The 144,179-nt window shown below is 40.3% G+C and overlaps 3 protein-coding genes across 8 annotated transcripts in view; 1 reads left to right on the forward strand and 2 right to left on the reverse strand.

The window, feature by feature from the left end:
• The first annotated feature begins 29,902 nt into the window (after nucleotides 1–29,902).
• Nucleotides 29,903–81,806, forward strand: drd2a (dopamine receptor D2a). 2 transcript variants are annotated; one of them, XM_089014113.1, is made up of 8 exons: nucleotides 29,903–30,676; nucleotides 63,061–63,371; nucleotides 67,945–68,054; nucleotides 73,393–73,529; nucleotides 74,894–75,102; nucleotides 78,094–78,174; nucleotides 79,417–79,798; nucleotides 81,028–81,806. In XM_089014113.1, exons 2-8 carry the CDS (start codon nucleotides 63,093–63,095, stop codon nucleotides 81,222–81,224), a joined length of 1,395 nt encoding a protein of 464 aa, XP_088870239.1. In that variant the 5' UTR covers nucleotides 29,903–30,676; nucleotides 63,061–63,092; the 3' UTR covers nucleotides 81,225–81,806. The 2 variants fall into 2 exon arrangements, with proteins under 2 accessions (XP_088870239.1, XP_088870238.1); XM_089014112.1 differs by having other exon boundaries at nucleotides 29,912–30,676; nucleotides 78,094–78,177.
• A 20,266-nt stretch (nucleotides 81,807–102,072) lies between these two features.
• Nucleotides 102,073–111,416, reverse strand: ankk1 (ankyrin repeat and kinase domain containing 1). 2 transcript variants are annotated; one of them, XM_089014190.1, is made up of 9 exons: nucleotides 111,060–111,416; nucleotides 110,596–110,878; nucleotides 109,618–109,766; nucleotides 109,377–109,426; nucleotides 108,511–108,666; nucleotides 107,646–107,770; nucleotides 107,444–107,477; nucleotides 106,867–107,107; nucleotides 102,073–105,870 (listed from the first exon to the last, which is right to left on the reverse strand). In XM_089014190.1, the coding sequence occupies exons 1-9, from the start codon at nucleotides 111,242–111,244 to the stop codon at nucleotides 104,835–104,837; spliced, it is 2,259 nt and encodes a 752-aa protein (XP_088870316.1). In that variant the 5' UTR covers nucleotides 111,245–111,416; the 3' UTR covers nucleotides 102,073–104,834. The 2 variants fall into 2 exon arrangements, with proteins under 2 accessions (XP_088870316.1, XP_088870317.1); XM_089014191.1 differs by having other exon boundaries at nucleotides 111,079–111,214.
• An 18,913-nt stretch (nucleotides 111,417–130,329) lies between these two features.
• ttc12 (tetratricopeptide repeat domain 12) overlaps nucleotides 130,330–144,179 on the reverse strand; it is a 21,301-nt gene continuing 7,451 nt past the window's right edge. For 2 of the 4 annotated variants that reach the window (XM_089014205.1, XM_089014209.1), the window contains 12 exons: nucleotides 142,731–142,919; nucleotides 141,274–141,343; nucleotides 140,407–140,495; nucleotides 140,083–140,251; nucleotides 138,680–138,775; nucleotides 136,916–136,979; nucleotides 136,707–136,841; nucleotides 136,111–136,203; nucleotides 135,919–135,987; nucleotides 134,306–134,407; nucleotides 133,101–133,200; nucleotides 131,978–132,985 (listed from right to left, as the gene is read on the reverse strand). In XM_089014205.1, the coding sequence (XP_088870331.1) occupies nucleotides 132,612–132,985; nucleotides 133,101–133,200; nucleotides 134,306–134,407; nucleotides 135,919–135,987; nucleotides 136,111–136,203; nucleotides 136,707–136,841; nucleotides 136,916–136,979; nucleotides 138,680–138,775; nucleotides 140,083–140,251; nucleotides 140,407–140,495; nucleotides 141,274–141,343; nucleotides 142,731–142,919 (1,550 nt within the window). In that variant the 3' untranslated portion in view covers nucleotides 131,978–132,611. The other 2 variants (XM_089014207.1, XM_089014208.1) reach the window with 2 other exon arrangements.

Consider the following 144,179-nt stretch of genomic DNA (forward strand, 5'->3'; position numbering starts at 1 on the left):
AGCTAAAACTTTGCTTTGAAAATTTTTTTTTCTCTCCAAATGTTCTACATCTCTTGAAGTTGTTGTGCGTCGTGTGGAATGGATACGGATTGTTTTTTCAGCATCTATGGCCAAGACATTCATCAAGGATGAGACTCTGTTGAGTGGTTGTGCCTTTTCGGCAGAACAAATATGCCAGCACTGTTTTTGATTGGGGGAATGTCAGTGCGATTTGACTGTTTTCGCTGGGCAGCTCTGGGGCGATTGTGCTTTTTTTTTTGGCCTGTAATGGGCAGTATTTCCGCAGCCCCGTTTTGTTCAGCAGAAAGGTCGATGCGTATGTAGAGCTGTCGCAGCTTGGAATTGAAGCGGATTTACGGGTGACAGGAGATGTGAGACAATCTCTTTTCGTCATTGGATGCTACAGCATTGTGTTTGCTTTCAACATTTAGCTTGTAGCAGATATGCACATTTCACCATGACATCCCTGATCCACTGGTGAAAAGGCCACGTTGATCCTCTCCTCTTTCATCTAGAACTACTTCGTACAACAAAGAGGGTGCAGAAAGTGCTTAAGATGAATGACTGTCTTTTGTGTTGTGTCACATTACTGTCACATTACGTTTTTTTTTTTTTTTTTTTGACTTCAAGATGGCGGCGCGACAGTGGTTGCCTTTACAGTGTTTTTCTACTTCTTCATTTCCTTTCTTCTTAATTTCATCACTTTACTGCTGTAAAGTGTAAATTTCTCCTCTGCGAGAATAATAAAGGCTAATGCAATACAAACACTATTCAACGTTGAATGTCGGCATGTTTTTTGGAGGACATAAATGTAATTACTTGTCGTACGCCTCACGTGTTTTCTTTGTGCTTTTGAAGTCACCACAGTTGATTTGTTTGGGAAAAACAGATGGCGAGTAGGGCTCCAGCAGCACACTTGTTGGTCATCATGTCATTAGTACGACCTTTTTAATTTATTTTTTGTACTTTTTAAGTCACCACTGTTGATTTGTTTCATAACAACAGGTGACTCAGTAGGGCTCCAGTGACACACTTGTTGGTCATCATGTCATTCGTAGATTTTCTGTTTAAAGGACTCCTGCCCCGACCACTCGGGTCATTGCTGCTGTTTCTGTCATTGTTACAGTAAGTGCTTCTATTGGTTTCTATTCATCGTGTCATATTTGTATTGATTTAATGTCATATTTTGTTGTTACTTAGAATTGTTGTTATTTTCAGGACTTTGTTTTTTTAGGATTTGGTTTTGTCATGGTTCGATTGATATATTTTGTCATGTTCCCCCTCCTCCTCCATCTTCCTTGCTTTTTGGGGGTCATCCACCACCACGAGCGCTGTTCGTGACAAAAGTCTGTGTTATAATGGCAACTTCTTTTTTAATCTTTCGTGGTTGACTCGACAAAACAGGCACTTGGGTTTAAGTTGAAAACCTTTATCTTACACCGAAAGACACAATTTTCTTGAGCAAAATGAGGTTGGAACTCTTCTTAAACGATCGATGCCTGCTGTCTCACACTGAACACTGTTATTACCTAATGTATCACTGCTCCGCTAGAGTGTTTCGAAAATTAATTGAGGCCCATCACAAGTGTGCGTTACACTGAGGTTCAGTTCATTTATTTATTTATTTATTTATTTATTTATTTATTTATGTATTTATTTGAATGCAGTATTCTTATTTTTTGGGAACATATGTATGCATTTAAACATATAAAACCTGCCTCAAAACCTATTTGTACTCTTTGGCATTTGACTCAGCATGATTCAGACTTAATCTTAGTTTTACTCCCTGATGCTTTCTACTACATGTGTGACTGCTTTCTTTACTGTATGTGATAGTTTTGTTACAGCTTCGGCTGTTGTTAAAGTTCGATATAAATCAACAAGTATTGTATTGTATTGTATTGTATTGTATTGTATTGTATTGTATTGTATTGTATAAACTACAGTCAGTGAAGTTAAAGGTCACTTGTGGAGATTTGAAATTGTCTTCATTAAAGTTTTGCAGGGACCACCACGATTATCGTCCTGGTGACAAATCGAAACAAAACAAAACAAACAACAATAACATAAAAAAACCTCCACAGTTCAGTCTTTAAGCTGTGAAATATGATTAATTGTGAAACATCGCAGCGGTTTACGGATTTGATTAATATTTGAATGCCCCTTACTTCATAAACCGTTGGATTTGTCGCATTTGATCGTCTCCTTATTCACATTTACACTTGTTACAGTAAATAAAGCTTCAAGTGACTACAAGGTTCCAAATTGCAGAAAGTGATGGGAATTTGCAGCCTCTGCAAATAGAGCCTATTATTGTAATATAATCCCTTACATGCATATGTATTGTATTGCATATAAGAAATGAAAAAAAATGCTAAAATGATGACGAAAAAAATATGCAACACTTACCTTGGACCTGAAAAAAATATATCATGTACCAAATTAGATTCTCTTTTGAAATGCATAGTCAAAATCATCAATATTTAAAATCCTGCTCGTGTCCACCATGCACCCTTGAAGCCTTCAGAGACGCTCCTCCTCACCGCTTGGCTACAAATCAAAACATTAATTGATTGTGAAGCTATGTGAAGAAGAAGAAACAATGTGACGGTGAACAGCACCTTGAGTTGAGAAGAGTCGCCAATCATTTCGCCACACACACCCGTTGTGTGCTCCTAGAGCAGGACGGTGAGGTCGGATAGCAGCCAAAGCCACAGATCATCTACTGGTGGCCTACGGTCCTCTTTAAAAAAAAAATACATAAATACAATATACCACAACAATGAATATTTTAGATTCACCAAATGCACTCTGTGATGTTTGTTTACATAACAAAACATGAGTCGGAGCCACAATTTGGCATGGTATCACACATACCGGCGGAGCGCCACGCACAGTGTTTTCAATTGAGAAAATGTCGAAATAAATGAAGCGATTTATACTCAAGCTGTTCCCCTGTGTGACAGTAGGATTCGTGCTTTGTAGTCGTTTGGTTTTATGAATAAAACCAAACGACTGGCCCCATGCCATCCTCTACAATCAATCATTTTTTTATTCTAGGGCCATCTTTTAATATCTGTTTGGATGGAATATACATACAATGTCATCTGAAAACTGCAAAGTTAAAAGTACCGTATTTTCCACCCTGTCAGGCGCACCTAAAGGTATTCAATTTTCTGATAATCCCACAGTACATTTTATCATCCAATCCACTTTACAGAATATATGGATCAATATTATTGTCGACTAAATTCTATGCACCTTATACTGCGGTGCGCCCTTGATATGAAATCCGTTTTTAAATATTCCATTCATTGAAAGTTCATTTAAAAAAGTAACCCCCATCTGCTGAACATCCACAGATACCCAGCATGTGAGCAGGGAGAGCAATTTTGCAGTCTTTTTTTGGGGTGTGTGTGTGTGTGCAAGACAACAAACACACTTCCTTTGTGTACTCATTTGTAATGTATGCAATGTCTTCCAGTTGATTGCAGCTTACTCATACTTGTGTCTTAATAAGTTTTTAATTTAGTTTTTAAAAGGCCACTGATGGAGAAAAATCATGAAAGCTCTTTTACTTATTGGAGAGCATGCCCCCGTTTTCATGTCAACACTGTTTAACAGTGACGTGCGGTGAGGTTCGTGGCTGACTGACGTCATCACAGTCAGATTTACAAACATATGAACTCCACAAAGTAGCTTATTCACCATTTAATTGGCAACAGTTAATGTGTTTTGTTTAAAATGTCATGTCAGCATTCTTTATATATACAAACTGTAGCATAGAAAAAAAAAACAATTAAAAAAACGTTATTATCGTGTTATCTTTACTTATAAATGAAGTCCAAGTCTCTCTGTCTCAATGGAGATCACTGCCAGTGAAGAAAGTCGTCCTGTTCCGACTGTATGTTTTCAGTCTTCTGTGCTGAGAATGACCGCTCCACTGATGCTGGAGTAGCTGGAACAGTGATCACGAGCTGGAGCAACTTTGTAGCTTCAGGAATAATTTCAATGAGCCAAAAAGCTCATAAGCTGTCCAGGAGATTTACATTCAACCCTCGCCGTTTGTGAGCTATACAGTCCGGTGTAGGTCTTCCTTTAATTATTATCTCCTACTTCGATTGAAAGTCCAGTTTAGAAAATTCTTTCAATTTAGATTTAGATATTCAATCCACCATTCTGAAAATAAGGCCAAACAACACGAAAAAAAAATGACTGGATGGTTGCACTTAACTTGCTAACTGTTTACTGTAGCTTGCTCTCACTAATTCTATTATTCTGCAGCCGAGGAGTCTCAAGAAGATTCTCTAATCACCAGCGCCCCCTGTCATGAGGCAGGAGAACTATGTGCCTCACCTATGCACACAGTTTTGATAAAAAAAATAAATTAAAATAAACACTGTAGTACAGTGTTTATAATGTACAGTACTGTACATTAAATACACGAGCTAAACTGTAGAAATTTAGTTCATATACGAAAAGCTTTTGAACACTTTAATGGCGATATCTAGAGGGACAGCAATGCGGTCTCACTGCAGAGCAAGCCAGCACAGTTAGCATAGTAATTGCGCAATCCGTGGTGAGGCTCAACCGGCTGCTGCCTCACCGCTCGTCTCCACTTAGTATTTGAACGGTAAATGTGAAAATTCTGTGATTTTGAAAAGAAATCCAAAAATGGTGAAGTTAAATGGAAAAGAATGTTAAAGTACAAATCATTAAATAAATATAACTGTTTCATTTATTTTGTCATTTTGTCAAGTGCAAAAGTGATGCTACAGGGAGAAGAGATAAAGAAGGTGGATGATTTTAAGTACTTGGGGTCAACTGTCCAGAGCAATGGAGAGTGTGGAGAAGAGGTGAAGAAGCGTGTCCAGGCAAGCTGGAGCGGCTGGAGAAAAATGTCAGGTGTGATGTGTGATAGAAGGGTTTCAGCTAGGATGAAAGGAAAAGTGTATAAAACCGTGGTCAGACCAGCCATGAATTTTGGACTGGAGACGGTGCCACTGAAGAAAAGACAGGAAGCAGAGCTGGAGGTAGCAGAGCTGAAGATGTTGCGGTTTTCTTTGGGAAATGACCAGGTTGGATAGGATCAGGAATGAGTACATTAGAAGGACAACTCATATTAGAGGCTTTGGAGAGAAAGTCAGAGAGACTAGACTGAGATGGTTTGGACATGTCCAGAGGAGAGAGAGTGACTATATCGGGAGAAGGATGCTGAGCCTTGAAGTGCCAGGCAGGAGACCGAGAGGAAGACCGAAGAGGAGGTTTATGGATGTGGTCAAAGAGGTCATGAAGGTAGCTGGTGTGAGGGAATAGGATGCACAAAACCGGGATAGATGGAGGACATTGATTCGCTGTGGCGACCCCTGAAGGGAAAAGCCAAAAGGAAAAGAAGATAATTTATTTTGTCATTTGATATTTCCATGATGACAGGTGAGACACAGCCTCACCTGCCTCACCTGACTGCACATCACTGCTGTTTAACATTGGCAAAGAAACTGAAAGTACCTTAATTTACAAAAGCATACTTTTTATTCTCAAGCTTCAACAACTTGAACGGTTGAGTGAATATTGTCAATTCAAACCCCAGACAGTAATTCAAACCAATGTGTCAGTATGGCTCACCTTCATTTGGTACAGTGGTGAGCTCAAGCATTTCCCAGTCGGACGAGAATAAACCTTTTAATGTGGGACATGCGTCAAACTTAGTCTGTGTCATGTTTGACATTCACGTGATTTGTCATTGTCCTGAAATTGGCCTTGAAAGGTAAAGGCCTGCAAAAATGAGCAGATGTGAATTAAATGATATCCACGTCCACTTGGTGACTCTTACACGCTCATTAAACGCATGAAAAATGATTGATAGCGTCTGCATCCTGTGCTTCTAAGCTAGAAGTCAGTCGAGTTAATAAATGAACTGTTTCCATTTGATTTTGGAGACACGTCAGCATTTTGGAAATAGAAGTATGCTGTTTAGTACATTTCGTGGCTTGATTCATTCACAGAAATTTCAAAAGCTACCCCTACAATGATCGACACGCAATTTGATGGACACATTCAAAGCAGTCAATACAGTTATTAACTCATTCACTGCGACACATGCAAAAATGTGTCCACTCATGTGCCAGGATTTAGTTATTTTCACTTGAATTCCAGGACCCACAGAATATAGAGTCTTATAGGGTTCTAGCACTACATAAACATTCAATACAGCGTTAGAAAACGTAGAATATCTTCTTTTATAAAACAAGTTAATTCATAAATTATATGGGTCTGGAGTTACATGAGCTTGAAATGAGGGTAGTTGTCCAAAATACAATGCAATACATACATATCAGTTCATATCGCTCTTTAACAACAGCTGAAGCTGGAACAAAGCGCTGACATGGAAAAAAGGGACATTCTGCCCCCTTGTAGAAAAGAATAAAACATTCCCAGATGCCATGGCCAGCGCTTTATGGGCACCCAAGCATGAAAAAAAAACACAACCCGAACAAATTTGGGAATGGCGCTCTCTGTCATATTTTCAATTTCTGAATACATTCGTGAATGGCAGGGAATGAGATACAATGGAACATATGCAATCAAATTGATTCCTTTTGTCAAATAACTAATCATGGACAATAAAAAAAGTGTCCATTTGTTAGCTGAAGAGTTTTTGTGACATGTCAAATGTCAAACAAATGTCATACAACATTTTCATTCATTGTACTTGCTTATTTCAAAATAGTTGGCCACTTTTAACAAAAGCCTCGAGAATCATGACTCCGCTAGTAGCGGTAGTAGTGGCCAAAGTCTCACTTTCTGTTTGATGCTCTTCGAGTGAAATGTGACTGGCAGACACTTTGGAAGACAATGACAACTACAGGAATGCACAGAGGTTTGTGAGGTCAGTGAAAGTGACCAATGATGTGGCTGAGAGAGGTGTGAAACTAATGAGTGACTTTGCAACTCACATCACAACTGACCCAGAGCAAAGAAGCTGTGTACTACAAGTTGTGGAGTACCACAGGAAAAAAAAATTGACAGTTTCAAAAAAGCCACATTGAACAAGTGATAATACATATATTAGTAACATCCTATCTGACAGTTTCTTATGCAATATATATGTCAGTGCAGTGCTATCATACTACCAAACTGATTTTTTGTAGTGTGCCAGCTGTTTGTGCATTAAAATTAGCTAAAGTTTACACAGGTTTCATGTGTTTTATTGTGCTTACCACCATATTCAAGAATATTTTATTAGCCTTCATTTGGTACCACTTTCAATGCTATAGCATCAACCTCTGGAAAGCTACAATGAAAATAAGGACATAATATCCCAAAGTTTGCAGCGTTTTTGAAAAATGTCAACAATAAAATTACATGGCTCTTGAGGCAGGAATAGCCAAGGTCCAAGATCACAATAACTGGTATATTTACCCAATTTAGACCTTGGAGAATGGGAATAATATCAGTTTCCATATGTTTGAAGAAAAAGGTCAATTTTGAAGAGGTCTACTCTGCTACCTTTTTCTGATGACTGCACGATTCCAACGAGGGGACCAAAGGCACTTTGTAGTGATATTGACCCGGGTATTTTATTTATTTACTAATCACAATATTGTGATGACGATAGCACAGGAGTCAGAAATACGGGACGAAAGAGAAAGGGGTGACTTTGTTCTTCCTGTTGACGGCATGTGAAGGGCACACATGATAGGATGAAAGTGGGCAAAGGACGGAGACGATGAGATGGGGAAAGGAAATGCGGGAGGTCATGTGACGTGTTTCTTGTAGTTGACGACACTGTTGAAGAAGTCTGGGGGTGTGCGACGATCACCCAGGAGCCTCAAAACACACACACACACACACACACACAGACACATTAACCCATCAGCAAGGAGACTTCTTGCCTTAGCAATGCTAACTATGTTAATAATCTTCAGTTTCGGTTCACGGACAATCCGGGATAATGCCAAATGCCAAAGAGTGCAAGTGAGTTTTGAGGTGGGTTTTAAAGATAAGCAGTAAGGGGGCTTGCCGAATATTCAGTGGCAGGTCATTCCAGAGAGTGGGACCGGAAAAGGCTCGATCCCCTCGGAGCCTCCGTTTAGCTTTTGGCACATCTAATAATGTCTGGTCAGCAGACCTGAGGCGCGGGAAGGTATGTAGGGGTGGATGAGCTCGGAGAGGTAAGGAGGAGCGAGGCCATTTAAAGATTTGAAAACAAATAATAAGATCTTGAAAAGAACTTGAAAAAATATGGGGAGCCAATGAAGGGATGCCAGAGTAGGAGTTATGTGCTCCCTCTTACGAGTCTTACCAGTCAAGAGGCGAGCAGCAGTAAGATAAATAACGGTTACATTGAAATGAAATGAATTATTATGCAGATCTTGTTATTTGTGGACACTATGTACAGTACTGCATTTGTCATCCAACCTGGATAATTTCAGTTCTTTCTTACAAGTTAACTGATAGATCCAACTTTGTGATTGAAGAGTAATCACTTGTTTGAATACAAAAATCAAGCAGGAACCAAAGTAGAAAACAAAAAGATTATTTAATCTTCAGGACAGTGTAAAGAGACAGTGACAATATCGGGAGAAGGATGCTGAGCCTTGAACTGCCAGGCAGGAGACAGAGAGGAAGACAGAAGAGGAGGTTTATGGATGTGGTCAAAGAGGACATGAAGGTAGCTGGTGTGAGAGAAGAGGATGCACAAAACCGAGATAGGTGGAGGATATTGATTCGCTGTGGCGACCCCTGAAGGGAAAAGCCGAAAGGAAAAGAAGACATAAAATCGTCCTATCAGGAACAAATTCTAACTTGTATTTCTGTGATGCATTTATGATCATAACAAAGAAAAGAACGCAGAAAGAGGACATCATACACCATGAACTATTTTTTTTCAGAGTACATGCTTAGTTTTTATTTATCGAAAGTGTTTTTGTTCATTTCTACCCCCCCCCCCCTCCTTTTTTGGCATGAAATATCCAACTGGTGTCACAGAAGAGTAAAAAAATGGTGCCACTTATTCATATTCAACTCACTACACCTCATTCAACTTGTCAGCAAGTACTCATTTTTTACAAGTGTAGATTTATATTCTCCAATGTGGCTTCAAATTAAATTACACTTGACAACTGTAGAGAAGGGCCCACAGAGAACAAAAATGTTTATCTGTCATGGTAGCTGGGGCTGAATTCCAAGCCCTATAAAAAAATAAAAAATAAATAAACAAGCTCTGGGGCAATTTGGAATATGCATCGACACAGAGCCACTTGACACAATCACAACAGTGATGCTGCACCGTGTTTGCGGTATTCCTTTTAACTGGATCCAAGTTTCTCCTCATTATTTTCTACCTCATTTATATATATACATACATTGCGCTAATTAAATGTGTTCAGCTCTGGTCACACTCCTCCCCATCTTATTTCTCACGCTGCGATATATTCCCGCACAACGTACTCCCAACTGTTCTCCTTGACGTTGATAAATTGAAACAGTAAGTTGACTCCTCGGCTGATGTGTCAGAGTGATCCCAAGGTGCATTGAAACATTCTTGGCTCTCACTCCTCTTGAATCCCCTCCCATTATTAAACGCCGTCCGGCCATCCCACTCGGAAACCTTTTGGCCTCGATCGCCCTGTCGGTTCATTGTCCTTCCCGCTCTCTTTTCCACCTCACTCGAGGGAAAAAGATCCACATTCGAGCCAATGCTCACATCACATTACTTGCCGGCTTCCAAGTATACTCAAGAGTTCTCCTTACAATACAGATCCTTAACCTCCAACTACCCGCTGCCTTCATTACCTGACATGATCTGCTCCAAGTTCTTTGTTTCTGCTCTCTGCATATTTCTTTGCAGTAATTTACCTTTTTTTCCACACGATGTCAGAACCGTATCTTCACTACTGTTTTCTTCAAAAAGGAGTGTGGGTGTTCGCATGAATGCGCATAAGTTATCATATATTTACTCTCCGTGTAACTACAAAAGTTTTGTTCCAACGTGTGACCTTGCAAAATGTGATTTACAACAGGGTTGGTTCATTGTAGGGAGATTTGTCGGTTTCTGTAGGGTTCCTGTTCCTGCTTTGAAGTTAACATTTGATAGAGCTAACGGCTTCTTATAGACGTGAACTCATTTACAAATGTATTTGGGATTTGAAAATATGCCGGAGAGCAGGGGGGGGCAGTCATTTTTTTTGCCACGGGCCACATTGTAGTTATGGTTTCTTCTCGATGGCCGTTATGAATTTGGGGAAGCCATTAGAATGTTTCCTCCCCTTCACATATTACATCTAGAGCACACAACAAATTAATGAATAACTAGTTTTCAATCTGAAGTGAAGAATAATGACTGTTATTGTGGTTTACATCCAAAAATATGACATTTTGGTTAGGATTTTAGCAAGCATCATGGAATTTCATATGTTTGATTTGCTTACGCGGGCCCAAACAAATTATGTGGCGGGCTGGATTTGGCCCCCAGCCCAGACCTTTATTTTGACACCAGTAAATTGTTGACAGTTGAATGTTTATGTAGTCCTAAAACTCACAATTCTGTGGGTCCTGGAATTCAAGTGACAATGCCAAAAACCCTGGCATTGCAGCGGACACATTCTTTCACATCTGGCAGTGAATGAGTTAACTGGTCTTTATGAAGGTAACGTCAACCCTGGGACGAGGCACTGTAGGACGGCAATAGCTTACATCACATACCACTGACCTCAAGCATGGCCCCCTTTTGACCACCTGAGGAATGCACTGTGTTCTGAATGAATGAACCATTTGGAGAATTTGTTGCTGTTGTGAATTGTGAATACTCACCAACACCCGTTTAGAAGATTGTGTATCAGGGACATCCTTGCAATAAATACAAAGAGACAAACGCAGTTTATTCAGAGCTACCCAGGGACTGTCACAGTTTACACATCTAGCTGCAAGATCTGTTCCAAGCTTTTAAAGTGAGACGCGTCTCAGTGCACTCTCCTTGAAAGAAATACAACCATGCCTGCCTCTTGAGTCTTCCTGAAGTTCCTCTTAGCTTCAGATTGTGAGCAAAAAAAAAACAACACATAAGGTTTCACAGGACCTACGGACAAGAATACATCGAGCTCCTTACAGTAGGAACGTAGACCAAGGTTGCAAAAATGGAGAATCTCGAAATAAACAGGCCAGGTGCTTAATGCATCTTACCCAAAAAATAAATAAATATATTAAAACAATATGTATGGGGACATATCGATAGAGTGTGTATTTTGCGAGAAACAAAGAAAAACACAATTTTTGGACAATTCTACAGGAGTTCATCTGGACAAGCAACAATTTGCAATAATATTGCATAACAAAGTCGCAATCCTACAAAAATAAAATACTTGATGGTTCTGTTACAGGCTTCACTGTGTTAAATGATGACCAATCACTTGTTTGAATATAAAAATCAGCAGGATACAAGGTGGTGAACAAATAGATTATTTTAATCTTCCAGACAGCAAAGACATGTTAGTATAGGTCAAGTGAGGAGGCTAGTGAGAGCGAGAAGCCGTAAGGTTATAAACTAAACTACCCATATATATATATATATATATATATATATATATATATATATATATATATATATATATATATATCTCGGTCCAGAAAAGCGCAGTGCTGGGAACAGCACGGATACTGCACAGAACCCTCAAGCTTCCTGGCCTCTGGTAGAGGACCCGAGCTGAAATGGGGACAGACACCACCCATGGTGGGTGAGACAAGGATTTTTATTTTTTTTTTATAAATGAGTAGAAATGAAGTAAATGAGTAGAAATGAAGTAACATTGGATGTTTAAGGGGTAATAGTGCTATGTGATCAAAAGTTGCAGTTTTGTGAAAAAGAAGTTAATAATATCAAATTCATGCAAAATAGTCACGTAGCAGTAGTGAAGAGATGTCCTTGAAGAGACAGCAATCTGAGGGTCAAGCGAAAAGGTTCTGCTGCCAAAAGGAAGATGAAACTTTTTGAACAAATAGTACACGCATTACAGGCATTTGAATAAAAGTTCATTCCTGCGGGCTAAGATGTGTCATACGGTGTCGCCAAATTTGTCCTTCGGTCACTACAGCTAGCAAAGAAAATTGAGTTGTTGGCTGATTTGCATTGTATTCTGTCTCCATTAGCATGCCCCTATTAAATATTCAAGAGGGAAATGGTGCATGAGTCCACATTTGTCGACAAAATGACACAAATGTCCTGCCATCTGAATTTCTACATTCTCAAAGAAACTCACAGGCACTCTCTTTCCCTCCAGCGTTATCCCGAGCAGACGTGGTCCATTTGAGGCTGTAAAAGTGTCACGTATTTCCTCCTTTAAAAACATAACGAGCCCTAGGTTTGCATTTGCAAGAGCAGAAAACAAAAAAAGTAGATGCGGTGATGTGATGAAACCATCAAGTCGAGGCAAAACTAAATCCAACGTCACCTCATATGTTGTGTTTTTTTCTTGCAGCGACTCATTGCATCCGTCTCCGGCTCTACGTGCTTTTCATTATGTCCTGCGGGTTCCTCTTTGGACAGAGGGGTCAATCGAAATGCTTCATTGTTTGTTCAAGAAGCATGTTGAGACTTCTGAAAACGGCAAACTACAGTTTGTTCTCTCATCCAAGTGCATGGAGGTCAGTGAGAAGGTGAGACAACAAACACTGTGTGTACGTTTTTTTTTTTTCTGAAAGCACTGACGTGTGTGTGTGTATGTGGTGGGTGGTGAGGAGGCATGGGTGGGGGACAAAAGCTTTGGCATTCCCATTTGTGGGATCAAAATTAGTGGAAAGTGGTGAATTAGCTTTTTCCGACAGTATTTATAATAATAATAATACATTTTATTATTTGTCAGGTCATGCGGCTTCACTCTTGCTGGATGATAGACACATGGGAATTCAGATTATACTCACTCAAACTGTAATAGTTGTGACCATTGCGCGTAAATGTAAAACTAACGAAACAAAGATAAAAATTGTTCTTTAACCTTGTAAATTAGATTTTGGGGTTGATATGTGTTGTGACTTATACCTCCCACTTGAAGTGGCATTCCTGAGGTTGAAAAAGTGCCACTTTCTACTGATGTAGCCTTACTTGTTAGCACCAGGCCAGCAAGCTAACAGCTGTCAAAAATAATCTGCAATTTCATATTGAGGCGACTTGTAGGTAATTCGGTTTAGGTCATTAAAACCTAAAATACAACGGACGAGAGCAGGGGTAGGAAAAGCATGGCCGCACATGGTTTACTGTTATTTAACTCATTCACTGCCTGACGATGTGCAAATATGTGTCTACTCCAGTGCCAGGGTTTTTGTCATTGTCACTTAAATTCCAGGACCGACAGAATATTGAGTTTGATGATTACATAAATATTCAATACAGTGTTAGAAACCTTAGATTCTCTTCTTTCATCAGAAAAAAAGTTTTTTTTTCTTAAATTATATGGGTCTGGAGTTATATGAGCTTGAAATGAGGGCGGCTGTCCAAAATACAATGTAATACACACATATTTGTTTATATAGCGCTTTAACAACAGCTGAAACTGGAACAAAGCGCTAACATGCAAAAAAAGGGAAGGCTGCCCCTTTGTGTAAGGGGAAAAAAACATAGCCGGAGGTCTGGAGAGCGCTTTATTGGCGCCCAAGCAAGAAAGACCAAAACCCGAACTAATTCGGGCATGGCACTCAACATCATATTTTCAATTCCCGAATAAATTTGTAAATGGCAGCAAATGATTTCATTTGGCCCGCCAAACAGTGACATAAGTAAAATCCTGATTTTTTTTCTTAGCTGCTGTAAATTAGGATTTTCTCCATTGTGAGACGTACAATGCTCCCCCCCCCCACATTCTTATATTTATTACAACAATTGAACAGTTTCCACATCGGTTTATTAACATGTATGTATGATAGCATCAATGACTAATGCGATTTGGACTTTTTGGGAAAACCAAAAACACACATTAGCAAGTATCTTCATTGGAACAACTCTATGAAAATGTAAGGATTTTTTACATTTTTTTTACACAGAAACAACAAGATAAGTCAACAACAATGTCGTCCCCATTAGCGATATGCTGACAACATAATATCTCCGGTTTATGACGACCCTGTTGTCGACCTTTCGGGTTTATGGGCGACATAAGGATTTGCTCATTTACCGTTGTCCTTCTATCTATCCGGCCATTATCTGATCTTCTTATCCCTACGAGGCTCGGGGGCGTTTATCGCAGTTGGCTTTTGGCAGAAGGTAGCATACACCTAAACCGGTTCCTTGCTTATCAGTATAAATAATACATTTTATTTCTACTATTTTTGGAAAAGAGAATCCAACAACATAGAAACCCAAATGGATGTTATCATTTATGCTAACTGGTATTTAACTCTCAATCCAATTCCAAGATGGCGTCCGGGTAGGCAGCTGTCAGCAAGTTCTCTCACGAGTTGTTTGTTTTTTTTTTTTTTGTTGTTTGCGGTTGTATGTGGAACTGTTGCGGCTTGGAATAGAAGCAGATTTACGTGAGACAGGGGATGTGAAACAATCTTTTCGTCAATGGATGCTACGGCTTTGTGTTTGCTGAAAAGGACGCTTTGATCCTCTCCCCTTCCATATCGAACTGCTTCTTACAACGAATAAAGTGTTTTTTTTTGTTCTTTTGACTTCAAGATGGCGCCGCAAGATTGGCTGCCTTTCCAGCAGCTCCTGTATTTTGTATTTCTACTTCTTCCTTTCCTTTCTTCATCCTTCCATACCTTTGCTGCTGTGAAATGTAAATGTTTACACTGTGGCGAGACTAATATAGGCTAATCCAATCCAATCCCCATGCCTGAACTAAAGCATTCTTCCCAGATGACCCATTCAGCCAGCACCAAGGTTTTAATAGAATGTTACATGAAATTTAGGCGCTAAGGAACAGTACTCCCACTTCAACGGAAAGACTCAGTTGTGATTTTTCCTCCTGTGTCCTTGACTTCATCCATAAATCATATCACTCTTTTGGCTGAGGTGATAAACTGAAGTCAGGAAAACCATTTTCTATGTTAAAGCTCTCATAAACAGCACAGTGGCTTTTCAGATGGCTAATTAGCCACAAATGAGGGAGCGGTTGCTTTTCAGTGTACAGTTGTCCACATCATGGCCTTTTTACGGCTCCTTTCCTTGGAGGATTTCTGCAGATTTACTTGGATGCAAATGACTTCAACTCGGGTCAGCAAGTCCTTCGCTGTTTACCGTCCTCGAGAAAGCGAATATAATCACTTCACACTCATTCACTCGCCGAGGGAAAAAAATAACTTTTTGAAGTTGCGCCCGACTGCAATAAATCCTATGACGTGCAAGCAAAGAGCATTGAACGCATCTTAACAAAATTCATCGTCATCAACCACAGTTGCACGTTCACTTGCCGGCAGGCGACTGAGCGTGTTGGTGAAGGCACTGAATATGACCTCAGGCGAATCGATTTGCACTCCTGCGTCCGCTCTTGACATCAAAAAGGAGCCTCAAGTTGGCTCTGCTTCTGTCTACCAAAAGTCCTTCCATTAAGGAGACAATATTTCTTTTTTTTTCAATTAAAAAAAATAGTGATCATTAATTATTTATTTTTATTATTATTTTTTTAGTCAGGACTTTCATCTGTCTTTCTTTTTTATCTTTCATTTTTTCACTCTGCTGTTTCACACTGCAGAGGACTCAAAAAAAGGCTCATAAACCCTCCAATTGAAGGTGTCATTCGAATGTTGAATTGAGTGTCGACATATTTCTTCCTCTATATTCACTTAAGTGCATAATTGCTTGGGCATGGCCAGCTCAATGAGATAATTATTGGCTTTAAATAAAGAAAAAGTGAGGAGGCTCTGCTGTTACCCTCTAGATTTGATCCGGCTCCTGCAATTTCGTAAGAAACCTTGCTTTTAAGCGACTGATCAGTGAATCAGATATGTGAAGCAATAATTAGACTCAATCAATCAATTATTACATCCATAGGATATCAATTAAAAAGGGAAAGTCAACCTCAAAATTTTCTCTGGGGTTGCTGAACAACACATTCCGATGAAAATTCATTATTATTATTATTATTATTATTATTATTATTATTATTATTATTATTATTATTATTATTATTATTAGTAGTAGTAGTAGTAGTAGTAGTAGTAGTAGTAGTGGTAGTAGTAGTAATAGTAGTAGCAATAGTAGTAGTATTTTTTTATTATTTTTTTTATTATTGTCATTACTATTGTTAGCATTATTTATAATAATATTAACATTATTAATATTATTATTATTAGAGTACAGTGTCCTTAAAAGTTTGGAAAAAGTGCTTATGAATAAAATGTATTATTATTATTGATGAGAAGGTTTCTTCAGCCGTCATCTGTACAAATGTGAAGGTTTCGGACGTTTCGCCTCCTATCCAAGAGGCTTCGTCAGCAAACTAAAGTCTGACTGGTCGTATCGGCCCCATTTATATATCCCTAATGTCCAGACATGGTGGCGCCGGACACAGCTATGATAGGTCCCTACTCTCAGGTTGGGGGGGCAGAGGACCCCCCCCCCCCTGTGGCCCCACTGAATGTTCCTACATTCCTGACTAACGACTGGCCTTTTACCCCCACTCCCACCGGTATCACCTCATCAGCATAACGACCCTCATCAGCATTACGAAAGTTGCCTAACCTGTTTTGCCTAAGCAGGCTATTGTATGAACGATCCAAATTGAACCTCACCCCACCAGACCGGTTTAATGAAGGATTTTGTTGTTTTATAAGAATCGCTTCTTTTACCCCCCCTTTCAAACCATCTATGTTCTTTCGCTAAGATTTTAACCTCATTGTCGTCAAATGAGTGGTTGCTAGCTTTTAGGTGCAAATGTACTGCCGATTGAGGTCCATTTATATTATCCCTGCGATGTTGATAAAGTCTTTTTTTGAGAATTTGTTGAGTCTCCCCAATGTACTGCTCTTTACAATTTTCATTCTTACAATGTATGGAATAAACTACATTACTTTGTTTTTCATTTGATAGCCTATCTTTTGGATGCACTAATTTTTTGCCTTAACGTGTTTATCGGTTTGAAATAAGTAGGAATTTTATGTTGCCAAAGGACTCTGTAATTTTTCAGAAACTCCTGCAATGTACGGTACTGCTACTCCTCTCCTTTTTGTATCTTGAGAATTATTGGTTTGGTTACAACACAAACTAGGAGTTATCAGTACCCTCCAGCATAGGGCTAAACTAATACCAACTAGCACTGAAGGTAGAGATAAGGAGTCAAAACATATCAGGAGAGCACTCACTAACTGTGGGTACCCTCAGTGGTCATTCAACAAATGTCAGAAAGAAAGAATAGGGAATGTAACCAATAATTCCATCGATGGACCACTCCTGTACGACTGAGAGCTTACACAGACGTATTATTATTATTATTATTATTATTATTATTATTATTATTATTATTATTAGTATTAGTATTATTATTATTATTATTATTATTATTATTATTATTGTTATTAATATTATTAATGTAATTGCTGAAAAGTGTCCTTGAGAGTTTTTATAGGCCATTATAAATGAAATGTATTATTATTATTATTATTATTATTATTATTATTATTATTATTATTATTATTATTATTATTATTATGCTTATTGTAATTGTTATTGTCATTAAATTTGTCGAAAATGAGTTCAGGAGCCATCTCTACACATTTTTAGCTATCTCAGGGGGCGGCCATTTTGCCACTTTCTGTTTGAAAGTGACTCTGGATCCAGCACTATTATAGCTGTCAAGTCATGGGTGGATAAACTCGTTTTCAGGTGGTTGTCATGTACAAAGGAAATTGGTGTTACGAAAGGGACAAAAGTTCACATGAGCTCGCTCACCTTTCCCATCCAACCTCGATGGATTCAGGATCAGGTTGTTCGACTCTGCATATGGTTGCACTTTCCTTTCATTGCACAAAGCGAAAGTTAGCAATCTGTTTTGAAACACAGAAGACCGCGACTGGTCGCAAGTGCTGCTTGGCCAGCATATCGAATTTTTCAGTGCGATGAGAGTTGGATGACTAAGCAAAGGTGTCGCTGATGTTTCCGCTTCTATTTAAGGAAGTTTCCACTTTCTGTTTGTGTTCCTACATCTTATCTTCTTCCTCAGGGAGGCTTGATGATAGATCAATCACCTTTTTGGGATCAGCGGGATTTGATAAACAGCTTTGAAACAGCATATTTGAGTATGTGATCTCTTATGGCTATTTGTCAACAAAGAGCACAAATGAAGATTTCGAGATGTCAGCAGGATGTGCATTGGAGTCTCACACTGGATGCCAAATGTTTGTCATTCGTGATTAAGAATGTTGCATTTGTATTTTTTACATTGTAGTGACACTTGAGTTCATTCATACTTTTGTGTGGAATTTGCTCATTCACTGCCAGACATGTACAAAAATGTATCCACTCCAGTGCCAGGGTTTTTGTCATTGTCACTTGAACTCCAGGAATCACAGAATTGAATTAGATTGGATTGGATTGGATTTGCCTTTATCCTAAATTATATGGGTCTTGAGTTATATGGGCTTGAAATGAGGGTCCCTGTCAAAATTACAATGCTATACATACTGTACATATTGGTTTTAATAGTGCTTTAACAACAGCTGAAGCTGGAACAAAGCGCTAACATGGAAAAAAGAGAAATGCTTCCCCCTTGTGAACAGGAAAAAAAACATTATCAGCGCTTTATCGGCACCCAAACAAGAAAAAACAAAAAACAAAACCCAAACAAATTTGGGAATGGCGCTCAACGTCGTATTTTCAATTCCCGAATAAATTCATGAATGGCAGTGAATGAGTTAATTAGATTTCTTGGTTTATGTATGTATGTATGTATGTATGTATGTATGTATGTATGTATGTATGTATGTATGTATGTATGTATGTATGTATGTATGTATGTATGTATGTATGTATGTATGTATCAGTGACGTGCAGTCAGTGGAGGCAGGTGAGGCACTGCCTCACCTGTCATCATGGAAAGCTGTCATGGAAATATCAAATGAAAAAATAAATTAAACAGTTAGATGTATTTAGTGATTTGTACTTTAAAGTTCTTGTCCATTTAACTTCACCGTTTTAGGATTTTTTTCAAAATCGCTGAATTTACCGTTCAAATAGAGACGAGCGGTGACGTCATTGATGACGTCAGTGCCTCACCAGCCATGAACCTCACCGCACGTCACTGGTATGTATGTATGTATGCATTTATTTATTCCATCAAATCTTGCCATCATAAACAACATCAGGGATGAAATTCAGGTTTAATTCCCAAAGAGCATCTTTTTGCCAAGGCCCTGTTACGTGATGCTCATTTGAACATTAACACTAAAGTATTGTGAAAAAAAGTCATTTAAAAAAGGATATTAATATTTATTACTCATCCATTAAATAGCAATAAATGCTCAATCAGCTTGAAAGTATTACATACAACTGTGTTTTTAATGAATGAACTGCTCCGTTGAGAGATAACGGTATCTTTCAAGTTATCTGTGAACCTGATCCAAATTTCACCACATGTAAACACAAACTCAGCCAACTGGAGGCACACACACACACACACACACACACACACACACACACACACAAAATAACACAAAATATGACAGAGAGCGCCATTCCCGAATTTCTTAGAGTTTTGTTTTTTTTCTTCTTGTTTGGGTGCCGATAAAGTGCTGGCGATGGCCTCTGGCAATGTTTTTCCTTTCCACAACTCAGCCAACTGGAGGCAGCTTAGTTTTGAAGTGGATGAAGAAATACAATATTTGTGTACTTCAAAAATTACGAGCGAGCGCAGATCGACACGAGCTCGGTAGATGTTTAGATAGCTCAAAAAAAAAAGTGAACTGGCCGAATTCGTATCACAATTTTGTGACAAATATTTGTAAAATTTGATTCAACTACTCTTTGTTCAAGCTTCCTTCATGCTAAACCAATAGTGATATTTTTCATAGGTGAAAACCTTACAGTGACAACCAGCGGTGCATAACAAAAAATGAGAATGATGTGCCGATCCTCAAGGCAAGTTAATCGAGGCCATGCCAGGTAACAGCAGGTTGTAAAGTTTCCTGACGGCAGTCATCATTTACGTGCGTTTGTGCTTGCGAGCGGCCTATATGGCCCGCTTGCATTTTTGAATTAACGTTGTCACTTGGTGTGCTTTGCTTTTATGAAACAACCAGAGACAGTAGTGACAGGATCTTTCCTTGACTTGATCCCAGCATGGTGGTGTTTATCCAGCGAGATTTGTCACAGACTGTGGAATGGTTTTCTGAATGTACTGTATTTTACTCTGAAATATAGCTATTGAGAAATAAATCAGCAAATTCATCATCGCCCAAGCATATCAGTATCAGAAAGAATTTAATAGTTCTGCAGTGAGGAAATTTGCAATACACAGCAGCAATTTTGAAAGGGGAAGGGGAGAGGGGGGTCAAAAAAGACCAAAAAAAAGCAAAACAAAAATACAAAAAAAGTGTTGTTTCAGAATCAGAAAGCCTTTAATAGTCCTACAATGTGGACATTTGTATAAATGTGTACAATATCTGAAAAAAGAAAATGTCAGAAGAAAGAAATGTACAACTGCACACAAACGTTTCATAAAAAGAACTGTACATGGTGCAAAGTATACAAATACAGAATAAAAACATATAATACACACACACACACACACACACACACACACACACACACACACACACACACACACACACACACACACAAAATAACACAAAATATGACAGAGAGCGCCATTCCCGAATTTCTTAGAGTTTTGTTTTTTTTCTTCTTGTTTGGGTGCCGATAAAGTGCTGGCGATGGCCTCTGGCAATGTTTTTCCTTTCCACAAGGGGGCAGCATTCCCCATGTTTCGATAAATTATAGAGCTGTGAGATATGCAACTCGACATAAGGTGGCTATGCTATTTACAATGTTTGAGTGCAGGTTTTTTTTAAAAACACATTTAAAGGCGCTGCATTATACTAATATTTCAATCCGCATTGTAAAACATTTTGACAGTTTTTTACTTTTTGGTTCTTGTTGTGAGAACTCAAATCCAGTGATTTCCACAATTAAAAATAAGGCTCTTAAATCACACAAATGACCCAAGTTTAAATCATTACATCATCATTATCAAGTTTTTTGAAGGATTTTGCTGTTTTTTTTTTTTTTTTTTTTGCAAAAGGTGGCATTATCTTGGTTTATTTCTGTTTGTGTATTTGCTTAAGAGGGAACAAAATCTTGATGGAGATGTGGGGCGGTTGGAATTGTCTCTTTCAGCGCCCCAATACCACACCTCAAGCATCAGCTACGTTTCTGCTGTTTAACGCACATTCATCCAAAAATTAATTTCCGCTTAATAGCCTTTTAATTACCCGCTACGTTAACACTTCCACTCACGCACTGGTCAACCGCAAGAAAATATGTCCACGATGATGCTCCCATCTGAAGCCTTTCTCAATACGACGCGTCTGTCACGCACGTTTGAGCGAACAGACGGAGGATACCAAAGGAGAAGCGGTGGACACTGTGTGTTTATTGGTCGTTCTTCCGGCAAAGTGTGCGCGTTGAGCACTGGGGCAGACGTAACCCCGCCTTTCTTTCTTTATTTCTCCACTTGCTCACTTCTTGTAGTCGGCGTGCGTCTCTTCACTTCGACAATACGGAAGGCTACTCCGTGCGTAAAAGCCGCCCCTTTGGATTCGCACAAGTATTACGCGAAACGCTCTTTTATTGATCAATCGTCGATGATTTAAAAGAGGCAAAGAATTGCTCTTATGATCTTTTCAATGTTTCTTTTCTTTCTGAAGTGCTATTGTGGCGTTATTCCAAGTGTGCCCCAATGCCTCCCGTACTAGTCGAGGGCAAACGCTCGCTGCTGCGAGAGACCAGTCGACAGGGTGCAATGCAAATGACGACCAATAAAGTGGGGAGCTAATTGCCAATGCTGGATTTAAACGGAGGCAACAGAACGCAAGCAGCGACTGAGAACTGATCAAACTTATGGCGTAAAGGTAAGATTTCCAAACTTTTCCTTTAAATCATGCTATGTCGATCCCATCTATTGCTCAATTTAAGCCTTTGGGCCACGTTCTCGTGTTTTGACCGATGCGAATGATTTTTATGAACTTTAAAGGTGCATCCATCACAGCTTGGGTTCGGAGCTCAATCGCTGTGGGCAGATTTTTTTCCTATTTGGGTCTATACGAAATGATCAGAAAAATAGAATCAAACATCCTCACATCACCGCCAGCCCTTAAAACATTTCATTGTCTAAATCATCTTGTTTTGATTATGTCCCACCTCTGCTAACACGGTTCACATCCTCCGTTCATCACGTCAGACAGTTCGACACCCTGAAATGAAAGAATTATTTATTCACTATTTCATTCGTTTTGTTGTGTTTTATGAAGATGTGACTTTCAGGAAAATTATAATTCTTATGCTGTATTGTGATTATCATCTTGACCCGCTGCCAGTAGTTCATCTACTTTGTATTGTTATTGGATTTGCCTGAGCAACTGAAAAGCGTCCGTTTCCAGCCTCAGAGTAAGTTGATGTGCAAATGTATGTGATTTCCTTTGCCGTGTGTCAGAATTACGCATTTACAATGTGATGTTGGTGAAAATGAAGTGTATAGTTAACTATGAGGCAATTTTTTATTCTTTTTTTTTAAATGACTGTGGCACATTTTTGTTTTGATTTATTGAGAGGGGGGGCAGACTGATTTATTCTATTTTAGGACTGGAATGGGAAAGATGCAAGAGAAAACACTGTATTGTAACAAACACGATATGTTTAGTTAATAGCTGTTTTGTCCTGAACAAGACGCTCCAAAACTGTAACTGTCATGCACCGTATACTCCAGTGTGCCTTATACACCAGAAAATACGGCCGTTGGACATTGTTAATTCTAACGACCTTATTCTTGGAGACTGTGCATTGCTCTGTGGTACAAGATGGGTAAAAAAATATGGTCTGTGGACGTGCCTTGCTATGAACTCATTCACTGCCAGTCACATGCAAAAAAAATGTCCACTCCAATGCCAGGGTTTTTGTCATTTTCACTCAAATTCCAGGGCCCACAGAATATTGACTCTTAGGACTACATAACCATTCAATTGAGTGTAAGAGACCTTAGACTTTCTTCCTTCATCAGAAGGAAATGGTTAATTCCTAAATTATAGGGGTGTGGTCTGGAGTTATATGAGCTTGAAATGAGGGTGGCAGTCCAAAATTCAATGCAATACATACATATTGGTTTATATAGCACTTCAACAAGTGAAGTCGGAACAAAGTGCTAACATGGAAAAAAGGGAAATGCTGCCCCCTCGTGGAAGGGAAAACATTGCCAGAGGTCTGGCCAGCACTTTACCGGCACCCCCCAGCAAGAAAAACCAAAATCCATACAACTTCGGGAAGAGTGCTCTATGTCATAATTTCAATTCCCAAATAAATGGCAGTGAATGGGTTAAAAAAGCCAATTATGTTCAGCTGTGTCAGGCAAAACAAGGCAAGCACATCATAAGCACTTAGGATAAGAGCATCATGTCGCAATCAAATGAGGTCAATTTGATAACAGTGCACTGTATAGCATATAGAACGTCTCCTCTGCATATTAGTCCATATGGATCCGACACATCCCTCACATCTGATTCAGCTTTTCCTAAGCACTTATCAAGTCGTGCAGACTGATTGACAAAAATAGCTCCAGTGAGTCAAATCTCCTGGAGGGATTCGGAGAACGGGAAGGGGAGAGGGGGGTCAAAAAAGACCAAAAAAAAGCAAAACAAAAATACAAAAAAAGTGTTGTTTCAGAATCAGAAAGCCTTTAATAGTCCTACAATGTGGACATTTGTATAAATGTGTACAATATCTGAAAAAAGAAAATGTCAGAAGAAAGAAATGTACAACTGCACACAAACGTTTCATAAAAAGAACTGTACATGGTGCAAAGTATACAAATACAGAATAAAAACATATAATACACACACACACACACACACACACACACACACACACACACACACACACACACACACACAAAATAACACTGTCATGAGCCAGTTGACAGCGGGGCGGGGCCTCCGTTCCCGCCGCTCGCCAGCTGCTGTCAATTCCCTCCTCATTAACTGTGGACATTTAAACCCGACGCTGGCATCCACCCAGCGTCGGAAGATACTTCGCCTTACGCCAAGCTAGTACGTGGACTTTGTTACCAGTACGTTATTTGCTTCGCCCGAGGAATTATTTTAGCCACGAACGCGTTTGTTGTTTGCACCGCGTCGTAGGTTGTTTTGCACCCTCGTGTGCCATTTTATTTTCTTGGTTAGTGTGGTTGGGTGGATTGCCGCCACTCACCCACTAACATTGTCAGTTGTCATTTTGAGTTTGTTTCACGAGTTGTTACCGGGTCCGCGTATTTTCGGACCCGCGCTTTATGTTAATAAATCCTTTGCCGGTACCCACGCCTCTGTCCTGCTCTACGATCCACCGCCTATACCACACGTTCCTGCTCGCCAGCTGCCACTGTCGCCGCCGGAACGTGACAGAATCTTCCGACCAACATGGATCCTGCGGACAGTAACCGAATCTTCTCCGTCCTCGCTCAGCAGGCGGAGCAGCTCGGCCAAGTGGTGCCCGCCATCGCGGAGATCCGCCGCGACATCACCCGGTTAGCCCAACGGGTAGATAGACTTGAGGCCAGCGGCGCCTTCGTCGCGGGGGCCGTCCCTCCCCAGACTTTGAGCCGCGAACCCAACATCCCACATCCCACCCGTTACGGAGGGGAGCCCGGGCGCTGCGCGCAATTCCTGCTGCAGTGCTCCATAGTTTTCGACCAGCAACCCTCCGTATACACCACGGACACGGCCAAAGTGGCTTACGTCACCAGCCTGCTTGCCGGACCCGCAGCCGCTTGGGCGTTGGCCGTCTGGGAATCTCGGCCGGAGCTCCGAGCCTCCTTCCCGGACTTCGTCGCCGAGTTACGGCAGGTTTTCCATCTCCCGGTGAGTGGGCAGGCAGCGGAGTCCCAGCTATGGACCTGCCAGCAGGGTAGCCGATCGGCGGCGGAGTATTCCGTCGCCTTCCGCGTCCTGGCTGCCGCCAGCGGGTACGACGACCGTGCGCTGCGAGGGATGTTTCGGCGCGGGCTCAGCGCGGCGTTGAAAGACGAGCTGGCTACCCGCGACGAGTGCTCCAGCCTTCGCGAGCTGATCTCCCTCACGCTGCAGCTGGACAACCGGATGCGAGACAGGGCCCGGGAGCGGGCTGCCCAGGCAAAACTCGAGCCGCCAGCAGGGACCCGAGGGGGGGGCCGGACCTTTCCGCGTGGGGGGCACGCGGCCGTGGAGCCGATGGAGATGGGGGTCGAGAGGGCCGTTGAGCGGGCGCCGGAGCGACGCAACACCGGCCCGGCATGCCAGCTCTGCGGCAAGTTGGGTCATCTAGCCCCGGACTGTCCCAGTTGGGGGCTTCCCGGAAAGACCCCCAGTGACTGTAAGTTACCCCGTCCACACAAGCAACGGGTTCCCTTAAGGTCCGCGGGGGGGTTCACGTCGCGGAGACTGGAGCTGGATGCCGTTATACACGGTCCCACCAGGACAATGTCCGTTCGGGCCTTAGTGGACTCGGGGGCCGACGGCTGTTTTATAGACCCGCGCGTCGTGTCGGCGTTGGGGTGTCGGGTTGTTCAGCTGGGGGCGAGTCGGAGCATACTCGATCTCGACGGTCGGTTACTCGCCGAGGTTACGCAAGAAACCGTGCCGCTTCGACTCGTACTCTCGGGCAATCACGTGGAAAACCGGCGGTTTTTTGTGATGCGTTCACGCTCGGTTCCCATCGTGCTCGGGTTACCTTGGCTGGGGACCCACAATCCGGCCATTTCGTGGGACGGACCTACCATTCAGGGGTGGAGCCCCCTCTGCTACGCTCACTGCCTCCGGTCGGCCGCGGGTGGGCCGGCACCATCTCACAGCTACCCTAGGGAGGAGATTAGCCTAGAGGGGGTGCCGCCCTGTTACCACGACTTACGACAGGCGTTCAGCAAGGACCGCGCCCTGTCGTTACCACCGCACCGTCCCTATGATTGCGCCATTGACATTCAGCCCAACGCTCCGTTTCCCAGTTCTCGTCTGTACAACGTTTCCCAACCCGAACAACAGGCTCTCCGGGACTACATTGACTCTTCGCTCGCGGCCGGGCTCATTCGGCCATCACGGTCACCTCTGGGAGCGGGGTTCTTTTTTATCACTAAAAAGGATAAATCGTTGCGTCCGTGCGTGGACTATCGGGGACTCAACGAAATAACTATAAAGAACAAATACCCGCTCCCACTGATTGACTCCGCCTTCGCGTCCCTCCAGGCCGCGACCATCTTCACTAGACTGGACCTCCGGAGCGCTTATCATCTTGTTCGGGTCAAAGAGGGGGATGAATGGAAGACCGCATTTAAGACACCTCTGGGACACTTCGAGTACTTGGTGATGCCGTTTGGTCTCACCAATGCACCCGCTGTGTTCCAGAACCTAATTAATGATGTCTTGAGGGATTTTCTGAATATTTTCTGTTTTGTGTATTTGGACGACATTTTAATTTTTTCAGAGTCCCTTGAGGCACATCGCCAGCACGTCCGGCTAGTTCTGCAGCGGCTGCTGCAGAATCGACTATACGTCAAGGCCGAGAAATGTGAATTCCACACCTCCTCCTTATCCTTCCTGGGCTTCATCGTGGAGCGGGGGCAGATCCGGGCTGACCCAGCCAAGACCGAAGCGGTAGTAGAATGGCCCACACCTACCTCTCGCAAGCAGTTACAACGCTTCCTGGGGTTCGCCAACTTCTACCGCCGCTTCATCCGGGACTACAGCCGGAAAGCCCTCCCTCTCACCCAACTCACCTCCACTAAGACCCCGTTCAGGTGGACGAGAGAAGCGGACGCCGCGTTCCGGCTGCTGAGAGAGGCTTTCTCTCACCCCCCAGTTCTCCGCCATCCAGACCCCAACGGCGCGTTCATTGTGGAGGTAGACGCCTCGGACTCAGGTGTTGGGGCAGTACTCTCCCAACGCTCCTCAGTCGACCAGCAGCTCCACCCCTGCGCCTTCTTCTCCCGCCGCCTCAGCTCCGCCGAAGCCAACTACGACGTGGGCAACAGGGAGCTGCTCGCCGTCGTATTGGCTCTTCAGGAGTGGAGGCACTGGCTCGAAGGGGCGAAGGAGCCGTTCACCGTGCTTACGGACCATAAGAACTTGGCGGTCATCCGGGCCGCCAAGAGGCTGAACGCACGCCAGGCACGGTGGGCGCTGTTCTTAACACGCTTCTCCTTCACCCTAACCTACTGTCCAGGAACAAAGAACACCAAGCCCGACGCCCTCTCGCGGATCCACGAGCCAGCAGACAAGGAAGACCTTGCGGAACCCATCCTGCCCGGCCGCCAGATCATGGGGCGCTCCAGTGGGAGGTCGAACGGAGGGTCATGGAATCATTAAAAGGTACCCCGACTCCCGAGAAGTGTCCCACAGGCAGACTGTTCGTTCCCCAGTCGCTGCGCTCGGAGGTGCTCCAGTGGGGGCACGCATCCAAGGTGGCGTGTCACCCAGGGGTGAGCCGCACCGAGCACCTCGTCTCCCAGCGATTCTGGTGGCCGCGGCTCCGCGACGACGTGGCGGACTTTGTTAAGGCCTGCCCGGAGTGCGCCTGTGGCAAGGTCTCCCATCAGCCTCCGGCAGGACTGCTCCGCCCCCTACCTGTCCCCCCCGCGCCCTTGGTCCCACATATCAGTGGATTTCATCACCGGCCTCCCCCCATCCCGTGGTAAGACGGTCATTCTCACGATAGTGGACCGGTTTTCTAAGTCGGCACACTTCGTGCCATTGACCAAGTTGCCGTCCGCCATTGAGACGGCGACACTATTGGTCAAACACGTCGTCCGTCTCCACGGGATCCCCACTGACATCGTGTCGGACCGAGGGCCCCAGTTCGTATCCCGGGTCTGGAGGCGTTTCTGCAGGTCCATGGGGGCGTCGGCCAGCCTGTCCTCCGGTTACCATCCACAGTCCAACGGCCAGACCGAGCGGAAGAACCAGGACCTGGAGGCGGCCCTGCGCTGCGTATGCCTTCATCGTCCCTCGGCCTGGTCCATCCATCTCCCGTGGGTGGAATATGCCCACAACACCCTGGTCTCCTCAGCCACAGGTCGGTCACCGTTTATGTCGGCTTATGGCTACCAGCCGCCGCTCTTTCCCACACAGGAAGGGGAGGTGGAGGTCCCGTCGATACAACACCATCTTCGGCGGGCCCATCGGGTATGGAGGGAGACCAGGGCAGCCCTATCACGCACGGCAGTCCGGAACCAGAGGGTCGCGGATCGCCGTCGCCGTTCCGCGCCAGCCTACCAGGTGGGCCAGAAGGTCTGGTTGTCCACAAGGGACCTACGGCTGGCCGGGACAACCCCCAAATTGGGTCCGCGTTTCGCGGGCCCCTTCACTGTGGAGGCCATCATTAACCCGGTCGCGGTCCGACTTCGGCTGCCCGCCTCCATGAAGATCCACCCGGTTTTCCATGTATCTCTCATCAAACCGGTGGAGTCCAGCCCCTTGGCCCCCCCTCTTGCCCAACCCCCCCCCCCGCGGATGGTGGACGGAGGACCGGCATACGCAGTGCGGGAGATCCTGGATTCACGCCGCAGGGGAAAGGGCATCCAGTACCTGGTCGACTGGGAGGGGTACGGACCGGAGGACCGTCAATGGGTTCCGCGAACCTGGATTCTGGACCCGTCGCTCCTGAGGGACTTCCACGAGGCTCACCCGTCGAAACCAGGTGGGCCGCCAGGAGGCGTCCGTTGAGGGGGGGGTACTGTCATGAGCCAGTTGACAGCGGGGCGGGGCCTCCGTTCCCGCCGCTCGCCAGCTGCTGTCAATTCCCTCCTCATTAACTGTGGACATTTAAACCCGACGCTGGCATCCACCCAGCGTCGGAAGATACTTCGCCTTACGCCAAGCTAGTACGTGGACTTTGTTACCAGTACGTTATTTGCTTCGCCCGAGGAATTATTTTAGCCACGAACGCGTTTGTTGTTTGCACCGCGTCGTAGGTTGTTTTGCACCCTCGTGTGCCATTTTATTTTCTTGGTTAGTGTGGTTGGGTGGATTGCCGCCACTCACCCACTAACATTGTCAGTTGTCATTTTGAGTTTGTTTCACGAGTTGTTACCGGGTCCGCGTATTTTCGGACCCGCGCTTTATGTTAATAAATCCTTTGCCGGTACCCACGCCTCTGTCCTGCTCTACGATCCACCGCCTATACCACACGTTCCTGCTCGCCAGCTGCCACTGTCGCCGCCGGAACGTGACAAACACAAAATATGACAGAGAGCGCCATTCCCGAATTTCTTAGAGTTTTGTTTTTTTTCTTCTTGTTTGGGTGCCGATAAAGTGCTGGCGATGGCCTCTGGCAATGTTTTTCCTTTCCACAAGGGGGCAGCATTCCCCATGTTTCGATAAATTATAGAGCTGTGAGATATGCAACTCGACATAAGGTGGCTATGCTATTTACAATGTTTGAGTGCAGGTTTTTTTTAAAAACACATTTAAAGGCGCTGCATTATACTAATATTTCAATCCGCATTGTAAAACATTTTGACAGTTTTTTACTTTTTGGTTCTTGTTGTGAGAACTCAAATCCAGTGATTTCCACAATTAAAAATAAGGCTCTTAAATCACACAAATGACCCAAGTTTAAATCATTACATCATCATTATCAAGTTTTTTGAAGGATTTTGCTGTTTTTTTTTTTTTTTTTTGCAAAAGGTGGCATTATCTTGGTTTATTTCTGTTTGTGTATTTGCTTAAGAGGGAACAAAATCTTGATGGAGATGTGGGGCGGTTGGAATTGTCTCTTTCAGCGCCCCAATACCACACCTCAAGCATCAGCTACGTTTCTGCTGTTTAACGCACATTCATCCAAAAATTAATTTCCGCTTAATAGCCTTTTAATTACCCGCTACGTTAACACTTCCACTCACGCACTGGTCAACCGCAAGAAAATATGTCCACGATGATGCTCCCATCTGAAGCCTTTCTCAATACGACGCGTCTGTCACGCACGTTTGAGCGAACAGACGGAGGATACCAAAGGAGAAGCGGTGGACACTGTGTGTTTATTGGTCGTTCTTCCGGCAAAGTGTGCGCGTTGAGCACTGGGGCAGACGTAACCCCGCCTTTCTTTCTTTATTTCTCCACTTGCTCACTTCTTGTAGTCGGCGTGCGTCTCTTCACTTCGACAATACGGAAGGCTACTCCGTGCGTAAAAGCCGCCCCTTTGGATTCGCACAAGTATTACGCGAAACGCTCTTTTATTGATCAATCGTCGATGATTTAAAAGAGGCAAAGAATTGCTCTTATGATCTTTTCAATGTTTCTTTTCTTTCTGAAGTGCTATTGTGGCGTTATTCCAAGTGTGCCCCAATGCCTCCCGTACTAGTCGAGGGCAAACGCTCGCTGCTGCGAGAGACCAGTCGACAGGGTGCAATGCAAATGACGACCAATAAAGTGGGGAGCTAATTGCCAATGCTGGATTTAAACGGAGGCAACAGAACGCAAGCAGCGACTGAGAACTGATCAAACTTATGGCGTAAAGGTAAGATTTCCAAACTTTTCCTTTAAATCATGCTATGTCGATCCCATCTATTGCTCAATTTAAGCCTTTGGGCCACGTTCTCGTGTTTTGACCGATGCGAATGATTTTTATGAACTTTAAAGGTGCATCCATCACAGCTTGGGTTCGGAGCTCAATCGCTGTGGGCAGATTTTTTTCCTATTTGGGTCTATACGAAATGATCAGAAAAATAGAATCAAACATCCTCACATCACCGCCAGCCCTTAAAACATTTCATTGTCTAAATCATCTTGTTTTGATTATGTCCCACCTCTGCTAACACGGTTCACATCCTCCGTTCATCACGTCAGACAGTTCGACACCCTGAAATGAAAGAATTATTTATTCACTATTTCATTCGTTTTGTTGTGTTTTATGAAGATGTGACTTTCAGGAAAATTATAATTCTTATGCTGTATTGTGATTATCATCTTGACCCGCTGCCAGTAGTTCATCTACTTTGTATTGTTATTGGATTTGCCTGAGCAACTGAAAAGCGTCCGTTTCCAGCCTCAGAGTAAGTTGATGTGCAAATGTATGTGATTTCCTTTGCCGTGTGTCAGAATTACGCATTTACAATGTGATGTTGGTGAAAATGAAGTGTATAGTTAACTATGAGGCAATTTTTTATTCTTTTTTTTTAAATGACTGTGGCACATTTTTGTTTTGATTTATTGAGAGGGGGGGCAGACTGATTTATTCTATTTTAGGACTGGAATGGGAAAGATGCAAGAGAAAACACTGTATTGTAACAAACACGATATGTTTAGTTAATAGCTGTTTTGTCCTGAACAAGACGCTCCAAAACTGTAACTGTCATGCACCGTATACTCCAGTGTGCCTTATACACCAGAAAATACGGCCGTTGGACATTGTTAATTCTAACGACCTTATTCTTGGAGACTGTGCATTGCTCTGTGGTACAAGATGGGTAAAAAAATATGGTCTGTGGACGTGCCTTGCTATGAACTCATTCACTGCCAGTCACATGCAAAAAAAATGTCCACTCCAATGCCAGGGTTTTTGTCATTTTCACTCAAATTCCAGGGCCCACAGAATATTGACTCTTAGGACTACATAACCATTCAATTGAGTGTAAGAGACCTTAGACTTTCTTCCTTCATCAGAAGGAAATGGTTAATTCCTAAATTATAGGGGTGTGGTCTGGAGTTATATGAGCTTGAAATGAGGGTGGCAGTCCAAAATTCAATGCAATACATACATATTGGTTTATATAGCACTTCAACAAGTGAAGTCGGAACAAAGTGCTAACATGGAAAAAAGGGAAATGCTGCCCCCTCGTGGAAGGGAAAACATTGCCAGAGGTCTGGCCAGCACTTTACCGGCACCCCCCAGCAAGAAAAACCAAAATCCATACAACTTCGGGAAGAGTGCTCTATGTCATAATTTCAATTCCCAAATAAATGGCAGTGAATGGGTTAAAAAAGCCAATTATGTTCAGCTGTGTCAGGCAAAACAAGGCAAGCACATCATAAGCACTTAGGATAAGAGCATCATGTCGCAATCAAATGAGGTCAATTTGATAACAGTGCACTGTATAGCATATAGAACGTCTCCTCTGCATATTAGTCCATATGGATCCGACACATCCCTCACATCTGATTCAGCTTTTCCTAAGCACTTATCAAGTCGTGCAGACTGATTGACAAAAATAGCTCCAGTGAGTCAAATCTCCTGGAGGGATTCGGAGAACGGTCTGTCTGAAAGGCATGTCCAGCTCAGCAGCATTAGATTGTAATCATCGAATGATAACAAACCATTTTCTGAGCAAAATAGACCGTAACTTCCTGTTTTTTTTCTTACACTAGGGATGCATGATGTCATTAAGTGAATGAAAGGTCAGACATATCATAGTAGAAGAGGGAGGGAGATTGAAAGCGATATCACACCACGAAGCTGACCAATCAATGCTGACATTTGAATTGAAAAAAAAAATGCTCTCAAGGGAGGCTGTGATGCTCAATATCAGTGTCTCGGCGTCCTCGTTGCAAAAAAATCTAAATGAACACCACTCGTGACTAGCAAACATCGGAGCGCCGTCGCGGCGAGCTAACACGTTGCACACATGGTAGGGTGATGTTCTTGAGAAAAAGCAAAAACCAGCAAACAGACAATACTGTGTCACAGAAAACCCCATGGGAACGGAAAAATGAGTTTTGATTTAAAAGATGTCAGTGTGTCGGTGAACAAACTAATCAATCGTAATTTATTTTTAATTTAATCGTAATTTATTGGCAAGATACTCCCTGTTGATAGCTAGATAGATGGATTTCACACATTTACAGTCATGACTGATTGTAAAGCCTGAAATTTCCAGATCTAAACTGCGTACTTTATTGAATTATTTAATTGTATGTCTGGTATAGTGCAGTTGTACACAGCTGCCCAAAAAACAGAAACCCCAATAGTAAGCACTTTTTTTATTAGTAGTCTTGTCAAAACGAGAAACAAAGTGTGTAAAGTCAGAATTTTTAATGGAATTCTTGCATGAGATTTTCTACCCAATATGCATCCAAAAATATGTAAATATTAATTTTGTAATGTGAATGTGACAATGCATTGAGAAAGAATGTTACTGCATCTTAAAATATGTATGAGGTGCCAGTGGTGCGGAACATAATGTTTACCCGCTCGTGTGAGTCCAACAATGTGTCCAAAATGTTAGAAAGAACTCTGGACATGATTCATTGCTGGTGTACTCTACTGCAAATGTTCACCATAAAATATACATATCAAGGAAGCAACACTCTACATGTCAAAGTGTATGATTGTGATTTCCATTTCTCTGTGTTTATTGCTTGCCCTTGTGACATTGGATTGGATTGGATTTGCCTTTATTAGTCTCGCAGTGGAGAAATTTACATTTCACATCCGCAAAGTTATGAGAGGAATGACAGTAGAAAAACAAAATACAGGAGCTGCTGGAAAGGCAGCCACTCTTGCGGCGCCGTCTTGAAGTCAAAAGAACAAAAAAAAAACTAAATAACAAAAAACATGACAACACAAAGAGACAGAGTCATTCATTCTTAAGCACTTTATGTCCCCTCTTTGTTCCACAAAGCATTTCCAGATGAAAGAGGAGAGGATCAAAGTGTCTATTCACCAGTGGATCAGGGAATTATGGTGGAATGTGCACGTTGACTACAAGCTAAATTTTAAAAGCAAACATGCAGCTCTAGGATCAATTGACGAAAAGAGATTGTCTCCTGTCCCACATGAATCCGCTTCAATTCCAAGCCGCGACAGTTCCACATGTGCATCGGTGCTCTGCACTGACGCTCCTTTCTTCTTATCGCGGGCTCCTCAAGCCATGCATCCATCCAGCCACAGACTGTCCAACAACACCGACCTTTCCGCTGAAAGAAACGGGGCTGTGAAGATGCTGCCCATTACAGGTGCAAAAAAGCACAATGGCCCCAAAGCTGTCCAGCAATGACGGTCAAATGGCACCGACATTCCTCCCATTCAAAAACAGTACTGGCATATTCATGCTGCCGAAAAGGTGCAACCGCTCAGCGCAGTCTCCTCCTTGATGAATGTCTTGGCCAAAAAGGCTCCTGAGAGCACTTGCTGACGGCTGACTACGCGGGCGCCATCTTAAACTCCTTATGTGATTGATGAGAATTTGTCATTGAATCTCATCCAAATATTGTATTGCATTAGTGCCTCCACAAACGATTATTGTGTCTACTCCTCACCGATATTAATTGTGATTAGTTGACTAATATGTCAATCGCCAGCTGGCATTATTTTACATTACAATTGTTTTCAGCTAAGTATTAATTTGCCAAAATGCAGGTTTATTTATTTATTTGTTTATGTATTTATTGGTCTTTTATTTATTTGTCTTTTATTTATATGTCTTTTATTTGTTTATGTATTTATTTTTCTGTCTTATTTATTTATTGCTCCTATATTTATTCATTATTTAATTATTAAATTATTTAGTTTTTTTTATTTATGTCTTTTATTTATTTATTTGTGTTTTATTTGTTTATTTATTTATTTTTCTGTCTTATTTATTTATTGCTCATTTAGTTATTTATTCATCATTATATAATATATTATGTTATATTATTAGTTATATTATGTGTCTGTCTTTTATCTGTTTTTTTTTCTCTTTTATGTATTTATTTATTTATTTATTTATTTATTTATTTATTTATTTATTTATTTATTTATTTATGTCCTTATCTGTCTTTTATTTGTTTCCTCATGGTTGCATTTTTCTGTCTTCATTTATTAATTTCTTTGTCCTTTATTTATTTTTCGATCTTTCATTTATTTTTCGATCATTTATTTATTTATTTATTCATTTATGTATGTATTCATTTAATTGTCTATCGAGCAGTCTTTTATTTATTTATTTACTTTAATATGCTGCAAACATTTGCTGTGCATGGAGAAGGTGAAAGCAGTGTGCAATAGATAATTCTATTCTTTTTTCCTCTCATGATAGCAGGGGAGGCACTGCCTCAGTTGCCTCCCCCAAATGCATGTCACTGTATGATACCGCACTATACTACATCCTACATTACAATAAACAGTACTATAAATGACGATACATACTGCAACCACCCTGACCCCCCTTCCAAAAAGGCTGAGCGGGAAGATTTCATTTGGCCTAGGATGACCCCAAAAAGAGGCAAAGGAATGTTGACAGGAGCTCTCTGACCTTTACGCGTGTGCTTTGATCAGGATCATCAGTACACAGAATGAAATACACAAGCAAATACCCATAAGACTACAAACTGGACCCTGGGACCTAGTACTAAAGTACTACTAAATAACAGTTGCTGGTTGTGTTTGCTACGTGGTGGCGTTGGTTCTCAGGCTTTTGTGTCTCTTGACAATTACTGTACATTAATGAAGTGGATTATAGTCCACTGAATTCTTCCCAGTGACCCACCGCCCTCTCCCTCTCTCTGTTTCTTTCTCTCTTTCTCTCGCTCTCCCTCTATTTCAGTATGGCCAATTGTTTTCAACTATGTCAGCTTGGCTATAGACCAACAGCATCACTTAAATCAATGGACGAAGACCAATTAGGTCTAAAAAAACACAACAGCAAGAAAAATAAACAATAGAGTCGTCATGATCTGGGTGAACTCCGAGATAGCAATGGAAGGCTCATAAAGTATGTTCGCTACTTGGGGTGCCTAGTTTGCGTATTGAGTCAGATGCATCATATGAACAGCGGGGTGTATTTTGCCAAGCGTTTTGTTTTATTCGCTGTGGTTTTTCAAAGAATTGTCATTATTTTTAGAACTCATTATAAATTGTCCTCACACATATTTTGGTCTTGGAACGCCGCTGGCATTGTCATTGCTTTCAGTACAATGCTTCCACTGCTTGTCATGGATCCTTCATTGTATTTGTTTATTTTTGATTTTTAAATACTACTTCCTCTGTCAGCTGTTTGTCCCCAGGAAAGAGTGGAAATATGAATGTGAAGTCCATTTGAGGAGTTGAGATTGTGAGTTAAGACCGGATGGTTGCAGGCACATGAAACCTGACACACGGGTAACATTTATTTCTGGGGAGGCTCAGAACCGTGGAGTAAATCACTTGGTTCCGCTCACAAGGCAAGTCATGGAAAAGGTCAAATTTGAAAAAAAGATGGAGTCGAGATAAAGGAAGGTGATGGGTCAACTTGCCGCGCTAAGCCGTGCACGCCCTGCTTCAACAATTATATTTAAATCCTCGTGTCAAGTGCCAACGATTGCTTGGGTGGTATGAATCAGTATTTTTTACTGCCATCTTCTTTGACATTTTACTGAAGAGGGTTGTAGTCTTTTCTTTGGTGAACAAAGCCATCTTAAAAACTCACTTAAATGACCTTTATTGTACTACACACTGTTGGAATATTGAAACTTTTCACACTTTTCATTGGCTGAGGTGGTAGAGTGGTTGTTTACCAGCACAACGGTTGTGGGTTTGATCTTCAGGTGTCCATGAGCAAGATACTGAAATTCCATTTGATCTAGACACTTTATCAACAATGAGAACCACCAAGCTGTAGCATCCATTGACGGAAAGAGATTGTCTCACATCTCCTGTCCCACGTAAATCCGCTTCAATTAAAAGCCGCGACAGTTTCACATCGGCGCTCTGCACTGATGCTCCTTTCTCCTCATCGTCGGCAACTCAAGCCATGCATCCATCCAGTCGCAGACAGAAGTGATAAAATCAGAAGTGGCGTGTGTAGTTGCCACATTTTCCCCTTTTTATGCCAGATGCGCACTCAGGGTGTAGCAATCCGAAAATTTCGGGTTTCCATGTCAAATCTGGCTGCCTGCGGGTTCTCGCTTACATAGTTAAACAGTTTTCCTCTGAGAGGTTCCAGAGATTAAGGTAAACACAGTGTCAAGGTGACTCATAATAATGCAGTTAAAATTCACCCATAAAATGTGTAATCAAACATTGTAAGCAAGAAAATGTATGGAAAGAGACTTAACAAAAAAAGTGCTGCGAGTTGAGTAGGACACGACCAGGCGAGTTGAGTTTTAGTCATGATATTCAGAGCTGAAGAACATTGGCATTTTTTAGTTTTCGTTCTTTTTCTGTGAGAGAAATTGTTTTTTTTGTGATTGAAATTTTGTGAAAGCATCGTTGAAAGAATGTTTGTATTTTATTTTTTTAAAGCACACCGTTCCCTTTATTTCAAACAACTACAGTCATCGTATTCTACAGTCATTTGATTTTGTCATCAAAATACCTGCATGATGACTTGACTTATTGAGTATGTGGTGCAAGAAAGGTTGGACAACGTTGATTTTATTTTTTATTGATGAACATCCAAACCTGCTACCAGTCATAGGCCCAGTACAGACACTCCCCTACTTACAAACATTCGAATTACGAACAACGGTACATACGGACATTTTTGTCGTCACGTATGTAGTAGTATTCTCTCCAGTTGTACATGTACATATCTTGTATTTTATGCATGTATTTTATTAAATGCTTATGTTTCACTACAAACCAATCCAGATTACTTATACAAGCCTTAAACATACATATATAAACTTTAAACCTACTTACATAAGCTTTCAACATACATTCCAGTCAAAATATGGCACTGAAGTCACTTACGAACAAATTCACCTTACGAACAACCGTTTGGAACATATCTCGTTCGTAAATTGGGGAGCGTCTGTATTCCGTTTTAAATGGATTTTTTTAAGTGTATTTCCGACAGAATTACAAATAAATATTACGTGTGAATGCATGAACCTAAGTTCATCCAAAAAAAGACATTGGTCCAAAAACGCACAAGCCCCGAGTGCATCGCAAACTTAAAAAAAAACCCTTTCATGTAGCTACAATTACTTTTTTTTTAATTATTCATCTCTCAAATTTCACAAACAAAATGATTGGCCTCATTTGATTGATATTGAAGACATCTAGATGTTGAACAACACGACATGAGATTTAGCTGGGGCCATGATTGTGCACCGCCTTCATTTTGTGTTTTCCACACCAAGTGTGATGGAAAAGCAGGCGTGTGTGTGTGAGTGTGAGACACACGCATGAGACTGGTTGTTACCCTGGAGCTTCCCTCATGAACACAAGGCTGATCGGGGCTTTAAAGCAACTTCTCTCCCCTCTCAGTGAGGCCACTCATGATTTTTACCCACTGGCTACTTTTAAGTAGACGATCTCCAAGATACTGCATCTCGAACCCCTTGCTTAGCCTGTTACGTTGCTTGTCTTTTATTTTAATCATGTATTTATTTTTGCAACCTCTCGTGACCCCCTTCCCAAGTTTTCTCTGGTGTTTCATTGGCTTTTATCACTTTGTCGCACCGTCCGTCATTGTAAAGGGTTGACTGCCAGCTGGAAACTAATTTTTATTGAGTGGCATTTCTGCCGACACACATTATTGCATATGTCAGTCAAATACATGACCGAGTGGCGCCAGCTTTTTTTTTTTTTTTTTTTTTTTTGTAAGTAGCATGTGCTTACTTTCCAATGAGAACCTCGTATCACCACCTGCTATCTAAAATCATGAAGACCAAGACCAATAAGCCCCCAAACATTTTCACACCGAGCTTATAGTTTCGGTGTGACTACATTCAGTTATATCCCCCCCCCCTGCCCATCCTGACAGCACTGGGTAGCTCCTTCAGCCAGAAACTATTACACCCGCTACTGACGGCTTTGCAATTCTCTATTATCACATGTGAAAAAAAATAACAAAAACTGGACGATGTCTGATGTTCTATTGATGAAGAAGCGAAACATCCAACACCTTCAAAGAAGTACAGATGACGGCTGAAGAAACCTTTTCATCGATGGACCACTCCTGTACGACTGAGAGCTTACACAGACATCACGTCCGAGAGTGACATTTTGCGACCAAGTTGTTCCGTATTGCTGTTTCAAAAATATAATCTATTTTTATTCTTCCTTCAATCATGTTTTTATCCTCACCCTTTGATTTCAAATGAAAATATTTCTCTGAAAAGAGAAAAATGAAACGCACACCTTGAATGAAACTGAAATCTTTGGTCATGACTAAAAATAATAATACATTTTATTTTCAAGTGACAAACACACAAAAGGGGTGTGTAATTGCACTGCCTGGATAGTGACACAGTAATTGCTCCAACTACAATACACAGGTTTATTTTGAGCCCCAGTTAATGTCACCGCAGCCTCCACCTCCACCGCCAGCCCGAAAACTATTGGCAACATAATTGTAACTCTTCCAACGTACAGCTACGAAGGAGAGTTTTTCAAGGGAAAAAAAGGATTTTACAAGATACCCACGAATTTTCCCAACATCAATGGTTTTTGACTGTGTGACTAAAACGCTTGGAGCTGATAGGAAACTAATTAGGCAGAAGGCTGTCGCAGGGTTAAATCAACATGTTGACAGTATTGACACAATTGTATCAGCATGTGGTTCAGCCCATTATTTCTTAGTCAGATTCTTGAACTCAAGATCAAAGCTTAACTCTTTGCATCATAAGCCTATTAACTTATTGCATCAACAGTTTAGCAAGAAAACAGGTCGTGAAAAAACTGGCAAAATATATCTTGAGATAAAAATTAATGTTACCCTAACGCTTGATGGATTCTAAATCTTGAGGTTTCCACAGATACATTTTAACCTCGGGGGGAAAAAAATCGACAACATATTCTTAAAATGCATAACAAGTAAATCAGAATCAGAATCAGAATCATCTTTATTGCCAAGTATGTAGAACACACAAGGAATTTGTTTCCGGTAGAACACGCTGCACTAGTATCGTGCAATGGTCTGCATGTCAAACGGTTCCGTTAAATGTTTCATTGAATTTATTGGAAGAAGAGGAGAACAGAGTGTCACTCAGTTTTTAAATAAGTAAATAAATAAATAAACAAATAAATCTTCTTTTCCTTTCGGCTTTTCCCTTCAAGGGGTCGCCACAGCAACTCAGTGTCCTCCATCTTTAGAGGTTTGATCCGCATGTTTGTTTTGGCCAAGCTTTTACGTCGGATGCCCTTCCTGACACAACCCTCTGTATTTATCCGGGCTTGGGACCGGCACAAGAAGACATATGTCTCTTTGTGGCTACAGAACTAGCAACAGTTTTAGTAACATTATCAAACATTTTTCCCATGTTCGTGCCTAATTCCAGCGTCAGCTGTTGTTAAAGCGCTATTTAAACCAACATGCATGTATTGCATTGTATTTTGGACAGTCACCCTCATTTCAAGTTCATATAACTCTAGACCCATATAATTGAGGAATTAACTCATTTTTTTTCTGATAAGGAAGACAGTTTAATGTTTCTTACACTGCATTGAATGTTTATTTAGTTGTAAAACTGAATATTTTGTGGGTCCTGCAATTTAAAGGAATAAATACAAAAAGGTAAATAGCTGGATAGCTAGCTAGCTTGATGGACAGACGGACAGACAGACAGGCAGATAAAGGGTCACCGTTGGAATAAGAAGCAAGAAAGCAAAATATTGCCGCCTCTGAAACTACAAGCGATTTCAGGAAATAGATGCACTGCAATTTAAGAGCGTTTATGTCATTGATGCATTGTAGCACAGCAGCTCATTTTAAGTTATGACACCATTATTGTGTTATTGTAGCGTAGGGTAAGGTATAATTTGCTGCTGCAATAAATTCAAGCACTCTACAGTGCACACAATTATAATACATCTTAATGAATTACACTCGTGTACCACAATATTGGGTTCTCCCAAAGCTAATAAGATGGCAAACAAGAGCTGTCAAAAATATGCCTCGACAAAAATAGCAATGCTCAGTTGTGATTGTCACTGTCAGACATTATTCATTGCACATTTTAACTTTTTTACAGTGGTTCTTAAATGGATTGCATCTGAATGATATATCAGTGTGTGTCTCCTGATACAATCTGTCATTTGGCCAATTTAAGTTACAGTATTTATTTTTCGGCATGACTTACGTGGACAATTTAGTGGTACTAAAGCAGTATGTTGCAGTCATTTTTTTTTACAATAACCAACATTTTGGTGGAAAGATTCTTGAAAAGAGGAGGCGGAAAGTACAAGTTACCGGTCAAACTAAACAAAACAGTGTTGGGTGAATCAGTGAATATCCATCATTTCCTAGTGGCTGAGCCAGAAGTCTGTTATTCTCAGTCCATTATTATTTCAGGCAGGTCCATAATTTCAGTTATTTGAAGTAAATTGCTAAATTACTGTATTTTCTGGTGTTTAAGGCACACCTTTTAAGCAGGTGTGCCTTATATGTGAAGTAGTCAGCAGCCATCTACTCCATTTCCACCTCTAGAAGAAGTAGTGGATAACCTCAGCCTTTTCTGTAGTGCCTTATAATGCGGTGTGCTTTATATTTGGAAAACTTTTATATATTTATATATTTTATTTGGATTATTTTTTCATTCATTGAAGGTTCACCTTATAGTCTGGTGCACCTCACATATGAAAAAAGTTTGAAAATACACCATTCATTGGGGGTTCGCCTGACACTCCGATGCGCATTATACACTGAAAAATACTGTACATTTCATCATCGCTACTTTAATACCGTCAGTTAAAAAAAAATCTACCGGCACAAAGTCTCCAGTCGCATCACAAAAAGTTAACCAGATATTTTTGCTGATGAACTCAAAAATAGTCATTGAGGCAAGCTTGCGTCGTCATGGGAACAGAACAGAGTCTTACTGTGTCCTACTTTGTACCCCTGTCTTTTAGACCTTTTCTTAAGAACCATCTAAACGGTTTTAAATTATGTACAGTCAGAACAATGCAAATGTGTCATTCTTGATTGAATTGGATTGAATTGGATTGGATATGATTATCCTTTATTAGTCTAGCAGTGGAGAAATTTACAGCAACATTTCACAGCAGCAAAGTTCTGGAAGAAAGAGGAAAGGAAAGAAAGAAATAGAAAAACAAAATACAGGAGCAGTTGGAAAGGCAGCCAGCTTGTTTTAATGGTACGACACACAGCGGCGGTTTGAGTAAATATGGATCAACAGCCCCAACATTTTTGCATTACTTTAATTAATTTATATGTCAATAATTTTTATGCCCATATTAGTTCATTTTTGTGATTGTTGTGACTCTGCTGTTTCCCCAATTGACTGTGTTGGAAAAAAAAACGTTTACAATTTGCACACTGTGACACACTGTGACACGCTAGAAAAGAAAAGTTGCAATAGCATCTTCATTCTTGACTTCCTGTCAAGAGGTTGTAACCAATATCCATTGCCTTTTGGAAAATGAACATTTCTCCACTTTATCTGATGAAACAAAAAAAAGAGGAAAAAAGCTGTTATTGTGTAAACAACAAACATCCTTTCTTTTACTTCTTATCTTGAAGTTGGACAAAAAAAATGAATGTCGTCACTGTAATGTGCAAGTGTAGGAGAGTCAGATAATGCCCCGTCCTTTCATAGATCACGGCTGGGTGGGGGGTGGGGCGGTCTCTAGGGAATAAGTGGACACGCTCAGATGCAAGACAGAAGATGTGGGATCGATAGGAAACTAATTAGGCAGAAGGCTGTCGCAGGGTTAAATCAACATGTTGACAGTATTGACACAATTGTATCAGCATGTGGTTCAGCCCATTATTTCTTAGTCAGATTCTTGAACTCAAGATCAAAGCTTAACTCTTTGCATCATAAGCCTATTAACTTATTGCATCAACAGTTTTGCAAGAAAACAGGTCGTGAAAAAACTGGCAAAATATATCTTGAGATAAAAATTAATGTTACCCTAACGCTTGATGGATTCTAAATCTTGAGGTTTCCACAGATACATTTTAACCTCGGGGGGAAAAAAATCGACAACATATTCTTAAAATGCATAACAAGTAAATCAGAATCAGAATCAGAATCATCTTTATTGCCAAGTATGTAGAACACACAAGGAATTTGTTTCCGGTAGAACACGCTGCACTAGTATCGTGCAATGGTCTGCATGTCAAACGGTTCCGTTAAATGTTTCATTGAATTTATTGGAAGAAGAGGAGAACAGAGTGTCACTCAGTTTTTAAATAAGTAAATAAATAAATAAACAAATAAATCTTTTCCTTTCGGCTTTTCCCTTCAAGGGGTCGCCACAGCAACTCAGTGTCCTCCATCTTTAGAGGTTTGATCCGCATGTTTGTTTTGGCCAAGCTTTTACGTCGGATGCCCTTCCTGACACAACCCTCTGTATTTATCCGGGCTTGGGACCGGCACAAGAAGACATATGTCTCTTTGTGGCTACAGAACTAGCAACAGTTTTAGTAACATTATCAAACATTTTTCCCATGTTCGTGCCTAATTCCAGCGTCAGCTGTTGTTAAAGCGCTATATAAACCAACATGCATGTATTGCATTGTATTTTGGACAGTCACCCTCATTTCAAGTTCATATAACTCTAGACCCATATAATTGAGGAATTAACTCATTTTTTTTCTGATAAGGAAGACAGTTTAATGTTTCTTACACTGCATTGAATGTTTATTTAGTTGTAAAACTGAATATTTTGTGGGTCCTGCAATTTAAAGGAATAAATACAAAAAGGTAAATAGCTGGATAGCTAGCTAGCTTGATGGACAGACGGACAGACAGACAGGCAGATAAAGGGTCACCGTTGGAATAAGAAGCAAGAAAGCAAAATATTGCCGCCTCTGAAACTACAAGCGATTTCAGGAAATAGATGCACTGCAATTTAAGAGCGTTTATGTCATTGATGCATTGTAGCACAGCAGCTCATTTTAAGTTATGACACCATTATTGTGTTATTGTAGCGTAGGGTAAGGTATAATTTGCTGCTGCAATAAATTCAAGCACTCTACAGTGCACACAATTATAATACATCTTAATGAATTACACTCGTGTACCACAATATTGGGTTCTCCCAAAGCTAATAAGATGGCAAACAAGAGCTGTCAAAAATATGCCTCGACAAAAATAGCAATGCTCAGTTGTGATTGTCACTGTCAGACATTATTCATTGCACATTTTAACTTTTTTACAGTGGTTCTTAAATGGATTGCATCTGAATGATATATCAGTGTGTGTCTCCTGATACAATCTGTCATTTGGCCCCCCCCCCCCCCCCAAAAAAAAAAAAAAAAAAAAAAAAAAAAAAAAAAAAAATCAGTGAATATCCATCATTTCCTAGTGGCTGAGCCAGAAGTCTGTTATTCTCAGTCCATTATTATTTCAGGCAGGTCCATAATTTCAGTTATTTGAAGTAAATTGCTAAATTACTGTATTTTCTGGTGTTTAAGGCACACCTGCTTAAAAGGTGTGCCTAACCAGAAAATTATATGTGAAGTAGTCAGCAGCCATCTACTCCATTTCCACCTCTAGAAGAAGTAGTGGATAACCTCAGCCTTTTCTGTAGTGCCTTATAATGCGGTGTGCTTTATATTTGGAAAACTTTCATGTATTTATATATTTTATTTGGATTATTTTTTCATTCATTGAAGGTTCACCTTATAGTCTGGTGCACCTCACATATGAAAAAAGTTTGAAAATACACCATTCATTGGGGGTTCGCCTGACACTCCGATGCGCATTATACACTGAAAAATACTGTACATTTCATCATCGCTACTTTAATACCGTCAGTTAAAAAAAAATCTACCGGCACAAAGTCTCCAGTCGCATCACAAAAAGTTAACCAGATATTTTTGCTGATGAACTCAAAAATAGTCATTGAGGCAAGCTTGCGTCGTCATGGGAACAGAACAGAGTCTTACTGTGTCCTACTTTGTACCCCTGTCTTTTAGACCTTTTCTTAAGAACCATCTAAACGGTTTTAAATTATGTACAGTCAGAACAATGCAAATGTGTCATTCTTGATTGAATTGGATTGAATTGGATTGGATATGATTATCCTTTATTAGTCTAGCAGTGGAGAAATTTACAGCAACATTTCACAGCAGCAAAGTTCTGGAAGAAAGAGGAAAGGAAAGAAAGAAATAGAAAAACAAAATACAGGAGCAGTTGGAAAGGCAGCTAGCTTGTTTTAATGGTACGACACACAGCGGCGGTTTGAGTAAATATGGATCAACATCCCCAACATTTTTGCATTACTTTAATTAATTTATATGTCAATAATTTTTATGCCCATATTAGTTCATTTTTGTGATTGTTGTGACTCTGCTGTTTCCCCAATTGACTGTGTTGGAAAAAAAAACGTTTACAATTTGCACACTGTGACACACTGTGACACGCTAGAAAAGAAAAGTTGCAATAGCATCTTCATTCTTGACTTCCTGTCAAGAGGTTGTAACCAATTTCCATTGCCTTTTGGAAAATGAACATTTCTCCACTTTATCTGATGAAACAAAAAAAAAGAGGAAAAAAGCTGTTATTGTGTAAACAACAAACATCCTTTCTTTTACTTCTTATCTTAAAGTTGGACAAAAAAATGAATGTCGTCACTGTAATGTGCAAGTGTAGGAGAGTCAGATAATGCCCCGTCCTTTCATAGATCACGGCTGGGTGGGGGGTGGGGCGGTCTCTAGGGAATAAGTGGACACGCTCAGATGCAAGACAGAAGATTTGGGATCGAAGGTGAGGTTGGAGATATTTTAGGATTCTATCCAGGTCACAATGTAGAGGTTACCTGGGTGGCTGAAGCACTGCTTAACTTGCTAATAGAATGAGATGCATGCACCGTATTATCTGCACCAAGGTTTCCTTTGGTATGATAATGCAGCTATTTCATTGGCTCCTATTTTGAAAAACGATCCAGCGCAACGATGCTGGCAGGTCAGAATGGAGGCCGTATCCATGTTATTGTTCGATGTAAGGTCATCAAATTGATCCATCCGTTCACATTGCTCAGGGCGATGCTATTGTTTTAAAGCCTGACATAGCACGATTTACAGCACGTTACAGGGCACACTGACTCTATCTTGCAAAGTCTTTTTTTTTCTTCTTCGTTAGAGTGCACTCTGACGAAGGCAGAAGTAGACGCCGAAACATGTCAGGTATTTGAAACATCTATAATACACTCTGTAAGTAAAGAATGTGTTTCAAATTACACTGTGCTATGTCTGGCTAAATTGACCTGATTAAGGATACAGATATGCTGGTGATTATTTCAGCTGACTTTCGGCGAGAGGCGGAGAACACCCTGAATGGCAGCCATTTGCAGACGGTATCAGTCAAAACTGACAATTATGATATTATCTTGGGTGAAATTACTTTCTATATTGCAGTGGCACATTATATATATATAGTATCTGTTTTTATTGCCATGTTTCAAATGCGACACCAATATCGATCGGATTGCTCTCTAATTGCAGCCCATCTTGTGCTTGAGGAAATAACAAATAAAAGGAGCCTTTGTTCGACAGTCATCATCACTTATTAATCTTTGTCATGAACAATGAATTAGCATTATTAGATAAATTGTGCTGCTGTACAGAAGTAACATAGGTGAAATGGTGCCAACATGTTATTTTTTTATAACCAATCTACGTTTAAATTGTGTAGATTAAACGCTATATAAAAGACGCATATTACTGGAAAGATTCTTGAAAAGAGGAGGCGAAAAGTACAAGTTACCGGTCAAACTAAACAAAACAGTGTTGGGTGAATCAGTGAATATCCATCATTTCCTAGTGGCTGAGCCAGAAGTCTGTTATTCTCAGTCCATTATTATTTCAGGCAGGTCCATAATTTCAGTTATTTGAAGTAAATTGCTAAATTACTGTATTTTCTGGTGTTTAAGGCACACCTGCTTAAAAGGTGTGCCTTAAACACCAGAAAATATATGTGATATATGTGAAGTAGTCAGCAGCCATCTACTCCATTTCCACCTCTAGAAGAAGTAGTGGATAACCTCAGCCTTTTCTGTAGTGCCTTATAATGCGGTGTGCTTTATATTTGGAAAACTTTCATGTATTTATATATTTTATTTGGATTATTTTTTCATTCATTGAAGGTTCACCTTATAGTCTGGTGCACCTCACATATGAAAAAAGTTTGAAAATACACCATTCATTGGGGGTTCGCCTGACACTCCGATGCGCATTATACACTGAAAAATACTGTACATTTCATCATCGCTACTTTAATACCGTCAGTTAAAAAAAAATCTACCGGCACAAAGTCTCCAGTCGCATCACAAAAAGTTAACCAGATATTTTTGCTGATGAACTCAAAAATAGTCATTGAGGCAAGCTTGCGTCGTCATGGGAACAGAACAGAGTCTTACTGTGTCCTACTTTGTACCCCTGTCTTTTAGACCTTTTCTTAAGAACCATCTAAACGGTTTTAAATTATGTACAGTCAGAACAATGCAAATGTGTCATTCTTGATTGAATTGGATTGAATTGGATTGGATATGATTATCCTTTATTAGTCTAGCAGTGGAGAAATTTACAGCAACATTTCACAGCAGCAAAGTTCTGGAAGAAAGAGGAAAGGAAAGAAAGAAATAGAAAAACAAAATACAGGAGCAGTTGGAAAGGCAGCTAGCTTGTTTTAATGGTACGACACACAGCGGCGGTTTGAGTAAATATGGATCAACATCCCCAACATTTTTGCATTACTTTAATTAATTTATATGTCAATAATTTTTATGCCCATATTAGTTCATTTTTGTGATTGTTGTGACTCTGCTGTTTCCCCAATTGACTGTGTTGGAAAAAAAAACGTTTACAATTTGCACACTGTGACACACTGTGACACGCTAGAAAAGAAAAGTTGCAATAGCATCTTCATTCTTGACTTCCTGTCAAGAGGTTGTAACCAATTTCCATTGCCTTTTGGAAAATGAACATTTCTCCACTTTATCTGATGAAACAAAAAAAAAGAGGAAAAAAGCTGTTATTGTGTAAACAACAAACATCCTTTCTTTTACTTCTTATCTTAAAGTTGGACAAAAAAATGAATGTCGTCACTGTAATGTGCAAGTGTAGGAGAGTCAGATAATGCCCCGTCCTTTCATAGATCACGGCTGGGTGGGGGGTGGGGCGGTCTCTAGGGAATAAGTGGACACGCTCAGATGCAAGACAGAAGATTTGGGATCGAAGGTGAGGTTGGAGATATTTTAGGATTCTATCCAGGTCACAATGTAGAGGTTACCTGGGTGGCTGAAGCACTGCTTAACTTGCTAATAGAATGAGATGCATGCACCGTATTATCTGCACCAAGGTTTCCTTTGGTATGATAATGCAGCTATTTCATTGGCTCCTATTTTGAAAAACGATCCAGCGCAACGATGCTGGCAGGTCAGAATGGAGGCCGTATCCATGTTATTGTTCGATGTAAGGTCATCAAATTGATCCATCCGTTCACATTGCTCAGGGCGATGCTATTGTTTTAAAGCCTGACATAGCACGATTTACAGCACGTTACAGGGCACACTGACTCTATCTTGCAAAGTCTTTTTTTTTCTTCTTCGTTAGAGTGCACTCTGACGAAGGCAGAAGTAGACGCCGAAACATGTCAGGTATTTGAAACATCTATAATACACTCTGTAAGTAAAGAATGTGTTTCAAATTACACTGTGCTATGTCTGGCTAAATTGACCTGATTAAGGATACAGATATGCTGGTGATTATTTCAGCTGACTTTCGGCGAGAGGCGGAGAACACCCTGAATGGCAGCCATTTGCAGACGGTATCAGTCAAAACTGACAATTATGATATTATCTTGGGTGAAATTACTTTCTATATTGCAGTGGCACATTATATATATATAGTATCTGTTTTTATTGCCATGTTTCAAATGCGACACCAATATCGATCGGATTGCTCTCTAATTGCAGCCCATCTTGTGCTTGAGGAAATAACAAATAAAAGGAGCCTTTGTTCGACAGTCATCATCACTTATTAATCTTTGTCATGAACAATGAATTAGCATTATTAGATAAATTGTGCTGCTGTACAGAAGTAACATAGGTGAAATGGTGCCAACATGTTATTTTTTTTATAACCAATCTACGTTTAAATTGTGTAGATTAAACGCTATATAAAAGACGCATATTACACAACGTCCATTCCCACTCACAAAGTGATTTGTATTGCCTATGCCCAGAGTTCAAGGCTTTAAAAAATGTGCCATCTTACACATAAGTGTATTTGATAAAGTAACTATTTGGCCTAAGGCTGTATTTATTGAAAAATCATTGTGTGCTCTGGTTTGCTGTCTGCAGTGAGGTGAAGTCATTCTCATCATTCTCAACAATCGTTTATTTGCAGCATATCCTTCACCTGCGCCCTTAAGCACAATAAAGAAAACTGTTTTTTTTTCTGTTCTGAAAACCTGTCGCATTTATTCACATTAATAACACAAAAGTTCACAGGTCCCCTCAATCGTCAGATGTAAGCACCATCTTTGTTATAAGGAGCCTCAAGGAAATTATTATATCTGTATGGTTAATACTTATATATTGATTAGCTTAATCTGATTGGTTATTTGTGAAAAGTATTTTCAAAGTAGCATTTTTTTCACTCCTTCACTGCCAGACATATGCAAAAATGTGTCCAATACAGTGCCAGGGTTTTTGTCATTGTCTTGACTTGAATTCCAGGACGCACAGAATATAAATTATAAAATATAAGAATAAGTTAATAAAAAATAATGATTGACAGGCTTTGTTAAAATATGTATACACCGTTTATATTATATATCTTGTTTATATTATATTTGTAGTTCATTGAACCGTTTTCAACAATAACTATTGATGGAGTCAAGTCATCTTAAAACGATTTAAAATGACATTTCATCTCAAAACACCCTCATGCCTCTACTGGTGCAGATTTCAATTTATTTTTTTGTGTTTTTGAGATTACGTTTTTGGTTTTATTTCCTCATGTGCTTTTGTCTTCCTCGTTTGGTTTTGTGTCCGCCTGTTATCAGTGTACCTTGTGTCAACCAATCAGCTCCCTCAACCCTTTGTGTCTTGCCCAGGTGGTCCTTGTTGCCTCATCACTTTGCTTTTATTTAGGTCCCTGGATTCTGTCAATGTTTGTCAAATGTTGTGTGAATGCCATGTTTTTGCTTCCATTGCTGTCCCATTGTTTTGTATATGTCTGTGGTTTATTGGCAGCGGCATCCAATTTGGAATGTTGCACATTGTTTTTATTTTTTTTGTCTGACTGTCAGTTATCCAAATTGCCTTTTTTCTTTTCATTCTGAAATTCACTAGATTTTTATCCCTCATCGGTCTTTTGTTTGTTAGCTTTTTTGTTTTAAAGACTTTATTTAGGTAAGTCCACCTTTGAGCTGTAATCATGTTATTTATATATAGATAGTTTGATAGATGGATAAATGGATAGATAGATGGAATATTTTTTTCTGATTGACATGAATGAAACAGCAAATACATTTAATATTACAGTGATACCGGCGGCCCGGTAGTCGAGTGGTTAGCACAACGGCTTCACAGTGCAGAGCTCGCCGGTTCGCGTCCCGGTCCGGCCTCCCTGTGTGGAGTTTGCATGTTCTCCCTGGACCCGCGTGGGTTTTCTCCGGGTCCTCCGGTTTCCTCCCACACTCCAAAAACATGCATGGCAGGCAGATTGACCACTCCAAATTGTCCCTAGGTGTGAGTGTGAGAGTGACTGTTGTATGTCTTTGTGTGCCCTGCGATTGGCTGGCAACCAATTCAGGGTGTCCCCCGCCTCGTGCCTGAAGACAGCTGAGATAGGCTCCAGCAACCCCCGCGACCCTAATGAGGAATAAGCGGTACGGAAAATGAGATGAGATGAGAGATTACAGTGATACCTCGGTTTACGAACCCTTTGGCTTACGAACTTTTCGGTTTACAAATGTTAAATGTATGAAAATTTTACCTTGGCATACAAACTTTTTTCGGGATACACACGGAGCTGCCTCAATGAGTGATGTGTCGTTCGCCAACGAACCCGTTCTTCTAACAACAAAATGGGAGCCAACTGTTTTTGTCCTCTATTCCCCACCCCCAGTCTTCGGTTAGAGCCACGTGATTGGTCAAGAACGCAGCCGTGAGGGGAGGTGGTTTAAACATTAAAGAGACAGGCAGACGACAGTGAGAGATTCAACTTAGATAGTTCAAAGGCAGAGTGTAGACAGCAAAGTGAAAATATCCCATCAATCAGGCTCTACAAACAACCTGCACAAGCCATCTGTACACTTGATGCAAAAAGCTATCAACCCAGCTAAACAGAACACAATTGATGAGGAACTAGATACAATTATCACAGAGAAAGCACCTACAAGGGATCATTCCTCAAGATGGTGAAAGAATAAGGTTACGTTCCTCATCAAGTGTTTAATGCAGAGGAAACCGGCCACTCCATTCCGTCAAGCCATCAACGACCATCACAAAGGTAAATAAAACGACGTTATTATACAGTACAGTATATTTCTTTAATTATAATACCATATCACATTTATTATACATAAAATATATATATATTTTGTGTATTTTTAAGGCTTAAAAAATTAGAAAGTAGAACATTATGTTTTATGGGGACCTAGGAACGGATTATTCTTATTGTAATGGTTTCCTATGGGAAATTAATTTTTGGGATACACACTTTTCGCCTTACACACTCTGTCTGAGAACCAATTAAGTTGTAAGCCAACTGTACTCACTGTACTTGGACAATGTCCGCAGTGACATGTAAATGTACTTTAACAATCAATACATAATTGGTATTTTTACTATTTATTGATGGATTGATTGTTGAATGATTATTTGGAACATCAAGAGAAGAAACTCTCGATGTTTTGGAGCAATATATTGAAAATTCCTTTCAAGTTGGAACCACCACTGATAGAATCACTTTTGAACTAAACATCACATTCACTACCGTATGTACACACAGTCCAGAGTTGTGTGATGCCGCTGTATTTGAACGACAATTACATTTATTTTGCAGATATTTAAGTTCAATTGTTGTTCCCATTAGTTGGGATGTTTTTGGTCCAGGAATTCACATTTAAACTACAACTGAATAGTCTCAATATGTCACAAAGGGTCATTGTGCCCCATTTGTGTACTTTGCTATAATGCCGCTTTCCCAATGGTGTTCATCATGGTAGAAAACAAACATATTGCTATGAATATAATCATCATTTGAATTAAGTTGAGTTGATTTGTGATTCAAATGGTCCAGGAGCTACTTGGTAGTCTTAATTTAGGAGTACAGCAGCACTGATTCTCACAACAAGGTCAACTGTTGAAGCCAAGAAATGAACATTCTCTCGTGTTTTTTTTTTTGCACCCTTCACCTTAAATGTGATACAGTTTCAGATTTCTTTTTCTTCTTGTGCATTTGTTTTTGGCCACAAAAACTTACGAAGGTACTACAGCTCAAGACCAATCGAAGATCCCAATTGTACATGTTTTCAGGCCATTTCATGTTGTCATGGAGGTTTGCTAGAAAAAGCTTTCATATGGCAGGTTATCGACTGGACTCCACATCTATGCTTCACACCAGACAGGGGCACTTGGGAGATGAGCGGATAAAAGCTGCCACCCGCCATGGCCGTTATCAAGGGTTGCAACCTTTCAGCCCGCATTGCAGCAATTAAAAAAAAAAAAGACAAGAAATTCAAGATATCGTCTGTAGGGCAGGGTTGTCCACTTTTCCACTTTCTCCAAAGTTTCGTACAACTAAGAATCTTCATATTTTTTAAATCTGAGTCGTCATTGGCATATAATACATTTGACTTAAAGGAATGCCGATCAGTCGCAGCAAGATGGAATATATGTGTGTGAATGAGAGGGATCCAAATACTGTAATTTTGTTTTGGGTCTTCTTGGGCTAAACACAAGCCTGTGGTGGGGTCTTTTTCGGTCCCATAACAGCAAAAGTATCTGAAAAAAATTGTTGAAGATGATCGACGTGTGCATTCAGATAAAGGGGGTGTGGAAAGGTAGGGGCGCTCTTCGGTCGTGTGCTTTGGTGTTCTTCCGCCGAAGATTACTCCACCAGCCGTGGTGGGGCGGAGCTCCATGTGTATCCCGAAAAGTAGTGCTGATGCCAAGGTTTAATTTTCATAAATTTTAACGTTCGTAAACCAAAAATTTCATAAGGCAAGGTGTTCGTAAACCGAAGCCCGAGGGTACATGAGTGATGTTACAAGTAGAAGAGCTGAAGAAGGTGGAGGATTTTTAGTACTTGGGGTCAACTGCCCAGAGCAGTGGAGAGTGGAGAGTGTTGAAAAGAGGTGAAGAAGCGTGTCCAGGCAGGCTGGAACGGCTGGAGAAAAATGTCAGGTGTGATGTGTGATAGAAGGGTTTCAGCTCAGATGAAAGGAAAAGTGTATAAAACGGTGGTGAGACCCGCCATGATGTTTAGACTGGAGACAGTGCCACTGAAGAAAAGACAGGAAGCAGAGCTGGATGGAGCAGAGATGAAGATGTTGAGGTTTTCTTTGGGAAGTGACCAGGTTGGATAGGATCAGGAATGAATATATAAGAGGGACAACTCATATTAGCGGCTTTGGAGAGAAAGTCACAGAGGCCAGACTGAGATTGTTTGGGCATATCCAGACGAGTCAAAGTGACTATATCGGGAGAAGAATGCTGAGCTTTCAACTGCCAGGCAAGAGACCGAGAGGAAGATCAAAGAGGAGGTTTATGGATGTTGTCAAAGAGGACATGAAGATAGCTGGTGTGAAAGAAGAGGATGCACAAAACCGGGCTGGATGGAGGATACTGATTCACTGTGACGAACCCTGAAGGGAAAAGCCAAAAGGAAAAGAAGATGAACACATTTAACTTAAAGGTCTGGGTCATATCAATCTTAGCTCATGGGCATCGTCACACTTACGACCCAAACATTACAGGAAACTGCAAAGTCAACTGAGCAATGAAGTAAACCATAACAGCAGCACACATTTCAACAGCCCAAAAAATTGAAACAAAGACAATTCAAACTGTTTAATACAATCCCAGTTGTAACTACACAATAAAAAAAGACATTACCCATCCATCTATTATCCGAGTCACTTATACTCCAAAAGAATGATCCTTGTTTTTAAAACATCCGGACTGCTTAATAGGTTATGCAAGCTTCAAGCTAACGTGCAAAGAAAAACACCATTGACATGCTAACAATTAGCATCCGAGTGGTGAATGCTTATGAATCTTTCTGAGCGCAGCAAAATTTGGGTTTTTCTCATACTTCTGTCACCTCGGATGCAAAAAGTTGCCATTTTCACTCATTCACTGCCAGACGTGCAAAAATGTGTCCTCTCCAGTGCCAGGGTTTTTGTCATTGTCACTTGAATTCCACGACCCACAAAATATTGAGTTTTGGGACTACATAAACATTCAATGCAGCATTAAAAACCTTAGACACTCTTCTTTCATCAGAAAAAAAGAGCTAATTCCTAAATTATATAGGTCTGGAGTTATATGAGCTTGAAATGAGGGCGGCTGTCCAAAATACAATGCAATACATACGTACATATTGGTTTATATAGCGCTTTAACAACAGTTAAAGCTAGAATAAAGCGCTAACATGAAAGAAATAGGAATAATGCCCCCTTGTGGAAAAGAAAAAAACATTGCCAGAGGGCCATGGGCAGCGCTTTATCGCCACCCAAGCATGAAACAACATATCAAATTGCCATTCAGAAATGTTTTCGGGAATTTTTCTATTGCTGAATGGCAGTGAATGAGTTAAACAGACTCATCACAACATCTTACTCTCATTTACAAGTTATGAAACATCTTCGTTGTCCCATATTTCCCCAAAGATACTGATGTATAATATCAGTCATAATACTATTCAATAAACTGTTTTTTCCCTTCCCTCCAAATGAGGCTTTCTGCCTTCTGCAACGGATGAAATAAATGTGCGCTGGCCATTATGGAAGTATGGTATATGTATCATAAAAGCCATGTTGTGTAGTGTCGAGCTCTTCCGTAATAGATGATTCCATACGCATCTAGATAAATGAGCAGTGATGCAAGGATCATTTCGGCCTGCACTCACATATGAGTGCATGTGTGTGGGTTGGGTGGATTGTGTTAGCACAGGTTTGTGTCGGTATGTTCTGTATCGGTATGTTATGAATATGATTCATTCATCTGTATTTTTTACTGTGTTCTTATATTGCTTTTTATCTTTGTCTAAAATTTGGTCATCTTCCAACCCACAGGGTCTTGAGCCCCAGCTTCGTTATCAGTCGGTTAATGAGGCAGGGTGACCAAAAGAAAAGTTACATTTTTTTTCAAGGCGAAATACTACATCTAAGAAATCAAATACAAATAATGTACCTGTACATCTGGTTATAAGGTACATTTTTGAAAATCGAGTACTGTATTTTCTGGTGTATAAGGTACACCTAAAAACATTTGTTTTCTTCAAAAGATGACCCTGCACCTTATTTGTGAAGTACTGTATTTTCCGGTGTATAGGGCACACCGGAGTCTGTATAAGGCACACCCCCATTTGAATGGTGCATTATCAAACTTTTTATATATATAAGGTGTACCGGGGTATAAGGCGCACCTTCAATGAAAGAAACATGTTTTCCAAATACAATATATAAATATATCAAAGTTTTCCAAACACATTACAACATACTATAAGGCACTACAATAGAGGCGGTTACGCACTACTTCTACAGCAGGAAATGAAGTCGGCAGCTGCTGCCAGTAGTTGTGAGACCTGTTGTGGCTCAATATTACTTCACATATAAGGCGCACCTGCGTACAAGGCGCAGAGTCATGTTTGAAAGAAAATCAAGGCGTTTGGGTGCGCCTTATACATGGAAAAATAGGATCATATTATAATGTGGTGTGCCTTATATTTGGAAACTTGTATATATTATATTCAGAAAACTATTTTCAGTCATTTAAGGTGCACCTTATACTCCGATGCGTCTTATATATGACAAAGGTTTTAAAATACACCATTCCTTGGGGTGCGCCTTATACTCCAGTGCACCTTATACACCAGAAAATACGGTATGTGAAGGTTTTTTAATAGCTTTTAAAACATGTGTCTAGTGAATTTCCAATAAATAAGTAAACTCCGTGATTGAGAGTTCACAACCAATGATAGACATGGGACAGGAGTGTCTCTTTATTGTCATGACTGGGTTTGCTTTGTTATGAGACCATTGCAAAGAGCTTCAGCTGATTCTTTATTCCGCCCAGTTGTCACGTTGGCATCTGATATAAATCTTCATCATCACAACCATGGGCGCATTGTTTTCACTTTACAATGAATTTACGAACCTTGGTTGTACACACACCGGTAACTGGTGGTATGTTCAGAGTTTTGTCCATTCAAGGCAGCAATTTCTTCAGAGATTGCATTGATGTGTAAAATATGTATTGATTTATGACCGTAGAGTGTCAATCTTCTGCAGGTGACAACGTTCAAAGTCAATTTAGACTGCACAGTGCCTTGTGAAACTGTTCTTGTGTTGCGCTGTCAGTGAAGAGTTTCAAGGCAGCTCACTAGTAAATACCACAAACAAGCATTGAACTACAAAGAGGGGATTTGAAGGATTTTATTGGCCACTGTGCTAGCCTACAATTAAAAAAAAACCCAAGCGCACAATTTGTTCTGTGTCGAGAGAGGACACAGATTTGAAAGAAAACATTTGAACGTTCGCCAAAACTAATTCCTGCGATTGATGTGTTGGCCGTATTGCCCTTTTCGACAAAGAATGTAGGTTGGCAATGGATGAAGTATGTTGTGTATTCATGTGGGCTTCGTGCCTAATTGTGTGGGTGATATTGCAAGAGCGAGTTCCAGTATATCGTTAATTATCCATTGTTGGTGATTCCACACTCTCAGCCGACTTCGTAACGCGTCCTCAATACAAAGAATCAGTGAGCCCTCTCGTACCACTGTACCATTTGAATAAATCTTTACAAAAAAGGCGGGTAGGGGCCATAAAACCACATTGCGTTGCGGTGTGCATGTGTATTTACATACATATGCTAACTGGTTTCATTGTTTCTCCAATTAAAGTCATCATGTCAATGACAATTCAGCGGTGTGGGCTGAACCTCTACACTTGCAACAATAGTGCTAAGAACAGGCGATTCAACTGTGCCTGGAAATAACATGATTGACAGACTAAATTACGCTGTCATGTGACATGTAATTGCTTTGTGGGTCACACGGGAGAATAGCAGGTTGCTCTGAATCGGATCGAATGAATAGAAACATGCTAAGATGGTCAGAGTGGCAGTCTGTCATGTAGGAGGTTTAAAGCTGTCAAGAAATTTGAGGCAGGAATTAAAATGAGAGTTGCTCACACTCAAAAAAATGTGTTTAATTGATGCAATTTAACTCATTCACTGCCAGACGTGCAAAAATGTGGCCACTCCAGTGCCAGGGTTTTTGTCATTGTCACTGAAATTCCAGGGCCTGCGGAATATTGAGTTTTAGGACTACATAAATATTCAATGCAGTGTAAGAAATCTTAGATTCTCTTTATTCATCAGAAAAAAAAAACAGTTAATTCCTAAGTTATATAGATCTGGAGTTATATGAGTTATTGAAATGAGGGTGGTTGTCCAAAACACAATGCAATACATACTTATTAGTTTATATAGTGCTTTAACAAAAGCCGAAGCTGGAACAAAGTGCTAACATGGAAAAAAGGGGAAATGCTGCCCCCTTTTGTGAGGGAAAAACATTGCCAGAGGCCATGGCCTGCGCTTTATCGGCACCCAAACAAGAAAATACAAAACCCGAACAAATTCGGAAATGGTGCTCTATGTCATATTTTCCATTCCTGAATACATTTGTGAATGGCAGTGAACGAGATAACATGCAATATAGTTACCCCCCACCCCCTCTCACGTTCACATCCCAAACAAAGACACAAAAAAATCACTGCAAAGGGAACGAAATATGAGTTTCCATCCAATGGTGGAATTAAAAAGCCTGAAGACTTTCTTCAGTCTGTAGATGGAGCAGAGCATGTACTGACTTCCTGACCCTCAGTCTTCACTCAAATGACTTCAATTTTATTTTCGTGGAGAAAAAAAACATTCCGGTTAAATCATACCCCTGGTTCTTATCCCAAATTCTCTGACTATTAGTCAATCAGTCCATCCAGCATTCAATGGCTTTATCGGAATGAAGACAAGGGATGGTTGATCATTGCAGATGTGGGTGGACCGTTGAACCTCAATAGTTGCTTTAGGCCACAAACAAGTAAATCCTGAATTATCATATCCAAGAATAAAAAAACAGTAGCTATGAAGCCACCAATGTACGTAAACAGTGCAAATAAATAATAATCGGCATCGCAGGGCATCTCGATGCTCTTTCTGCAAACTTTTCCCCTGGAACACATCATTCTTGTTTCAGTCAACTCACTCACTTTGACTTTCTTATTGTTTTTCTGCGGAAATTATTCCCCGTCTCACATTGCACCGGGGCAGCCTCCGCTGGCATTTTCGCTTATTAAATATAGGCTGATTACGCGGTTGGAAAAATGCAGTTGCACATGCTCATTTGCACACACACGCACTCACACACACACACACACACACACACACACACACACACACACACACACACACACACACACACACACACACACACACACACACACACACACACACACACACACGCACACACACACACACACACACACACACACACATACACACGCGCATACAAAGCTTGTTTTTGCAAAGTATGGACATTGCTTTATTATGTAGGCATATTTACATGGCGCAAGTAAGGGAGGATAATGCAATTATCTACCCTCTTCCTGCATTTGCAATCGCTGAGAACTTGAAAAAAAAATGACAGTCGGCCTGTGACATTAGTTGTCCACTCCACTGCCATGGTTTTTGTCATTGTCACTTGAATTCCAGGAAGCACAGAATATTGAGTTTTAGGACTATATAAATATTCAATACAGCGTTTAAAAAAAGAGTTAATTCTTAAAGGACAACCGACAACACTTTTTTGTTTCCTAACTGACATCAGAAAAATGTTGTATAGCATCTAAAATACCCAAATCGCACAGGATGATATATTTAGTCAAATGCAAAAAAAAAAACAATAAAATGACAGTGTCCAAAAACTACTGTGGCCAGTTTCAAAAGGTCCCGCCCCCTTGTTCGTGATGTCACGCCAAGACGTCTTGCCTTGCTCGAGAATCAAAACAATGGCTTCAGATTCAGAGAAAATGCTTTCTTGTTACTCATCCAGTTATGAATATGATTCAAATAGTTCTGAAGCGGAAAGAAAGTTTGCAATCGATTAAAGAATTCTTTCCGGGTCATTTTGAGGCGTCAGGACTGATGTGTAACGCCCAGAACATGCAGAAGATGCCGCCCAAGCTCCGTTGGAAATGGGCTGATTTTTCTGCTGGGAATTTGTGTCAGCGAATATCAAATTGTTGTCTTGGTGCAACACACAACGATGCACCATCATGTTATTTATGTGTTTTCCTTCTAATTTCGCCATAAACATGGATCAACACGAAGTTTTCAGACCAAACAAAGTACCCAAAATACATTGTGTGTCCTTTCTTGGTCAGGGGCGTTCCTTCCGTGACGTGACGTCAGGAATCATCACCAACTCAAAAACAAGACTTCCTGAACATTCAGCGCGAGTCTTAAAACGTAAACCTCATTAGGGTCGCGGGGGGTGCTGGAGCCAATCCCAGCTGTCTTCGGGCATGAGGCGGGGGACACCCTGAATTGAAAACAACAGTCACCCTCACACTCACACCTAGAGACAATTTGGAGTCTTCAATCTGCCTGCCATGCATGTTTTTGGAATGTGGGAGGAAACCGGAGGACCCGGAGAAAACCCACACGGGCCCTAGGAGAACATGCAAACTCCACACAGGGAGGCCGGACCGGGACGCGAACCGGCGACCTCTGCACTGTGAAGCCGGTGTGCTAAACGCTCATATAACACTTCTGGAGATATATGAGCTTGAAATGAGGGGGGTTGTCCAAAATACAATGCAATATATACATATTGGTTTATATAGCGCTTTAACAACAGTTGAAGCTGGAACAAAATGCTGCCCCCTTGTAGAAAAGAATAAACATTGCCAGAGGCCATGACCAGCGCTTTATTGGCACCCAAGCATGAAAAAACAAAACCGACACAAATTCGGGAATGCCGCTCTAAATCGTATTTTCAATTCACGAATAAATTTGTGAATGGCAGTGAATGAGTTAATATCGTTGCATTTATATTTTATATTCACATTCTTTTTTATGCTTTTTGTCTTTTGTTATACAAATAATATTATGAAACTGAGAAACCTTTTATAATTTTGATGCTGTGAATTGAGAAATTCTTCATTGTGAGACATGTCAAAGCCTTCTCCTTTTATCTTATTCAATATAAGTGTAATACGTTATTTTTTGGGAGTAGATGCATTACAGTGAACAAGCTTCATAGAACCTGTTATTGGGCTCATTATTACCAAGCTGGCACATCATATATAGATAGGGAAGTCTTGAACTTCTATGCTATATATCCATTCGGACGTGTAGTTTGCACTTCATAAACTCAGTGCAAGTGTTATACTGAGGTGATGCGTTATTTATTCAAAGAAGTTTAAGATACACTTTTATTTGATGTGTATTTATAAGCTTTCTTGCACACTCCTTTGGTCACGCGGCTTCTTTGTGGGGACACTTGACAGGTAACATTTCTTCTCATGCGCTTGTAGCCTCAGAATGAATGCATTGTCTTTTTTTCCATACATTTTATTGAAGGCCTTTCAATTGATATTGATCAGACAGAGCTTAAACTTTGAATTTCTCAGTGACAGCACAGAATCATTCAAGATTTGGACGCTACGAAGAGAGGAGCGGGTCATAACCACTGCAGCAGTGGACCCACAAACATAAATGAAATATCTTTGTGAAGCTTGAATATGTGACACTCATTTTTTTTTATTCATTTTTAGTGGAGACTATTTACTCTTAGTCATCATTGATTTAATACAGCCATTGTTGTGAGGGGGCAGTTGAAAAATATCCCAGAGCAATGAAATTTCAGTCCATGTCATCGTATTGTGTCAGAATTTTCACCTACTTTGCTTTTGTTGACTTTAATTATTCCATAATATTTTATGAGCTTGGGCCGTTGTCACAACACGGTTTTCCCTTGACCCGTTAGTGATGTTAACATTCTTTTCATGTGTATCGTAACATTTTGCACGCCGTGTTGCTGCAGGTTCGCCTCAAGCTTTTGCAATACCCTACCCAACCACGTCAGGCTTCTGTTGTTGATCCCTGAGGCATCATAATAATCTTATGAAATGAATTGATATCACGACATGGTGTTTATGAAGGACAATGGATTCGTTTGTTTTTGTCTTTGGAACATCACCCTTCATAATTGCAAACTCTGAAAATAATAATAATACATTTCATTTATAAGCGGCTTTCAAAACTCTCAAGGACACTTTCGAGTCACAGGATATTTTTTTCTGCGGGTGATTTCCCAGAATGTGCTTATGGAGTGAAATTGCAACAAGGATGTTATGTGAAATGCTTTTCATGTTTAAAAATACTTTGTACTGTTTATTACTTTATTATAAAAAAAAATCTGATAAAAAGTTAATTCCTAAATTAGATGGGTCTGGAGTTGTATGAGCTTGAAATGAGGGCAGCTGTCCAAAATACATACATATTGGTTTATATTGTGCTTTAACAAGAGCTGAAGCTGGAACAAAGCGCTAACATGGAATAAAGGGAAATGCTGCCTCCTTGTGGAAGGCACTTCCCACAAGACTGTCATCCTGTCACTACACTGTCTGTGTAATCATTCTCACCATTTCCCAGGACCTCACCATCCTTAATTTGAAAAAATATACTTTGTGACAATGTTTTTTTTTTTTTTTTTTTTATTAGTCGTCTTATTGTGTTTCAAGTTGTGAAAAATGGGCCAGGCAACTTTCCAGAGTTGTCTGCCCTGTACGCTAACTTTTTGTCATGAATTTCAGAATTAAAAAGCCTAGCGGGCCGTATGTGGCCAGCGGGCCGTAGTTTGCCCATATCTGGTCTACAGTCATCATTTGTAATTAGGATTGAGTCAAGAAACGTGCAGGCTTCTGCCATCTTTGTCTCCATGTCTAAACATAGATTCAGGTATTTTCACACAAGAGGGAAACTGTGTCTTTGTTTCCCCAAACTGAAGTTGTTGGAAGGTGGGAGTATGGGGGGCTTTGTCATGGGTGATAACAAGACAGGAAGCTGATGCGTCACTCGGAGGTTTCGGGTGCAGTGAGCTCCAGGGAACAAAAACAAAGCAGTTAGTGAATCATTTCAAGCACTCTTCCATAAATTGCAACCTATTTATTTTAATTGAATCACAACCGTCTTGTTATTGCTTCTACGCATGTTCTAGAAAAGCATTGAGATACAGAAACAGAAAATGTTGCACACAAAGAAAACGTGTTATCTATTTTACTGTTTGATTTGATGTGTTTATTGCATTTGATGAACAGAGTAAACCAGCTGACTTGGTGAGGTGCACACTGAACTGTTCACCAGTCAATTGCAGCGCATCAATAGTCAAGCAACTATTCACATCTACACAAATGAACAATTTTTAAGTCTTTAGTGAGCCTTATGTGTATTTTTTTGGTGTGTAAGACGAAACGGAGTACACCCGCATGCACAGAGAGAAAAATGTGCAAACTGCAGTGATCTGAGTTTGGAAACTCAAACTGTGGAGCAACCGTGCACCGTTCACCCCGATTCATATTTTAGAAGACATCAATTTAAAAAGCAAAATACTGCTTTTCTTTTCTTTTAATGTTGTTACCGGGACAACCAATGCTGCCTATATATTTACGGGGGACTGTTGGTAACATGCTCATGTGAGCAGTATTCTAACGTTTATGTTTCTCAGGGAAGACACCCCCCATCCCTCAAAATCCTTCATCTAACTCCCCTTTTCCTTCTTGTGTTTCCAGGGCCGGTTGGTGGCCCGCATCACTTACAGCTAATGGATGTCTTTACCCACTATGCTTACAACGACAGTTTCTATGACAATGGAACTTGGGGCTTCAACGAAACGGATCAAGAGCAGAAGCATGCGTACAACTACTACGCCATGCTGCTCACGCTGCTCATCTTCGTCATCGTCTTCGGCAATGTGCTGGTGTGCATGGCGGTGTCGCGGGAGAAAGCCCTGCAGACCACCACTAACTACTTGATTGTTAGCCTGGCCGTCGCTGACCTTCTGGTGGCCACGCTGGTCATGCCCTGGGTCGTCTACTTGGAGGTATGCCTATGTAATAATTGAAACACAGCTGCCTTCCAGTGGCACCTCACTGTTTTATTTCGAGTGGTGGAGGAGAACAGGAAGTCCTTTTTTAACGTATTTTTTGCACTATTAAGGCGCACCTAAAAGCCTTCTATTTTTTTTCAAAAGCTGACTATATATATATATATATATATATATATATATATATATATATATATATATATATATATATATATATATATATATATATACAGTAAAGTCTCGTTATATCGATATCGGATATATCGATAGTCCCGGTTATATCGATACTATTTCTATGCACGCACGGAGAAAATTACATGCAAACAGGTTCGGATATATCGATAGTCCCGGTTATATCGATATTTTTTCGGACTCCCTTGAATATCGATATAACGAGACTTTACTGTGTATATATATATATATATATATATATATATATATATATATATATATATATATATATATATATATATATATATATATATATATATATATATATGTGTGTCATTCATTGAATGTGTGCCTTATAATGCGGTGCGCATTATCGTCCAGAAAATACGGTAATATAGAAAGACAATGAAAAAGTGTGAGGTCACTCAGTTTGATGTCTCTCAGTAAAGTAAATCATGACGATTAGCACTCCGATCGGAATACAGTGCTAAAATCTCCAGCGGGGGTGCATATTTTTCTGTATGTATGGCGGAAAAGTGTCCCGCAGGAAAATAATTTTAAGAAATTATTCTTTCAAACTGTTTAGTCACAGCCAACAAATATTATTACATAGTGAAACATCATTTCACGAAAATGAAGCATGATCACAGTTTAAATCTCAGGGATTGTGAATTTGCAATTCTCTAAAAGTGTGAGAATTACCATATTTTCTGGTGTATAAGGCGCACCCAAAAGCCTTGATTTTCTTCAAAAGATTACCCTGAGCCTTATATGCAGGTGTGTCTTATATGTGAAGTAATATTGAGCCGCAACACGTCTCACAACTACTGTCAGCAGCCACCGACTCCATTTCCCCCTGTAGAAGAAGTAGTTCATAACCCCAGCCCTACTGTATTGGATTATAATGTGGTGTGCCTTATACAGTATGTATTTGGAAAACTTTTATATGTTCATATATTTTATTTGGAGAACTTTTTTCATTCATTGAATGTACGCCTTATACTCTGGTGCGTCTTACATATGGAAAAAAGTTTGGAAATACACCACTCCTTGGAGGTGCGCCTTATACTCCGTTGTGCCTTATACACCGGAAAATACGGTACGTTCTTGGTCAAAGCTCTGTCATGTGTTGTTTTTTTAACATGTATTGTGCTAACAAACACAGTACAAGGACGAGGCTCACAACCTCCTCCCCTGTGACTGTAAACTGTTCGTTGGTTATGCTGCTGCCTTATTAGACACTATCAAAGGGCTGTGGGGTCATGCTGTGAAAGAAGCACGATGGCAACAGTGAATCAAATTAGATAAACAAGAATTGTTGCAGATTTGATTTCTAACTATGCACTAATGAAGTCTCAAGTGAGTGGATGTCATTGTTTTGACGAAGACAAAAACGATGATGCTTATTCAGAAGTAAACATCCAAATAGAAATTAAGAACAAATACCGTATTTTCCCGTGTATAAGGTGCAGCGAAGTGAAAAGTGCACCCCCAATGAATGGTGTATTTTACAGTATTCAACATATAAGGCCCACCGGACTATAAGCCGCATCTTCATTGAATAAAAAAAAAAAAAATCTAATTATAATAATGTATATAAATATATATGTTTTCCAAATGTAATGCACACCACATTATAAGGTGCTACAGTAGACGCTGGGTTACCCACGACTTCTTCTACAGGGGGAAATGGAGTCGTTGTCTGACAGTAGTTGCGAGACCTTTTGTGGCTCAGTATTACTTCACAAATACTTGCGTATAAGGTGTACGGTCATCTTTTGAAGAAAATTAAGGTTTTTGAGTGCACCTTACGCACTGGAAAATACGGTAGATGTTGCGATAAAGCGTACTTGATCCAATACGTTGAAACCATGTTAAATTATAATTCAAAGGCTCTAATTCAGAGCAGGTCAGTGTCGATATTTCTTTCAAGAAATGATGAAAACATAAAAAATAGCCCGTCCCCAAAAACATCTTGCTCACAAGAGATGCCTCATTTCAAATTAACTAATTGTAGACATCGCTCTGTGCCTTTAGATTTGAAAAAAAAAGTTTTGCTCTAACCATCCAATTAGAAGAGAAAATATATTTTGGGCCAGCTAGTTGGCTAACTTGAAATAAGAAACTAAATAAATACATAGCAAATACATATTACATGGAAATGTACAACTGAATCATAATTCCCTGAGCAGATTAGATTGACATGACATATTTTAGGACCGTTTAATGTGTATACACACACACACACACACACACACACACACACACACACACACACACACACACACACACACACACACACACACACACACACACACACACACACACATTTCCATTTTCCTTTCACTTTAATTTCAACTGGCATCCGAAATGACTCCCTTCGGCTCCCTAACCTCTCTGACTGCATTTTTCAATTTCTCATCACAAACACCCTAGCCAATATGATGCCGGAATGCTGACACAATTATAACTGGAAAGTCTTGTGAAAGCACATTTGCCCGCTCCAATTTTAGTGTGTCGAAACCAAAACTGCTACGGCCCCGTCGGCAAACGCACATTTGTTTGGGTGTCGCTGTCAAAAAGGGACAAAGAAAGCGGTTTCCTGTTGTGGCATAAGATAGTCCTGGTGGCATAAGATAGTCCTGCCAGTATCGATGCGATCCGACTTGTGTTTGTCCTCTAAATGAAGTCCACGGAGTTGGAGATGAAGAAGCGATCGCTGGGATAGGAAAGATAAGTAGTCTGTCAAGAAACGGATTCGGTTCCAAAGGGTGAAAAATGCACATGGGGACAAATGGTGGGGGGTTGACACTTGAAGTCGGGCCGATCATTAGGATGTCTAATCTTTGTGTAATCACCATCAATGAGCGCAAAAAAAGGTTTGGTGCTTCATTTTTGGATGACAAGGCCGCGGGGGCAAAGATTAATGGACCCCCTGATGCTTATATCCGCTACCCTTTTCAGAGCTATGCCTCGCGTCAGGCAAGACGTGTGGCTTGTCATGTTATGTTCATAATGGGGTGCTTGTAGTAACCCGAACCTTATTAATGCCTTTAATTGAAAGCCGCGGGCGGGCTACACGCTAAAGTAAAAACACTTGTAAACAAAGGGAACGAACCAAGGTATTGGCATATTTTTTTTTTGTTTTTTTTATGGGGGGGAGAGGGATTTTTTTTTAGATAGCAGCACTTTTTATCACAGCTTGAACTTTATGATAGATAAACATTTTATTGACACACTGTAAAACTTAGTGGCAATGCCCATACGTATTTTCCCTTGGATTTAGGCCCTGTTTTTTTCTGTCAAATTCAGAGGCTATAAATCATCAAACGCTTTGTTTTGCATGCATTCAGAAAGTTTCCTCTTACTCTTTTTTATGTCGTCATGAGGTGCCAACACAGTGGCATACACCAGTTCTTCTCAAGTAGTGGAACAGACAATGTGCATTCATGTGTCCACTCCATTTTCACTCAAATTCCAGGATGCACAGAATATTGAATTTTAGGATTACATCAACATTCAATGCAGCGTAAGAAACTTTTAAACTCTCTTCCTTCATAAGAAGAAAATAGTTAATTCTTAAATTATATGGGTCTGGAGTTATCAGAGCTTGAAATGAGGTTGGCTGTCCAAAATGCAATGCAATTCATGCATATTGGTTCATAGAGCGCTTTAACAGCTGAAGCTGGAACGAAGCACTAACATGGAAAAAACGAAATGCTGCCCCCTAGTGGAAGGGAAAACCATTGTCAGAGGTCTGAGCAGGAGCAGCGCCCCGCAAGAAAAGCTAAAACCCGAACAAATTCGGGAATGGCACTCTACGTCATCGATGAAAAGGTTTTGAAACCTTTTCATCGATGGACCACTCATGTACGACTGAGAACTTACACAGACACTCTACGTCATATTTTCAATTCCCCAATAAATTTGGGAATAGCAGTGAATGGATTAATAAGGATCAAATGTTATGCTGACCTGTACTTATACTAAATGTATAGATAAATCATTCACAGGCTTCTGAATTGGAGGTTTCCGTTCATTTTCGTTGCCATGCAGCTTCTGTTGTCAGTATATCACATCTTTCATTTTTCTGTGCTCAATCTCAGCATGGTGCATGTTTGAAGTCTGGACAAGGGAAGATGCGTTGACAAAAAGAGTTGAAAAGACAGGCATATAAAAAAGATGGAAGAACCCTACAAGAATAAGAAAAGAGAAATATCATTTACAAGCATTAAATTGCCCTTGCTCGCTAGTATCTGATGTGTAAATCTCTCAAAATGATGTTTTTTTTCCCACATACAATTTCTGCTGAGTTTTTTTCCTGAGTGCATTTGCTTTAGTTTTACTGATAGTAGAACTAAGCTTCCACTTAGTGTTTTTCTCTTTTTTTTTCTTGCAGGTCGTCAGGGACTGGCACTTTAGCAAGATCCATTGTGACATCTTTGTCACTTTAGATGTGATGATGTGCACAGCCAGCATCCTCAATCTGTGTGCCATCAGCATTGATCGGTGAGTTGGGTAATGATCACATAGCTTTCCTTCCTGGCAACTTTGCATGAGGTCGTGCAACATTTCTCAGTTTATAATAATCAACAGTAGCCAAAATGGAACTGTATAGTGCCACTTAGCAGTTTTTTTGACAACGATACTAGTGCAGCGTGTTCTACCGGAAACAAATTCCTTGTGTGTCCTACATACTTGGCAATAAAGATGATTCTGATTCTGATTCTGATAATAATAATAATAATAATAATAATAATAATAATAATAATAATAATAATAATAATAATAATAATAATAATAATAAAAAAAAAACTGTCTAGCTCTATCTCTTGTTTTTATCTATAATTGTATTTTACTTATTGTATTCTATTTATAATTGTATTTTATTTATTATTGTATCTATGGTTGTTTTTCTGTGGGTGCGCGCACCAGCGTTCACTCAACCCGGATGTAACATGAATATATAGAAAGCCAGCTAACTAATAGAAGATTTATGCCCATTATCGCCAATCGCGATCAATACTGAATCAAGATTTTGAACTAAATGAATTCTGAACATGTACCAAATTATAAAGGGCATTTAAAGTTAGTACTGAAACTTAATTTAATTCTTCAATAAAGTGAGAAGGTTTATTAACATCAGTATTCCTAGCTGCAACCAACAGGAAACAATTAATAAGACAAGATATGAATTACTAAAATGAGTCTCATTGGGAAAGGTGTGCGCTCTACCGTAGCCTTTCTAGTTTATGACTGTGGCTGGAATGATGTTTTTTTTACATGTTAACTTTTTACCAGGGGAAGAAAAGCAGAGTGTTAATTAGAAGTAGTTGCTTTTTTAGAGGCCGACTGCAACCTTTGCTATGGTCAGACAAACAACTAATTACTTGTGTAGGGGGTTATTGAAGGAGAGATAAAGCTAGAGAGTTTACTATCTGAATGATATCATGTATGTACAGACGCTCCACACCTTACGAATGAAATACGTTCTGAGCGGTCGTTCGTAAAGTGAATTTGTTCGTAAGTTGCTTCAGTGCTATATTTTGTATGGAATATATGTTTAAGTGAAACACTGAACGGGGACGTATAAAACCCAGACAGTCGTAAAATAAATTCACACCTACTGTAGTACGACGACATACATCCTTGGGTCTTCAGTAAGCCATTACTGAAGCTGCTGGCACATAATTACTGAATTACGTGCCAGCAGCCATTACTTTTTGTTATGCATCCTTTTTTATCCTCCTGGAGCGTCAACTGGGAAGAGGGATTTCCTTTCTGCCCACGTACTCGACGCAGCCAATCGTAAATAAACTCGGCAGATTGGGGCCTGAATTCTTTGGCAACACTTCAGCATAGCTGGACAATTGGTCAGCCTTCGCGCCTGTCGCGTAACCACCCAGTCCTTGAAACCTATGCGCGTGCATGTGCGTGAAGCACAGTACGCAGCCAATCGCAAGCAAGTGCTTTAGGCACGCAATACAATATCTAACTTATAGCATCTCTGTCCGAACATCTTTCGACATACCCTCAAAAATGTTCCTATGTACCCATTGTTCGTAACTCAAATGTTCGTAACTTGAGGAGCGTCTGTATATGTTTGGGGGCAAGATGGTGGTGAACTGGTTAACCCTTCTGTCAGTGCTGAGATTGATTGAACACTAAATTGTCCCTAGGTGTGAGCGTGAGTGTGAAAGGTTGTTCGTCCCTGTATGCCCCTGTAATTGGTTGGCAAACATTTCTGGGTGTTCCCCGCCTTCTACCCGAAGACGGCTGGGATGGGCTCCTTGTAAGGATAAGTGGCACTCAGAGTGGATATATGGATGGATGGATATATACAATGTATGTATCAAGAGGGAGAGAGAAAATATTGATTTTACATGTCCCGCTTGGCTGCACCGAACAAAACAAATGCTCACACTTCTCATTGATAGGATTCAGTTAGGAAACATGGACTATGTCTCTCATTTTTCCAGAGATATACAAATCACATCACCCCGTCTAATCGCCTGATACATCGCCATTTTTGTTTGAAATGGTTGTCTGTAGATATTCCACAGCGGCACCACAATTTGCATTTAGATGTTATTTATAAGACTTTGGGTGTACTTGCTGATCCTTGGGGCGGTTTCCAGATCTCCCTTCTTCTTGCTTGAGAACTTCCAAGTGTCCATCTAAACGATAATTATTTTCCAAGCGCCTCAGATCAAATGTGTCATTCACTTGAACCGCTGGATGTAGCGTCCTATTTTCTGCATGAAAGGATAGTTTGTTTCTTACCCATGTGCATACATTATCATGTTGTTGTTTATAAAATTGGTTCTGCTGAGCGAGGTGGAAAATGTGTTTTGCTCAGCTAACAGTGTACTTTTTAACTTGGAATTTGTGCAGATTGGATTTGAATACCACCAGAGCCTCTTGACAGATGATACAAACACCCTTTGCATTGAACATAAAAATGTCCACTGCAAATTAAATGCTCTGGATTCTGAATCATTTTTCTCCACTCACCTGGCAGGTTTTTGCCCTCAATTGAATGGGGGCAAGTTGAAATTTTATTTATGGAGTGGTTCAGACTGCAGAAGGGTGGAATCCATTTTATGTATGGTTGGATTGGATGGGATTGGATTAGCCTTTATTAATCTCGCAGTGAATAAATTTACATTTCACAGCAGCAAAGTGATGAAAGTAAGAAGAAAGGAAAGGAATAAGTAGAAAAACAAAATACAGGACCTGCTGTAAAGGCAGCCACTCTCACTGTGCCATCTTGATGTCAAAAGAACAAAAAAACAAGTAACAAAATAATATGACAACACAAAACACAGTAATTCAGTTTTATACACTTCCTGCACCCTCTTTGTTTTATGAAACAGTTCTAGATGAAAGAGGAGCAAAACCTCCTTTTCACCAGTGAATCAGGGACGTCATGGTGAAATGTGCACGTCTGCTACAAGCTAAATGTTGAAAGCAAACACAAAGCTGTAGAATCCATTGACGAAAAAAAAATGTCTCACATTTCCTGTCTCACATAAATCCGCTTCAATTCCAAGCCGCGACAGTTCCACATATGCATCGGTGCTCTGCCCTGACGCTCCCTTCTTCTCATCGCGGGCTCCTCAAGCCATGCATCCATCCAGCCGCAGACTGTCCAAGAGCACTGACCTTTCTGCTAAACTAAGCAGGATTGTGAAAATGCTGCCCATTACAGGCGCGGCAAAGGCACAATCGCCCCAGAGCTGTCCAGTGATGACAGTCAAATGGTATTGATATTCTTTCCAAATCAAAAACAGTGCTGGCATATTCGTGCTGCCGAAAAGGCGCAACCACTTGTACAGTATGTATTAGATTATAAATACTTAAAATAGAAAATGCATACTGCGACTCTGATATTGTTTGAGAGACCGGACCAAATGGGAAGGTGGGCCATGTGCAGCCCATGGGCCATAGTTTGGGAACGTCCGCGATAAAAACTAAAATAAAAACAGTCAGTCTCTTTGACTTTTTGTCAGCAAAATCAATGACCATTATTTTTTCCTGAACAGGAAGATTCCCCTTGGGACTAATTTGTACTCAACCCAATTCAGTTTCATTCATTGACCACTTTCAGAGCAACCATACTTTTGTATACATCAAGTAAAAAATCTGACACGAAATAAAAGGAAAAAAAAAAAAAAAAAAAAAAAACGGAAAAACTATAACAAGCTAAAAAGCAAATGGATGCCTCCGAGTTAATTAAATCAGGATGCTTTGTAGTGTATTGTATCATGGGTATTGGGTTCATGGCACATCATGGCCAACACGCCCCCAAATTTTGACTGCTGAGTGTACTTTGCAGCTGTTCTCCCGCTGATTGCACACATTGCAAAATATTAATGCTACTTTGCCCAAACAATATTGCAGCAGAGCAAACATAGTCAGAAAAGCGACTCTTTCACACCTCTTTTGAAACTGCATTTGCTCGCATTGCAATTGCTAGCCATGCTCACCAGCATTTGCTAGCATTGCAATTTGCTGACTAATCAAAGCACATTGATTCATTGATCTAAACTGTCTACTCGTATCTCCTCCACGCCATTGACAATGCCGGGAGACACGGCACACCTCAAATAAAGAGCAGGCATGTCTACCTGCGGGCTTGTAGGGCCATTGTCCTGCCTGTTTTTCATCTCTCACGGCTGCAACACAGCTGATTCAGATGATTACCTCATCAGCCAGCTGTAAAGCAGCCTGAGGACGATCCTGTGTATTTGAATCAAGGCGTGTTTCTCATGGGAGGGATTGAAAATCGGCCCTGGAGGACCGAAGTTTGAGACCCACGACAAAAACAGTATGAAATGCAAGACTAAATTATCATGCTTAACTCATTCAATGCCATTCCCGAATTTATTCAGGAATTTAAAAGCATGACGTGGAGCACCATTCCCAAATTTGTTCTGTTTTTTTTTTTTATTTCTTGCATGGGGTGCGTTTGGATCTTCGGTCAGCCCTTTGGCAATGTTTTTTCCTTCCACGAGGGGGAAGCATTTTCCTTTTGTGCAGCCGCCCCCATTTTCAATGCAGATAACTCTACAATCAAGTAAGCTCAAAATAAATGTTTTTTTTTTTTCTGATGAAGGAAGATAGTCTACGGTTTCTTACGCTGGATTGAATGTTTATCTAGTCGTAAAACTCAATATACTGCAGCATTAGTGAAAATGATAAAAACCCTCGCTCTAAAGTGCTCACATATTCGTTTTTACAAATAATTGTTTTTGACTTCAAGATGGCGCCGCGAGAGTGGCTGCCTTTACAACAACTCCTGTATTTCTATTTTGCTGTTGGGAAATGTAAATTTCTCCAATGTGAGACAAATAAAGGCTAATCTAATCTAATCTAAGATTTGCATATCACCTGGCAATGAATGAGTTAAATATGAAACAAAAAAAGTCACACAGGCTCTGTAATTTTCTGAATTATTTTTTACTTACTGTTTTCATTCACTTCCATTCGCCGACCCCATCCTATAGAACGCTCTACCAAAACACATCAGCAACTGTACTGACCCCCAATCCATAAAATCATCGCTTACAACTCACCAGTTCCGCATGCTTTGAAGAGTTTTTGATCTATTTTATCAATCTCTGTTATGTTATTCTTCTTCAAACTGGGTTTTTTGGAATCATGTATAATTATCTTCAAAATGGTCTTTGAGTACCATGAAAAGGGATTTAAAAATTAAATGTACCATATTTTCCACACCATAAGGCACCTAAAAGCCTTAGTAGTAGTAGTAGTAGTAGTAGTTATATTATGATGATGATGATGATTATTATTGAAACAAAATTGCTTTTCCCCTCTGTCTCAGTTACACAGCAGTTGCAATGCCGATGCTGTACAACACCCGCTACAGTTCTAGAAGAAGGGTGACTATCATGATATCTGTGGTGTGGGTCCTTTCTTTTGCCATATCCTGTCCTCTCCTTTTTGGACTGAATAATACAGGTAAGAGATAGCACATGCTATTCTTACACACAATTGATTAAAACAAAAAAGAAACACACGAAAAAAAAAAAAAAAGTGACCTTTGACATGCGCCACCGTCCGGTTTCATACTTTATAAAGTCAAGGATTGAAACGAAAAAAAGTTCAGGTTAACTAACTTTGCTTATGACGTTGAGTTTGACTACAGTAGAGATCACACACTTTGACTCAGAGGTGTTTGGCACAATAATGACTAACTTGTTTGCAGCCCCAAGATGATGACAATAAAAAGGATTGTCTTGTTCTGAGCGATGGGAAAGAAGCCAAACACACAGAATTGCGTAAATAACCCCCAGTTGAGGCGATGTGACATTTTGTGATGTATTTTCAAGAAATTGAACATAACATGTAATCACTCAGTTGTTTCCACAAATGCAATTTCAAGGAATGTCATGCTAATAAGAATAAGATTGAAAATAACAATGAGAAAACCTTTATTTGTCTCACAATGGAGATATTCGCAATCTGCAGCAGCAACCTTGGAGAGGAGAAAGTAGAAAAAGACCTCAGTTTTCTTAGGAGGAAGATCGAGTTTTGTCCTTGACTGATCAGGGCGTCCGTTTTGGTAGACCAGTCCAGTTTATTGTTGAGAAGAATACCCAAGTACTTGGAGGTCACCCTCTCCATCCCCGCACCTTGAATGGCAGTGACGGATCGTGGAGTTCATCGATAGGCCTGCAAAAAGTGTCGTGTGATTTACTACAAGTCCACCAGAGGGTATCATTATCCAGAAAATAACTGACGACATTTATTAATGATGTCCATTTTTTCTCGAAAAGTCCGTCTTGAAAATGGCTTTAACAGTAAACCTCCAACCAAATCCATTTCTTCTCCTCCTTCAACCATTGTGGGTTGACAAAACTGCTATTAAATTAACACTACACACATTATATTTGCTTAAGCACCTCGCTACGATACATTGTGCTCGCTCTAGCCAGTATGCCCTTATCACTCGCGGCTAGTGAAACTATGATTTGCGAAAACTTTGCCAGCGCCTTCGAGCCGGCGATGGGTTGCAAACTCGAACTGTGATTGGTTAAAGCAACTCTTTCATCGCCATTGATTTTCATCCTCCAGAGCCTGCAGAAATGATTGTGAAGGCGTCCATGTAGATCTCTGACACTGGTAACAAATGATGGCTGAAATGTGATGTGTTAAATGTTTAAATATGAAAGCACACATCTGGAAGCAACAGGGGAAAAGTAGTGAAATGAAGCTAAGACAATTTAGAATTATTTACAAAGAAAGTCATCACAAGAGGTGAAACACATTTTTTTTTACATTTTCTTCATGCACCTTTGTTTCATCTCCTTTTGTTCTCACAGCCACTCGGAAAGCATCGCTGTGTGTGATCGCCAACCCGGCCTTTGTGGTGTACTCCTCCATCGTGTCCTTTTATGTCCCGTTCATTATCACGCTGCTGGTTTATGTGCAAATCTACGTGGTTCTGAGGAAGCGCAGGAAGCGTGTGAACACCAAACCCAAGCAGCGACAGGTTCAGGCCGCTGTACCCGGCGTGGCCACGTCACTCAAGGTGAGTTTTTGTCAGCGTGTATAAAAAATACAAGAGTAAGTTTCAAGTAAGTAGCAAGTTTCGGGAAAAGAAGAAAAAATACATTTCTAGAAACCCAATCCAAATCTTGGGCTCTTCATATTTCAGGATCAGAATTAGAATAGTCCTTGTCGGCCAAGTATGTAGAACACAAAATGAATTAATCCTGGTAGTAGAAGCAATGGAACATCAGAACCAAACATCAGCAGCTTGGAATTGAAGCGGATTTATGTAGGACAGATGATGTGAGACAATCTGTTTTCCTCAGTGGATGCTACAGTTTCGTGCTTGCTTTGAAAACTTAGCTTGTAGCAGACGTGCACTTTCCACCTTAACGTCTCTGATCCACTGGTGAAAAGGAGGCTTTCCTCCTCTCATCTAGAACTGCTTCATGTAATAATGTTTTTGTCTTGTATTTAAACATCACAGAGTACATGGGGAAAGTCTTTCAGATTGCACAACTGTCCATGTTTTTATGTTCCTGTTGTGATTATTTTGCTTTGTGTTGACGATGATGTGAAGCACTTTGTTTGAGCTGCAGCGCACTATAAGGCGCACCTAAAAGCATTAACATTTCTCAAAATCCGACAGTGCGCTTTATAATCCGATGCACTTTACATATGGATCAACATTCTGATTTCTTGGATGTAGTATTTGAAATGTTCTTTAAAGCGCTTTACAATAGCTGCAACAGTTATGAAAACATGATATAAATAAAGCTGCAATGCATTGTATTGTATTCTTTCAGCACCGCTCCATCTAGTCACGAGAGGTTCTAGTGACTAGATAACTAGTAACTAGAGTCCCTAACATAACCTCGGCAACTATTTTAGGGTCCCTTCTATTCCCCTACATCTGAAAAAAAAACATTAAAATAGGTTGTTTCTTGAAGGTGTGCTCAAAACTCCAAAGTGCCGCAGAGTGTGGAATATACGTTATGCATTTTCACACACTTGGCAATTCTTCTCACCTTTTTGCTGTGTGAAGATAAGCAATATGTAAAATAAATGGAACTGCGACCCAAAAATCTTTGACTGCCTACAAAGTTGGCATTTCGGACCACGATAACCCTACTTGGAGCTTGAAAGAGGCATTATTGAATGGCAATTACAATTTGTGATCCCCGATGGGAGGGGGACAACAACAACAAGCCAACGGGAGTACGTCTGTTCTTTGGGGTTGAAAGCCTTGTGAGCATTCAAGGGAGTGAAGAGGAAAAGCAATCTGCTCTGGATGCACAGCTGATGTCATTTGGCAGAACTCAGATTGTTTTTAAAGAATGAAACAGATGTCATCATTGCTTAGTGATGATGATGAATCCATCTGGTGTAATCAAATAACACATATTTGTGTCTGTAATATAATTTTATTAACCTGCCGTGCATGTTTTTTGAAATGTGTGAGGAAACCAGAGTACCCGGAGAAAACCTGCGCAGGCACGGGGGAGAATATGCAAACTCCACACATGAAGGCTGGAATTGAATCCTGGACTGGAATGTAAAATTGTTATTGTTATGAAACCGCGTTAGACGGAGGACACTGATTCGCTGTGACGACCCCTGAAGGGAACAGTTGAAAGGAAAAGAAGACGATGAAAGTGAACCATTGATAAACTTCTAGTGGATATTCACTGTCATCTGACCCCCTAAAAAACCCACAGCACACACAGAGTTAAACCTTTAATACTTGCTGTAACTGAGGTCTGTACCTGATCCAATTTGCAGCATAACTTCAAGGTACGTTAACCCATTCACTTACTTCCATTCACAAATTTATTCGGGAATTGAAAATATGACGGAGAGCGCCATTGCCAGATTTGTTGGTTTTTTTTCTTCTTTGGGTGCCGATAAAGCGCTGGCCATGGCCTTTGGCAATGTTTTCTCCCTTCCACAAAGGAGCAGCATTTCCCTTTTCTCCATGTTAGCGCTTTGTTCCAGCTTCAGCTGTTGTTAAAGCAGTATTTCAACCAATATGTATGCATCACATTGTATTTTGGACAGCCACCCTCATTTCAAGCTCATATAACCCCAGACCCTTAAAAAAAATTCTAATGAAAGAAGAGAGTCTAAGGTTTCTTACGCTGCATTGAATGTTTATGTAGTCCTAAAACTCAATATTCTGTGGGTTCTGGAATTCGAGTGACAATGACAAAAACCCTGGTACTAAAATGGACACATTTTTGTTGTCTTCCGGTTTCCTCCCACATTCCAAAAACAACTGATTGAACACTCTGAATTGGATTGGATTTGCCTTTATTTGTCTCGCAATTGTCCCTGCGTGTGCGTGTGTTGCACAAATGGTTGTTTGTCTGTGTGTGCCCTGCAATTGGCTGGCAACCAATTCAGTGTGTCCCCCGCCTAGTGCTCGAAGACGGCTGGGATAGGCTCCAGCACCCCACCGCGACCCTAATGAGGATAAAGCGGTCTTGAAAATGGATGGATGCATATTGTCCAACACTTTCTGAAATGGGAGGCTTTAAATCCCTGCATTAATTTGGTTGCCAAAATATGTCCCATATTATGATCTTTAGCTCCTAATGGCATATTTGTATTTCTGGTGTTCAATTCAAACATACTATGGCAGAACACGAAGTATATTTATGTTTGTGTGTGTGTGGATGTGTTTGTTTGTCTAATGACACATAGAAGAGGTTTTGTTGCTATATAATCCAATCATCTGTGAAATCATGACATGGTCGCGTCTATACTAACGAACTGATAATGGTTATGATGAAGAAATAATGAAAGTGGAGTAGACTAATCACATTTCAGTACAGCTACTGGCTGGCTGACTGCATTTGTCACTGTCGTGAAATCACCTGGCTGTCTATTTTATGATGCTGTCAAGTTAATGGCCAGATTGACAGCCCATTTTTTTGTCACTGGTGAGCTGACATTGTAACCGTCCGTTGCTTGCTTGACACTTTTTTTTTTTTTTTTTTTTTTTTTTTTGGGGGGGGGGGTGAAATTGCAGGCGTGCACTCATCCAGAAGATGTGAGGCTGTGTACGGTGATTGTCAAGTCAAATGGGAGTTTCCCTGTCAACAAGAAGAAGGTGGTACGTTGTCATTATTCTCTTCTTCTTTTTCTTGAGTGTGATGGAAAATGAAAGTGATGGACTCACGCAGAGATTAAGCAAAATGTCACCTTGTGATGTGACATTCCATCCACCATGTTGGACTACAGACAGGCATCATAATTCATTAGTCAGTTGTGTAGAACAGATTTAGTGCGTTTTAAATTTAATGCACGGTAAGGCGTGAAGTATTTCCAATGGAGGGATAATGTTACGCTGTCTTTTTGTTAAATGCTGCCAGGATGCCATTTAATTGAAATATCACCTCTGTCGTTAAAATGGGGATGTTGGTGTTTTTTTTAATTGTATGACGTGTGAGAATGTATTATAGTCATTAGCACATCTGTCTCAGATTTCTGAAGTCTTCAATAACGTTCACTTTGATACAATATTCAAGGATGATTGAGTACCTGAAGTAATCTATCATAGGTACAGGGAGAAAACAACGCACAGAGTCAAAACCAGTATTCAGACCCCAAACATCGCATCTGTGAGGCAGTAATGCTCACCGTTGTACCACCGTGATATTATTTTCATTGTCCTTCTATCTATGGTGAATATCAATGCCAAATAATCCATTTTATAAACCTCTCATTCTCAAATTAAACCAAGATTATGTGTAAATATATGCATGTATGCAGATATGTGCGGGATATGTGGTTGCGGTTCACACTGGATGACGGTGTAAATGTGGGTGTGAATAAACATTTGTCTCTGTATGTGGTCATGTGACTGTCCAGCGACCATTTCAGGTGAAGTCTGCCTTTTCCCAAAAGTCTGAAAAGTGTTCCATTAACACGTCATGCATATTTTTAGAATATGAGAGGAAACAGGAGGACCCAGAGAAGACCCACTCAGGCACGGGGAGAACTTTCAAACTCTAAACAGCGATGTTGAGCTTAGAAGCGAACCATGCACATATGCATTGTGAGGCAGACGTGCTACTAGTCGACCAAAATGATTTTGAATGACTGTTTTGAGAATAACCAGTGAAGTATGATTGCTTTAAACCAGCAAAAGAAACAGTTTTTGAAGCAGCTAATGGCTCCACTGTTTTCTGGGTTTGCAGAAAGATTAGTTCTAGGAACTGATTGGGAGATTTGTGTTCCTCGAAAGATGGAACAAAAAGCAATTCATTAGCTCTTTCAGACATTAATGCTTGGATGAGCTTGAAACTATAATGATGCATCTGCATCTTTTGGTGCTTTTGACGCTTCTCAGATATTTATGAAAGACAGTGCTACCAAGGGTGAGGATGTCGAACTGGAAGAGCTCAACAGCGGAAGCAGCAGCCATAAACAGAAGCCGCAATGCAAGCTCGGCGACACTCCAGCCACAAGCCACCAACGACTGATGCCAACGAAGGCCAATGCTACCCCCACTTCCTCGCCCCCGACCCCCCCAAATGAAAGCCAGAGAGCGGATGAGAATGGCGACCCCAGCAAGGAAGCCCCGGGAGATCCGATGCAAATGGGGACTAAAGTTTTCCAGACGCAAACCCTTCCGAACGGCAAGACGCAGTCATCTTTGAAAAGCATGAGCAAGAGGAAGATTTCTCAGCAAAAGGAGAAGAAGGCCACGCAGATGTTAGCCATTGTTCTCGGTAAGTTAGCTCTCAGGAGTTTCCCTTGCAATTCGATATTCAGCGATGCATGCGTTTTCCATTTTGAATACAGTATTCAGATTTCAGATTGTTTTTTTTTCAGTTTTTGTTTGATCGTATGGAATTTAGGAAAATATAACATTCCTAGTCACATCAGTTTTGTATTTTTCATGTTTGTTGCTGTTCTAGAGATTGTTACTCTTGTCTTGTTTACTTACTGTAAACGTGCTTGTTTAAAAGTTTAACAGTAAACATGACAACTTCACTACTCTATTGAACAACCATGGTTCAACTTCGAAGTTTCAATGTTATGGATGGCAGACAACTTACTTTTTTCCCACCAATTGTTTGTTTTATTTTGATGGTTGTGAACAGTTTTATTCTTTTAACTCATTCACTGACATTCTCGAAATTATTCGGGAATGGAAAAGCATGACGTGGAGCCCCAATCCCGAAACATGACAACTTTACTAATCTATTGATAAACCTTCGTTCAAATTCGAAGTTTCAAAGTTATGGATGGCATACAATTTTACCCCCAATTGTTTGTTTTATTTAGATGGATGGGAACAGTTTTTTCCTATTAAGTCACTGCCATTCCCGAATTTGTTCGGGTTTTGTTTTTCCTGCCAATAAAGCGCTGGTCAGACCTCACAATTTTTTTCCCTTCCACGAGGGGGAAGCATTTGCCTTGTGTCCATGTTAGCGCTTTGTTACAGCTTCAGCTGTTGTTAAAGCGCTATATAAATCAATATGGAGGTATTGTATTTTATACAGCCGCCCCATTTCAAGCTCAAATAACTCCAGACCCATATAATTTAGGAATTAACTATTGTTTTCTGATGAAAGGAGAGAGTCTAAGGTTTCTTACACTGAATTGAATGTTTATGAAGTCCTAAAACTCAATATTTTGTGGGTCCTGGAATTCCAGTGACAATGACAAAAACTCTGGCACTGGAGTGCATATATTTTTGCACATAGTCTGGCAGTGAATGAGTTAAAGAAAAATTGGGTACTTGAACATCAGCTTCAATGTATGCTGAGCAGAATAATTTACTGAACCGTGACGGCCTTCAGTTGCTTCTGAATAATTATTTGTTAAAAAAACATGGAAAGGCTTCAAACAACTGAGGCAATGACGAAGGAATGAAATAATTGAACATGTCCTTGAACCTGGAACAAGCTAACGCTTTTGCCATTTATTAATCTGTCGTTTTATCTCTCTTCAGGTGTATTCATCATCTGCTGGCTACCATTTTTCATTACACACATCTTAAACACACACTGCACAAAATGTAAAGTTCCCGCCGAGATGTACAATGCTTTCACATGGCTGGGCTATGTCAATAGCGCCGTGAATCCCATCATCTACACCACTTTTAACATTGAGTTCCGAAAGGCATTCATGAAGATTTTGCACTGTTGAAACGCAGCGAGGCTTTTTCGACTGAAGGATGAACACAAGTCTGTCGACAGGCAAATACCAAATCTTGGAAAGGAGATTGCACCGCAGGGGCTAAATGAAATGTACTTTTCAAAGTCAGGGAGATAAGTTACAGAAGCTCGGAACTACTGATGTAGCTACTGAGGAGTAGACAAATATTTGAACTGGCAAATATGTCTAGATATACTGTACTTGCGAGTACGTTCAAACCATCTTGTATGCTGACTGCTACAAATGTAGCATTTTACCATCATGCAATGAGGTATTGACTTCCACCTCCAAAAGTAGAACAACGCTATTTTTTTAGCATTTTGCCTACAAGTACGTTCGAACCTATTTGCGAGTATGTTTTTTTTCTCTCCGAAACTGAATGTAAAACAAAAAAAAATGTCTGTAGCAATGGCTTCTTCGTAAAATACAAATGTACTTTGTTCTCTCAAAAAGAAATCATTGTGCTTGTCACCGTCTACTGTAAACACTGCACACAAAAACTGCTATTTATTATGTGTATTTCTTGTTTATACAAGTGTGTGTGGTGTGTGTGTGTGTGTATATATATATATATATATATATATATATATATATATATATATATATATATATATATATATAGAATGTGTGCGTGTGTGTGTGTGTGTGTGTGTGTGTGTGTGTGTGTGTGTGTGTGTGTGTGTGTAAAGTAAAAATAGTGTTCTTTTCAGTGTTCAATCAGATATTTGAGCTCTATATTCTGAAAACCTACGTAGAATGTGTTTCCATGGCAAAATACTCTTTACGGTACTTGCTGTACTGTGCCCCTCTGTCCATCCATCCATTTTCTAATCCGCTCATCCTCCCAGCGGGGCCAATACCCATACGATTGCAATTTCATAAATTGGAATGTCATATTTGCTCATTTATCATTGTTCTAATTTGCTGTGAATATGTTTTACTGACCACATTTATTGTGTTTATATTATATGCCTGCGAACTGAAATGTGATGCATGCTCCACAGTTTCTCGACTCGGTTTCCAATGACATATATATATATGTGATCTCAAAAAGACAAAATGGTGTCCAATAAATGATGAGACACAGTTCAGTGCCATCTGATGAACAGTATTAATATTTGTGAATATGGTAATATCCACAACTGTCCTATCCAGCAGTGCAGTATTTGCTTTCACTTATGCCCTCAGCATCCAATTCATGACTTGACATCCCTATTGGGAGGAAAAGAGTGGACCCATTCACTAATTTATTCAGGAATTGAAAATATGACGTTGGGCACCATTCCCGAATTTGTTCGGGTTTTGTTTTTGGTGCTGGCCATGGCCCCAGGTAATGTTTTTTTCTTTTCCACAACGAGGCGGCATTTCCTTTTTTCATGTTAGCGCTTTGTTTCAGCTTCAGCTGTTGTTAAAGCGCTATATAAAATATAAAGCGCTATATAAAATATAAAAAATATGAATTGCATTGTATTTTGGACAGCCACGCTCATTTCAAGCTCATATAACTGCAGACCCATATAATTTAGGAATTAACTATTTTTTAGTGATGAAAGAAGAGAGTTTAAAGTTTCTTACGCTGAATTGATTGTTTTATTAGTCCTAAAACTCAATATTCTGTGGGTCCTGAAATTCGAGTGAAAATGACAAAAACCCTGGCACTGGAGTGGACACATTTTTGCACATCGTCTGGCAGTGAATGAGTTAATTACCTCTTAAATGTTCAAGTCAACTATGTCACCTTCCAAATGTCTCGACCACGAAAACTGCAGTGCATACAACGCATACAATTATCAGACACTTCTTTGGTACAACTACACACTTTGCATTGGTGGAACGCCACTAATTGCACTGTTGCCTTATAAAATAGACGGTTGGTAACAGAAAATCATTAAGTTACTGAATAAATAACCACATAATAGATAATACATATGAACTAAATACATTTGTGAATGAATACTTTATTTGGTCATTTGACCAGCAGTCTCCCCATTCATGAGTTCATCTTGAGATTGAGGATTTGTTGTGACTGTTGTGTAAATATGCTCATTGTATCCAAAACTATTTCTTCTCTCTAATGTAAGGTCAATACAATGTGACATCACTTTGAAAGAGTATGCCATTAATAAAGTTTATTCCCCAAGCAGTTGATTACTTGCAATAATGCACCCCATTCATTCGTAAGTGTCGAATATCTTACTGTGGTGGGGTGTGATTGGCTCTTGGATGTCAAAGCTTAATTCCTACCTTCCCCCTTGAGGTCAAACAAATTCAGCAGAGAATGTGCTGTGTCAATTCCATTTCATTCCTTGAGGCACCGAACGACTGATGTGATGTTCTTCGCAACTCAGTTTATCGGATTTACAGTATCTCAAAGGACTTTTGGGTTCTGGTTGACCACTTGGCGAATATAAGCGGAGGAAAGTGGTTATGGTCCAACTGGGAAGGAAAATGAAAAAACATTTGAATAAATGCATGAAATATGTTACACACTTGTGTGCATGAACCTAACGTGATCCGTGTTTGCGTTACGGTATTTCTACATTAAAATTTCAGCAGAAATCAATGCGCAGGACCCACTTGAATCACATCTGACAAATATTTATTTCACTCCTTCTGTTGTCTTAATAACCATCTTCTAAAATTAATGAGCACAACAGGCGATTAATGTTTTCAGGTCTTGTTTCATGAATGATTTAGAGCCTGTTTGCGTAAAATTCCAATCGTGTTTTAAATCATTACAAAGGAAAGATTTGGAATTAGTAGTGTGAAAGTTTAGAAATGAGGCACTTTTGTCGGGTAATCAGTCATGCGTGCATAAATTACAAACCTTTAGGAGCTTTTGAAAGCATGTTTTATTTATGTGTTTATTTATTTGCTTTTATATTTTTTGTTCGTTGGCCTTAATCCTCTTCCATAACTACAGAAGAAGATTAGGGACTACAATGAAGAAAAAAAATAAAAATGCTCATATACCATTAGAAAATTATCTGACAAAAATGTTGAGGGATACATTTGTGGCAACGTATTGTCATGATCTGGATGGCGACCAATGGGTGGCGCTGTCGGCCCCGCCTGCACCTGCACAGGTGCTGGTCGTCCCGATCAGTGGGGGACTGCCACGTTCGGATTGGCGACCAACGAGTAGGGCTGTCAGCCCTGCACGCTGCCTCGCAGGTGATGGTCGTTCCCAATTAGTGACAGTTAAAAGGACTCCCAGCACGACCATTCGGCGTCGGGTCATTGTATGCTTTGTATGCATGGTATGCTGTGCATGTGTTTGTTTAACCTTGGCAGACTTTTACTCTTGGTTTTCTTTTGATACTTTGTATTTTTTCTGTTCAAATGATTTTGATGTTTTAGATTTTGTGTCATGATCTGGTTGGCGACCAACGGGGGGCGCTGTCGGCCCCGCCTGCACCTGCACAGGTGCTGGTCGTCCCGATCAAATTGGCGACCAGCGGGTAGCGACGTCAGCCCTGCCGGCAGCCTCGCAGGTGCTGGTCGTTATAATCAATGACACTTAAAAAGACACCTGGCACGATCATCCGGTGCCGATTCATTGTTTGTTTGCTGTTTGTTTGCTGCTTGGTTGCAGCATGCATTGTGTACGTGTTTGTTTAACCTTGGCGGACTTTTACACTTGGTTTTCTTTTGCTACTTTGTATTTTTTCCATTCAGATCATTTTGATGTTTTACATTTTGTTCCTGCTGACTTTATTTTAATACAATTTGTCAAACAACAACCTGCTCTCTCCTGCCTGCTTTTTGGGATCCGAACCCGCCATCACCACCTCGCAAACCGTGACAGAATGAATCGGCCAACCATCGGATCCCGCAGGTACATCGGACCCGTCTCATTTCCACCCTGTGCCTGGCAATGCTACGTCCACGTTAGCGAAAGCCTCGTCGCGTTTGAATCGCGTCACTCGACGAGCCGCAACGTCCACGTAAACGTCCGGCCGAGACCTCCTTCCAGGTGGCCGTCCAGGGTGAAACTGGGTGACTGGCATTGCACGCCCACGTCCAGCCACGCTGTCGTCGTGCATGACGAATTGAGTCTCATCCACGACGAGCCGTGCAACGTCCGCGTCAACGTCAGTCCGAGACCCCACTCACCGCTGGATCCCGGAGCGGCTCTGGACCCGTCTCGTTACCCCGGAGCCGGGCAGTTCACGCCCACGTCGGCGTCCGGCCGAGACCTGGTCCCATACGGCCGTACGGGGTGCCATTCTGCGCCTGGCAGTCGACGTCCACGCAGAGCCATGCGCCGTCGCGTGAACGTGCGAGAGGGATCGCGCTCACGCCCACGGCGATCCGTGCCGCGTCTTCGTCCACCCCAGGCCGAGTCCCGTTCCCATCAGGCCGCCGCCCGTCGTATGCTGGAGAGGCAGCGGTTGCCCTCTCCACCGACCGTTCCCTGGCGAGTGGACCTTTTGGGAGACTGTTGGGACTTCTGGAAGCAGCCCCTTGAAGGGGGGGTACTGTCATGATCTGGTTGGCGACCAACGGGGGGCGCTGTCGGCCCCGCCTGCACCTGCACAGGTGCTGGTCGTCCCGATCAAATTGGCGACCAGCGGGTAGCGACGTCAGCCCTGCCGGCAGCCTCGCAGGTGCTGGTCGTTATAATCAATGACACTTAAAAAGACACCTGGCACGATCATCCGGTGCCGATTCATTGTTTGTTTGCTGTTTGTTTGCTGCTTGGTTGCAGCATGCATTGTGTACGTGTTTGTTTAACCTTGGCGGACTTTTACACTTGGTTTTCTTTTGCTACTTTGTATTTTTTCCATTCAGATCATTTTGATGTTTTACATTTTGTTCCTGCTGACTTTATTTTAATACAATTTGTCAAACAACAACCTGCTCTCTCCTGCCTGCTTTTTGGGATCCGAACCCGCCATCACCACCTCGCAAAACGTGACATTTTGTTCCTGCTTACTTTATTTTAATACAATTTGTCAAACACAAATCACGCTCCCTTCTGCCTGCTTTTTGGGATCCACACCCGCCACCAATAACCGTAACAGAATGACCCGACCTGAATGGTCGTGCCGGGGGTCCTTTTAACTGTCCCTGATTGGGAACGACCAGCACCTGTGCAGGTGCAGGCGGGGCCGACAGCGCCACCCGTTGGACGCCAACCACATCATGACAGTGGCATTCTGTCATGTTTTGCAAGGTGCTGATGGCGGTTGTGGATCCCAAAAAGCAGGCAGGAGGGAGCAGGAGGTTGTGTTTGACGTGAGCCTGTCTGTGCGGTGCATGACAATATGTGACATTGCTTGGGTCATTTTTTTGGTGATTCCATCTCCTCCCCCTTCCTCTTTTCATGTTACTTTCTCACAATCATTATTTATGCCGTCAACAATATTATGATATACTTTCTTCTTCCTGTAATTAACCCTCATATTATGTTAAGGGGTCAATTTACCCATTTCCTTTGATGTGTTGGACTAAAGCACGAGATATCCTTTCCTTTTCCTTTCTTCAAAACAGTTCAAAAATGTTCTAATGGGATAGAAAATATGTTGTCTATCTTTTCAAGTATATTTATCACACTGGTGTCAAAGTCGAGGCCCAGGGGCCAGATATAGCCCGCCACATCATTTTATTCGGCCCGCGCAAGCTAATCTAGCATGTCAAATTCTATGATGCTTGCTAAAGTCTGAACCAAAATTTCAAATTGTCGTATGTAAACCACAAGTCATTATTCTTGACTTCAGATTTGAAAACACATCATTTATCAATTTGTTGTGCATTGTGTATGTAATATGGGGAGGGGCTCAAACATTCTAATGGCTTCCCTAAATTCATAACGGCCCTCGAGAGGAAATCGTAACTGAAATGAGGCCCGCGCTAAAAAATGAGTTTGAAATCCTTGGTTTATAACATCCCAGAAACAGTTGTTGTTGATGTCACCTATTATTTGACTGTTTTTTTGTGGATTTTTACATACAGGTAAAAATGACAACAACAACAAAAAAAAATTCAACATAATATTAGGGTTACGAGTAGGAAATCGGAATACAGTACAGCATCAGTCTGTATGTTTGAGTATCCTATTTAAAAAATGCAAAATATGTGACATTCCAGAGCTTGTGCTGTTTTGATATATCCACTCGTTTGTTTGAATACAATGACTTTAGGTGGTCAATAGTGACTGGGAAATAACGGCATTCATGAATACGTGTGTACTCAGCTCTGATTTAGTGCTAGGCATGTGATTTGCTTCCTTTGTAATTCAATCAGGCCTGATTGTTTTGTAAGTTATGAATTTGATTGTTATTTCACTGTTGTTGCTGGAGGGCTACACTTATTGTTTTTCTGATTCCATCAGATGCAATATTTTCCATGTTGGCCACCCACACACACCCCTGTGCCTCACGTCATTTTAATCTAGACACTTTGACATGAGCCGCTCACAGAATGTTCTTGTCAATCTTCTGGCCTTGTCTCTTACTGAGACATCCTAAAAAATGGCACATGACCGTGCGGCGGTACTCAAATGTGATTTATGAGTATATGCACTCACGATCATTGATTTATCCTTTGAGGAATTTCTGAGGCTGTGTCAAAAAAACCTTCCTGTGATCCTATAATGGCCTTCTAAATCGAGTGCGTCCGTCTCATTCCCCTCAAAGTGTTTTCTCTTGTCACCTCTGGGCACTCCACAACTTGGAGACAAGGAGCTGCGAAAATAATTTCAGGTTTCACAGGAGGAGAGTAAAAGTGGAGGAATGGAATAGAGATAATGCACTTGTAATTAAGATATCCAAAAAAATTCCAGTTGTTGATTTCAGCCCTCATTCAAGGCACCAAAGTGGAGCAATACAATAACAGTAAGTTCAATGTTTGCTCTTGGAGAATTTAAATGGGGGATACACACATCTTGGTCAGTGTTTACAGCACCTTATGGATCATCTGTGAGCGACTGAAAACCTAGCGCAGTCTTACACCTGGCATAAATGCAATTCCTGATGCTACGCGAGTCTGCTTATGATTTACCCAATTCTGTTAACGAGTAGAAATAAATCACTTGTTAATGATGTCCAGGTGAAAACGTAAAGCACAGTTGGCTGCGTAGGCACTCACCGTCGTCATTGCCTCACTGGGCTAAAGCAAACCGTCTGATGGAAACATTGGAACATCACAGAACATTTCAACAATGATGCGCCGTCAGGACCTGCAAGGCCTCCTCTGCTGGCCTATCTGAATCACAGACTGATGGTAATTATATTTTGTCCATAAATTCTGAGGAAATAATCCCAAATTGTCTTTCAGTTTCCTTTCATTGCTGTTCCCCTGTTATGCTCATTCAAGATGTGTGTTTTTGTATTTAAGGATTTAACCAAATCACATTTCAGCCATTTTGGGCTGTGCCAGTGGCAGGCCATGCATGTCAGTCCAAGGCCTTCAGTAGTGCTTCGTCTGAACCAATCCACTACAGGGTGCCATTGACCAGGAAATAACTTATGAGTTGAAGAAACTTAAGACATATTGTCATAATAATAATAATAATATAACATTTCATTGATAAGCACCTTTCAAAACTTTCAAGGACACTTTACAGTCACTTAATTTTTTTGTGCGGGTGAGCAGCGGCAGACATTCGTGCCAGCGTTCACTCGACCCAAACCGTTTGAATTTTTACTATGAACGTGTGGATTCATAATAACTTCATAAAAACAGTATAACTGCAACCAAATCCATCTCCTCCTTCTGCCATTTTGGGTTGACAAAACAACTATGGTAAATAGCCAATCTCAGTTTTCATAAACTCTGATTGGCTAGTTACAATTCAATCATAGTATTACCAGCTGCTAGTGACTAGTGATGGGATTCCGGCTCTTTTCACAGCTCGGCTCACTAAAAAGGTCCGGCTCTTATGGCTCCCAAATGGCTCCTCCTTTGTTTGTTTTTTTTGGATTGGATTTGGATTGGATTGGATTTGCCTTTATTAGTCTCACAGTGGAGAAATGTACATTTCTTAGCAGCAAAGTGATGAAAGTGATTTTGTTGTTTAAATTAACTAACTACCAAAAATCATGTAAAATTATGTGAAAAACGAATTACTCATGTAAAAAATACACTATATCAAATATTTTAATTTACGTATATGGCTTGATTTATATTTGCACAGAGAGCATCCACTAACTCGGGTCGGGAATTAACCTATGGCTCGCGAGCCATATATGGCTCTTTTGATGATTGCATATGGCTCGCCGATAAAACTAAATACATATTGTCGTTTTTTTTCGCCGTTCATTTCCCGTTGGGGCCGGAGTTGGCGGAAAGCGCAATTTTGATTGGATGACACTGACCTAGAATGGCCGAAAGCGCCATTTTGATTGGATGATAGTGGCTGTCATGTTGAAACAGGTAAACGCCCAACTAGTGCACTTCACGCCCAACTAGTGCACTTCAGCGTGGATGCACCAGAGCATTAGAGGAGAGAAAATGTTCTGATTCTAATTTGCAATGAAACAATACAATCGATGAAACAGTCGAATGTCAGTGACATTTTAACAAGCCCCATGTTAACGTTAGCATCAACATACTTCTGCGAGAAGTAGATTGCAGATAGCAAGTGTGGAAGTTTATGAGCCGTGTGCAGGCTAGCTAGCAGTAACTTCGCCTCTGGACCGGCAAATTGAATTTTATTCCGATCGTTTGCCTGGATTTTGACCAATCACGAGGAACGGAAAACCATTCATGTTAACGGGAGTACTATCACAAAGTGCGCGGCCACTTTTCAACAAAATATCAGAATGTATTATTCTGATATTTTGTTGAAAAGTGGCCGCGCGCGAGCGTTTGTATGTGCGCGCGCGTGCGTGTGGCTCTCACTGAAAAACATTTCTAAATATTTTACTTTTATGGCTCTCTTAGTCAAAAAGGTTCCCGACCCCTGCACTAACTTTCACTTTCCCTGTGGTTACTCTGGTCTGATGATCAGCTGTCACTAATTTGCTTTTCATATGAATAATGTTGTCATACAAACTAGTAAAAAATATAATCATTGAATAATAATAACAGCATAATGTGATAACATTTGTCCACCTGTCTACCCTAACACCCCCCCCCCCCTTTCTCCTCACTGCTGCGTGATATCGACCAATCACGTGCGGCTTTAACTGAAGACTGGCTGCGGGGAATAGAGGACAAAAAAAGTCGACTCACATTTCCGGCTCTCTGTTAGGAACCGCTCTCTTCGTTCACCTCAGAAATCCGGCACTAAGAACCAGCTCGTTCGCGAACGACACATTACTGCTCGTGACTAGCAGCTGGTGACAAGAGCATCATGGCCAGAGCGAGTTGCAGAATTAAGCATCGACATTGTTGTGTTGATTTAATTGCGATTTTGTCAAACCACAACAACTTAAGAAGGAGAAGAAATGGATTTCATTGCAGATTTACTGTGAAAAAGACATTTTAAAGACGGACTTTTCAAGAAAAAAATGGACATCATGCAGAAAGGTATAAATTATATTATTATATTATACTATAATACTTCCAAATCATGTTCAATCTTTGTGACTTCTGACCCCATATCTTGATCCAGACGTTGATGGTAAAAACTCAGTTTAATGACTATGTTTTCTTCACAAGTGATTTCCTGGCTAATAGGCCCCTCTAGTTAATCACACCACACGTTTTATTTACAATCACAGTTTGTATGCGATTATGCACGGCCCGCCACTGCATTTCAAACAATGTCAATGTGTTGCAACTGTTGCAAGGAATGGAGTGCGCTCTTGTGCGTGTAACACACAAAAACACCCCCCTGGAGATATCAATGACTGCGCTATGTGTACCAGCAATTAGAACTCGCTTAATTAACTGAAGCATGATGACTTTCTGGCCAAGTGGTTAGCGCGTCTGTAGCTGATCAGGAGTACCTCCATTTAAAATGCCAATTTTAAACTCGCCGAAGCACTAAACACATCAGTTTGAATGGTTACCAAGGTCCAAATGTTCATCTTGATTCCTGGAGAGGGTTGGTGACACAGCACTAATGATGGTACCATTAGGGGAGAAGTGGACCGTTTTCTTCCACTGTGGTTCCACTAAATCAAGTGCACAGAGGTGTAAAAGCAGGGAAAAACGTGCGGCTTCAAAAGCGGTATCTTTTTTCCTCGTTAATAAAAGAGTCTGAGGGATGGATGATTGTTGGGCATGAAAACACCAGGTTTTGGCTATTTAATATGGATGCTGTATTTTTATTCTTCTATTCAAGTGAACTCGAGTAGATTTGCACCACGATGTGTTACGGAAAATAAATAACACTAGTTCAGTCGGGAGCTGCCTTCTTTGTTATTTCAAAAAGATTATCCCCATTGAATTGTGTTTGGTCAGCACATAATTATTTTGGAAATAAATGTTAAACCCTTTTCAATATATATCATCGCAAATTCTTATGGGTGGGTATAACCCACTTTGTGATAGCAATACATAAGAGAACAATAGTTAATTACCAGGTGACCTCAAGGATGCTATGCGCAACAGCCACGGAATTAACCGCAATAAAAATGACAAGGAAAATAATTTGCATCCGGGTCACCCAGATAAGCTAGCAAGCGGTTAGTGTAAATCAGGATGGCTAAACATGAATATTTTTTTCCCATCCGTGCTATTCCGAGACCACGTAGGACCACATTCTTCCTGACCAGATGTGAAACAAAAATGCAATTTTGGATAAGTGCACACTCTTGCCCTTAATAGATTTCAATTTTCATTTTCCATTATTCAAACCATGTAGAAAATATCTCTGATTTCACCTAAAACATAATAAATACATGTTTTTCCCCCCAGTGTAAAGGGCTTTCTCGCATTCAAATATGACAAATTTCTGTTGGATAGCAAATCAACGTTAAGTGCAAGAACTAATTTTGTGTGTTTCTTTCACAAAAATCAACTTAGTCCAAATTGTCATATTATTGAGGTACTGTGTTCTTTTGTTTATCAGAGAGAGAGAAAGGGAGAGGGAGAGGCAGAAATTCATGGGGTAGACTGGCAAATGTCAATGGCGACATTCCACACTTCAAAAGCGTTAAGTCCTTTTCAGGAAGAAACACATGTAAACCAAAGCAATATTTGTCTTCAACTTGTAACAGGGGGATTTGTAAAGCAAGGCTCAGCTGTACTTAAGCCTGCCCCAAACCCTCTTCCTTCCTTCAATTGGCATCATATTTCAATCTTGCTTTTTATGCCATTGAAAGGAAGCGTCCAAACGCTACATGAATAAGCGCGATATAATTTGTCAAACTAAAAATACATCTCGCAATAAAAGTGATTGATTGTCAGCATTGCACATTTCAATCTCACCTATATTTATCACGAAAATCACATTGTGATTTGAATCCCATTTGCGGCCTGGCGCGCATGCCCGTGTGGGTCGTGCTCACCCAGCTGATTGATTGCTGATCAGCCCGCACACCTGCCATCCATCATCTCATCAACCGTGAAGAATATTAAATGTGTTTTTCATGCCGCCATCAGCTATTCAGCCAGTGTGTGACTCAGCTTTGTCATCTTAGCTCGGCCACGGCGTTGATTTGATCATAGAGCACCTGTCTAAACATAATCACAGCATGCCTGTCAATGAAGCCGCTTGCTTCCCTCTTGACCTCCAACTCTGTACTCCCAAACTTTGCATTGCTAGCTTTCGCCCGACCTACTTTCTGAGTCAGCTGCCCCCTCACCTGAAGTGACCCCAGCGGATAAAAAATTCCCTGCATGTTTTGTTTGTGAGTGTGGCGATCAAACACAAGGAAGAAACTTGAACTCATTCAAAATGATGCTTTATCACACGGGTGTCAAAGTCAAGGCCATGGGGCTAAATCTGGCCCACCATATAATTTTATTCGGCCCATGAAAGCAAATCAAGCATGTCAAGTGCCATGATGATATCAAAAAATAACAGTCATTATTCTTGACTGCAGATTTTAAAACTCGATATTCATTAAGTCATTCGGTGCCAGACGATGTGCAAATATGTTTCCACTCCTGTGCCAGGGTTTTTGTCATTTTCACTCAAATTGGAGGACCCACAGAATATTGAGTTTTATGACGACATAAACATTCAATTCAGCGTAAGAAACATTAGACTCTCTTTTTTCATCAGAAAAAGTAGTTAATTCCTTAGTTATATGGGTCGGGAGTTATCTGAGCTTGAAATGGGGGCAGCAGTACAAGATACAAAACATACATATTGATTTTCATAGTGCTTTAACAACAGATGTAACAAAGTGCTAATATGGACAAAACGCAAATGCTGCCCCCTCGTTGAAGGGAAAAGCATTGCCAGACGTCTGGCCAGTGCTTTATCAGCACGCCCCACAGGAAAAACCAAAACTCGGGAAAGAATCCGGGAATGTGGCTCCTCGTCAAGTCCCAAATAAATAAGGGAACTGCAGTGAATAACTTAATTTGTTGTGCATTTTGTATGTAATATGTGGAGGAGATGAAACATTCTAATGGTTTACCCAAATTCATATCAGCCCTCGAGAGGAAACCGCAACTAACTACAATGTGGCCCGCGGCAAAAAAAAAGAATTGGTCTGAATCACAATTGCAGAATTCTTTTTTGACTCGAATGAATTGCAGTTCACTCATGAATTCAAATTTTAAATCTTGGAATTAATTAGGTACATACAACATTATATGAATGACTGAAAATTGTAGATTATTATAAAAGGAAAACATGCAAATAGATTACTGAATTTATTATTCTCATGGCTTCAGTGTTTCCACATTTTGTTACGATAAAGGCAGCCAGCTCGTGTGCAGGATTTGGAAATATATATATCCATCCATCTATCCATGTTCCAAAACACGTATCCTCACGAGGGTCACAGGCATGCTTCAGCTTATCCCGGCTGCCTAATAATCAAGTCTCATCTGCTCATACAGGAGAGAAAATGCATCGGAAAATGTAACATATCAAGGTTACTTTCCATTTGAATTGACGGGCTGGCAAGTCTTTCCATGCCACAGTGGTGTCGCGATCTGATGTTGGACACGGTGCAGGGTGTCCAGTCCCTTACTTTTAGGAAACAGAACCTCCGTCTCAAATGGATTCATTTCAGTAAGTAAGCTATAATTATTGATTCAAAAGCTAGTTTGAAAAGAGATTTCCAGAGAAATGTCATGAAAACACGGGAACTGTGAAAACAATTCATTTAAAGGACACCAGACGTCTCTGTACAAGTTGTGTCCGTAATTTGTAAAATGGCTTCAAATGACTTCAATGAGCGTATTTTACAAAGATTCCACCGCATATAGCTATATTTTAAGTTTTAAGACTCACGCTGAATATTCCGGAAGTCTTGTTTTTGAGTTGGTGACGAGTCCGTATGTGACGTCACTGAAGGAACGCCCCTGACCGAAAAAAGGACACATTATAGCAGTCTTTCCATCATGTCGATGCATTTTGCTGTGCTTGTTTGGTCTGAAAACGTTGTTGCACCAAAAAGAGCCAGAAGAGGGCGAACAAGCTCCATATAAGGAATTTATCAGCCTGTGGAAACGGGCTGATTAATTCCTCACAGGAGATTGGTCGCCATTTTCTGACTCTTTTTTGGTGATCCATTTCCCCCCAATGTTGCCTCAAAATGGCACAGAATAAATTCTTTAATCGATTGCAAACACGTATGCGTTCCTATTCAGAACTATTTGAATCATATTCATAACTGGATGTGTAACAAGAAAGCATATTCTCTGAATCTGAAGTCATTGTTTTGATTCTCCAGCAATGCAAGACGTCTTGGCGTGACGTCACGAACTGGGGGCGGGACTTTCTTAAAATGCCCAATTCGGAGCTCAATTTTTTGCAGATTTTGGACACTTCAAGTCATTTTTATTGGTGTTTTGCATTTGACTAAAAATATCATACTGCGTGTTTTGGGTATTTTAGATACTGTAAAACGTTTTTCTGATGTCAGTTCGGAAACAAAAATGTGATGTCGGTTGTCCTTTAAGAAAATTCATTCATCATTAATTTGGAGCCAACACAACCCAGAGATTTTGACTTCCATCTCACATTGCTTTTATCAACCTTGTGAAAGGCAGCCAACCTACGTTGAGAGAAAACAAATTCGCATGCGTTCACCACTAGTCCCCATAAAATGGAGAAAAGAACGCCATTCAGTTGTAATAATTCATGTTTTCCTCCCATTCTCAGCACGAGGGCATTGATCTGCCAGCTGTGAGGGCGCCTCCTTCCATCTCTCGGGTCCGTCGGGGTTCACAAATAGACAGAGCATGTATACAGACAACATTCTTCTCAAAGCTTTATCTTGAAATTGTCCGCAATTTGAGAGCAAATGGAAGCTTCTTCCACAAGTCCAATGAGGACAAAACTTATTGACATCAACATCATGGAGAGATGTTTTTTTTCCTCATGTGGCTCTTACATTGCATTACATCAGAATCAAAGTGCACCAAAAGCCCAGGCATATTTATGCTACGTTGGTTGTGAGGTTGGTATGGTCATGAAAATCATTGCCGTTCGGAATACAAAATTGTAAAAAGGCGCAAATAGGTTCATTTTGTGTGAGGTGTGATTTGTACTATTCCGAGATTGGCCCAAAATCACGTATCACTCAGAGTAAAAATTACATTGAAAAGCTCATGAAAAACCTTCAAGAAAAATCTTAGCAATTCAAAGGGACTCAATGGGCTACTGAGGGAGGCCCTTCGGAATACGTGACCATGACTCACGGGAATAGCTTTCCTTTGAGAGGATGGTCCGAGGCGGATTCTACTCTTCTTGTTTGCTGAATCACACTATTTGTATCACAGCCTCAATTTGATCCAAGAGGGGTTTCTATAAAGTGGTGGCAATACAAATGGCTTATGGTCTCAGCAATAGTTGTGTTCCTATATTGAGTGAGATAAGCTCTTGGCTCTGTCAACACGCCGCAAAACCAGTTAAGGGCAAGCAAGTCCATTCAAACACACCTGACCGTCTCCGCTTGCAAAATGACAGCTGCTTTTATTGAGCTTCTCATAGTGGAGGACTGTTGAAACCCCCAAACTGGATCGGACTGTCCTGATCTGGTTGGCGACCAACGGGGGGCGCTGTCGGCCCCGCCTGCACCTGCACAGGTGCTGGTCGTCCCGATCAGATTGGCGACCAACGGGTAGCGACGTCAGCCCTGCCGGCAGCCTCGCAGGTGCTGGTCGTTATAATCACTGTCACTTAAAAGGACACCCGGCACGACCTCCGGGAATTAACTCATTCACTGCCAGACAATGTGCAAAAATGTGTCCACTCCCATGCCAGGGTTTTGTCATTTTCACTCAAATTGCAGGACCCACACAATATTGAGTTTTAGGACTACATAAACATTCAATTCAGTGTAAGGAACCTTAGACTCTCTTCTTTCATCAGAAAAAAAATAATTAATTCCCAAGTTATATGGGTTTGGAGTTATCTGAGCTTGAAATGGGGCGGCTGTCCAATAGGCAAATGCTGCCTCCTCGTGGGAGGGAAAAACATTGCCAGAGGTCTGACCAGCGCTTTATCTACACCACCCTGCAATAAAAAAAAAAACTAATTTGGGAATGGCAATCCATGTCATATTTTCAATACCAGAATAAATTTGGGAATGGCAGTGAATGAGGTAAAAATCTGACAGTTAGCAGTGCTATCTAAATTAGGAGAATACGTAGACGCTATTTGATGAGGAAAAAAATGCTAATTTTAAACTCCCAAACTACAATGCAAATGTGCTAATTGAAAGTCTTGTACTAGGTAGGTACTTTAACTTTGGAACTCACTTCCTCCCAACATTCGTAACATCGATTCGCTTCACACCTTCAAGTCCCATCTCAAAACACACCTCTTTAAAATTGCTTTTTCTATGTAGCTCTCTCTCTTGTTTCTATTTATAATTGTATTTTATTTATTGCATTTTATTTGTGATATTTTATTTATTATCATACCTATGCTTGTCTGTGACTGTAAAGTGTCCTTGAGAGCTTTGAAAGGTGCTTAAAATGTAATTTATTATTATTATTATTATTATTATTATTATTATTATAGGTAGTTCAAAAGACTTCTGCACAAAACTACACTTTGTGTTTACATGTTTTTTGTTTTCTTTTTGTTTGTTTTTTTTTTGGGGGGGGAGGGGGAGTTGACAAAATTGATGGTGGTTTTACACAAGTGATTTTCCAACTGCCGATAGCGCCTTATAGCGAAAAACAAATGTGGAGTTGTCGATGGATGTAACGTAGAGGGGAAGGAGGAGAGTGGAAAGGAAATGAAAGAGATACATATCTGAGTGGGCTTTATTCACAGTGGGTTCGGTCAGGCTGGCAATCTACAGTAAGGACGTGTTTGGCTGTGTTGATACCGTGATCTCGAAAGCACTCTCTGGACACATTTAGAACCCCATTTCCCTTTGTTTCTGACAAATTATCAACCCCCAAAAACCTGAAAAGTGAGAACTGCAATTCATTACAGCTCTCTTGCATGATAAACACGCATTCCCTGAATACCATTTATTCTAATGTATTCAAGAGCTGGATACACAAGAAGCAATAATTGCCCCGGGTTGAATTGAAACATGAAGTTCAGTTGTAATATTTGTATTTTCCTCAAACAGAATATTCATATTCTTTTGGGAATGTTTTAATTTTTGCTACACACTCGATTATGATGGCAAATTTTGATTTGTGAGAACAGTATATGACTATTATATAATGAAACACATCCTTAATTGAAACGTTCTTTTGGATAAAAGACACACATTGTAGTGGATGATGAGAATAAATAATTTGCATGATGCATTCGTTCAAGAGTTTATTAAAGAGAATCGCAGATGCATGCCCACGCCTTCCTGTATATCAACCATATGTACAGATAGTCACTAAATGCACGTTCAAAATTGCTTTTTGGATCTCTTTTAACAATCAATATTTTTTTTAAACCCATCCTATTATCTGTGCTCGATTTCACTTTTGATATCCATTTCCAGCAGATTTTTATCAAGCTCTGAAAAATTACAGATTCAAGCAGGGTTTTTTTCTCATGACTGTTTTAGAAGTATGATCAAAGTTGTATGTAGAATGTGATAACTGACGGCTTGGACCAAATGAGCAAGATATCAAACTTTCGCTGGGAGGCTTCTTAGGAAGGCCACGTCCGATGCAGGGGGAAGCATCTTTGTAGAGAAATCTATCGTGAGCGTATTTCATTTAAAAACTCCATTGTGGAGAGTGTTGGGGCTCTGTTCTGTGCCTGTGCGATAGCTGCGGCATTCACCATTAATCATTGCGGAGGAGCATGACAAGAGCACAAAAATCAGCATGAAGGGAAAGTAAAAATATACTGGAGACTTCGAGTCCATTCAGAGGCTACACTTTAAAAGCGCAGAGAATAAATTCAGCTTTGAAGGGATTTTCTTTTTAACTCACACTGTGTGTGTGTGTTTTGTCTTGGAGTCCTTTGTGAGACACTCTTTGTTAAAACACCCCTTTTCATGGTCACCTGTGAGAATCTGTCAAGAGCATAACAGTCAGCATGAGCCTGTGACACTAGGGGAGAGTAAACTGCTTGTGTGTGTGTGGTTTTTTTTTTGTTGGATTTTTTTTCAAACTAAGAGGGATGACAATAAGCACCCCAGGAGAGATGGCCAACCAACTACTTAGAAGGCCTGGCTACAATGCCACGCAGAAACCAAGGCCACAGCACAACCACCATCCTGTAGTTACAGGAAGTGGGGATCTGCACATAATAGGTCATGGCGCTCCTGCTGTGAAAAGCCTAAAGTTGACGTAACCCACCAAATGACATCAGCTCTCCTCAAACGTGGCAGTTTAGAGCAGTGATGGGCGATCACGGCCTGCAAGGCCTTCTCTGGTAGCCTAAAAATATCTGAATCACAGACTGATGTTTTTGTCTGTAAATTCTTAGTAGATAGATACAAATTGTATTTCAGCCTCCTTTCATTGTTTTCCCCTTTTGTGCTCCTTCCAGATGTGTGTTTTCGTATTTAAGCATTTAACCAATCAAATTTCCACCATAATTTGTAACCAGGGTCAAAAATCTACTTGGACGCCTTCACAATCAGTTCTGAAGGCCCTGTCGCATTAAATGCGGTGTCAATGACTCCGTTGCTTTAACCAATCAGATTTTGAGTTGGTGACACACAAAGCCTGCTTGCAGGCCTTGGTAATGTCAGAGTTTTCACAAACGATGTTTGACTAGTCACCAGTCAATCATAGTATCACCAGCCGCTCGTGACAAGAGCATACTGGCCAGAGCTAGCAAGCACGCTGTATCTGTAGCGAGCTGCATTAACAAATAGATTGTTGTGTTGATTTAATCGCAGTTTTGTCAACCCACAACAGTTGGAGGAGGAGAAGAAATGGATTTCGTTGCAGATTTACTGTCAAAGCCATTTAAAGACGGACTTATAAAAAAATGGACATCATTAAGAAGGGTCGGAAATGCTTCCCAATCCTGTTGTTAATTCTTCTCTGCGGTGTGAAAGAGCGACTTCTTACCCCATATCATGAATCCACATGTTGATGGCAAAAACTCGAACAGTTTAATGACAGTATTTCCTTCTGCACAAGTTATTTCCTGGCTAACGGGACCTTCTAGTAAATCAAACCACACACCTTTTCTTACAGTCACAGCATGGATTGATTCAGACGTAGCACTACTGAAGGCCCATGGGTGGCCCGCCACTGGTTTAGAGCTATATGAAACATTGAAACAAAAACAAAGACCTGGTAAAATAAGTTCATGGATTTTTTTCCAATTGCAGCCTTCCGATAAGAGTGTGAAAGTCTGTAAAGTTAAGGTTGGTGAAACTCTCGAATAACGAGCTAACCAAAATGTTGGAGTGAGCCACTTTCACCACATACTTCCTGACCAAACGTCTGTGTAAGCTCTCAGTCGTACAGGAGTGGTCCATCGATGAGAAGGTTTCTTCAGCCGTCATCTGTACAAAAGTGAAGGTTTCGGACGTTTCGCCTCCTATCCAAGAGGCTTCGTCAGCGAACTAAAGTCTGACTGGTCGTATCGGCCCCATTTATATATCCCTAATGTCCAGACCTGGTGGCGCCGGACACAGCTATGATAGGTCCCTACAGTCAGGTTGGGGGGGGGGGCGCGGGACCCCCCCCCTGTGGCCCCACTGATTGTTCCTACATTCCTGACTAACGATTGGCCTATTACACCCACTCCCCCCGGTATCACCTCATCAGCATAACGACCCTCATCAGCATTGCGAAAGTTGCCTAACCTGTTTTGCCTGAGCAGGCTATTGTGGGGAACCCTTCTTTATGTATTTTATGTATTTTTGGCAGGCCATAGATACATGGCGTGGCCTCTCCCGGGTATAATCTAAAATACATCTGTTAATACCAACTAGCACTGAAGGTAGAGAAAAGGAGTCAAAACATATCAGGAGAGCACTCACTAACTGTGGGTACCCTCAGTGGTCATTCAACAAATGTCAGAAAGAAAGAATAGCGAACGAAACCAATAATTCTCAAGATTCTAAAAGGAGAGGAGTAGCAGTACCGTACATTGCAGGAGTTTCTGAAAAATTACAAAGAGTCCTTTGGCAACATAAAATTCCTACTTATTTCAAACCGATAAACACGTTAAGGCAAAAATTAGTGCATCCAAAAGATAGGCTACCAAATGAAAAACAAAGTAATGTAGTTTATTCCATACATTGTAAGAATGAAAATTGTAAAGAGCAGTACATTGGGGAGACTCAACAAATTCTCAAAAAAAGACTTTATCAACATCGCAGGGATAATACTAGTGGGCCTCAATCGGCAGTACATTTGCACCTAAAAGCTAGCAACCACTCATTTGACGACAATGAGGTTAAAATCTTAGCGAAAGAACATAGATGGTTTGAAAGGGGGGTGAAAGAGGCGATTCTTATAAAACAACAAAATCCTTCATTAAACCGGTCTGGTGGTGTGAGGTTCAATTTGGATCGTTCATACAATAGCCTGCTCAGGCAAAACAGGTTAGGCAACTTTCGCAATGCTGATGAGGGTCGTTATGCTGATGAGGTGATACCGGGGGGAGTGGGTGTAATAGGCCAATCGTTAGTCAGGAATGTAGGAACAATCAGTGGGGCCACAGGGGGGGGGTCCCGCGCCCCCCCCCCCAACCTGACTGTAGGGACCTATCATAGCTGTGTCCGGCGCCACCAGGTCTGGACATTAGGGATATATAAATGGGGCCGATACGACCAGTCAGACTTTAGTTCGCTGACGAAGCCTCTTGGATAGGAGGCGAAACGTCCGAAACCTTCACTTCCTGACCAAACGTATAACAAAAATGCTATCTTAGATATTGATAAAATACATATTGATGTACATGTTATTGATGTCATATTCTGCTGGGTCTTGTTTTACCAGCTGGAGTGTTGGCCGCAACCTCGCAACCCGTGTCTTGTCATGCAATTAAGATCGACTGTATTCAAGTACTCTAATTTCTGATTCACCTGGTCGGATTATTGACCTTGTTCGCTGTTCATGTCATTGATTAGACCTTATGCTCTCTCTCATAGTCGCAAAATGTTGCTTTTTGTAAGGATATTTTCGTCAAGCTATTATTGAATAATTTTGTCATGAGCACTTTGAAACAGTAATTCCCGCTTTGGTCACATTCCAGATGGATTATTGAAATATACTTTACTTTCCAATAAATGTGCACATTTGAAGATTTTTTAGGATTGTTTTACCTCCATTACCATCTGTTTTCTGTGGAAAATATATAGAGTGTTTATCAGTGTTTTGTCAACTTTTCTGTTATGTGAGAAGAATTGGACCCAGAAATAGACGGGAGACAAAATGCGATGGAATAAAATTCTTCAAATCCAAAAATATAAAGCACCGTTAAAAAAAAAAAAAACATAAAAACACATAAAACAACTGCTAGCCATTGAAATGCTACTTCATAATCAAAGCAATCAAACACCTTTTTCCTCAATCATAAATTAAACTTACCGCAGCTTTATAAAATTGCTCATTAGGCACAGATCACGAAGAAAGTTATTGCGCATCATATTACGAGATCCACCATCAAATAATTTCCTTAATCTTACTGTGAATTTGCATCAATCTAGAGGAGGAATCTTATTCCGGCCTGCCGCCTTGCCGCAAAATAAAATTAGCTAAGGTGATTTAACTCAATTAGCAGCTAATAGAGGGGCTGCAATGTGTCACCCTATTTCTTCAAAGGTTGTAGCGGAACTATTGATTGAGCTAATTAAAGGTTGTTTCAAAAGAGAGTTTATTTGCCTAGTGCCTGTAATGACAGCGATGTCAACTCAAAGTGTGTTTGGGAAGTCAAAGAAGAAAAATGTGAAATTCCAGGTTTGACGTCGCCTTCATGGATTCAAGAAATGTGTGTTAATTTACCCACTTTGCTCTGCACAACAATCAGAAGGTGGCTAACATTTACCGTATTTTCCTCCTTTTTTTTGTTCAAAAACTGACCATGCGCCTCATAATCCAGTGTGCCTTATATATGAAAAAAAAAATCAAATAAGTCATTCGTTGAAAGTGCGCCTGACAATCCGGTGCGATTTATAGTCTGGAGAAAACTGTAGCGTTTTAGATGCCGACTTTATCATTGTTAAATTGTCACCAAAGGGAAGCGTGTTTCCATTAATCAGGGAATCCAATTTCAGCGCAGCACCCATACACGTCAAAGTCCAGTCGATGAATAAAGGCCAATTCAAGGAAGACTGATTTTTCTCGATGGTGAAAACATCAATCAGTTTGTCATTAATCCAAATCAGAAGCGGCTTTTGAAAGTGCTCCAGGCTAGTTGTCCAAAAAGATTAGAAAGGGAGGGGGCTTATGTCTTGAGTGTAGGGATCGTTGCAGTGACAACAAGTCAACTCATTTGAGTAGGAACACGTACATTGAGCTTAGTAAGTACCACTCTGTGGTTTGAAGTTTGTTGACTGACATTTTTGCCATCATTCAAATGCCTTATCTGTAAATCTTATCATTATTAATGTCTGTGAATGGCAGATTTTAATTCCAACAATTTTCACTTTTCCAAACTTTTACCATTGTCCGTCTACATCTTCCATTTTTTTTTTAATTTTTGGGGGTCCTCCTCTCCAAGACCCTTTAGTGTATATATTTCCTGGCTTTGCTTCAGAAAGCGTTTTCTGCATAAAAACTGTATGACACATATAATGAAAATATTCCTAAAGTAGGATATTAAGATTATTTTTTAATGCCAATCTCTTTTCATGCACACAAAAGATATATTTTGTTTTATCTTACCTGATATGAATAAACATTATGTAGTTTCACCGTTATAACTGGCCACCCTGAGGATAAGTGTGACTACATTGTGGCCCATGATTTAAAGAAGTAGATTGTTTGCCCATTATTTTCAGGGAATGGGGTGAAAACAAATATGTATTATTGATGACCATTATAACTATTGATTTTTTTATGCAAAGACAAATCTCTGAATTTAGCAAGTACTGTTATTGTGCATTTGATTGCTGAATTCAAGCACAACACTACAGTCATTACTTTGGACATTTTTTTGAAAAACATTTTGTATCTTCAGGTAGTCATTTGATGGTGGATCGCTCCCAAACTTTCATCGCTCAGTCTGAAACCAAAGATGTGGGTCAACCCAGGTCCAGACTTAATGCATTTCATTTCAACTTAATCAAGTGTTACTATGGTTAGCGACCCCCGCGCATGCAGGGATGCACTTTTCTCTGCGTGGACGGACTTCATCATTGTAATTATTTGCAGCGTGACTTTTACCTTGTCACAGTCCATCGGTGCACTTCAATTCATTAATTACTGCCGAGAGATTGAAAGTGGCACAAATAGCGGCCAACCTGGTTGGAATTATTGTTTTTTTCAATACATTTTATTGTGCATGTAACGTTTAATTAAATAGGTCTGATGAAGCAGAGCACTACACGCATAGTGACTTTCATGGACAATTTAAAAATGATCAATTAACCGACTGAGCATGTTTTTGGATACATGCAAACTCTAAGACAAAAGGCCGCAGCCCAGAATCGAATCCATAAACTGCACATACAACAACAGACGTGCTAACTAGTCCTTCAGTGCTTTAAAATACTGATTCATCGTTAAAAGGTAATATTAAAAGTACATCTCTCATTTTAGTCCACTCTTAAATGTACCATAGTTTCCGGATTATAAGGCGCACCTTCAATGAATGACATATATTGAACCTTTTCTTCCATATCTATGGCGCACCGTCAGTGAATGACATATTTTGAAACTTTTTTCCATATATATGGCACACCGGATTATAATGCGCACCTTCAATGTATGGCATATTTGAAAACATGCTACTTATACGTATAAAGCGCACTCGATTATAAAGCGAATGGCAGATTTTGAAATAAATTGAAACTTGTGCTTTATAGTCCGGAAAATACGGTAATTCTGCTCAACTAACAACTCCAATAAATATCCATCTAGTTAAAAATAAATGATGAAATAGAAATATTGCTACGCTTCCAGCATGTAAAGGAATACAAATCAAACAATATTCCACTATTGACAAAGTGAATGGAATAAGAGAGGCTAAAAAAATCAACTCTGCAATAATTGGACAACTTCACATTTTCCGTGCCTCTGTGCCACATCGACAGGTGTAGATCCATAGGAGTCTGTTTGCGTTCTGTCTGCGCCGTTGAGCAGTAGTGCCTTCACAATGGGCGTGTGACCGTGCTGCGAAGCGATGTGTAAAGGCGTAGCTTTTTCTGCGCTCGCAGCATTCACGTCTGCGTGATGAGAAATCAAGTGTAGGACACTGGGGAAACTGAGACTGGCACAGGCGACGTGTAACGGCGTCCACCGTTGACTGTCCTCAGTCACATTTGGGTCGGCTTGTGCGGCCAGGAGCTTGGCCACCATTTCGGCCTCACTCTGGTGGCAGGCCAGGTGCAACGGACTCCAATTGTTCTCACCGGGAGCGTTGACGCTTGCCCCCAGTTGTTTCAGTTCCACCATGGTGGTTTCGTGTCGCTTTATGACGGCCAGGTGCATGGCGGTCCAGCCTTGGTTGGTCCTGACATCTGGGCTGGCCCCGTTCGTCAGCAGCTGTCTGCATATGCCGTTATGGCCATTGAGAGCTGCCAGGTGAAGCGGAGTGTGTCCTTTTTTGTCTACACAATCAACAATCGCCCTGTGCTCCACCAAATGCCGTACTATTCGATTATGCCCCGCCTCGGCTGACAAGTGAAGAGGAGTGAACTGGGACATATCTCTCGCGTTGAGATCCGCCCCCCGGGTGATGAGCAGTTTGGTTATAGTCATGTGACCGTAAGCCGCAGCCAGGTGAAGCGCCGTCCTCTTCTGCACCTCCTCCCGCTCCCCGATGGCCGTGTCGGATAGGCGTGTCAGCAGCAGGCGGACAACCGTTTCGTGGCCATTCTGGCAGGCTAAATGTAGGGGCATCCATCCAGACTTTTCACGGGGATCTGCCACCGCCCCGTTGTCCAACAGCACACGGATGGCTCTGTCATCACCGTTCTGCGCTGCGAAATGAACGCCCGTCCACTGGTCGTCATCTCCCAGCGTGGGATCGGCGTTATGGGCCAGCAGCAAGGAGATGATATTGTGAAGCCTGCAAACATTAGTCTCTTGTGAGCCGAAGCAATATTTAAGACCCGTGCTTGAATTAATTAACTTTCACAATGCATTCAAAGCTAATTTAAAAATATATCTGGCCCGTGATGACAATTTTGCTAACCCAGCGAGATAATGAGCATAAGTACTGAAAAGATCTGGATTAACACATTTTCCATGACCAACATTTTTAAACACACACAAACACCATCCAAAGCCCAACTGGAATCTGTGAAATGACTTGCTAATTAATTGGTTTGTAGGAAGTCAAGCCATCCCTTCTGCTATACATTCACTAGTCACTGTCTGAGTTATAATGTGATCCGGTCACAGACAAGGACACAATACATCAATAACATCTAATCCACAATTTCGGACCCTTTCCAAGGGGCTCACCTGAATAGTCTACTAGTCGACATAAATTCTCGTCATTGAATAGCTTGAAGCCAACCAAGTGTTTTGACGGCAACAATATGAATATTTCAGTGACCGGTCAGTGATGAATGGTGGTTGATCAATCATCACTTTATTGGAAAAGTCTTTTGATGTTGCCAAATAAATAAATATAATTTTTAAAAATCATCCAATATTAAAAAAAATACTGTAATTACAGTAAAGTCTCGTTATATCGATATTCAAGGGAGTCCGAAAAAATATCGATATAACCGGGACTATCGATATATCCGACCCTGTTTGCATGTAATTTTCTCCATGCGTGCATAGAAATAGTATCGATATAACCGGGACTATCGATATATCCGATATCGATGTAACGAGACTTTACTGTATATTTGAGACTTGGCATTCAGTCAAGTTGGTATTCCTACATTGGGAGACAGCTCCACCTATGAGAATGCAACATGCCACACATAATTATTTTCAGAATTCTGTTACTCCCAGGCTTGACTGCTGACCTTTTCCAAACAGTTTTGTTTCTTGGTTGTTTTATTTTGAAATTATTTAACAAATCCCAAGAGTTGCAGTATTTACTGACCTGTTGATGACAGCCACAATTAACGGTGTGTACCCTTTGGCCATGACACAGTTGACTTCAGCACCCAGATTCAGGACGTGCTCCACGCTCTTCACATCCCCGCTGGCCACCGTGTAGTGCAGGAGACTTTTTTTCCCGGTAAACTGTGTGCTAACATGCTCCCGTTTCACAGATGAACGGAAACTACCAAAATCTTTCTTAAAGAGGAGAGAAAGAACGCTGTCCTTGCTGGATAGTTCTTCTATCAAATGAGAGCAAAAGACACAGTGGTTACTGGTGTATGTTTCCATTCAAGTGGTTCCGATATGGATTCCACCGTGTAAACAGTGAAAGGGAGCCAAACTTGTAACCGTAGTATGTTTCACTTTGCGTGTCTGTGCACTCTATTACGGAGTTGAGGTCACCGACAAGAGCCCCACGAATATTGCTTGTGAATCATTCTGACGGTTAAAAGCTTCCTACATTCCCTTGCATGCACTGATTGTTGACTCTGCAGTGCAGTCATATTCACGTTATGAAACACTTTTCAAAAAGCTGCACTGCTGGCTGTGGATCCCTTATGCTTTGTTCTGTTTACCTGTAGGAAGGTTAGGCCAGCGAGGTGAAGGAATCTAAGAGGAAAAAGCACAAAGAAGGGAAAATATCAAAACAACAGTCTGTTTGTGGTTGTGCATCTTAGCTGTTCATGAATCCGACCAACACCCACACACACACATAACATTCCTTTTCATTAGACAGCGTGACCCTCGATGTGTTTATACTTATCAAACTGAATTAACTTCAGAGATGGGGGGAAATGGGCCTCGAGGTTCTAAACTGTGTCCATTTTGTCTGCTGCTTTGGCAATCAAGTGGCCCAGGGATCTTCAAGACTTCATTTAGGGCCTCGGTTTTCCTCACAGTTTCTGGAACAAAATAAATGCAGTCAAGGACTGGCATAAATTTTGAACTAGGATAAACATTTGTGACTCTTAAAACCCGGTGGAATTTCATCATTAATGTAGCAATATTATGCAATCAACCTTCACACATGCCTTGTAGGTTAATGTTCTCATAGAAACTGCATATGTTATTAGCTACTTGATCTTGAATTCACATCACTTCGTCAGGTGTAAGAACCTTTGTCAGTAAAGTTGGGCACACTGTATCACCTCAACCCTTTTAAAATAGCCCATTTTGATCATGCATAACATGCACTGTGACAAAAAAAACTCTGTTTAGAGAAAAGCAATTAAACACATGACATGACTGTGTGCTGGAACAGTAGCAATAGCCAAAAAGATATTTGAGATAAGTAATAGTGATGGAGGCACGCAGATGTCATTCTAAAATATAGAGGGGAAGAGACAAAACATGCTAGAGGCCCTTGTTTGTGTCTTGGCCTCGTTTCAGCAAATCCCCAGAATTCTGGACAACTGAGAAGGCGAAAAAATTTTCGTGCTAAATTTAAAAGTCACAATATATGTTAATAATGTACAGTAAACAAAACAAGACCTGGGGATGAAAATTAAAATAGGGTCTAATGTGTGTTCTTCTGAATGGGTATGTTGTTGAAATCCAGTACAGGCCAAATATTCTTGTACAAAATTGATGTTTTTTTTTTTTTTTTTGGGGGGGGGGGGGGGCTTGCGGGGGTGTTTTCAACCTGAGAACAATGGCCTCTTGTTTTGTTCCTGATCCCAGCACTGCTTCATGATGCTGATCATCTGATCGCACTCACATGGCCTCTGCTCAGGAATGATCTCCACGCTGGGTCTCCTGCCATGCGACACATTTAAGAGCACGGTAGTCATGCTGCACCCTGCATCCACAAAATAAACGAAAGCCAAGAGTGTAAAAGTAATTGGTCATGCATATCCATGCGACCCGAATGCTAAGGAAAATACATTTGTGTCGCAGTTGAAAGCAGCTCCATTTCAAAATGGGATTACACGTTGCCTTTTTGGCTGAGAATTCATTTTACACTGTGTTTCTAAGACATGCTACCCCCTTTTAGAAAAATAAGCAATGCAAATACAATGAAATCCATTGACTGGGTATAAAAGGTACAATTTCTTAGAAGACAAGCTCATCAAGGCATAGTCTACTCCACACGTGTCAAAGTCAATGCCCAGAGGCCAGATCTCGCCCGCCACATCATTGTATCCGGCCCGTGGAAGCTAATCTTGCATGTCAAATTCCATGATGCTTGCTAAATTCTGAAGAAAATTTTCAAATCGTCGTATGTAAACCACAATAACGGTCATTTATTCTTGACTTCAGATTTGAAAACTTATCATTTATCAATTTGTTGTGCTTTCTGTATGTAATATGGGGAGGGGATGAAACATTCTAATGGCTTCCGTAAATTCATAACGGCCCTTGAGAGGAAATTGTAACTACAATGTGGCCCGCGACAAAAACTGAGTTGGACACCCTTGGTCTACTCGTATGATATGATAAAAATGAGGACATTCATGTCCTTATTGGTTATTTTTGTTGACGCAATATATCAGTTGAATCAATCCCTACCTGTATACGGTTTCTTTTCTGTCAGAATCTCCCAGATTATGATTCCAAAACTGTCGATGGAAGAAGGGAGAGAAAATTGAGTTTCAAATTATTGCCTTCATCTGATTTTCATCTCAATGGAAATGCCATGTGAGGTCAATTGGAATACATTACGGTGAATTATGAAATTAATTCCAGTCTGGAAAGAGTACTTGATGAATCAGACACAATGTACAATGCGGTGTATGCTGTTATAAATCACCTATAAACATCAAAGTAAAGTCCAGGAGGATCACATGACTGTGAGAAGATCTCAGGAGGAATGTAGTTTATGTTCCCTCTTGCTGTCAGATGCTCCATGAATAACTTCTTGTTTGTCTCTTCCCACTGGATTAAACCAAAGTCTGAAATCTAAATATACATCAGAATATTAGAAAATGTATTTGTGGTAATAACTCACTTTGTACCAAAGTACAAAATACACGGCACTGATGTGAAAAATAGGTTTGCCAAATCTTCACTGCTTATCCCAGGCGGTTTATTTGTCTGCTGAACTTCCAGATCCGTGTTTCAGTCCTTTGTAATCATGAACTTGTATCAGTCTCCCCTTTCAATTCACAGCAAGTATATTAGCTCCATTCCTTCCAGATTATTTTGTTGTTATTTGGTTGTTGGTTTTTTTTGTCCGATCCAATTTCAGCCTCAATATCGTGCCATGTCAATCTAACCTACCGAACATCGACAGAATCAGTTGTGTAACTCAAATGTTACAGTTTCTTGAAAGCAATCAGATTCCTATTTCATCCTCGCAGATGCAGCAAGATGATCCTGAATTATTTTTCTGTCCTGTGATTTTCATCAGAGAGTTTGACAAGTTTGACAAATCCAGCACATTTGTAGCAAGATGCACAAGATGTAAGTGCATTGAATCACTGCTAATCAAATGTTTCCACTTTGAATACATCGAAATACGTATCAAATTATTTTTGACTAGAGAGATTCAGTAAATTTCATTGAAAACACATTTACAGAAACCTACTGGTCAGTTACTCATGATTTGCAATCTCGCTGAATGAAACCACCGAAATCGTTTCACTTTCTTATGAACTGCCCTTGAATTGGATCGACCAAGGGATGTAGCCATCTTTCATTTGAAAGATACACAACCCTGCTCAATGACCATCAGGCATCAACTAATCTGACCATAAATGCAACACTGTTTCCTTGACATGTTACTGACCTTGACGTGGAGATGGTCGTCTATTAGAATGTTGGATGGCTTCAGGTTGAGATGGAGTAGCGGGGGTTGAAGGCTGTGGAGGAAATTCATGCCCATGGAGGACTCATGAATGATTTGGAACTTCTTGGGCCACATTAGAGTGTGACTATTTAGGAGATTGTTGAGGGATCCATTACTCATGTACTCCATGACAATGGCTGGCACGTCATTGCACAGTCCATAGACCAACACAAGGTACTTGAATTTCACTTTCGCTAAATTGGACTCATCCTCCATTAGTTTCCTGAAACAGAACAACGGTCTTTAAAGAGGGCTTTGAAGCTAAATACAACTGTATAAAATATAAAAACCTGTATTCAGAAGAAAAACACACGGACACACGCACTGACAGAAGAATCATTATTTAAACGTAACATACAAACACACATAGCCTCTTTGCAACATAATTATACCATGCTACACACCTGTAAAAGTTTTTCGTACCCACGGTTGTGTCAAAGACCTTCAAGGCGCAAATTTCCCGCCACATCTTAATTTTGACTTGGTAGATTTGACCAAATTTGCCCTCTGCAACTTTGGTCCAGTCCGTTTCAAAGTCATTCTTCTGAAAGGTCCTGAGCTGACCACAGGACGTGTGCATCGAGTTCATGACTGCTGTCTTCCACTTCACACCGACCACGTGAAGGCACTCGCTCTTGAATCCCAACCATTAACGGGATTTTTCCTCGTACTCCCGTCGATCGGCGTCACCCGGCGATGGTAGCAAAATGCGCAACATGGATTTGCAATCAAGTGTAGGGCTGAAAGGCATGTTGAGTCACTTGCTGATTTATGGGAAAAGCCTAGTCTTAAAAACCGGTTTGCGCTGAATGTTGCAAAGCCAGTTTCTGAAAAAAACAACACAGCAGATCTACCTTTCTGCCCTGGGACTTAGCTACAAATAATTCAGATTTGATGGTATTTGAAAGTGGAGTAATGTGACCTCAACCACTTTTATTGAGCCATATGCTTTCTGTCACAGCAGAAAATGTGTCATTTTTATGCCCTGCTCGCAGTGCCTCAATATGCAGTTTAGATTTTTTTCAGAATCAGATTTCAGCGATTTCAACTTAATCTGTCGATGGATTTCAAAATCAATACTGGCTCATGTTTTCCAAACTATATTAGCGAAGGAAATATTTCTTTCACTCATCAGATTACGAATGTATACTCCTCAGGTTGGCAAGATGGCATCTTAATGTTTTCAGGATTTCCTTCCTGAGAGGAAACCTCTTCACCTGCAGCTTCAACTCACTAAATATGACATTGATACATGTAATAATGCCATTTCCTTGAAGGAACACATCGGAGTTGCAGGAAATTATCCCCCCCCCCTGAAATATTTCAGGAAATGTTCAAATATGGTGGTTGACTGGTTAACACATCAGCCTCACAATGCAGAAGTAGGGGATTCCATTCTGGGTCCCAGCCTTCCTGTGCAGAGTGTGCATGTTCTCCCTGTGACTGTGTGACTTTTCTCCGTGAACCATGGTTGCCTCCCACATTCCAAAGACATTCAAGGCAGGTTAATGGAACGTTCTAGATTGTCCTTAGGTGTGATTGTGAAAGTGAATACTGTAGTTGTTTATCTATGTTTGCCCGACGAGTGGCTGATAATCAGTTCCGGGTGTACCCCGCCTAATGCCTAAAGGCAGCACACTGTTTAGGAAGCTTTGTTCTTGGATCCAGATTGGCAGATGTTGTCTCACCTCAATGTCCAGGACATACTAAACTCCATTACACACTTTGACTCAGTTTTTTTCTGTCTAATCAGAAAGACAAACTAAGTATTGCATTAAAATATTCAACCCTACAATTGAACTCCGTTCTATGGAATAAACATGTGAAAAAATGGACATGTGATGTAACAAGGAAACACCAACACCTTTGTGAAGTCATTCGCTGCATTTGTGCATGCTTGTTTTTTGTAGCTTCTCTTGCTATGCATTTGAACAGGATTCCACTACCATTGTTTTTGCATAATTTACACACAACACAAATTGTTTTGTACCCTGAGACAGGTTCACACATATAATTTTATTAAAAAAATACAAAGAAAACAAATACAATACATTGTGTCCATATATAAATGTATATTTTCAAAACATTCCAATGGGACACTTTCAAGCACGTACATATTTGTGTCACTTCCTGTCACATCGATCAAATTTTGATTCCGCGTGTCTCCTGCTGTGAGTATGCAGCCCATGTGCTTTTGTGACACTCACAGAGAGTGAGAGCAACTATCACAAAATCACTGTGATTTTGGCAGACAGATTGAGAATCTGTGTGGAGGGAGGAGGGGGTTGATTCATGATATTCTTCCTGTTTTTTTTATGCCCCTTATTTTAAGACGAGCTTGTTATAATGAATTATGCTCTAATTTTATTTATTGACTTCCCCTTCAATTGGCATCGCATTTCTGGAATGTGCTCAGCTTCACATGAGATTCACATGAGATGACTTATCCTGAGATATTTATAATAGAGACAACGGAAAGCGTTTTAGTGTTAGTTCAAACACTAAAACAGAAACATTTTAGTGTTTGAACAAATACGACAGCAGATTAATTGTACTCACACTCAACAATGCACATTGTGGCAAAGTATATACAAATAATACTATTTGTTGTTGTATTGCTCTCATAACATATCCAGAATATGTATTTTTTAATCCAAAGATCCCAACTGTAAAGAAAAAAATCTGACTTCAAACCATCAAGTCATCAGTTATTTTTGATGCAAACACAGAAAGTCCGGTTGTGTTCAATCGTGGAGCTTCCACTGTACATATTTCTCTCATCTCCTTTCACTCTTCTCCTACTTTTGAAATGTGTGCCTTGGAATGTTCAATCGCACCTCTGTATGCAGGTGTTGCGGTTCATGAATTTAACATTCACTGGCACCCGCAGTTTCATGCTCCACTAACTCACGCAATTATGTGAGACACAGTCGTGGATTGATATTCCAATGAAACCCCAGCGCTCGTTATCGGACTCTTGATGTATTACCTGAGAAGAAGTCTATCCTCATTGACGTAAGCTCAACGTCGCGTGGAGGCCAATTAAGCAAAAATCTGCTTCGTGCCAGCTTGACGGTCCAAAAGAGACCTAAACAAATTTGAAGCGTGGTGACCATCGAGACACTGGTGCAATGTCGCACAATGACAGTGAATACATGTGAGTCACTCCATCACCAATGGGTCTTCGGAGGTGTTTTAAACAAGCTTTAATGAGATCAGTGCCAACATGTATTTCTCAAGATGAATCAAAATGAGAGAATGCTGAAATCATTACATTCCCCTTAACGCATTACAGTGTAACGCGATAAGAGATGTACAGGACATCAATATTAACGATTCCACATGCACCTCATATTTAAGGGAGACAGATGGGTGGGCCTTTTGCGTGATGTTGAAAACGTAATCTTGCAAACTGATATATACGCCAATACGCGAGTACTGTTTTTCCATCACTTAGTCTCACGCCAGTTTGCGCGGTTAATTGATAATTAGCCTTCAGGAAAAATGCTGGATGGCTATCTTCGGTGCCCCCTCCCTTTCTGGGCATATTTTGGTGGGATTTTGTTCATCCAAGGGGGCGATTTTATGACTTTTTAAATGAGGAGAGATTAGTTATGATGATTAGAATTGTATAATTAATCCCCACAGGAAATTAATTTCCCCATTACCGCACTACAATCAAATGAATATCATTCATGTGGTAGACTGGGACTTTAGCGCATAGCTCAAGGGCAGTGGCATCTCTCCGGCAACAGATTTGAAACATAACATAAAACAGTACATCCTGTAGTTAGTGGCGGACCGCCAAACCTTCTCTGCTGGCCTAAAAATATTTGAATCAGACTGATGTTAACTATACTTTGTCCATAAATTCTTATTAAATCATTCCAAATTGTCCCTATCAGCTTCCTTTCATTAATTTTCACCTGTCCTGCTGCTTCCAGATATGTGTTTTCATATTTAAGCATTTAACCAATCACATTTCAGCCATCATTTGTTCCCAGGGTCAGAAATCTACCTGGACACATTCACAATCAGTCCTGCAGGCCCTCTCGCATTAAATGTGGTGTACATGACTCTGTTGCTTTAACTAATGTATGTTGCTGTAACCAATCAGATTTCAAGTTGGTGACGCGCAGGGCTTGCTCGCAGGCCTGGGTAACGTCAGCGTTTTTGCGAATTATGATTTGCTAGTCACCAGTCAATCATAGTATCGCCAGCCGCTAGTGACAAGGGCATACTGGCCAGAGCTAGTTGACTGTATCTGTAGTGAGCTGCATAAACTAATACAGTACATTGTAGTGTGGATTTAATTGTGGTTTTGTCAACCCACAATAGCTGAAGTAGGAGAAGAAATTAATTTGGTTGCAGATTTACTGTTAAAGCCATTTTCAAGACAGACTTTTCAACAAAAAAAATGGACATCATTAAGAAAGGTCGGAAATGCTTCCATATCCTGTTGTTCAATCTTCTCTGCCATGTGAAAGAGCATCTTCTGACCCATATCATGAGTCCACACTTTGATGGTAAAAAGTCGAACAGTTCAATGACGGTATTTATTTATTCACAAGTTATTTCCTGGCTAACGGGACCCTCTAGGTAATCACACCACGCTTTTTATTGACACTCGTCGCTTGGATTGTTTCAGACATAGCACTACTGTAGGCCCAGGGGTAATATGCACGGCCTGCTACTTCGATCCATCCATCCATCCATCCATCCATCCATCCATCCATCCATCCATCCATCTCTCTCTCTCTCTCTCTCTCTCTCTCTCTCTCTCTCTCTCTCTCTCTCTCTCTATATATATATATATATATATATATATATATATATATATATATATACAGTAAAGTCTCGTTCTATCGATATCGGATATATCGATAGTCCCGCTTATATCGATACTATTTCTATGCACGCACGGAGAAAATTACATGCAAACAGGGTCGGATATATCGATAGTCCCGGTTATATCAATATTTTTTCGGACTCCCTTGAATATCGATATACTTTACGTATATATATGTACTTTACTGTATATATATATATATATATATATATATATATATATATATATATATATATATATATATATATATATATATATATATATATATATATATATATATCTAGAGAGAGAGGGATATAGATTTTTTTGGAAGTATGAGCCACGTTAAAATCCTCATTGTTTGTCTGTAACAGATTATTATTGACATTTCTATTCAATTCAGTGCTAATATGACAATTTAAAATATAATTGTTTTCGGTTACGAGCAGTCTCAGGACAAATCTTATATTGCCAGAGCACAGCTGTCTGTGAAAAATAATGGTCAAAAAGAAAAAAAAATGAAAACTGTTTGAATAGCATGCTCGAGGCTTTATAAAATAATTGACTTAGACTGTGCTTTTTATTGAGCCAGACACGCTCGGCAAACTATCAAAATCAACAACAGAATTCATTTTACATAACCTAACTGCAGGCGTGAGAAACAACTGATGCACATGCAGTGTCAGATATATGATGATAAACTATTTCTGGTGGTATGGGCAAAGAGCAGTGTGTTTCATTTGAAAATGTTTGCTTAATTTTTATGAACACCATGCGTGCAAACATATTGGAAGGCAAACCAGTGTCATGTGTGGGGAAGTAATCGGGTATGTCAGTTGAGAACGTTAAAAAAAGAAAGCTTAATTAAAAGTGTGTGCCTGATCTTTTGATAGTGGACCACATGAGATGCATTAAAGGCAATACTTTCGACTCAGATCCCGAGGGACACTCAAGCCATCATCTGATGTGGGCGTGTGTCTTATGACAGTGATTTTCAACCACTGTGCCGCGGCACACTAGTGTGCCTTGAGAGATCGTCAGGTGTGCCGTGAGAAACTATCCAATGCCCCTTTTTCAAATTAAAAATTTTACAAACATTTATTAATCATTTTCTGCCAATATGACGTCATTGTCCTGTCTGTGCTGAAAAAGACTGGGAGGGTAATTTAATATTCGTCCGTGTGGCAACCGATTGCCTCTTTCCTGCGAGATGTTTCGTGGTGTGCCGCAAAAAAGTTCCAATGTAAAAGAACGTCTCCTGGTTGAAAAAAGGTTGAAAAGCACTGTGTTATGAGAATGAATTTCAAATTGTTTCCCAGTGGTTACCAAAAGCAATCGTTCATACTTATGTGCACACCGTCATTGTGTTGTAGAATTTAACCCGTGTTTCCTGCAGTCTCAATAATCTACTATCTCGTCGTAACATTTTTTTTTTCCGCGGTATAAAGTGCTTCGGAGTACAGGGCTCACCTTCAATGATGGGGCGCTAAAGGGAATACAATACAATACAATAAATTATAGCTTTATTTATATTGAGCCCCCACAACCACTGCAGCTGTAAAAAAAAAGTACATTATAGAACATTTAAAATACTACGGCCAACAAATCAGAATATTGATCCATATTTTTAAACCGCATCAGATTATAAAATGCAGTCATCTTTTGAGATAATTGAATATTTTAAGATGTGCCATATAGTGCGAAAATTACATTAGATTCTCTAAAAAAATAAACTTTCTTCAATACATTAATTATTACTAAGAATCTGCACATTTCAGTATGTGGTTTAAATATTTGTTCTCAAACTGTCTGGGTTAATGATGTTTATCAGATGTTAATTACCCATATTCAATTCGAAAGAAATCATTGCCATCAAACACACAGCATTCACAGCATTTTACAAAGCACGAGGGGCAGACTTTTACATCCATCTGACCTCTAGTGCATAAATGCAACTGGGTAGTTCTGGGCCAACCTCCAACTTGTCTTTTTCAATCTTTTCTTTGTTTATGTCTAGAGCTCTATGCTCAATGAAGGCATTGGTAAATAATGCATTGGCTCACTGCTGAATTACTGTACATCCACAACTACACGGACTGAATGTCTTTTTTCTTTGACTCTATGCTCCTCTATAAGGATTTAGCCTTGTGCGGACACATTTGAATTCATCTCATGGTCTTTTCCCCGAAGTTTGTGTTTATACCCACGACTTTGGACTTTCAAGTCTAAAGGTAAAAAGGAAGATTTCTTGATGCTAATAGGACCGCAATCCAATTTATAAGACGGCATCTTGCAAGGAAATGGGTTCACCAAATTTTCTGCATACTTTTTTTTAAACTCGAATCTTACAAAACTCTCTTGGGTATAATTTTAGCCATTCATTTCCATCCAATCATGCATTTTCTGATTCTCTTTTTCCAGCCACCTTCAGGCAATTGGCGGGTGAAACTAGGAACTGGTTATCAGCCAAAAGCAAGGCACACACACAAACAACCATCCGCGCTCACAACCTCATTTATCTGCCTATTTCATGTATTTCTTGAGGAGAACAACACACAGTATACCATCCATATCCTAATAGCCATAGCCCACAACTGTGTACCAATGTATGAAGACAGAAGTGAATTGAATGAGAGAAAACTGGAGAAGGTCGAGGAAGGACAAACATTTGGCTTTTGCGTTATTGGAAAGCACTCTCAAGTGATGTGAAGACAGCTCACTAAATTGATTCAATCAGTGAAATAAGTAGCAGAACTCCACGACAATTGGTTTGTATGTTTGGGTTAAGAAAAGTTGAATCGTGACTTATTTGTCAATTAGTCTTTACAAATATAAACAATTGCTTTTCTTTCAAACTTTCACAATATAAACAATGTTTTGTTTAATTGATCTGAATTTTATTTGTAACATCCGATCGCGATGCAATGAGGGGTCAAAGTGTGTGTTTCTGTGGCCTCTATTGTCCCCCGTCAAACTGCACCTGCAAGAGGCTGGTCATATTTGTTGTGTGCCTGAAACATGTATTATTTTAGTATCTCTATCGAGATAGGAATATTGCATAGCTCAAAATCAACAAAACAGGTTTAGCCTGCTTGAAACATGCGTATATTTGAATGCCAAACTAAAGTCAATCGATCGCAGATCCGAATATGGGAGCAACAGGTCCTTGTCAGGACAAGGAGTTACCAAACCCAAACTTAAATTTCATATTGTTTTGATATGTTTGCACTTTGAAGGCAGGATCTTTTCTTATTTTTGGTCAACGTGTTGTGTTTCAAAGACTGTTAATTGGGCCTCTTGTGATTACCATATGTGTGAAATTTCTTAGCAGCACCTGTGCCTCTTAGGAGGGAGACGTGTGAAATTTCAACAACCAATTTACCCTTTATACAGGCGCTGTGCTCTGTATAGAGCTAACGCGATTGACTGCATCACTGACTGTTGACTGATGTAATTGTCTGCTGCTATTTTGGTAAAGGACAAGATCTGTGTAATTGGCACTGGACCTTCCCGAGTCCCTGGAGGCTAGAGTGTCCTCCGCGTTGAGCAGAAAATCAGTAGGTTGCAAGTGAAAGTTGTCCAGGTCTGACTCAAATGAAGGTAGGCCAGCTCTGATTGTGATACTAGAGGAGTCCCACCACTGGTCTGAAAATGCCCCAAACTAGGTTCAGCTTTGATCAGTTTTAAAAATGCGACAACAGATCTGAAGTTGTTGAACCTGTTCTGGTTTAGAGAAAACCTCTGTGGAAATGTTGCCACCATGTTTTCAGTCATAAATGGCAGTTCGTCTTCAAAACACTAAATAGTACAGTAACCATTGTCTCCACATCTACCTACCGATGAGACGGAATAAGGGGCAGTATCTTGCTCAAGAACACTTGGGTAAAAGGGGCGTAGCGTCCTTCACGCTGGAAGACGACCAATTTACCTGCTTTGCCATGCCACACCATTTTATGAACATGGATACCAGTAATACGAGTACAGTGGGACCTTGGCTTATGAACTTAATTGGTTCCCAGACACAGTGTGTAAGGCGAAAAGTGTGTATCCCAAAAATTAATTTCCCATAGGAAACAATTAAAATGAGAATAATCCATTCCCAGGTCCCCATAAAACATAATTTTCTACTTTCTAATTTTCTGAGCCTTAAAACTACACAAAATATACCTTATTTATGTATAATAAATGCGCTCTAGTATTATGATTAAAGAAATAAAATGTAGTGTACAATAAAGTCATTTTATTTACCTTTGTGATGGTCGTTAATGGCTTGATGGAACGGAGTGTCCGGTTTCCTCAGCATTAAACACTTGATGAGGCTTCTTTCACCATCTTGAGGAATGATCCCCTGTAGGTCTGTGATAATTGTATCTAGTTCTTTATCAATTGTGATCTGTTTAGCTGAGTTGATAGCTTTTTGCATCAAGTGTGCAGATGACTTGTTCGGGTTATTTGTGGAGCCTGATTGATTGGGATATTTTAACTGTTTTCTATCCATTTTCTCACTACTCTCACACTTTTGTCTTTTTGTTTCAAGCTCTGTCATCTCCCTTTCGTGTGTGTATTTTCTCACTCTCTCTCGGTCAGCCTGTCTCTTTAATGTTTAACCCCCCGCCCCCCAACAGCTGGGTTCTTGACCAATCACGTTGCTTTAACCTAAGACGCCATTTTGTTTTTTGGAGAACGGCCTCACTCTCTCTCTCTGTCTGTAACCCCATTCCCCACTGCTGCGTTCTTGACCAATTACGTGGCTTTTTTGGGGGCGGGGAATAGAGGACAAAAACAGTGGCCACCATTTTCTTGTTAGGAGAATGGGCTCGTTCACGAACGACACATCACTCATTGTGGCAGTTCCATGTGTATCCCGAAAAATAGTTTGTATGCCAAGGTAAAATTTTCATGAATTTAACGTTCGTAAACCGACAAGTTCGTAAGCCAAGGGGTTCGTAAACCGAGGTTTCACTGTATCGATTCAATTCCTGATCAATCATTTTTAGGTTCTGGGATCAGTCAAGCGTGGGTAAACGAAAGGCTTGTACTCAAAAAGGTATACGGTACAAAAAACAAGACCCAAATTTCAATGAAGCTCTTGTGTGTTCCATCACCCAAGGAACCGAAGTTTGAATATTCAAACGATGATTCTGGATTATCTCTTTCCACAAGCTTGGAAGAATTTTTCAGTTTATTACTGATATTATCGACAGTGAGGGCTTTGACTTTTCTATTGTATGCATAGTAACCTGCCATCCCATCAATTTCCTTTCCTGTCAGGTTTTTATATACTTTTCATGTTATCGCAGATTAATCATTTTGGTTTTGAGACAGATAATTAGTTCTCTCTGATGACAAGGCATAATTCTTTAGTTTTTAACAACATGGGGCCAATGTGTATATGATTCCAGAAATTGGCCACAATAACCTCCTCCGGATGGTAAAAGGGGAAATCTCCCCCATTTTAGTCAGTAGGAAACAATGGCAAAATGCATGTGAGTATGAAAAATATTAGCGTTGCAAACAGATAATTAACTTCTTGGAAGAAGGATGGGGGACCTGCTTGTGTCTCAAAGATAGCAGGAGCAATGTCGGCACATGGCAAATGGAATAATTTGTGTGTAGGTCTATGATTCATATCAGAATGTTGACTTTGGGCAACTCAAATGCACTCACAAAAGCTGTTTGAATGAGAACTGCAAAAGAATTTGGAATTAAAAGTGACAGTGTATTAAATGGCATATCCATCTTTCCGGTAAGATTTAATGTATTGCATTTTGTTTGTGATATTGCAACCACTGGCATGTAGGCAAAGATGGATTTGTTTGTTATGAGCAAATAAATCGAGAGTTATTCAATACAGTTAAATGTCAGCATTGCTTGATCAGCGTCAGATTGTACCTTGTTGAAAATAATGCAATACAAAATAACTGCAATAGTAGAGCCACAAAGGGCACCGTAGCATCTGAATACAGCTCCATTTCCCATGTAAATTACATTCTTCTTGTTTTATTAGAAAACCTTATCCCTTTAGGCCAGCAGTGTTACGCATGACAATATGACATTTTGGTACAGATTTCAGCAAGAATCGTGCGCGTTGAAATACATGATTTGCTCCCGTCAGCAGCATAAAATGACATGAGGGGCCAGATGTGGCCCACGGGCCTTGACTTTGACACCAGCGACATGATACTCATGATACAAAAAATATTTAACTGTAATTTGTTACAGTAAAAAAACACAAAATGAGATGGCGAATTATGGATCGTATTCCTTGGAGGATTTATTCATTCATTTGAAATAACATTTACATGAAAACGTGTATGCTGTGCGACTCATCCAAAGTACTTGTTACGATATGAACACTTGGAACATCTTGAGAAGCTTCATCAAGCTATCAAAATATTTTTTTTCTCACAATATCTACGGTGTTTTTTTTGCTTGCTTGTTTGTTTGTTACTTACCTTGAGTTTTGACGGGGTGTCCAAGCCTTTGTTGATAGTTTGTGCAGTTAAACTCTTAAAGGACAACCGACGTCTCCGGATAAGTTGTGTAAATAATTTGTAAAATGGCTTCAAATTACTTCTACTGAGTGTATTTTACAAAGATTCCATTGCATATAGCTATATTTTACGTTTTAAGACTCGCGCTGAACATTCAGGAAGTCTTGTTTTTGAGTTGGTGGAGTCCTCACGTTACGTCATGAAAGGACCCCCCCCGCCCTTTCAAACCGACAAAAAGACACATTGTAGCAGTCCTTCCTCACATCAATGTATTTTGCTGTACTGTTTATCTGAAAACCTTGATGTTACATCCAAAAGCCGCCAGCAGAGGCAGTCCAAGCTCCTTGAAAGGAATATATCAGCCTGTGGAAACGGGCTGATTCATTCCTCACGGGAGCTGGTCGGCATTTTTGGGTGCGACATTCCCCCCTGCCCGTTTGCCTCAAAATGACACGGAATAAATTCTTTAATCGATTGCAAACATGTATGCTTTCCTCTTCAGAACTATTTGAATCATATTCATAACTGGATGTGTAACAAGAAAGCATACTATCCGAATCTGAAGCCATTGTTTTTATTCTCCAGCAATGCAAGACGTATTGGCGTGATGTCACGAACTGGGGGCGGGACTTTCTGAAAATGCCCAATTCGCAGCTCAATTTTTTTGCAGATTTTGGACACTAAGTCATTTTTATTGGTGTTTTGCATTTGACTAAAAATATCATACTGCGTGTTTTGGGTATTTTATATGCTATAAAACGTTTTTCTGATGACAGTTAAAAAACAAAAAAGTGACGTCGGTTGTCCTTTAAGTGTGTTTTAATGAATACATTTTGTTTAGTACTGCTGCTGCTTCATCAGCCTGTGAATGACAGAATATTACCAGATGAAGTCCACTGTATCCCTCCGATTCCTTGGTGTCCTCGATACCGAGACAAGCCTATTATACACCATTGTATATTATTCCGTTCCATGCAGCGCTGCATACAAAGAATATTTTATTGGGCTACCAGTATTTCTCATCGGGGCTTCACACGTCAAAAATGGTTCAAAGCAAATTGCTACTTCACAACCTCACATCAGAGTTTGTCTTGGAACATCAACATCTTTTTCGACACTTTAGCTTTGAAGTACATATCTGACCTTCAGAACGCATAATGACGTGACAAATGGACTATAAAGCAGCTTCCTCCAGCTCAGCTCAACAAAAATCACACCTGAAAACAATACTGAGTGCTACTGTAGTCAATGAAGTGTCCATTAGTCCTTATTTAACCACAAGAGTGGATTTTATCTTTTTTAATAGATTTTTTTTTATCACATCCTCCTTCTTTTAACTTTTAATATAGCAAAAATGAATGCCTCATTCTCAAGTTATACTTTCGATTGACCATTCACTCCCGGTGTGGATCGAGAGGTGTGGGAGTAATGCAGGGGGAGGTTATGTGTCTGTAACTGTCAGTTTTGTTCAATTTTGGGGGCCGTGTGTGAATTGCGTGCATGTGTGTCATTTGCAGAAGACAAAAAATTTGCCACCTCTAAATCTCACAGTATATCTTTTAAATAGAAAAGTGAAGTAAAATGTGTTGCTGACCATGTCCCGCAGGTAATGTCAAGTGCCAAATGACACAAAAGCACTGCCAATGTAGACAGACTTGCAATCAATATCTTCAATTTAATTGGGTTGAAAGGTGAAGAGAGAAGAAATCATGTTAGGTAAAGGTTAACATCCCCTTTAGGACCAATGCTCATGTCGTGTCGAGTTTTCAAATAGTGCAAGTTTACAGTAGATTTCATAGATATGTCTTTTTCACTGCACCCTCCATTTTACAATCAACTGATAGGTGCATCCAAAAAATGTACCTGTTTCTTTTCCAATTGAAATTGTTTTTTCTAGACTCATTTTCCCGATAAACATATCGAGCAAACGAAGGTGACTACAGTGTTCTGAATTATTCATACATGTAATTATATGTTGGATAATAAAAAACGTATTTTGCATTCCCTCTCAGCTTCTGACAGCATATATTAACAACTGAATTACCATATTAATTTGTATTCCACTTCAAATATGTTCATAGGTTAAATAGGTTCAAATGTGCAAGCTCCTTTGCGGTCACTTATAGTGTTTGTGAAACAGCCTATCAAATATTACATGAATATGTTTTTGTTCTGCTTCAATACTTTATTCTTAAATGTGCACTTGTGCGATCTTTAATTCATTTATATTTGAAGAAGCAGTCGTGTTCAAAAGGTTTGATGATTCCATAAAATGCAGTGAGTTGGCATGAAATGTATTTCATTTCTCAGCCATATCTGAAACAAGTCTAAACTCAATTTACACTCTGCAATCAGGTGCTGTGCATCAAGACAATTGAACAGAATGTCATTTAGAAACACAGTAAGGCCAGCTAGAGGGCCTCGCGTTGAACATGACGTACGCGTCCTGTGATTGGATAATCACTTTACCTCAGCCCTCAGCCCGGAAACCCGGAAACTTTAGCAGAAAAACCAAGTATATCTACTCACTTTTGTAACCCACAATGGCTGAAGGAGAGGACAACTCGCTGTCGCATGTAGGTAAGCCTATTCTCAAGAACAAATGAAAAAGATTTGTTGACTTTGATTTTCAACAAATAGTTCGTTTTGTGAACGTCTTGTTGTTTTTCTTATATTAAACTGACATTTTGTAATTTAGCATAAAATCTTGTTAAAGATTGCATATTCTTGGTGGACTTCATAAAACTTTGTGGACACATGATTTTAAATTTCCTTTTATTTTTGCAGTATCACGTATAGTGACAAGTTCTAATTGCTGATGCAGATTTATTGATGTGTAATTGCTCCGGAAAATAGCCTGTGTTGTAGACGATTAAGGTGATGCCACGGCCAGTACTGCGTGCGTGTGCTTTTGTAAATGATATCTCCAGCCGTTGTCATAAATTATGGTATTACGAGGGATATTTGTTCAAGTCGGACTAAGCAGGACTTCACTGAAGGCCTAGGTGTGAAATGCACGGACCGCCACTGCATACATACATACATACATACATACATGCATGCATTGGAAAAAAATGCACTGCAAATCACAATATGTATTAGGATGTTCCCCACCCCAAACTAATAATTCTTCGCCTTGTTTTTCCTTTCAAAAAGGTATTATTGTTCAAGAAATAGAGCAGGGGTAGGGAACCTATGGCTCGCGGGCCATTTATGGCTCTTTTGATGATTGCATCTGGCTCGCAGATAATACAAAATACAAATTCTCGGTTTTTCGCTGTTTATTTCCTGTTTGGGCTTCAGTTGGCGGAAAGCGCAATTTTGATAGGATGATACTGACCTAAGGTGGCTATTGATGTTCAATGAGCAATTTTGATTGGATGGTAGCCGTTGATGTCAAAACAGGTAAACGCCCCTTTTTAAATAAGCCCGACGAGTAAAAAAGATGACGGGTATCATACACTTGAGGTTGAATGGACCGAACGATTCACCTTTGTGAGGGGAAAATGTTCTGCCGTGATTCCAATTTGCAATGAAACAATACCATCAATGAAACAGTTAAATTTCAGTGGCACTTTGACAAGCCAGCCAGGCTAACGTTAGCATCAATTCTGCTGCGAGAGACAGCAGAAAGCTAATGCTAATGCGAGACTAATAAAGGCAAATCCAATCCAATCCACTCCAATGAGCTGTGTGCAGGGTAGCTAGCAGTAACTTCGCGTACGGACCCGTCAAGTTGACTTTCATTCCGATTGTTTGGCTGGATTTTTACCAATCGTGAGGAACGGAAAACCATACATGCTAATTGTGAGGACTATCACAAAGTTATTTTAAATAATACATTCTGACATTTTGTTGAAAAGTGGCAGCGCGTATGTGTGCGTATGTTTGCGTGTGTGCGCGCATGCATGTGTGGCTCTCACTGAAAAACTTTTCTAAATTTTTACTTTTATGGCTCTCTTAGGCAAAAAGGTTCCCAACCCCTGAAATAGAGCATAGGAGTCCACCTAGAGATAAAGATGATGTAGCTCGTCCGTTGTGTTTACATGAGGCTATGAGGATGCCTGCTCCAACTTGCATCCCGACTCATGAACTGCTATCTCGCCTTTCTCCACAACAAAAGCTACCTTGTGGAATTGTGCTTCGAATATCTCATCTTTGGCCATGCTTTTATATAATTGTGTTTTGGTTTAGGTTGTATTTTTCTTTTACGGTCAGGAGTGGGTGCAAAAGCTTCCTGACTTCTGAGAGCCAAAGGTCTCTGAATTTCTTTCTGTTATGTTCTCCACAAAGACACAAGGTGAGACTTCTATGTGACGCAGGTATCTCCAACTCTGTAAGTTGTTTGTTGCAGTTCTACAGCCAGTTTGCAAATATTTATAAATCGGATTTCAGACAAAGGAACAGAGATTGTGTATTAAGAGTTTCCCAAGGTCAGACGATATAAGATCGTCCATGACCTTTTCTTTCACTACAGAATCATTATTCATTGCAGTGTGCAACTCCAGCCAAGGATAAAGCCTATGCATTATTTTAAGGAGATGTCTTCAAAGCACATTTGAAAGTTATGCTTGGTAAAAGATAGAATAGGCAAAAATACAGAGGCGGTCCAATTCGGTTTTAGTCTGTCTTGTGGAAAATATTGCACATTAAGATGTCGATAAAGCCTCAGGGTCAATTTTCGGGTGGCCTTATTGGGAAATCCGTCCGGTCCGTTAAGGGCAATAGCATCGACGGTGGTAATGGTGGTGATTGACCACCTAATAAAGGGGTGGGGAGTGGACGTGTTGAAGGAAAGAAGAAATGTTTAAGAGCCGGTGGTTGCGAGCTTTCGTACCATCCTCGTTTGACCGAACGAAGATGAATGGCGTCAGGTCTTATGACTGGAAGCATTTCAGATGTATGTATTCGATCTTATGGTGAATACCGAGCTGACCTTGGACCGGGACTTGCCGGATCCCATGCGGCCTGTGTCGTTAAGGACGTTAAGGGATGAACGAGGGAGGAACTTGTTGAGGACAATGTGGGATTTAGTCATTGGGTCCGTTGGGCTTCCCAAACCCCTTCTTCCACCACCAGTTGGAAGTGGCTTTTGGCCTCGAGATTGTGGACCATCGGTACCAAGGGGTAATAGTATATTTAGTGCTGAATATTGTTTTCCTTTGATTGTGTATTTGTCGAAAATCGTAGCCCTGAGTGGTTCCACTGGGGGTGCTATTGACTAAAGCCTGCTTTAAGACGGCAAATCCGACATCGCTCCTGGCTAATTTCCAGATTACTGGTTAACCGGTCATGCACTCTCACTGGTATTATTTCCCAGCGAGTACAGTGTAAGCAGATGAACGACTAAACTTAGACGCCTAGGAACAGGCATTACATAAAATGGGGGCTCCACTCTGCCACTGATCGCACAGAGAGTTCAATCTTTCAGACTCATTGGCCAGCTGTAACCCGTAGTATGCCACATCATGCTTCGGTTTAAGGGGAATCGGAGAAGCCGCCGTGAGATGAGGTGAAGAGCGGCCTGCAGAGGTTTGACGCGTCTCAGCTTCATGCACTCAGAGTTTAACTTGTGAGCACGGCGACACGCGTTCAATTCAAAGAACTGATTTAGTCCCCCTAATTTGGTGAAATTGCTGCTTTCAAGCTTTCATGAACCCGCCACGTGCTAACTAAATCGCTTTTTGAGCTCATTATTGGAATTAATTTGTTTGTTTTGTTTTGTCTTGTTTTGCAAGTCAAGATGGAGCTCTGTAACCCCGCTGGCATGACCAGCAAGGCCTGTGGGGAACTTTGAGTTGATTTGTCTATCTGGATGTGCTTGGTTTACGTTTCAGAGTACCGGGATGTATGAAATTGACTTTTTTTTAGTTCTGCACTGCTTTATCCAGGTGGCTACTCCTCGAAACAGTGATTCAATAATTAAATCAAACAGTCAGAAAGAAATAACACACCTTTTGTTTAGATTTATAGAATTAGAAGTGCAGGCCACATCCCGCAACCTAGTTTGCCTGCAATGTTTCATGTTCTCCCTTGCTGTTGTGTTTCTAAAAGCACAAGACTTTGGCAAGCTTTTCTTTTACTCTCAACTTTGTATTGTTGCGGTAGTTAGCCGAATTGTGTGAGATGACCTACACCTGTGTGGCGTGTGAGGACTCAGATAACCTTTTCGTAAATTATCTCTCCCATCACAATACATCTTCTCGTTTTTGAAGGCAGTCGTGACGTAAACCCAATGATGAGGTCGGGCGATGGAGGAGTTGACCGCATCCCATCCATCACCCGGGTAAAACTGAATTTAGTTACGATGTTTCATTGCTTCCTATTTCTGTCAAAGTCGAAGATATACCGCATGCAAACAGATTGGTACTCATTTGGTTTAAAATGCTCTTTTCATCGTTCTTTAAAGACTGTCATCATTAGTAACTGTGACCGTATACCCTCAGTTTGTTGTTATAATGGCCCTGTGATCCTCATTAGCTTGTAGGACGAGGACCAGTTCTGTGTTTGCGCACAAATGAACTTTTGCATTCAGAGATTGGATTGGATATGCCTTTATTAGTCTCGCAGTGGAGAAATTTACATTTCACAGCAGCAAAGTTATGAAAGGAATGAAAGTAAAAAAAGAAAATACTGCTGGAAAGGCAGTCACTCTCGCGGCACCATCTTGAAGTCAAAAGAACAAAAAAAACGACATAACAAATAACAGGATAATGTGAGATGGAATCCATCACCCATTTAAAGGCTTATGATCATTTTATTGAGATGTATTGGAATTGTTGGTTGAATGTGAATCTACTGATTGGTTAAATTGATGAGTCGATGTTGGGGGAAATTTTAGGATTGGTAATTCTGGAAGCACATTTGTCACAATAGCTGATGTAGTCAGATAGGCACACCAAAAATGAGCTTTGATGATATCAGAATCAGAATCAGAAAACCTTTATTCGTCCCACAATGGGGAAATTTGCAGTCCACAACAGCAATTTGAAAGGGGATGGGGGGGTGAAAGGATAGAAAAATGAGATATTCTAAGCATAGTAAAATAAAAATGTCAACTGAATACTGTAAATGTGCAAATCAGTTTCATAAAAAAACTGTACATAGTGCAAGTATCAAGAAAGGCATATTGATATATGTAGCTGTATTGCATCAACCCATATTTACAGTACAAGTGTCAAGTGTCCAGTTTTTTATGGCCTCATCGTCCAGGCTGCTCAATAAGATCAAGAAGAAGTTTAAACGATGTCCAGTGTGACAAAAAGCCGAGCAGATGGTGTCAGTTAGCAGACAGTTTTAGTGTTTATTATCCGGAGGCATTGTGGTGTTTCTATTTAGATATGCGGTAACCTCGTAAAATATTTTTCAACTGTGACTGTAAATGCAGCAATATATATATATATATATATATATATATATATATATATATATATATATATATATATATATCATGTTTCTCCTCAAGGGCATTTTTTTTTCAACACCACATCAGAATCAAATGACTTGTTCCCAAAATGAAACTTTCATATTTTAGCTCTAAAACTGATACTGACCAAAACTATTCGAGAAATAAAAGTTGGCAGATGATAGGCATCACACAAAACTAAAGCAAGCTCAGTAAACTGGTGCTCTCTCAAAAGGGTTTAATCCAAAGGCAGTTTTGGTTTTGGCACCACAGAAACCAGTCATGACAAAGAGAGGACATGTCTTTGTACATATAGGACCGTATGGGGCTTACTGTAGGAAGGCACAATCTGAACTGATCAATAGCCATTCACAAAGTAGTTTACCACCAAAACATCTGGAGTCTGATGGCTTAGAATTATTATCCATCTTACTTTGGGCATGCGTGTGAGGTAGCGTGTCGATCACGGGCGTTGGTTGCTCTAAAAGTAAATATTTGCTCCAAAATGTTTAGTCAACCCTGAGTTCGAGTCACAGGCACCTGAAGAAATCTTTCAGGTCATAAATCACACACAGGTGCCTTTTCGTTTTTTCCGGGTTGCCTTGTCTGTGTGCTTCAATTTTCTCCATATCGGATTTCCTCTCTCTATGGTCGTATTGTTTTCCTCAACATTCGCTTTTGGGGCCCAAAAGGGCTGTGGAGGAGTAAATTGAGAAGAAAAAAAACTATGCTTATGCTGACACATGCATGAGGACATGAATAAGGTCAGATACAGTAGCACATGTATGAACCATAGACTTGGGTGATTATCAGAGATAGTTCTGTTGAAGAATAGAAGATTTTATAAGGGGTTTGTAGAAAATCCTATCTGGATAAATGTCTTCGGCAAACCTCTAAACCCCTCATGTAATTAGGGGTCGGGTTACGCTCCTTTGTAACGCTGAGTACTTGATATTTCTTCATTCCTTTTACCAGAACATTTTGCATTAACGGATACTTCTTAAGGCTCTGGGTCACAAGGCACATAAGAAAGTACATTACCGTGAAATCATGCATAAATGATTCAGTGTCCCAAGAACTAGCTTTCATTCCCAAAACTTCCAAACCTCACAAATGTCCATCGGGATAAATGGTGAAAAAGTCAAATAGACACACTCCACCAACTGCACATTAGGAATCACATTAAGGAAGTCATGGTGCCATTAAAATATGTCACTTATGTGTTGAAGCGTACAAGCCCAGATTTTAGAATGATTGAGCAAATTTGTGAATTGAGGCAGGAAGGACATGGGGAATTTGTGACAAATATGTTCATTTTTCCCGAACGGCCGATGTATTGGCGGTTTGGCCCCGGACATCACTATACACTACATGGAAGGAGCACAATGCAATGTTTGCGTTGTCTGCTAAAAGCCACGAGGACTCCTCTTTTAAGCGCCTTTCAAAACTCTCAAATACACTTTACAGTCACGGTATAATGGCAATATGAAAATTGCCGAACAAATGTTCGTTTAGCAATTTGCATACTCAGCACGGAAGCCAATCAGAAGCCTGTTTCGTGCTTTGCACTATACCGTGACTGTAAAGTGTACTTGAGAGTTTTGAAAGGCGCTTAGAAAGGTCCACATGGCTTGTAGCGGTTGGCCTGTAGCTTTTGCTTTATTGAATAAAGCAAATGTTTGATTTGATTTTTTTTATTTTTTTTTAAGAAGTTGTCGGCCAGCCGGGCCGAGACGTTTTGAAAGTTGTACGCCCGACGTTGTACACCCGGGCAGACATTATTTCAAACACTGATATTAGGTTACCTTCAAAATGAACTACAGTACATCAAATAGAAATGTACATAGCTATACTTAAACTACCCAAAAAATGTTTGCCCCCATTTTCATTTTTTTTCCTGATATTTCAATAGGACAACCTCATTTCACATTAAACATATTCATCTGCTGTTCACAATGCCCCTGATAAGAGGGGGGAAATGCCCATATTCATCTGCAGAACGGTTGTCTAAACACACACAGTGGGGTGTTTTTTTTTTTCAAAGTTCTAGCTCCGACCTAAACCCCTCCTGCCCTTGACTGTTTGCTCAATATTTAAACAGTCCCTCTTTCAATCTGACCTCATATTTTTAACCTGTTCATCAATGAGCCCTCACTTTTCAATAGAATGGTATCATTTAAATACATTTGACATTGACAGAGTGAAAGAGATGGATGGAGAGAGATATGCAGACTGTGTTACTTTAGCTCAGCAAATATCGCTCATTCATGTTGCTGGGATGCAGAAGTATTTGGGACAAATGTCTTTCGGGATTCATGCATCATAGCTAACATAATTAATAACGTAGTGCGATGTATTCATCACGTTAATATAGCAAAGCTGACTGAGGTGGCCCTACCTGCGCTGCATCTCGATGCTAATGAGACTACATTCCACATGGGGGCGAAAAACAAGGCCAGTGAAAAACACGCTTGCAGGTTGTCTAAAAAAAATACAATCAAATGCCCATCCTCATATTTTTATTTAATGAGCTTCATACAGGAATGCAGGATCTCAAAGCCATGCAGCTCCCGGAGGGTGCTCACATGCCTGAAAAATAAAATACAATTAGAATAGTGACAAGGTCGGTACTTTTATAAATAAAGGTCAACATATTTGGTCTGGGAATGGGGGGAAGGGTTGTTAGGGTTCAAACAAAGAGACACTCTGAATGTTCTCGCTGCAGAACTTTGATTTTACACATCATTGATAAAATCAGCAAGAAAAATATTTGTAAATGAGTTATTAACACGCTCTGCTCTGAACTGAATGTAACGAGCAGCTTTGTTCTGTGTTAAATTGAGTTAGGAATTTCTTTCTTCTCCGATGCTTTGTTCTGTCTTTCTTCCTCTCTCAAGTTACAGACAAACTAAAGCAAGGTGAACATCAGTAGCGAATAACTTTTAGAGGGTGTTCGGACATGCCCAAACCACACTTGTAGAGACATATGCACCAAAAAATACAAATAAAAAAACTTCTTCGCAAAGGCTTTTTGGTTTGTTGCCTTCTTGATCATGAGTTTATGGAAAGGTAATATCAGTTGTCAATCAATTTATGATGTCATCTATTCATTCAGTTTATGATTCGCTTTGTCCTCACAAGTGTTGCTGTGGTGACGGAGGTCTTTGGGAAGTTGGCGGGGGGCACCCTGAACCGATGTCAATTGGTAAATAAGTGTGCTGGAGAGGAATTACGTTTCTAACTTTAGACATTTTGAGCTGAGGGATTTTGGGAAACCATTATCCAATTGGGATCTTATCATGTCATGGTGCTGCAGACCCGGTTCTCTCCGATAATAAGCCAACATGTGCTTGGCGAGTGATGTGAAGGCGCACCTGGGCTCGGATTGACACAGCTTCCCTAGTGCAATGGCGGCATTTTGTTGCACGGCTGTCCTCTTAGCATCTCCGGCAGCATGGCGAAGCAACTCAAGCACAATATCAGTGCCAAGCAGGTTGCTGGCAAAACCCTTCAATTCCAGGCAATGGGCCAAACACAGAGCAGCATTTCCTGACACCGTCTCATCCGAGCTGGAGCTTAGCAAACGGCGGAGAACAGACAGCTCTGTGGCGAATAATCAACGAAGGGGAAATTGGAAGAGAATATGCATGGGAAGATGTCTGATATATTTGGTAAAGCTTGCTTTTGAAGTATGGGCTTTCTGTCAATCATTTCTTACTTTTGTCAGACTTCACCAGCACCTCCCGGGCTAACTGGCTGGCCGCCGTGCACACCGTCAGAATCTTTAGAGCATACTTAATGGCAACCAAGTCTGCTTCCTGGCAGCCAGTAAAAAAAACTGATTATTGGACAAATACTGAACTGATAGACATTACTATAATAATAATGGCAGCAATATAACTTTACTCCTGTAACTTTTCACACCCCGCAAATCATATTCTGTTTAGTTTTTGATAATAACTGCTCAGTATAGCCAATCAGGATCTGTCTTGGACAATGAAAGGTGCTGTACTATCCGCGATCCTGGAGCATAACAACAAAAACAAATAACAATACAAGAACAAGCTTACTGTCCATACACATTTTGGCAAACACTCTCTGGTGCTTTCTACTATCTTTGTGACTGCTTTATATGATAGCTGTCCATATTAAGCGCTTTGTTACGGCTTCAGTTGTTGTTAAAGCGCTATGTAAATTAATATGTATTGTATTGTATTGTAACAAGACACATTTTTTCACGTAATATTTTTAAGTTATTAAACCCATTCCCGATGTTGGCCATTGAACTTAACTCATTCACTGCCATTCACAAATTTATTCGTGAATTGAAAATATGACGTATAGTGCCATTCCCGAATTAGTTCGGGTTTTATTTTTATTCTTGCTTAGGTGCCAATAAAGCGTTGGCCAGACTTCTGGCAATGTATTTCCTTCCACATGGATGTTTCCTTCCATGTTGGCACTTTGTTCCAGCTTCATCTGTTGTTATAGCGCTAGCTAAACCAATGTGTATGTATTTCATTGAATTTTCGACAGCAGCCCTCATTTCGAGCTCATATAACTCCAGACCCATATAATTAAGGAATTAACTTTTTTCTGATGACAGAAGCGAGTTTCTTACGCTGCATTGAATGTTTATGTAGTCCTAAAACTCAATATTCTGTGGGTCTTGGAATTCGATTGACAATGACAAAAACCCTGGCACTGGGGTGGACACATTTTTGCACGTCTGGCAGTGAATGAGTTAAGAAAAAAGGAAGCTATTTTTTTACTTCAAAGCAAAAGTCAAGTCAAAAAGCGTTCCACCACATTCAGTATACTGTACTATAATGTCAACTTGCTTGTCTATATTTAAAAGCAGCGTGCTCAATGTCAGGCATCAATACCAAGAGACTGACTCTGGTTTAGTAAACAATTGGCCACCTTGAGTTGTCGCTGCACCGTCTTCACCACATCTCGCTGAATAACATGAGTAACAGCTACGGAAGACTGAGGGAGGACGGTACTCAGTACACCTAAGGCTCTCTGGAGGATAAAAAAGGCACATTGTGCGAACAACGATCATTCAGGCAAAAGGCAGAAGGAATATAAAGTAAAGCTGGTGGAGTTTCAGACTGTGGAGTATATTGGGTATATTGTGGAGTATGTTTCTGGGTTAGGTTGAAAAATACTATGGAGCATAGATAATAGGGTCAAAGAAAATGACCTCTCGCAAGAGGACAGACTTATAATTGAGATTGGTTGCAAACGGAGAAAGGATACCAGGTGTGAACTTTTGTACATGGAATCAATCAGCATTAGAGATATATTTGAAGCCACGAACAAGCTAAATGGTATTGTGCAGGTGGTCAGAAGGACCAACCACTCCTTCAGCATCTTAAAATTGCTTCTGTATCATCCAGTTTAAAGACTGCGTTTTTTTTTTTTTATAAAGTTTTGCATTCGCCTGTCCCAAAGAATTTATTCCACAATCTCAAACGTAATTTCAACAACTAAACAAAAATGAAAACAAATTAGGTGTTGGGCTTGGGCGTGCACCACCACAAGGATGAGCCGTAAACAAATACTATACACTAAATCAGTATTTAAACAGAGTTAGGGTGAGACTGAAGGGGTGAAACTTGATTTAAATTTTTGGTGGATAGGGACCAGGGTAACAGATTCTTCTTTTCCTTTCAGCTTATCCCTTCAGGGGTCACCACAGCGAATCAATATCCTCCATCTTCAGAGGTTGTATTCGCATGTTTGTTTTAGCCAGGCTTTTACATCGGATGCTCTTCTTGACACAACCCTCTGTATTCATGCGGGCTTGGGACCGGCACAATAAGAAACTGGATTGTGTCCCCTTGTGGCTTCAGAACAAGCAACTCTATGATCTTAATAAATATAAAGATACTCAATAAAAAGGCAAAGATAATAGTCATCGGCAACATAAATGTGTAAAATCTAAAAATAAATAAATAATAGATTTTTAACAGGCAAATGATAATTTAAGAAACTATAAAACACTCTTAGTATTAAAAAAATATTTTGTCCAGACTAATCTGTGAATCTACACATTTTGGATTTTAAGAAACCCAACTAACTACTTTTTGGAAAAGCAGTGAGGGAAGATAGTACAAAAAGAGCAGACAATGTCAAAAAAAAGATGTTGATGTGAGGCAGCATGGAAAAAAATAAGTCTGCCAGTCAATCGGTGTGTCGTAAAAGTGAGCGATGACAGATGGATGGAAGTGAGAAACACGAAGGCTTCTCTTTATGTCGAGGAGAACTGCTGAAACAGCCATTAGAGCAGACAACAGCACCTGAAGCTAGAGCTTTTTGAACATTGAAAAATTCACCTTTGTGATTCCAGCTTTGTTGCCGGAGGGCTTACAAGCCAGAAAATGAACCACAAATGTCATGTGGTGTTGCTTGGGAAAGTAAAACTTTTTCAGAAAACTTCAGTAGGGTTGTAAAGAAAACCTTAGGGAGTTAGGCTCTTTCCATACATTTTGTTTGTTTTTCTGTCATAGATTTCCATAAAAAAAACTCACTGTCACAATGTCTTCATCATGACCCCTCAGCAGGTCCAGACAGCAGCCACACAGTGAAACGGCATTCTCCTATAAATAAACCTCTCACATCTTAAAACAGGACAACACTCATCACAACCTACAAATACATGCTGCATTCTTGTTTTTTTTCAATGTGCTCTCAAAGAATTTGATGGATAAGAATAGCATTACCTGAATAACAGGGGAGGTCAGGATTGAAAGGTTGATGATCAATCCAAGCAAAGGGTAAAGTATCTCATTGAAACTGCATGTGATGCAATTTTTCTGCAAAAACATTCAATAGTCAGACAGCCAGGGATAAAAAAGCAAGCCTTCTGAAATGAATAAATAAGAAATGAATGACTCCTTTCAATACAAAAAGCTCTTCCTTTAAAACAATGACCCATGACTTGTAACGTTCAATCTCCTGACTACGGTTTTGCTTCTGCTTCTCAGCAACAAATGGTCATGGGTCATATAATGTGTGAAAGGGGAAGCCAAGTCAGAACATTTCTCTCCAGGCAAATGTTCTAATGCAGCCCCACGAGTCAAAACATTCTGTTCTGTTTTATTGAACTTGTAATAAGCAGAAAAATTTGCCCAATTTTTTCCAGCCATGTTGCCACTGGCTGTCAACAGAAAATGACTGACAGTTGCTCAGGGCTCAGGACACAATGAACCACAGCTCAGCTTGTGAATGTCACATGAGCAAACTGACAAAACAGTTGGCTGTGGAAGACGTTTTTTCCGAAATAATCAGCCGTTCACTCGGTACGCATACTACTCACAACGGCAAGGACGAAAGCCTTCCAACATTCTGTATCATGCGCAAGAGTGTGACGGATGACTTCATCTCTACTGAGGCTACCAACAGCTGATAAGAGCGAAGGTACGACGTGCCAATTGTCCTTGCTGATATTTCTCTATAAAGAGAAGACACATATGACATACATCCACAAAAAAAAGTCAGTCTTGCATCTGTTCATCATCATCCCACCATGATTGTTGTGAATGGCTCCGAGACAGAGACTGTCAGCACATTTCTTAGCCGAAAGCAAAATCTGCAAAACACATGAACACACAGGATACTTTGCGTAAAATGAACAAGGAACGTGTGATGACATTCAACAACATGCTCATCACCTCGCCTGCGCTACATGGAAAGTTCACAATGAGCAAATGCAACCTTTCCAGGCTATGAATTAGTTCTTTCCATGGCTAACTTGTATTTTTCTAATCTACAAAAAATGTTAAACCAATTAGGAAACATTTCACCACTTCAGTACTTAATGCTTTGCCATGGAAGATTAGACTTGGCACCCATAAGTGCCATTCCCAAATTCAAATTGAAGTATGACGTGGACAGCCATTCCCAAATTTGTTCAAGTTTTTGCTTTTCTTGGGGGGTTATGAAAAAGTGCTGGTCAGACCTCTGGCAGTGTTTTCCCTTCCACGAGGGGTAAGCATTTGCCTTTTGTCCATGCTAGGTCTGTGTTACAACTTCAGCTGTTGTTAAATCGCTATATCAATCAATATGTATTGTATTTCTTACAGCCGCCCCCCTTTCAAGTTCAGATAACACCAGATCCATATAACTTGGGAATTAACAATTTTTTCCTGGCGAAAGGAGAGAGTTTAAGGTTTCTTACACTGAATTGATTGTTTATGTAGTCCTCAAATTCAATATTATGTGGGTCCGGCAATTTAAGTGAAAATGACAAAAACCCTGGCACTGGAGTGGACACATTGTTGCACTTTGTCTGGCAGTGAATCAGTTAATACAATCCATGTAATGTGCATTGGTTCATTAGAATTGCAAGTGAGTGGGGTTACATCCTTTTTGTCGCCAATCACAGGACACGCTAAGCTAGCCCATGCTATATTGAACATAATATTTCACAGTATGTGAACAACTGAACTAGACCGTATTTTCCATTTTTTTATACATAACATACTGCCTGCATTTGGGATATGATTCTATCACATACAACTAAAGGGATCCTGTCTTGTTATGACAATACAGTGGGAACACACTAGAATGCTCCTGATATTTACACTTCAAACATAAGCTATATCAAAAACATTAGGATCATAATAATGGGTTTTGTGCTGATGTACAACTGCATGACTACACACTGAGGAAATGGTCATATTATTTTGGACAAATGAAGCTTATGTGGGTCTTTTCAGCATTGTAAAAAATCCACACTGCTGAATTCGTGTCTCTGTAAATCTTAACTGAGAACGGTCACTTTCAAGGTGAGTTGTTTTCACTTCATTTTCAGGATGTCAACAGTTGTGACCCCATAAGGGTGCATATCAACACAAAATGCATGATTTTGACCCCACTGAATCCAGCGCCACATAACTCTCCGAGGAGAGATGGTGGAAATTGATCTCCCAATTTCAGTGCCTGGCACGTCAACTTATTTCCTGCTGTGTTCAAGAGCCCCGGTTGTCCTTTCTTGTCTGTTTTCATGAGGTTTCAGAAAGGGGAGCAACTTGAAAACAGCTCTTTACCTTGAAGAGACATTAACACTCGGGTTGCACAGTGATTTATTAGAGATCCTGCTTTTTCCATTTCTCTGAGAACCTTTCCGTGATGGAGCCACATTCTGAAGTGCGTTTCATGTAGATATAATACATGCAGGTATAATAGATTGGCCTCTGGGTCACAGTAAGACTTCTCGGATTTGGAAATCCAAATCATTTGGTGCTATCAGAGGAGAATTGTGTTTGTAGTGCTGAGCTTATACAGTACTTTTTTTCTTTCGCCAACTCCTGCAAAATGAGAAGCGCTTGGTTCTCCTGTTGCGGCGTTGGCCTCGAGATGCACGCCATGAGGCTCCTTGTTAACCTTTAGAGTCAGATTAAAGAAGAACAGGTAGGAAATAAAGTAAAAAGGGACACCAAGATGGAGCAGGGGTGATAAAGCGTTTTGGGTAAATGGCATCTTATTAACTTGAAATTGCATTCTATCAGAAATGGCACGAAATGCTGAGAGTGGTTGTGCTGAGGATGAAATGCCAAGGAAAGGGCTGCAATACTTCAGAGCATATCACAGAAAACCTCTACACTAATACTCCCGGCATTAAGATCATATTTCTAAGATAAGTAAGATAAGATTTGAATTTGGCGATAATAAAACCCTATTCCAGGGATGCATCTGGGCCCTTGCGCCATTTACGCATTTTGACAGCCACTGGTGCAACTTTGTAACTCCACTGCGCCAGATCTGCGCCATATATGACATACTTCTGTTAAAATAGCTAAAGAAAATAATGTAGTTAAACCGCAATTGAAAAATGTTCGTTTTCCTTCAGAGGTTTTAGCTTTTGTCGTGATCCGCCGAAACTGGCAAAAGTGATAAAGTACTGTAATCGAATATTCATTTACCCATGGTGCATTGCAGTATTTACATCAAACGACATTGACATAGATGGTTGCAATATGGAGCGAGACAACAGGAGCAAAACTCTAAAATACATTAAAAACAACCAGCAAAATTAGCAATATTTTCGTTTTTTAAGAAACAACGGAGGGTACTGAAAAGTCATTTCAGAAAATTGCTGTTAAATTTAAGTGGATAATAGGAATGATTTCAGAGCACATTGGAAATCTTCACAGCAAAGAAATTTGTTCAAGTAGACACTAATATGAAATATTGTGCTAACTCTGTTCTGTTTGTCTTCTCTGTAATACCGTAGGATATCAAAATGGCACAAGATTGATTGTGTAGTAACTAAGGAAAATATAATGTGTTTATTTTACATATGAATACAGTATTTGACTCGAATTAAAGTTGTTTATAAATTAGAAAAATGGATTTTAGTCAAATGTTTTGCTTTTACTTGCAATTTAGAAATGTGCTCCAATGAATGTATTTTGGTTTATTTCCATCAGTTTGGTATACTTCGGCAATGTAGTTAAATCCGGCCCATCCATTTTAGAATTGGGCCCCCTTTTCAGACAGCGCTTTTTAAATTTCCCAGATGCATCCTTGCTATTCAAAGTTATAACGAAACTGAAATTAAACTTCAAATTATCACACATTGTTTTATGGAGAGCAATTCGCGATCTAGCAAAATGTTACACGTAAAACACAACGATGTGTATCTGATGATAACAAAACATCATATGTGGGGACATGACAAAACATCATACGTGATGACATCCAAATTGTCAAAGAGAAGACGTCTGCCATGTGCAGTATGCGAGAACACGCATAACAATTCCAGACACTCCTTTTGCATTGCATCATTTTCTGCCGAGACCAAAGGAACAATGGATGCTTTGGACGCCGGACATGTCAACAGCGTTTTCTGGTTTTCCTCTGAAAGCCAAACAAATAGACAGTAACATCAAAATCCAAACATGCACGTATCATTTCCCGCTTACAATTATTGAGAATGTCCTAGCTGAATCTACATTCAAGGGGTTAAAACTCTTCTTATCCCTCGCCTGCTCAGTCTTTTATTATCGACATACCGTTTTCCGTGCATGTTATCTTCCAAACATTGAGAATGCTGACACACAAGTCTTGGCTGCATGGGTCATTTGCTTCCTGCAAAAGGGACCTGTGGCAAAAAAAAGAAAAATACATGTGTTCCTTGATTAAAAGTAACTTTAAAGTTGCTTTTTTTTAATTTGCACTAATGTACTTACCGAGTTATTTATGGATGGAATTACTAAACTCCGTACTTTGATCATTTTTGTGAGCTTTGTATGTTCATGCAAATTGCTCAGCAGATGCCCATATATGGCATAAAATAAGGCTGAAAATACCATCCCCATTCGTGATTTCATAATTTGGCAACTCCGTGGCTGTATTGCAAGCCATCATTCCATTTAAAAACTGAAACATCTCCCATGCCTCATGTCAAAAAGAAGCAGCGTTATATTTTAGTAACCCAGGAATTTTCTAAAAGAGTTCTGAAATTAGATCTCATCAAATGTGCATGTCACCCTAAATGAAGTGCATGCTGAGTGTGAATGAACAATGATTTCAACACTTGGGCCAGAAATATAGCATGATCAAATTGTGCTATTTTTACCTATTTCCAGCTGCACTCCCCTGACACTGAGTGTTCCAACTTTGATCATGGCAGTGCGAACATTTCATGAAAAAGGAACGAGTTAATTATAGCCTCACTGCTGTGACACCAAGGGGGTCAAGATTTCCAATTTCTGAGAGGAAAAATTATAATTTCATCCTTGCTCAATAAGAGCGGAGTCAGGTTTGGGAGGGATCTCCCTTCACTCGGCCATCATTGTCAGTGAATGTTCCTATCCGCTGCTCCATTTGTCAAAGCTCGGCTGAGAGCTGACAGCCAATTCTCCCTTTGGTCTCCTTACCTCCTCGTTGTGTCATTGCTGTCGATAATACTGAAGCCGTTGTGTAGCCGGAAAAGCGTCTGGCCGCTGCCTGTTAGGGCAAAGGCAGTAAATGACATGAGATGACAGTGTACCATATTTCATTACCAGTATGGAAGCTATAGAGGGTGTGGCGGCGTTGCAGGTCTCACATTGAGTTCACTTTAAGCCAGCCAAGATAGTTTCGGCAGCAAGTTATGCATGTCTTGCCCTTTTGTACTGAACTTTACAATGGGACGGGTATTAAATCACTCAGCGGCCATCAAAATAAAGTGAAGTCATGGAGTGGACTGATGCAGTAAAAAAACAATTAAATGATATGTAAATCAAGAGCTGTCATTCTTGGCCCCAATGTCATAACGCGTCATCTGTGTTTATACTGTGAGAAGTGTTAAAATTCCCATTTAGAGGTAAAAGAAGGCAGTGAGTGTGATGGATTATATGCAAATTCCAATGTCTGCCTTTAGGCAATATCTCAAGGTGAGTTAGTGTGAGTGGTACAAACTTTCAAAGTCAACCGTTGGGTCCTCACAAGGGAGGGTGCTTGTAGCTTTGAGAGTAAACTTCATGGTCCAGCTTAAAAAAGAAAATAAAACCTTCACAGATTGATAACAATAATAGTAATAACAAGAATAATAATATATAATAATCATCATCATCATAATAATATTTTATTATTATTATTATTATTACTACTACCCGAAGATAGCTGGGAGAGACTCAAGCACCCCTCGCAACCCTAGTGGGGCTAAGGTGGACCAGAAAATGGATGAATGGATTGATCATAATAAGAATAGTAATGATAGACAGCTGGAAATGGGTCCCGCATGCTATAACCCTCATGAGGATAAGGGGTTCAAATATTGAATGTGATAATAAATGATAATCAACATGATCCACTGTGAGGGCAGTACACCGGTTGACTGGTTAGCACGTCGCCCTCAGAGTGCATAGACGAAAAGGTTTCTTCATCCGCCATCTGTACTTCTTTCAAGGTGTCGGATGTTTTACTCCTCATCTGAAAAGCTTCGTCAATGAAATAAAGTTGTGCTGGTAGCTCTAGCCATACCCTCAGAGTGCATAGGTGTAAGGTTTGATTCCGATTCTGGTCTTCCTGTATGGAGTTTGTATATTTTCCCCATTTTTCGGGTATTAGCTTGAGAAATGAGAGGGAGACATGATAACTATGAGTCCGGCATTGTGACAGTGGCTGAAATATTGTTTTAGGTTTAACCTCTCTTGATTGTCACATTTGTTGCCCTGCTTCAGATGATTCACGCCAAGCACTTAAATGCCGCATTTTCTTGATTTATTTACTTTTGTAACTTCCAAGCCCTTCTGAGCCCGCTGAATTAGTGGAGCATATTATTCAGAAACATTAGAATTACCACAAATTGTTTTAGTTTTTGTTCGAAGGATTTTTTTTTAAGAACACTCACAGTCGGTCACAGCACGGGCAAGAATCTCCAATATTCCGCAGTAGTAGAGCAGCATCTGCCCGGGTTCTGACAGCTTCTCCAAAAGCTGAGGGATTAGTTTGGCCTTTTCAACTCCCTTATCAAAATCTTGCCTCGCGTTGACTTCTTCACTCTCCTTCTTCTCTTCCAGCTCCATCTTCGTCAAATATTCTGCATTAGAGGAATCCAAAAGTCATATCCTGCCAAAGCCGTTTATTTGTGTTATGTGAGTAGGGCATTGAGAAAATCAATAAGGGGTGACTTAGTACACCTTGGAACGTATTTGGAAAAACATTGAACATCTTTTCGAATTCGTACGGAGCGCTAAGAAGTCCTCCCGTATCAATTCGAGCCGTCAGGACTCCAATGTAGCGTCCCAGAAAATGCACAAGATGGCGCCTGAGCTCTGTTGGAAATGGGCTGATTTGTCTGCTGGGAATTTGTGTCAACTAGTATCAAAGAGTAGTCTTGGTGCAACAGAACGATTCACCATTGCGTTATTTATGTGTCTAATTTCGCAATCAACACGGATCACCACAAAGTTTTCAGACCAAACAAAGTACCCAAAAGGCATTGTGTGTCGCTTTCTCAGTCAGGGGCGTTCCAGACGTGACGTCACATCAGGCATCGTCATCAACTCGAAAACAATACTTCCTGAATATTCAGTGTGAGTCTTAAAATGTAAAATATAGCTATATGCTGTGGAATCTTTGTAAAATACGCTCGGTAGAAGTCATTTGAAGTGATTTTACAAATTATGGACACAACTTGTCCGAAGGCGTTGGTTGTCCTTTAAAAAAAGTATAACAAAGTAAAAGAAAATGGGCCCCATTAACATGTTGAATGTAATGGTAAAAAAAAATGCATAAAATGTAGGCAGTGTTTTATGTTGGCGAAGTTTTCCACTGGAATCATTTCGTCAACCTTTTTTGTTAAGTGTCAATATTCAAACCAAGCAAGTGCCCCCAGAAGAGTGAGAAAGGAAAACAGATTCTGGCTATATAGGAAGGAAGAACTTTGCTTATTGTTGACAATCAAGTTATATATCTTGGTTTCATTTCAGAGAGTACAACAACCATTCTGCTTACATCACTATTGATGCAGTGTTTTGTTGCAATATCAATCAAAACATTCCAATGAGTTTTTGACGTTTTTTTTTTTTTTTGTTTTCTAAAAACATTGAAATATGACCGAGGCAATTACGCAATGTGACAGACGATGTGATGTGTAACTGAAGCAAGACGGATCTGAAAATTCAAGCATTTTAGGCAACGTCGAAGTAATTATAAGAAAGTAGAGGGAGACGAGATCAAACCAAATTTGCATAAATATTACTGTTATTGAATGAAAAAAATATCTGATTTCAGTAAAAAAACATTTAGGTACATGTGTGTCAAAATGTGCAAGTCTGCTAGTTCAGAAGGATTTTGC

The sequence above is a fragment of the Hippocampus bargibanti genome, linkage group LG14, assembly GCF_051943395.1.
Source record: "Hippocampus bargibanti isolate YZ-2025 linkage group LG14, ASM5194339v1, whole genome shotgun sequence".
Classification (NCBI taxonomy): Eukaryota; Metazoa; Chordata; class Actinopteri; order Syngnathiformes; family Syngnathidae; genus Hippocampus; species Hippocampus bargibanti.

Bases quoted from the DNA above. Each gene is read 5' to 3' on its own strand.
- drd2a (XM_089014112.1), top strand. From the start codon at position 63,093: ATGGATGTCTTTACCCACTATGCTTACAACGACAGTTTCTATGACAAT. The intron at 63,372-67,944 runs GTATGCCTATGT...TTTTTCTTGCAG, and splicing joins CCTGGGTCGTCTACTTGGAG to GTCGTCAGGGACTGGCACTT. The intron at 68,055-73,392 runs GTGAGTTGGGTA...CCTCTGTCTCAG, and splicing joins TGTGCCATCAGCATTGATCG to TTACACAGCAGTTGCAATGC.
- ankk1 (XM_089014190.1), bottom strand. From the start codon at position 111,244: ATGAACTCGATGCACACGTCCTGTGGTCAGCTCAGGACCTTTCAGAAG. The intron at 108,667-109,376 runs GTAGGGATTGAT...TTGTGGATGCAG, and splicing joins AGAAAAGAAACCGTATACAG to GGTGCAGCATGACTACCGTG. The intron at 105,871-106,866 runs GTCAGTAAATAC...TAATGTTTGCAG, and splicing joins ATTGTGGCTGTCATCAACAG to GCTTCACAATATCATCTCCT.